Source organism: Gymnogyps californianus, chromosome 11 (assembly GCF_018139145.2).
Source record: "Gymnogyps californianus isolate 813 chromosome 11, ASM1813914v2, whole genome shotgun sequence".
NCBI classification, from domain to species: Eukaryota; Metazoa; Chordata; class Aves; order Accipitriformes; family Cathartidae; genus Gymnogyps; species Gymnogyps californianus.
In genome coordinates, this window is record NC_059481.1 from 14,866,646 (window position 1) to 15,010,824 (window position 144,179).

The 144,179-nt window shown below is 40.5% G+C and overlaps 1 protein-coding gene across 1 annotated transcript; it reads right to left on the reverse strand.

The window, feature by feature from the left end:
* Positions 1 to 336: 336 nt before the first annotated feature.
* ARNT2 (aryl hydrocarbon receptor nuclear translocator 2) lies at positions 337 to 78,660 on the reverse strand. Its single transcript, XM_050903442.1, has 18 exons — positions 78,551 to 78,660; positions 72,212 to 72,259; positions 66,217 to 66,430; positions 63,839 to 64,052; positions 43,241 to 43,343; positions 41,155 to 41,220; positions 40,155 to 40,240; positions 31,090 to 31,166; positions 28,915 to 29,049; positions 27,972 to 28,046; positions 23,743 to 23,894; positions 16,243 to 16,315; positions 15,962 to 16,085; positions 11,695 to 11,794; positions 8,351 to 8,489; positions 6,023 to 6,188; positions 3,228 to 3,364; positions 337 to 737 (listed from the first exon to the last, which is right to left on the reverse strand). The coding sequence occupies exons 1-18, from the start codon at positions 78,658 to 78,660 to the stop codon at positions 639 to 641; spliced, it is 2,118 nt and encodes a 705-aa protein (XP_050759399.1). The 3' UTR covers positions 337 to 638.
* Between the last annotated feature and the right edge of the window lie 65,519 nt (positions 78,661 to 144,179).

The window sequence follows — 144,179 nt, forward strand, 5'->3', positions numbered from 1 at the left end:
ACAGGAAATCACTTCGTACAGCACAAGATATACATAAAATACCAAAATGTACACACATTCAAGTTTAAGTTAGAAAAGGCGGAGCTGAATCTTCTGGTGAGAGAGGCCTACATTATGTTGCTTAATCTCACATTTAAAGTGACCTAAAAACTACAAGAATCAAAGAAAACAGAATATTGTGTCTGCTTCCAGAAACTTAAGCTTAAAGCAAGGCATCGAAATTGAGCGGTAGGCACTGTAACAAGACATTACCTTACCTTTTCTCTGTTAGTCTTTGTTACTTCATTACCTATTTAAAAATTACCATTCAAAGGATATATTAGGTATCATTCACAATTTAAGACTCAGAGATTTTTTTTTTTTAAATCAAGCAAAGTTTTTCATCTCTGAGGTAGATGACAATAAAATAAAAAAAAAAAATAAAATGGAGCTGTCAATGAACACTAACAAGTGCTGGAGCTCCTCTGTCGGCACTGACGCACCCCAAGGAGGAGAGAGCAAGCCCTACACCACTATCTGAAACATGAGAAATGTGTCTTCTGGTTTAGTAGCTTCTACAGAAATGCAACACAGAAAAAGCAGAGCCAAAATTACACTGAAATGGCCTTGGAGAAGAACTTCCATTTCTGCTTCGCAAGCTACTCAGAAAATGGTGGAAACATGCCCAGGTCAGCAAAATCTTCAATGTTGTAATTGCCAGTACCCTGTGTCGGATCCCCCGGCATTGGCAGCATGTCCTGCACGATAAGGAAAAATCAAAGTAAAGTGTCACTTGCTAACACGTTATCCAGACACAAACTGTTTCCTGTTCATCTTTTCAGTGTAAAACCAGAAAAGGCCAAAGGTTGGATAAATAAGGTGAAAACCAGACCTGTGCAGGGGGCCGGGCAAAGGTTTATGTGCTACTTACGTTTTGCTGGAGCGTTTCTGAACGGGAGGTGGGACTTTAGCAGGGCAGAAGTTTTGGATTGCTCCTCTGAATAAGGCACATTTGAGCTGCCCCATACTCCTCCCAGGCTGAAACAGCTCCCCTTGGAATGGGTAGCTACACATGGAGAGAAGCAAACTCTCCGGTTTCACTACATGGGAAGTATTCAACATCTCACAGACTCCTGCACCCTACAGAAAGGAGCTCCTGTTGTATAAACATGGGTTTGGGGAGGGTCTCACCTCCTCGCCAGCACTCTGTAAGTGAACGTATTACTGCTCTTCGTCCTCTGAGGAACACTAAAGACTGGACATCCACCCCAGCTAACAAGATGCCCAAGCAGCCCTTCATGCATGTACAAAGGCAGAGGAAATAGCAAGAAATTCTCAGGAGAAATGGGATTTCATGGTAATCGCTCCCACGTGTCTTGAGCCAAGTGAGGTCCCTGCAGGAGGTTTCAAAAAATACTCAACCTTTCCTCTCAGCCGGAGACCGAAGCCACAGGGAAAAGATATCCCTTGCTGAGAAAACCAGAGTTTATGCTTGCTTTTCCTGTCAGTCCTTACAATAATAAGCTCTTACTGCAAAGCCAAGTTTTGCCAGGGATGGCTCATTATCCTTACAATAAAACAAAACCTAAAGAGCAAATAAGAAAGCTCACAGGATCTGCCCTGTGAAGGAATAACTACTGAGAGCTGCTGTGTACTGAGAAGTCACCCCAAAATAAAGACAGATTAAAATCCATCTGAGGTCTCTGTAGCATCCCTGTCGATGGTGGTGAAAGAGGCTGTGGACACAACTGGCAGTTTCTCAGCTGCCAGGGTCAGCCTTCATTTTCTGACCAAAACTTGCACTTATTTTATGTTTTCCCACATTCCTCCCCAGCCAAGGGGAAGTTGTAGCTGCCCCCACCTGTTTAAATCTCCATCTCTTTGAAGGCATTTCTGCTGCTGGGGCCTCTGCAGCAAGGTCTCCTCAGGTACAGACCCGGCAGGGGAGCTCCCCTCTTGAGTCTGCCTCTCTCCTTATGTCCGGCTAACCCAGGGCTGGCTTCACGCACAAGCAGTCCAAGCAACTTCTTGGAGGCCTTTGAACTAAGCTCATCCAAGTTTCTTATCACATCCAGCTATTATCCTAATTCCCTCCAAATGCACAGTCACCTCCAAGAGCTCTGCAGATGAGCCCAGTTCTCCCTTTCTCCCTTGGCCCTCCTTCCCACTAATTTCATAAGACATTTGCTGGGACACAGCACTTGCCTGAGACACAAGCAAGACGCTGCTTGGAGCCCCATGTCTCTGTGGGCCGTCAAACCATGCTGCCATCGGCTCCACTGGAATTACCCTGAATGTGCTTTTGGGTTAAAGTACGTGCAAAGTGATTAAACTTTGCTAACAGAGGCAGGCAACAGATTAACCTTGCCTGGACCATGGGGTAAGAGCATGCAGACAGGTAGTTATTCCAGATGTAGTGATGTTATTTGTTCCTGTGTGAAGCAATGGTTTGTTCACAAAGGAGTATTTTCAGGCTAACGTCTCTTCTGCAGCGTTCCTGTGAGCAACTAAGCACGAGCCCAGTCTTGCAGGTGAATTTACTTTTATAAAAGATAATGAGGTGCCCCGCTTCTAAACCTTGCTTGGGGCTTGAACTGTCTGTTCTGCGTTTATCTGCATTGTTTTGTTGCAAACGGTCATCTTAATCTAATTTCAAAACAAGTTATACAAGGACAGAGACCTTATTAGTTAACTTATAAAGTCCCACTCCATCTGTAGTGCACGCCCGAATGATACTTAATATTACAAAATTAGGCAGTTGAAGAGGATTGTTTACCAGCTACCTGATATCTGACTGGGTTTAACCTTAAAAAATTATTGGCCACTATCTTCTATGTAGTATCAGACTCCTTTCCTGCTTGAACTATCAAAGAGAATTACATTGATGTCTAATTGGACTTGACCGGGATTTTAGGGGCCAGCACCAGATAAGAAAGACACTCTATTTGGGACTATTTCATGGCTTCCCTGCAAAACACATAAGCCCTAAGTATAGGGTGCAAAGAGAAGGGAAAACAGCACTTTAAATCAGCAGAGATGCTGTTCTTTGGCAGAAAACAAAACCGTCTCAGTTGTGGCTAATGCCAGCTAATAGCAGTGCAAATCCACGGCAGCGCAAACCCACGGCAGCACACAGCAAGGTAATTGCTCCAAGCCCTGCTAGCACCCCAGTCATCGAGGGCCACGGCTCTTCAACTCAGCAGTGAGAAGCTGTCAGAGGGACTTTGGGCTTGCTGAACTCTCCTCACCTGGAACACCTCGGTCTGACTGGGCTGCGGGTGCGAATGCTGGTCGCCGCTTTGCTGGTTGTGATGTTGGCTCTGCCACTGGGACCAGACTTCGGAAGGTCTACCCTGGAACTGGCCGCTGCTCTGGCCACCTTCAGCTGGCCGGGGGGGGGAGAAAGGGCAGAAGTCAGAGAGCAGCTCCTTCAAAACACCTGCCTGCTTTTGAGGCTTCATCCATCAATGCCCATGTTTGCAAATGAATCTTAGAAAAAAGACCCTGAGTGACACCCAGCCCCTGCGAGGTGGAAGCCGAAGGGAGTTTCAGCCCTGATTGCAGGGTGGGGGCCAACCCCCGAGCAAAGCTCACTGCCGCAGCTGCGCAGACACGGCAGGTGAATTGCTCACAGCAAAACGCACAGTGACACCATAAGCCAGGCACTGGAAGACAATTTTCAAGCATCCCCCCACCGCTTTTTAATCACTAATAAAGAATATTTGCTATTTCACTTAAAAACCAAACTGCATCATCTGAATGCTCTTTTTCTTTAAAAGACTAATTCTTGCAGAGCAGTGGTTGCACAGTTACCTACCCGTCTAAGAAAAACGCTTTCAGATTTTGTAAGCGGATGTAAAAACAGTAAGATCAACAGACAACAGCCTTGCTGTATTAAATGCAGACATTGCTGTACTAAATGCAGTGTTGTTTGCTGGACTATCTCGTCCTCCAATATTAGAGCTGCAAAATGATTTATGTAACATGCAGCTTACAGCAATTTATTATCCTGTTCATATGGTGATGGTTTCTTGAAAGTCTGAGGCCATTTAAACTTCACAGAGTAATGCGAATAGCAAGGTTTTATGGTAAATACACTTAAATGATGATTTCAGGGAGATGAATTTCTTCTAAATAGTCTACCAGGAAAAAACATGATGCCACACATATTAATTTGGTCACCTATTACACATACACTTTCCATGAATACAGTCACAGCTCACATGTAAGCTGGACTCACTTTACCCTGTATTTCTGCAGACTGGCTCCAAATGTATAACATTTTTGGATAATTTTAATTCAATTATTTACAATGTCTCCTTCTAAGAATTAGCATTTTAGAAAGCTTGCCACCAGGCCTATGCTTTTCCTCCAAACATTTTCTCCTCTTTTTTCCTTTTTTTTTCCCCCTCTTTTTTTCTATATAACTACTCCTACTATGTTTGCCTATTTTCCCCTCACTGCAGAGAACCAAGCTGGGTACATCTGGTTCTCCCTGATTATCAGCACCCTCTGCCAAGGGTGCCAAATTTCCTGTGCCAAACTTCCACACGCGTGCTATGTCACGTCTCCGATAACCAGACTCGATCGTGTCAAATCAGTCACTACTCATAGTCATGGCTTCAGAAAATACAGAAACACGTGCTTAATCCAATCCTTTTGGCTACCAGCTAAACCATGCAGAACAGATAAAGTGAACATTTTACAGGAAAGTAAACAGGCTGTAGTGACGTATTTCTATCACATCTGAAGTAGATAATTACAGCTCTTCCCTTACTGACATTACCACAACCAATAATTCAGCTGACTCAGAAACCCTGCAGCCATTTTATGGGCCAAAACAAAATTCATCTAAGTTACCCCTCAAAAGAAAGCTGCAAGTTTGGGGTTTGGTTTTTTTTTTTTTATTCTCAGAACAATACACTGAAATTAACTCAGTGAGGCAAATGATGCTTCTTTTCAGCAAAACGGTCACTGCCAGCCAGAGGTTCAAGACATTCATCTCTGGGAAGGCTGTGTTATTAATAGTATCCAAACTGATGTAGGTCAGGAAATGTTTCTCATTAGGTGAAAGGGTTCTTGCCAAGTAGCTTAGGCCTGAAATACAAGGCTGTCTCATAAACAAATGTACAAAGCCTGGTGGAAATGGAAATGGAGGCATGAATAAGATCTGTGGGAAGAGCTCCGTTTCAATGCACTTTTTCAGGGCAACGCAGCGCAGGTCTGCACTCAGTGAGGCTAATCTGCAACAGGTCTGCGCCAATTTTATTCTCAAGGGACACGAGGAAAACAACACACATCAGCACACTGCTACCTATGCTTTTTGGAACTGCACGTTATGATCAGCCAGTAACATTTTTCATGGACTCCATGTGTGTTTATCACTGATGGATTCATAATATTTTTTACTCTTGAATATTATTCTGCTGGTAGAGTGCAGAAAACTTACCAAGGGGTCACCCATTGGGTCATGGTCTGAAAGCCACTAAATTAGCATGTAATAGGAAAAGAAAACCATTTCAAAACATGGCACCTACTCTGATTAGGTTAGCAGCAGTGGGGGTACAAAAAAATCCTGTCTCCAGCCAAACTCCAACAAGCCACCTCTGGGCAAGAGGACACCGCCATGCAGTCAGGGAAGTTGAAAAATGAAAAGAATGTAAATTTGTGCCATTTAAGCGTTCTCCTGAGAAGTAAAAAGAAATTGAACCTGCTGACCACAATTTGGCAGGACGTGTAACTAGTGATGTAAGCAACTTCTGAATCTTTCATGACACCATTTACTGGAAAAAAAAACCCCAAACTTCCCTCACACCATAAAATGCCACAATATTCTGAAGTGTGTTGGATGTGGAGGAGATGCAGCATGGAGGAAAGAGGTCATCTCTGTCCACTGTGCTCAACAGGAGAAAGCAAAACCCTTTCACCACCTGGGCTTCCCAACTGACCCACCAAAAGAACAGGTTGGAGGATTTTTAATGAAATTAACGCTGGAGAGTTTCATTTTTATGTGCATTTCTGTGTTACATCATTTAAAACTTACCAAACCCTGCACTTCGGTTTGCTAAGCTAGAGTAGGCATTCCCACTTGGAGAAGAGGTGGCTGGGCTGGAAAGGGGGCTGTATGACGACGGATCAGCTGGGTAGGTGTGACTTGTTCCAATCCCAAAGGGAGATGACTGAGCCTTGCCAGACTGAGATGGAATTTGCTGAGGAATAAGGGGTAAAAGAAGGAATGAGCTTTATTGTTGAGGAACAGCACAGCAGACTCACTTTTTAACAATGTAAAGTTTATTTAGTAAAGACTAAATAAACTCTGCAGATGTGAACAAGCACGTTATTCCTGTCTCAGCCATATTTCATTTCTGTCAAAGCCAACTTATTGCTGCATAAGGAACACAACAGGCTATAAACCAACATTTACAACTCTCCTGCCGATTAACTCGCAGGTACTCAATATCAGAGCTATTTGGAAAAACATGATTTCCTTCACCTCTACTACAAGGATTAATCTCAAACTGAACAGGTATAAAGAATTCACCTTTATTTGCCAGGTGTTTTGATTTTGCAGCGCCACAGTAAAATCACAGTTATCTGAGTGTCTTGTAGAATATATGCAGTTCTCAGATGACCAGAGTTTCCAGTGCTTGGGGGAAAATGGCCAAAGAAGTTTCAAAGCTAATGAGCTGCTTTCTCTCCCTGCCTAAGAAGTACAGGCAGTGAAGTTATTTTGCCTTGTAAAAGGCTTGGGAGGGAGTGTGAATCACCAGCCCGGGGAGGAGGGAAGAAATAGTCTAACTTTGCTTTAACCGGGCAGCTGAGTTAATGCAAGGGTATTAAAAACCAACTTGCTGTCATTTTCATCTACATAATGGCTTTGTCATAGGATGTCCAAGAATGTTACACAAATGATTAAACACTGCAGACTGCTTTGAGACATGTACAACATGTACACTGAGACTAAGGGAGGTGAAGCGTCTCATCCAAAGTCACGTGCTACAGCAACATATAATGCTACAGATAGAATCTGCTCATAAACCATTTCCTGCATCATGAACAAATCCAGCAGTTCCAAGAAAAACTCACTGCCTAACCAGTTCCACAAATAGAAATTAAAGGTGATTACATCTCTAGATGCTTCTAACGACGTGCACTGTTATTGGCAATCAATGCACTCAAGTGAAGCTATTCTCTTGGACAAAGGGAGGGGAGCTGGGGCAGGAAAACAGATCCCAATAGGCACATAATGTGATGAAGATGCTATTAAGTCTTCAGCTCAGTTCCAAGCTAAGAAATCGTACATTTCCAAAGGTTTCCACAATGACAGCGAGAGCATGATTTGTCAATTCTGCAAGGCTTAACTCTATTTTACTTTATTTATGATGGATGAATGAATTCCAATTTCCCTACACTTACATACAAACTCTGTTGACTTGGACAGAATTGGACAGTAAGAGGGATGAGTAATTTTTTTTCGTCAATTTGAGCATACTCCACATCGTTCAAAAAAAAAAAAAAGTCAGTGTTACAACTGGATTTCATTAAACAGGTGTGACAGAATAACCATGGCACACTGAGGGCTGGGAAGAATCAGTGATTAATGTGGAAATAATTCAGTTACTGAAAAATTATTCAGCGTCCGCCCCAACATGCCATTCTAGTCTACTAAACAATGGAAAGTCAAGAGTGATTAAGAGCAGCATTAATGATAGATCAAACATGATTATTTCATATTCTTTGTCTTTAACAGAGTTTCAAACCAGTTTTTTTCTTGTTACACAGAACAAGAGGTAATTTCTGGGCTAACATTGTCGAGCGCAGGGCATCTCACGGAGGGATGTGCTGTTCCCTCCAGCACAGGACAAAGTGTGAGCTACATTGGGCAGTGCTAATGGAGGGGCAACGGGCTAAGTAGCCTCTGCTCTGAATTCATGCCTGGATTTGTATGTGCCTTTTTCTGATAACTCTGCTAACTGTGGGTAACATTGCTGGGTGCAAGGTCTTGGTCCAAGAAAGATTTAATGCACAGGCTTAATACAAAAGCATAACAGCTGTCCTTTTATTTCATTCAGTGCACACATAAAAATAAGTGCAGGACCGAGACCTTCCACTGGGATTTATGTCAGCGTAGCGACTGCCACTATTATGAACACTATTACAAACTAAATGCAGTTACGCACAGGGCAGCTGTCTCAAATTGTTATCACCTGCCAGGGAACAGAAGTGGGGGAGCCGATTTCTCTCCAACCACAAATGATAGTGACAAAGTACATTTCGTCACGTTATAAATGGAGTTTACTAATTCTTTTGTAAAAAGCACAGAGATTGCAAATCTTTAACGACCGTGAAATAAAACACCTTTAATCAATACCTGTCCTGGAAATGGCGGGCGATTTCCTGTCCAGGCAACCTGACTCTGATTTAGCTGGCGAGATATCTGTGTCAGATTCTGGCCTGTTGATGAAGAAGACTGGATGTCGTTCACACCAGGCACATGTACCACAGATGAACTAAAGGAACAGAAACAGTGCCTCATGTGTAGGATATATTCTCAATGCACAAATAGTATGGAAATGTTGATAATCACATTAAAACTAATTGTTCAATCTGTCTTAATAAAAAATGAGTTAAAACCATCACAAAACTATGAAACATTGGCATTCTAAAATGTCAGTTCAAATAGACACAGAGGGCAAAATTATTTTGAATTAGACTTCTATAATCTCTTTGAAAGGGATTGCAAGAATAAAATCAGTTTAATACACAGCGCATAAACACTTAGCTCCATACTAGTTCAGTATTTAATGCATTAAAAAAACCTGTTTGCAGAGAGTATTCAAGCACGCACTTAATTTTAAATTTGCGCTTAAAGTCAACAGTATTTAAGCATTTGCTTAAATGCCACCCTAAATGATGATGCACAAAAAGATGATACTTATAAGTACTTCTTTATTTGTCTCCTGCCTGGGAAATGAAGAAGTGTGCGTTATATATTAAAAATTTGAGCTTTTAATTCCTATTTTCACCGACCGATGCTAAAAAAGAGCATGCAGTTATATACCCAGGCAAAAGAATAATCAAGACAAAAACTGAAACTAATGTTATAGCTTTGGAATTTAAAAAAAAAAAAGTATTGCCAAAGGAACTTGTTTATATGTTAGCTGTTTCCTAATTACTGAATTTCACTACACAGAAATTTCCCAGAAATTCCTAATTAGAAGGAAATTTCTATGAAGGACTGCTCTACTTTACCATTTTATTCTCATGGAAGTCCTGAACAACTCAATCTATATAACCACATATTGTCAATGTGCTTATATATAAAAATAAATATTTATTATTTTACACGTCATATATAAATATATAAATGAATATAAATGAAGACACAACATAGAAAAATGCTTTTGTGCATCAACTGAAACAGCTTGCTCTTTTCTCCAATCCCTTCCCTATTGTCTATTTTAACAATCATTTTACAGAGAAAGAAGAGAGCAGATTGGGAAAAGAAGTAAACAAGGCTGAGCAGAGACGACGCAGGACTCTGAATCCTCTAAGACTGACAAAATCCCTTCCAGAGTGGTAAGCAAAACGTGGCAGGCATTTGAATATGGGAGTTGTTATTCTGTCTTTCTTAAGCTGCCTAAAAACAAAGTGTGTGTTTAGAAATTCTTTGTAGAGTTTTCTTTTTTTTTTTTTAATTGTATTTTTATTTTTTACTACCACAGAGTCTCCAAAGAGGGAAATGTGGACCAGAAAGTCCATCTAAATCTGGCTGAACTCGGAAGCACACACCAGCTGCTGGGGAGGGCTGGCCCTACTGCCGACACCTTCCCGGCCGGACTGGCAAGTCCCATTGTCTGCGGGGCTTGGGCTGCATCTGGAATATATACTTTGAAACCAGGAGCCTGCAAAATAGTGCTGTCCTGGTTTCATCTGGGATAGAGTTAAATTTCTTCCTAGTAGCTGGCATAGTGTTATGTTTTGGATTTAGTATGAGAATAATGTTGATAACACGCTGATGTTTTTAGTTGTTGCTAAGTAGTGTTTATACTAAGTCAAGGATTTTTCAGCTTGTGTTCAGCCAGCAAGAAGGCTGGAGGGGCACAAGAAGCTGGGAGGGGACACAGCCAGGACAGCTGACCCCAACCGGCCAAAGGAATATTCCATACCATATGACGTCATGCCCAGTATGTAAACTGGGGGAGTTGGCCGGGAGGGATGGATCACTGCTTGGGAACTAACTGGCCATCAGTCGGCGAGCGGTGAGCAATTTCATTGTGCATCACTTGTTTTGTATATTCTAATTCTTTTAGTATTATTATTGTCATTTTATGATTATTATTATCGTTATTATTATTTTCTTCCTTTCTGTCCTATTGAACTGTCTTTATCTCAACCCGTGAGTTTGGTTTTGGGTTGTTTTTTTTTTTTTCCCCGATTCTCTCCCCCACCCCACTGGGTGTGGGGAGTGAGCGAGTGGCTGCGTGGTGCTTAGCTGCTGGCTGGGGTTAAACCATGACAAGTGCCTAAAGGCTGCCCAGGCTCAGTAACTGAACGGGCCAGCCTGGAGAGCATTCAGGGAGGACAGTTCATGGAGGGTGGAAATGATGGCAGATGTGTCATTACTTGATGTAATAGAACAGCAGTAGGAAAAAAGCTATAGTTAAACATCAGGAATTAACAAAGGAAATGAACAAAACACACACCAAACTCCAAGACGGCAAGTCAACCAGCCAGTAATATACAATATCCAATTAAAAGACATTTTAATTTACTGTCATATCCCCCCCCAAGTTATTCTTGGTTTTAATTTGACTAAACACACGCGCGGGGATTTTATTTCTCCCCACTGAGATTATTAGCAATTATAACTTTAAGAACACATTGGTTTAAATAAAATTATCGTTTGCAGATGTTTTCTAATTCCTGGAACTGACAGCCTCTGAATGGTTGTTCCTTTACTTTCACAACCTTGGTTGGTCTAAAACAGGAGAATGAAACTCCAGTACGGCAGTCCCAGAAGGGTGATATGAAAAGCACTAACGTAAATATAATCATTGTTACCACACTCTCAAAAAGTGACTGGAAATGAAGGCAAACTCCTAAACTTCAGGTTAGCCAAATCTGTATTGCCAGCTGGCAGGCAATGACACGCACTTGGAATAACTTAAAAAAGCCTCAGAAAATGCCAGACCTCTACCTTATTTGTATTTGGAAGCTGCCTTAGAAAACTATTCATGCCTGTGTCCCAGTCCTCTGTTCCCTTTAATAAGGAAGGTGTGCACACTGATGCCCTTCAAGGCAGCTGCAGAAGTACTGACAGCTGTAAGTGCAGAACAAATCTTTGCACCTTCCTAGCTTGGCTGAATGTTCCTCAGATCTCTGAGCCTGCCCCATCACCTCTCAGATTTATTTCCCTTCATGGTTTGAAGGGAAGCATGTTGCTGCTTCTTAGCTTTTTTCCAATTACATCATCACAGCAACAAGTATCTACTTACCAGCCACTATTTTTAACAGATATCCAAGTCATCTCAGCTTGTAAGCCTAGCCTAAGTGCTGAGACATCACGTAGGAGTAAAGTGTACACAAAGCAAAGTTCATTCACGTAAAGAAAGCCCTTGCATCTTAGTTCGGTTTTGTCTCCAGTAGATCGAAGGGGAACAGTCCCCGACTATCAGACAGAAGCTGATACGTTCAGGATCTGGACTACAATACCTGAAAGTCTTTCCCGAATGTCCTGGCTGAAATGGGCTTCCCTGTGAGTAAAGTTGCTGGTTTCCTGCTGTGGATGCTGAGGCCATCATTTTTTTATCTGCTACAAAAGAAAAACAAATCACAGAAAGAGAAAAGTTTAGGGGACGAGAAAATGAAGGCAAAATTACTTAATGAGAATTGCAATGTATATACGCAGCAGGGGTTTTTCTTTCCTTCTTAAAGCTTTATGAAGAAGCCCTGTGGAACACATTAAGAATGACACAAAAGGCCTATATGACAATTCAGTGTGAAACTAGAGGCACAGCTGGTTTGTGTCTACTTCATACCCTCTTCCCGGGATGTACCTCATTAATGCTATTGTTTGCATGGAACATAACACTGGTACATGCCCTCCGGCCATGCAGCCCAGACCTTCTCTGCGCCCGCTGGAAGCTGCTCCCGACCACGCAGGCAGGAGGGGGAATGGGAGACAGAGAGCGGCTCTGGCCGAGGCAGGGAGTGATGGGTGCACGAGTCCCAGCTACAGACTGGAAAGGGGAACAAAGGTTTCCTGGAAGAAAGATGGGAGAGCCTGCCCAGGGGAATGGAGGAATGTCACATGAAACAAGCCTGGTCTGAAGAAGGTCTGATGCACGTGCACCTCTGTGGCCTACCTGGGGATGGTCTCAGGCGAGGGTACGTTTCTGGCTCCAGAAGCAGCCCTCCAGGGCTGCTGCTGTTATTGCAGCCTCTTTGCACTGAGGTAGCAGCTGAGGGCCCACACCCCGCTGGGTTAAACGTCCCAAGGAATGGTGTCAGAGAGCCTCGGTCCTAACCAGCTGACAGCCTGCTTCCCTCCAGGACAGCTGGAGAGGAGTACCCGACTCTCCCAGGCAGCCCGGTGGCATGCCTGCAGATCTCGGGGTGACCACCTGCAAACCTGGGTGACCCTACAGCCCCTACCTGCATTTCAGTCTCACAGGTGGCTGGAGGCACTTTGCTTCTGGGTGTCTGCAAGACTTGCACACCTGAGCTGTGGCAAGGCAAAACACTGGCCTCTCATGGATTTTGCTGTCCTATATGTGGCTTGAGGGAGCCATGAAATAGGATGCAAGCATCCCAGTGGGGTGTAAGACAGACTAGCGTAGTGAACGACACACACATGGAGATGCCATTAACTTTTATAGTCTACTCTTAATGTGGCAACTGGAGATCAGTCTCTAATTGAATGAAACGAGATTGGGTGAACAGTGCCATTTGGTCCCTTTATTTAATTTTCTGGCACTAGATTATTCCAAAGCACAGGGAAACCTCACTACTACTACTTTTCTTAAAATACTTTAAAGGTCTGCTCCACCACCATTTATTCGCTTTCCCCATCTTCTCTTACTATGCAAAACACCGTGCAACTCACTGATGGCTTTGCAATCATCTGTTGCTATGCACCTCTGACAGGCCTAGAAATCAAGTCTGCCTCCTCATTTTCCCCTTTGCTCTTTTGAGATTCCCACTCATTTCACAAGATGCTCTCCTGGACAAAAGGCCCACTCAACTCACAAGTAATACAAGTATTTTTTAGTTTCCCCTAGCTTTTAGAGACTTTGTGAGTGTGGCTCACCAAAGGACTCCAACACACACCAGCTCTTCTCTGTTACCTAAGTTTTTCTTACATTATGTTCCTAACAAGAATTTAAGCTCGCCTTCCCAAAGAAAAAAGTCACCTCAAATTACCTCACAGGAACCTTGGAGAAGGAGCATGTATGCCACTGATGCAAGCTGTCATTGCTTTTCCTCTGTAGTGCAGAAATTTGTAGAAATTCCTCACTGGCTGCACATTGCCCAGCACACTGAGTCTGGGCTGCAAACCTACACTCTCTTATGAAAAAAACAAGGAGAAATGGGGACAAGGTCTAGAGAAGGCTGTGTATGTAGTAGGAAGAATTGAGAATGGGTTGGGATATCTCTGAGAAGAAGGACAGATGATTTTGCCTTTTTTTGCAGTAATGTCTTTCTTGCGTGAGATGTCCCGTTTTCTAAGGCCACCCTTTACAGGGATACCAAACTCTCAGGGTTGGAAGAGACTGAGCCAAAATCCTGCGGGTACTTTAGATATTCGAGAACAACTCACCAGCAAAATTGAGAGTGCCCTAAATGAACTGAAATTCCTCAAGTGGAGCAGAGTTGCCATGGCAGCTACCAGGGTCTGTGCCACAGGATGGGGCCAAGACAAAGGGAACGGCTAAACTAATCGCAAACAGCTAAATCGGCTTTAAAATCTGTTTCCTGAGTTACACTGAATGCTCTTTAGCCTCTGAATCTGACCCATATCTCTCCCAGCTGTATTCCCACTCAGGACTTTACGCACTACTTCTCTGCTCTCACTTTTGGTACGGCACTGAAAATCTATTTTGTTTTGGTGTTTTACCTACATCCTTAGCCCTGTTTCTCTCTAAATGCCATCACTGTTCTGGTCAGTGATATGCCCTTCTCCCAGCAGGATCAGCGTTTCTGCCTGCAGGACGAAGATCTCTGTAAGAACCGCATCATCCTGTGCTTCAAGGTACTTGCATGAATTGGTGAAGCCAGGCTTCCTCTCCCCACTTTTGTTTTTTAATTATGTGTGGCCACTGCATGCAATTATGGCAACAATCTCCCTCTGTCAAACTTGTATTTTTACAGAACGTAGCAGAGAATGAGATCGGGTATCAACATAATGCAAATGTCTTGCAGGCAGCACGCAGGTTTGTCAATATTGGTTTTGGACAGCCTATCTCATCTCTAACTGTGAACCATCTCTTTTTATCATTCAGAGAAGACCTTGATCACAGCTCCCATGAGAAATTCAGACAGGGTAAATGTCCCAAAAAAAGCATAGCCTGTAAATTGATAAGAATGAAAAGAGAAATGGCATTTCCAAGAACATAACCTCCCAGCTACCTCACAGCTTGCTAGACCCTTAACCCTAACCCCTCCCCGCAAACAGTTGAGAGCTGCCTGAAAAAGAGCCAATAAGGCAGCCAAAAAGCACGATGTTCTTGCTTGGAAAAACATATTCTGGTGTTTAGGATTGGAGTCTTGCTACCTTCTAATGGACCCCTTTTATGGCCTCAGCTGTTGACTTCACTGCTAGAGTAGACAGACAAGGACGAACAGGAATAACAGAGAAGTCCTAGCAACAGGAGGACAGAATACCAAGTCTATCCTGCAGTTACAATGCCTTCTCCATTTGAAAAGGCCAAGCCAGACATAAGAAACCAATGCAGTGAGGTCATCTCCCAACACCCCTGGAGTGAAACCCTGTGGGTTGTTTCCTTCGTGCACTGCGTGACACTTGCATGTTGATTTATTTAAAACAAATGTAAAAACTTCTCTTTTTCAGTGAGGACAGTTAAGAACAATAAACAATTAACGAGTTCTTCCATGAGCAGTGGAATTAATGAGCCTGGTTTCCTACAGATATATTTCGGATGACCCCTTCAGCTGCCAGTCTTCTCAATGACTTCTGTCTGTTAGGGCAACAGGCAGCACAGGTTGGGGCTAGATCGAGTCAGCTACGTCTGTCCAACTGACACGTTGGCTGCTACCTCTTCGAACAGGGCTGGGAAATCCTTCGGTGAGGGCACTCAGTAAGGACTCTGTCCCCACAGTAATTTTCACGAAATACAGAAGAACGTACTACTTCTGAGACTCCTATCACTCTTATAAGAACTTGCCAACAAGTTCAAAAGTTGTGGAAAAACGAGCAAGGACTCACGGACAGGTAACGTGACTGGAGATGCCTCAACTGACCAGAAAACAAGTATATTATTACACTTCAAGGCAGCCTCTGAAAGCATCAATGCAAAAGCTGGTGATTTGATAAAAAACTGCAGGCCTATCTTAAGACTACATGGTAACTTTCTTAATCCACGTCTATTTAGAGAGATGAACTCACATCTGCTGTTTAAGAAAGAAAATACTTAGAAACAACAAGTTCTGCTCAGTATGTTTAGTATCTATGAACAATGCTTAAGGTGCCCCTGTGAAATGAAGAGATAATAAAAAATAGGTAGCTCTGGTGACACGAAAGCTGTCCTTTCCTCCTTGAATTTACTCCTTATCATCTTTAGGGGAAATATCAACTAAAGGCAAATTCTAGGAAATGTCCTGAAGACTGACGTTGCTTGGAAATTTCTCTTCCACATTGTAGTTTCTCTTCATTCTCTCGAAGCTGTGCTCCATAACATGTAACCAAGCTTAGTATAGTTTTAAAAATTAATGTCTCTGACATTCAGAGACATTCACTTACAAGCAGTTATTCCAGCAAACATCTCAGCAAATCTAGGATCTCTCTCTTGGGAGAAGATAGCATCAGGCTTTTCCACAGACTTTCCACCCTCATGAACGTTAGCTGGTATACTTGGAACAGGCACCTGTTGAGATACACAGAGGAAGGTAATCCCCTCCATCATATTTGACGAAAAGGAATTCAGGGACAGTCACAATGTATCTTTACTTTTGCTGAAATCTGCCATTGCTTTACATTTTAAAGGATCAAAGGCACAAAAATAAAAACTTGAGAAATTTCACCTGAGATAAGTCATAGGATGACAGCCCATCTCTTTGATGTACTTCAAGTTCTGCTTGCTGCTGCTGAAGTTGTCTGCAAAGGAGACAAAATGACTTCATTACAAAAACTAATTAAGATACAAAAAGGAACAGCCATGGTCTCCTATTTTGTACTCTGAGTGAAATGTCTCTCAGGTGATTTACTAAATCCTTTCCTGTGAGATTCATGTGTTTTTATAGCTTTCTCATTGAGAAAGCTTGCACCACAGGAATGTAACATGGCACACAAAAAGTTTTGCTGTAACAGCACAGAAATGTAGGTGGGTAAGTAATGGAGGATGGAATACAACCTCCTTATAAAGGATTTAAGAATTCACTACTAAGACACCAAGAATGTCTTCCTCATGTTAACAATGAATATACCAGACCCCTTCGCTGATTCTACTGAAGTAAACAGGAAACCTCCAGTAACGTTAACGCAGAATATGCCGGTCAATAAGAAAAAGTGATCAAAGCTCTGTCTGAAGCATGTCAGACCAAATGGAACAACCTGTTAAGCTAGAAAGAACTGCGTATAAATCCTTCTTTGTAATAAAACCTATTTAACATGCTTTGGTTCTACTCTCCTCAGGATCCAAGTCCAGATTCTATGCAATTTTTGAAAGCTTTTAAGGCAGTGAATGTCCAGAAATAAATTGCTTGTGCTACTACATAAAATCAAGACATTACATAAAATCAATTTGTGTTGACAAATGCTACAGAAAACACGTCTCCTTTTCACACTAATCAGAACTGAAAAAAAAAAATATCCGTTGTTTAAATGAGATAAAAAGCACTGGAAGTAATAGCCTTAATCCAATTATATGAATTTAGGAAAAATTAAATGTGCAGCAGCAATAGAAAAATACTTCAAAAGAAACTGCCAGAGCTAATAAATGTCAGGGGCCATATGCCAGAATGAAGAACTTTAGTGTTGAAAACTCTGCAGATCCTTGAAATGCACTTGATTTGTGTTTAGTGTCAGGCGCTGTTACTTAACTATGACAATTAGCCAATATCAACAGACAAAACCATTGGAAGTCATGAGAATTAACTGACAGGTGACCTGTAGGGATAGCACGCAAGTGGTGGTAAGTTAGGCACATTCACATTCTACATGTGCAAATATTGCCTATTTATAAAAATGTACAGATCTTTTATATAGTTGTAATATCTCTAGCACAGTGATCTTCTGAATCCATTTCTTCACCTGCTTTTTTTAATTCTGAAAGGACACAAATTCAAAGCTCCTAATTTAAAAAACAAAATCAGAGACAGTTATATTAATTATTGCTATCAGAAATTTTGAAGTTACTGTAACAAAACAACTTCTACACAAAAAGCCACTGTGCAGTACAGTTTATCAGAAATAAAACCCAATCCTTTTGAAATGAAAGGCAAAAGTACTACTGATGCATTAAGACCAGAATTTTACCATTAAAATGTGAACTTACGCTTTCTTGTTTAGACTTATACCATCCCCACGTTGGGTGATTAGGAACCTCACTTGTCTGAGCATAGGTTTGTGTGATTGTTTGCAGACAGACAAACCCAGCTTTGTCCCAATGCTGAGCTGGGACGGCAGAGCGCGAGAGCCACATGATCTTGCCAGCACAGCGCTGGGTTTGAGCTGTGCCCGGGCTGCAGCCTGATCAAGCAACAGCCCTGAACAGCACGGCCACGGCATCACCTTCACTTCACAACTTCACGTTGAAAGCAGCTTGCAGCCAACAGGCCAGCTGACACGCACACACAACAACTTGAGATTTCCCTGTAAAAAGGAAAGGCTCCGCCACGGCCCTTGTCTGAAGAAGCATCACTGCCATGGAGAAGGCAGAGTCCCTTGCTCTGGCATGGGCCAGTACCACGAAGGGCACTGAACAAGTCTCTAGGGTGAAGCTGGGAGCTTGCTGCCATTGCAGCATCTCCAGGAAGACTGCCTGTGTCATGACAAAAAACCTCAGCAGCTGTGAAATTATCTAAATGTTTTGCACCGTCCATTAACAGTTGCTTTCTGTCACTTGGTCACAATTAGGAAGATTACTTTTGGCCTGAGGATGCAGAGGTAGCACACTATCTCTGTAAGGCTCTTTGCTCAGTTCGCAAAGAAGATACGAACACCCCCAAATTATGCTAAAGCTCAGAAATGAGGATAAGATTGGAGTTTGACTGACAAGAAAGTAAGCTTGATACTTGCAAATGATACTTGACAGCGGTCACAGTTTCTGTATGCTTCTGGCCTCTTTCTGAAGGAAAAATCACCTAACAGACAGGAATTACACACCACGTGGGTTTTCCCCCAGAGAGACACTATAATGTGACAGGCGGTAATAGATGAGATTTTGCAAAATAGCAAGATCATGGATTTGAAACTCTGGAAAATTAGGATATATTTTTGGCAACAGGCTTGAATTTTAGATTTTTATCCAAATTTTCTTTTAAATTTTGAACTAGATAGAGTCAAATGTCAAGGGACTGAGAGACAAACTTGCAGACAAAGTCAAATCACAAATTAGGCGCAAACTGATGGGAATGTGAGGGACTACTCAAACAAGCTACTGAAGTAAGTAACGGATTTTTCCACCCCTTGATGCTTTTCCAGAAGACACTTTGCTCAGACAGCAGTTACTAGGCTCCATGGCAAACTGGACAAAAATCTGTGACCTGCAGCAAACAGAAGATTGGAGTAGATGGCCAAAAGCCTTCTGCTAGCCTTACGGTGTAAGAACACATAATACACAGAATGACTTTTGTGCTATGAGTTACATGCAAAAAAAGTCAGTCCTCCAGGTCATTAGAGCGCCATGCATTTTTCCACATTATTTTAGCCAGCAGAAAATTCCTAAAAATTACCTCTGGAATGCAAAGAAATTCTTTGTTCGCAAGCATAAAATGCATACTTTTCCAACAGAACTATAGGAGGTAATTTAATCATGGCAAATCTATGGGGAATTTTTTTTAAATACCACCCTGTGGACAAGAAACACCCATTAAATCCTGTTGTTAACGTGAAAGCTAATTACACTGTTTCATTTGTTTTTATTACCAACGACTTGGTGCGTGTGTCAATAAACAGCACATTAGGTCTCTTCTGTTCCGTATAAAGTATGTTTTCTTGATTCAGCCATATACATACAAATGAGCCAAACAAAACAGCATACTTACTAGTTATTTGTTTGGTAGGCACTTCTAACTTAGTGCTCCTTCGCCTTCTCTATCTTTCATCTCTAATACTCATTAAGCTGCGGTACAATATAAATACCACATTGTGTTAACAGCACTGAACTTTGGGAACAACCTCCCAAATCCATTTCCTACAAAACCCAAATACTTAAGTGTATCTTCACTGAACTCTGTGCAAGCTATGCTGCGCTTAATTAAGACTGAAATGTAAAGCCAGGTTAGCATCTTCTGCTGTTGTTTGCTGCTACTGTATAAATAGTTCAAATGACGCTTTAAATCTGAAAGAAACTGTACAGCAATTCACGGACCAGCCGACCAGGGAGAGCTGAGCGCTGCTGTCGTGGCTGCTTCAGACCTGGCCATCTAACCAGCCCTTTTGACTGAACAGTCAACACATGCAGGTCCCTTCAGTCACTCAATTGCTAGATCATTTTTGTACAGATGATACAAAACAAGAGCTTATTACCAGTTTGGGCAAAACTCAAACTGCCTTCTGACTTTGAAACCAAAACCCAAACCATCCTTGGTTTCAATTTCAGTTTCACAGCTTCAAGGAATAAATGAAAGAGAAATTTCCTGGCTCTACAGGATACCCAACATAGCAAGTAAGGTATTGTCTGGGTCAACAGAGGACTGCCTGTACTGCAGGAACTCCTGGCTCACCCACAAGTTCGGTATGAAACTGGGAAAGCCCTTGGCTTGAACAAGGAATGGTTCAGTGAATCTGAAAGTTTTGATAGTTAATTCAAATTTACTTCAGTAAATGTACTTGGAGGAAAAGGGAAGATTCTGTGAAAGCTCCTTTGACGTTAGAGAGGATTTCAGCCAAATTAATCTCTCTCTATGAACACTGAAGTCACCTGTTCCTCTTCCAGGCATCACAGTAACCAAAAAAGGATTTGAACTTTAAAATTAACAGAAGAGAGAAACAATACTACTGTACCCCTACCAAGCTATTTTTATGGAATACAGGCACATGTGCTTCCTGTGTCTGGTTGGGACAAAAAGGGAGCAATAAAAGCCTTGGGGCTGCCGTTGTAAAATCCTCTTTCAGAAACTCAAAATCTCCCTCTTTTAGCCTACAGTTTCAAAGTCACCCCTGTGAAAGGGTCTGTCTTACACTGGCCTTGAGGGATCAGATAGCCCACAGATGGCACGGGGATCATGAGAAAGTAAGTCTTTAGCACCACTACCATAGACTGGAATTTTATCAGACTAGTTGATCTCTTCAGTATTTTGGCCCATGAGAATCTGAAACAGAAAGCATCTCTCCCACAAGCGCGGGCTGATTCATCCGACAGGCTGCCTCCAGCAGTGACCTGTGCCAGCTCACTCCGAGACAAAAGTCTTGAGACTCAGGACAACTGTAGGATTCATAAATTCACACAGTGCAACATAGGACTTTGGGGCTTACAAAAATGAAACAGCAAAATTTCCATAAAGGTCAGAAAAATATCTTTCTTCTATGTATAAAAAGACTTTTATATAGTTTTATCTATCACCATGACAGATTATTTTATTCAAATGCTGCTCTATGTGTATGTTAAATAAACTTTGATCACAGTAATTATTTCTTTTTGGAAATCAAACAGTCCCACCTACACAGGAAAATGTGGTCAAACGGGGGAACTCTTCTTTTCAGCCGAACCCAGCACAAATGCTACATGTTAAATGCTTCATGTCTCCAGGAAGTTTCTCTTGGATGACTACACCCGAGTGAAACTGAGAGAAGTTTTCTTTTCTTTTTTTGCAAGGAACTAAGCGAACATTTGAACCTAATGTTTCGTTGTCCTTCCGCACCAAAAGCAAGTTTGGAAAGTTGACTGTTTGAAGCTCCAAAGGAGTATCTTTAAAAAAAAAAAAGAAAAAAAGAAAAAAACCAAAACAAACAAATAAAACCAACAAAAAAAAAAAAGAAAAGGGGGGGGAGCAATTAATCCCTCCACAACTGGAACCACCACTGCCCTCTATAGTCTTTTGGGAAAACGCTGTTCGCTGACCAACGCAAAATGAGAGCTATTCTGTTAACAGACAGACACACAGACATACGTACTGTGGCTTTAAACTATCCTAAGTTAAAAACTGATTTAAACCTAGAACTTTTGGCTACATTGTCTTTACAATTTCATGATTCATTTTTAACTGTCTCAAACCTGTATTTTATGGAGCTGGCTAGGTTATCACAGCGACAGACAAATCAAAGTTTGTCTCTGTGCAGCACTGCCTACAACTGTGCAGTGGAAGGCACCCCTGCTTGGTCTCCATGTGAAGCACTTTGCTGGACCCAGAGCATCTGATACTTCCACCGACACGTAAAGATGGCCACATACACCAGGGTCGGTGCCGAACATCTAGCCCCAGCAGGAGCTGAATGAGGAGGCGGAAATCAAGAGTTACCATGACGTACAACTCCGCAAGGCATCTAGGAAATCAGAAGTCAAAACATGACCCCAAATGTAAAAAAAAAAAAAAAAAAAAAAAAAAAAATCCAGAAACAGGCAGGAACAGCAGCACATTACAGTAGTACTCTTTGGAAATCTTTCTGAGAAGTGGGAGAAAACGGGGAAAAACAGAAAACAGTTTGAATAATGCGTTCTTTCTACTATTCAAAAGCAGATGTATAATGCGTTGTATCTTGCCATAAGACTAGAACATTTTCTACATGACAGGAAAGAGAGAACATCCTCTGTCAAAGTAGCAGCAGGCAACTTCCATATTAGGTCAACATTTCTGGGTTGTTATTCAAACCTAGCAAGGGAGATATAACAAGAGCCAGAAGCTGGCACAGTCCTATTCATCACAGTAAGTGCTGCGATGCCAAGCTGAACAGTATAGTAGAGGCTTGGAAAAAAACATTCCCAGAGTCAACACAACATAAGTCTACAGCCCCACTTTTTGATCTGTGGACTCTTGGGAACAAAGCACAATTAAGCCAGCCTGGGACAGATTTCAGAATTTGCTTTTGATTTTGCAGGCCTGTTTTTGCATATACAAATTATTTGGAAAAGAAATATGGGACAGCAGAAATGTGGAAATATCTATTTTGATGCACAGTGCAGACAGGAAGATATTTAGCTGTCTGATTTCAAGACACATTTGCTTGTTTTCAATGAGCTTAACTATTCAGTTGCTTAAGCCTGACTTTTTGCATATGCAGAAAAAAATGAGCAAAACGATTGTGATGCTAGGTTTCAAGTGAGTGAAAGCACAGCCCTTCTAGTCCAGGTATGTGTCACGTCCAAAGGAGCAAGTCAAGGAACACCCAGAGACAACTTACTAGCTTCCTAAGTTCAAATGCCAAAGCCCCAGGGGTTGGTTTTGCAAGTGGAGCTCTCAGCATGCATCTCCACTAGTAGACTGCTCGTTCAGCATTTTCATTATACAGTCTAACAGGTTGAGATCTTAAAACCAATGATTTCCTCTAAGCTAAAAACTTGGCAAAAAATCTTTGGTCAGACCAGAGCAGATTTTGTTTTAGAAATAGATTAAGTTTATATTGGAAAGAAGAAATATTTATAAAAAACCCCCACACTATAAAGCAATGGCTTTATCAAGGCCAGATTAGCTTCTGCAGTTACTGGCTCAGAACTCAGGAGGCTCCAAAAGCATCTCTGCTCAGTTACACAGTGACGAACCTCCACTATACTCCTAGGATGCCCTCCTCCTAAGAGGCTGAATGACAGGTTTTTGAAAATATTAATTCAAAGACAGGACGATTTAATTTCCCTCTTAAGATAAGGCGTTGGATCTGTCCCCATACTTGGGGATATTCCACCAGATCTTAACTGAGTGTCAGGAACCCTTCCCACTCAAGCCTCCTAGGAAATAATCTTGCCAGCTTTCATAGGCCGTAAGAGTAGACACAGCTCAAGGAGAAGGTGCCCAGGACTACGGAATGGTATGATCACAGTGAACACAGCCACACAATTTTCTCTTTGGCTTAGGAATCAGGCTAACCTTCCTCCAATATCAGGACAGCTGGTCTGCTGCTGGAAGCTCTGTGCTAGCTTCAGGCAGCCTGGACTGAGATCAATGGGCTTGTCTAATGACATAACAGATAAGTGACGTTTCTCCCCCAGTGCAGCCAGGCCCTGGAAGCATCGCAGGATAATGACACAGAGAAACAGCTACACTGTGAGATCTCATGATGCAGAAGAACTCTGTCACAGACTGTACTGTTATAGAGAAACAAATGTAGCTAGAAATAGGCTACCAAAAAATCGGAATGTGCTTTACAGCAAAAAGCAATGCTTAAATTCTTTCAAAACCATGTACGCGAGCATTTGGAAAGGCACATACTTCACATTAGTGTTGGTGCAGATGATGTATTCAATCTCATCGGAATAAGGATTCTGAAATGTGAAGCTGCTGGTTCTGATCAGCATCCATTCCCGGTTTTTGGTACGAAAACGATACATCACAGACAGGACTTGACCTTTCAGTTTCACAACCTGCAAAACCATTTGGAAAGGTTAATAAAAGGAGATTGCTACCTGCTGTGCAAATGAATAGTAAACAGCAGTAACTGGTGTGTTTTAAACTTGAATTACAGAAAGCTATGGACTCAGTAGGAAGATTCTTAATTTGAAGAGAATAAGCAAAATCTGATTCATGTTTGCAGCTATTTCCTTCAGAATGAAACCCTCACGCTTTGTTGTATAAAACGCCATTTTCCAGCCTGCATATGAAAACACAGATTCAGGACAACCAACAGGTTGTGCTGTTATCCCAACAGGGAATCTTTAAGAAGGTTTTAATGTGGAATGCTTATTGAGAGATTGACAGAAACCAAACTGAGGATCTTTTAAATGTTTATATGTAAATCATAAACCAAATATTGCAGCTGAAACAAAAGCTCACAAGAAAAAACATTTTGAGGTTGACTATCTGCTTTTCTGCATGGGTATCTAGCTATACAATTCATATATGTGATATGACAAATCACACATCAGCATCAAAATTTACAATAATACTAAAGAAAAATGGCTTTTTTAGAAACCATACATGGTTGTTTTGGTTTTTTTCCCAAACACATTATAAGACCATCTACGATGGCAAAGTGCTAAGAGGAAACGCTTCTGGCTTTCAAAACAAGTAAGAGTGAGCCAGCCTTTGAACGGAGAGAACACCAACAAGCCACTGTCCATTTTAATAGTATTAATGAAACCAGAGAGTAAATTCTTTGCTTGGACAGCCTATTTGTTTATGACTAAGAATTCAGATGTCTGGCAAGACTCAGTTCAAATTCTGTCTTTAGTAGCTGAAGTTTTGTTGGGCATCAAGTGAGAAGTAAGAAGCAGCCAGCTAAAGAAGTATGCTCAAAACAATACTGGCACACTGGCACTGTAACTGCATTTTATGTGTTATCTAACAATCTTGGTTTAAATCAGAAGAAAACTTATATGGTTTCAAGTCATTCAGCTGGCACTTACCTGGGCTATCTGTGTTTATTTTTTATTGCCTTTCCACCAAGCTATCTCAGGGGGGCCTCAGGGAAGGAAAGGGAAGGTCTACTGCAAATAAATGCCACATCTCTTTGTGGATTCTTAATCCTTATCCACTGGAACTTATTTTTTATTAGCTATCTGCAGCCTGTATTCCTTAAAAGTAGAAAACCCAGTATTTACCCTCTGTCTTTATCAACAAGGCATTGGATTAGGAAAAATGCTCCAATCCTGTTTTTTCCAAAGGTCCGCATTTCAAATTGATCAACTGGATACAGGATTAAATGGAAAGAATGCAAACAGAAGACACAGAAAGCTTTAGCAATGCCCAGGAAAGTTCAAAATAATACTGAGGCAAATGCTTTTGTAGTTTGAGTTCAGTGAGTGACATTCTTTTATCAGCAATTTTCTACCACCACACCCAGGGTAAAAAACACAGAGCTTGTGTAAAAGTGTCCAATCTGAATAGCATCCTACTGGATATCAAATAGCTGTATTCTGGATCCTTTGATACTAAACTCTATTTGTTGATCTTGGCCTTGAGACTATCTTATTCTAGCCTGATTTTCCCACCCTGATGAATGAATTTATCTTCCTAAGGAAGTGAAAGCTTTGAGATGGATACTGGCAACTGACCAAAAACTGCAAAACCCTCCATCCCTCCTCTGTTATGCAGCAACCTGGTTCTGATACTGTCAGCAAATTAGAAATGTCAAGTTTTCAGAGGGTTTTAGAAAAAAAAGAGAGTTTATTGGACATCACAGTTACCTTTTTAATGAAAAGATTTCTAAGGCCAAACCAACAATAATAAAACAAACTGCAGTGATCTATTGTCCTGAAGTCTGAATTAAGCAAACACTAATTCTGTAATAATATATAAAGCATAGAGATCGCTGGTGGGAAAATCCTGAACTGTCTTAAAACAGTGCACACAAACAAGATAACACAAAAAATTTCAAAGCTAATATTTAACCTTTACTTTCTTACATTCTTTGGAAATAAAAACCACCTGGTGCATAGCTTAACTGTTTACTTCAGTCTTTTATTGCAGGATTGAAATAACCGTCCCAATCACACTGCTACTGTACTGAACAAAAATATACCGAAAATGGAATTGCCTACTAAAGAAACAGCACAATATTTTCATAGATTGGACACAGGTCGAGTGAACAGGAACTTTCACTTCTAAACCACATTTTTTCCTGCTGTCTTTTTGTATGACCTTAAGCAAATCATGTAGGTCCCTGATCCAGCGAATCATTTATACACATGCCTAATACTGAGTAGGGACAGTGAAGTCCCCAGCAAGTGAGTGCAGGGATACACCAGCAGCCTCCCACCGCCTGATCTCACTCTCAGTGAACACAGTGAGGACCAAGTCATTAACTCGAATGTTAGTTAGTCAGCCCTTCTGAGCCCCAGGCAATCACTTCAGAGACGGATGTTTGACGTGTTACTATCCAGCAGCTCTCTGTCATTGTGTCTTGGATAAATTAGTGGAATCAATCATTTGGGCATTAGTGAAAAAAAGCATATATGTTCTCGCTGCTCTTCTTGCACCACTGATGCGATCAGGCACAAGTTCAGGGAGCTGAACCAGCTGAAAGCTAGTCCCATGCAAAAGCAGTTAGTCCCTGAGCTAGCCTACCCGGCAAGTCCATCTGTGCTAGTATCAGGACAGTAGGAAGGGTGGGGAGGAGGTCAGGGAGGAGAGAACAAGTGGGAGTAGGACCTGCCTCCTGGTGACAGCTACCCATCAGGTAGGTTCAGCATCACACCCCCAACCAAGGTGGGGCAGAGAAGATGACTGGCTGTGGTGACCTATTTCAAGCATCTTAACTCTCACAGGCTCCTGCCTGTGAATCAACATCTTGAATTTAAAAAGCCTTTAGCTGCTGTTTGAACTCAGTCCATTCAAGGGACAGGAAGTGGATGCAGAGTGCTCACAGAGCCTTTCCTGCCAGCTTAGCAGTGCGGTTGGTAGCCTCCACTTGAGGGAGAGGCTGGTGAGAAATGGTTCAAGAGTACTGGTATCTTACACTATCTCAAACACTTCTGCAGAGAGCATAATCTCAGTTTCACAGTCTATTCTATGGACACAGAACAGCATTTAGTTGTTTTCCCCAGAGAGGCTTTTCAAGCTCTGGTTTTGCATGCCATGCCTGAATAAATAGCTGGCTATACAAATTACTTTAGAAGTCACTTCATATCCATGTTTCAGAGCTGAAAATACATCTCAGCATCCAATGCAAGATGGATCAACAAAACTGGGTTGAGCTGTTTTCAGAAAATCTGGAACCACTTAGATCATCTGAACCTCAGTAATCAGTTAAACATAGTACACCGCGCTTTCTAGTGCAGTAGGGAAGGCGCTGAAAAGACCAGCAACAAGCAGAACTGATCACAGATCCATTTGAAACAATAAGCTCTACAACGGAATAAATGCCCTTGACGTAGCTGATATAAATGTGGCCCACTGTAAAAACGAATCCAGATCAGTAACTCTTTCCACATGTTGTATTTCTTTTGTTACTTCTGTCTGCATTTTAATTCCTAATAGGGAGAAGGGCCAAATTCTCTATTGATGTAAAGTGGTGTAACCCCATTAAAGTATGAGACACATCATCTATGCTAGCAGAGAATTTAGGTCATAAACAATCCAGCATTACAGAGGAGTGTAACTACTTTCAAATCAACGGCCCACCTTGGAAGGTAAATACTTTTGGTTACCCAACATAGTAAGTAACTTTTGGTTACTTAACATAGTGGGATCTACACAGGCATCTCCAAAACAGCTCTAACTGTGCAGTGGACACTCATTTAATTTTTTGTAAAAAGAAAACAAAATGTATAACTAGGTGACTTACTTCTGAAAACACAGCAAACAGATGCTGCAGTTTAAACTACCATTTATGCAGCTTAACTGATTAGTAACTGATCAACAAATTGTTTCGTATCTTGCCACTCCTTCTCCTGCGTAACAGAAAAAATACCTTGAAATGAAAAATAAAAGCTACTTCTCTGAACAAAATAATAACAAAAATAATAAATAAATGGCAGAAGAAAAGGAGCAGGACGCAGCACCTGTTGGAAACTCTCCCTCAAATGGCTTTGATCTTCAGGATGGCAGAATTCTAAAATATCTTTCCCCAGAAGATCCTAGAATAAAACATAAAGCTGTGTAAAAAACCCAGACCACAACACAAATCCACGTGCAGATCTGCAAGTAATCCTTGCAGACGCTAGATCTATCACCCTTAATGGGACTAGTCAGTTAATCGGGGATGAATCATACAAACAAGGTTTGTAGGCATCATGTCCCACATTATATCTGCACAGATATATATATTTACAAACAAATTCTAAGTAATTTTTTTTAATACCTGTGAAATGGTGTCTTGAAGAGACTGATATCCAGCTACAGCTCATTTTATGACACTAATTTTTGTAAAAACAGTTGCTATAAAGCTACCTAAAATCAAAATAAATGGGAAAATCTAATAAGCAAGAAATTATTTTTGCCTGTAAATTGTAATTGTTGAGAGTTATCTGAGGGAGAGTTGTGGTAGTCAGGAGTTCATTTACTATTCTACTCAGTTCTGTGACTAGCCTCCTATTCAGAGGAGCAGATGTAGGCCTAAAGGAAAATAGATGCCATGAATGATGTTTGCTTACTGTTCAATAGATTGGCAGAAGTAAAGATCTACAGGACTAAAACTCTCTCCAAGCACTGTTAACTTTCTATCACAGAAGTGTCTTCACTGGAAAGCTGTGCAAGGTTTAAAGCATCTTGCTGTTAGAATTCTAATTGGATCTAAAAGCTATAAAAAGATATCCCCCATTACAAAGGGGAAAACTATAAATTTTACAGAAGCATGGACAGTAAAGAAAAATGAACAGCATTTAGCGCATGACATGAATTATCAGCTACAAATGTTTCATGTTTTGCTGCTTTTGTTTTTAATGTGGAAACAGAATTTTCTTCATTAGCTCTAATCAGTCTCCGCATTTACAGCGACCCACTGACCTGGGGCTGGTAGCCAATGACGCTGATGCACCTTGGGTCGACAAAGGTGATGACTCCATCAGAATTGTGCCTAGACAAGAACTCAGTTGGGACCGACATGCCATTCATGTCCATGCACACTGGAGAGCTAGTTACCTAGGACCAATGAAGTCCACAGCGTTTAGTCCACACAACGGTCACCTTAAGTCAAAGTTGATTACATAGCTAAAGAATAAAATCTGTTGGCAGACTGCTAACTACTGAAGGAAGTCATAAATAAAATAACAGCATGAACAAATGACACAGAACAGCCTCTAGTCTAGTTTGCAGTGCAAATATCTCACCCCATGGCACGTATCTAGGCTTAACAGCACAGAAGGAAAACAAATACACCCCAAGTTCCCAACAAGAAGGGATACAGTAAGGATATAAGTACGGCTGGATTCATCCCACTCTGTGGGAAAACATTAAAGTTTGGCATCTTGGTTCCTACCCTTGTCAACCAAGAATGAGAGACTTCCAGAGGACAATTCAACCCACCCAATTTAGGATGGGAAGGTCAATCTCTATAAGAGGACAACTCATTATCTGTAAACATATCCAATAGGACTAGCTCAGACTAACACTCAACTTTCAGGTGAGGGTCATCTGAGAACACCCAGAGAACCTAAACAAAGTTCTCCAGAGATTGAGGTAGGTGATGATATTGGACCAGCAAGCGGCTGCTCACAATGAAAAACCACACTTCTCCTGTAAATGCTCCTTAAAGCTCATCAGAGAGAATGATGCATTTCCAGCTCTCTGCCTGAAACCTGCGCAATCAGGCCACTTCGTATCCATTCATTCCTACTGGGGCTACAAATGAGACCATTGTTTTTCTTACAACTTTCAGAGCCATCTCTGTTAACAAGGTCCCAATGCAAAAGGAGCAAAATCTCATTTGTTGCTGTCTTGAAGCAGATTAGCCAGTTAACTGTACGCAAGATTTCAATTTGTTATTACAGAGTTGAGCTTGTAATTTGTGCACCTTGACTCCTTTGTGATTAAACCCATCCCCAGAGCCTCCTCTTGCCCTCCCTCACATACCCTGCTGGCTCTTCTAACATAACAGATGTTTTCACACTCCACAAGTTACTCGTGATTTTCTCGGAAATCATCTTTCTTTGGCAGCTGTAACATATGAATCCCCGTAACTTCGTTCTCTCCATCAGTGGAATATATTACCCTTGATTATAAAAGCACGATTAACCTAAAAAACATCATGCAATACTTTTGTAGCTCTGCCATCACAATGGAGACACACTGCAGAAGTGCTAACACTTGCAGTAACGTGCAGGCTGTTCACCTCAAATAAGACGGGTTTGGCACTTGTGTTCTAATGAAAGGGTCATTCTACTTTGTCAGAAGGAGTGATGCCATCCTAGCAGATGGCAACGAGTGCAGGCCAACAGGAGATCACGCAGGAGGCTCAAACACGTTCACCCATGGCAGAAATCCCAGACCGGGAAGATAAAAATTAGCCTCCCTGCTGCGGTGAAGGAGATTCACCACGACTGGTCTAGCTCCCCTCGGCTGACATCACATCTGAATGCACACTACAATACACACTGAGAATAAAGCTATTAGTTGTGAAGTGCCTCTTGACTGCCTTATCTTTACCATTTTCAGAACAACTCCTGCAATCACAGTTTTTCAAGTAGTTGATTAGCCAGAGAGAGAACGAATGAAAGAATAGCACGGAGCATGTCACTGGCTTTGGAAGCCACTTTAACCTACCGTCTGCAGCACCTGTACTCCCATGTTTCTCACAATTTAGAATATCCCAAGCCCTATGCACCCTAGAGAATAGCAGGTCTGTACATGCTCATGCTCCAGGAGCATCTTTGCTGCTGTTGTTGGGTTAAATACACAAATGCACCAAAATCACATTTTCATTTTGCTCTGTTGACATGTTCTGAACAAGTCCTGCCCACAGCAAGGCAGTTGGAACGAGATGATCTTTAAGGTCCCTTCCAACCCAAACGATTCTATGATTCTGTAAATCGCTGGCCGCACACCAACATCAAGGTGCTTCGTATTTTAGAGGCATGTTAAAAGTTAGTCTAGTACCAGAACTTTGTGCAAATCCTTTACAACTAAAGCACAAGACTGATTATGCTTTCAGAAGTAGTTTATATAAAGAAAGACTGGCATTACCTGAAGCCTTCCTATTGCCACGAGGCAATATTTACTACCTTGTCCCACATCAGCATCTTCTTCTGGTATAGTCATTCCTAGAGTAAAAGATAACAAATACTGTTATAATCAGGAAATTTGGAGGAGCAGGGACGCTGCTGGCCTGGTTCTACACTATTCTAGATGCTCTAAATCATACAAAATAACCTTATTGTCTTCTCTAGGATTCAGGCATCATCTCTGGGTTCAGATCAGATGATCTTTCTCAGTCGTGCTTGATCCTACACACCTCACGTGCATATACAGTACCCACAGCAGCAATTTTGGCTGCCGAAGACAAAGCGGATACAAAAATTCCATTACACACCGAGACAGACAGTAACATTTCCATGAATACTGCTCCGCAGCATGTTACTGGAACCGTGTGGTCCCTTAGTATCGTCAGTGAACGCACACTATGTTCATTTTTCTTTGTGAATAATATATGATAAGGAGCCTTAAAAACAAGGCACAGCCTAGATTATTCATTAACTTTGCGCTCATATTTAACAGCTGGTTTTACTTTTTTCTATAATGGACTAAATCTGGGTCATTACGTTGAAAGATTGAAAAAAATGCGGATGCTTTGCTAACAGCCCTTGTTTCAGTTGTGTAACAGGAGTAACTATTATAAACACAGGAATAATTTCAAAACATACATGTGTACTGACTTCCATCTCAGTGTTTCACAAATAGGAACATTCAGATTATCTGTTTACTTGCTAGTTGGCTAAGCCTTTAGTTAACACTATTACCCAACTCCAGTTTTGAGATACCAATTTCCTAAGAAGCACTTGAAAAAACATCTTCCAAGAGTGACACTGCTGACATATTTTAAGTGATTTGTAAACTCTTTCACAGGCTTTTCAAGGAATTCAGTCACAACAGGCAGTGACTCATTTAAGAGGCACTTTAAAGCATTAATGAAATTAATTGCAAAGCAGCTACCAATTATGAAACAACAGCCATTTTATTATCAAAATTTATAATTCCCAATGTAAGTCAATCTTTGGACCATGCAGAGGATGACAACATACAACTTTCTTAAATGATGTGTCTGAAAAATGACTATAAATGCTGCTGAATGAACTGAAGTAGTTTCTGAAGGAAGTTATTTTTTATCAAAATAATTGAATCTTATCTGACAATCAGTTTCTAAATAGCACTCTACAGGTATTTTTCAGTTCCCACTGAGCTATATAATAAAATGAAATATACAAAGTATGAAAGAAAAAAACCCATATTTTTGTATAATATATTCAAACTTTATTTGCAATGGAATTCGCAATTTTGGGGGCATAACTTCATTTGCAGTCCCCGACAGATAACTAGGATTTTATCAGGGGATCTCAAGAGCTTTACAAAGGAGGAGCATTATTGTCCCTTCTAACAAGTGGGAAATTGAGGTGCAGTACGAATTTCAATGTCACACACTACAAGAGCTGGACAAATCGCCCTTGTCTCCTACACAATGATCTTGCTATCCAGAGATACAAATTTGGCCCCAAATAACTCCTTAGCTTCTAAACCTACACGATATCCCTCAGCAAACACCGGGATACTCCTCTGAAATGTTTTCTTAGAAGCTGTATGAGAAGATCAAGGTGGCAATATGTGACCTTAGGAGCACATTTTAAGAAATCAATCATTAAACACATAAGTTAAAAATAACTTTGGGTGGAATCGACACATGTTATTTTGCAATTAAACATTATTTAGTACTTCCGAGAAAGGTCCCTCTGCGCATTACTATGGACTCAAACTTTCATTCAAGATCCTTCACCTGATTTAGAACATCCTTGAAATGAAGACAACCTGCATTTACCCTCCCTGCGGGACTGTTCTGCACTGCCTGTAGTTTATCAGGTCCTTCAAGCAGTTAAATTACAAAGCCTTGTTTCGATATTTCACTCACCGCTATTCCAGTCTCTTTTCTGCTACACACTAGGCAAACCACAAACAAGATCCCAAACACAAATAAATCCCATTCTCTCAGACATCAGCATACCATGGAGAGCATAAACCACTAACATGAAACTACAGTTAAGAGATTCGTATTACAGAACTATTTTGTTTTCCTTCCTTGCTGTGTTTACACACAGTTATTTCTTCAATACAAGACTTAGCAATTAGCTAACGACAGCTCCAATAGGCAAAGGAACTGAATTTGGCTGCCTCTTGAGAAAAAGAGAGAAAATTACCCTGAAAAAGCAGCAGCAAACATATCTACTCAAAATTGTGTCCACTTTACACAGAATTTTGGCAGACACATGGCTGCTATCTGCTCACATACATGTGGGGTGCCCAGAAGGGTGAGCTCCCAAAGCTAAACCTAGACTCCTCCACAAGATCAATTTTAGTTTTAAATAGGTAGAAAATGATTAACCGAGAATTGTGTGCAGTTTGCAGGGGATGATAACCAGAATCCAGCAGTTTCACCTTACAAAGCGGTGACTAGAGGTATGAACTGAGAGCAGGACGAATTAAATGATGCAGCAGTTTAGGATGGAGCATGAGGATGCTGACTCTGCTGCAAAAGAAATTCAGCAGTGTACAAAAAGAACCATGGGAGGAAAGAAAGCACTGGAGCAACAGAAGAGTTGACCTAACACTTTGGCTGGAAGACGGCAGCAGGGACTGCATCCCTCCAGGAGATGGATGAGGAGTCTCTCGCTCCTCAGTCCTGACCTCTGCACCAGGGCAAATGTGCAAGTTCAACCATCAGCCGAAAGAAAAAACATTTTAAAAGCTGGTGCCTGAAGCAATCACAGTTACATTCAGATAGATCGGTACAGGTGGTCTGATTTCAAAGATGGTGAGTGATTCTAGGTCCTACCACCTTCAGAGGATTTTCTTGGTGGATGCCTGGTACTTCTGAGAACTAGGCCACTTAAACACAGGGCCTCAGTGCTGTTTTAAGGAAATAATTCTAGGCATTCTAGCTGGATAACCTTAACCAAAAGGTCCCTTTAAAATGGGGTTTTCCATTTGAGAAGGACAAATTTAAAGTATTTTCCCTTGACTTCAAAAGTTTTTTCAATCGTTTCCTTAGTGGCACAGTGCAAAGGACAGCAAACTCAGCTGGATGGCTTCCACTTCGCATAATCTTTTTTCTTTCAACAATGCCTTCCTTTTTAGGAACTTGGTCTATGCTTGCTACTGCCCAAATAAACTCAGAGCAACATAAACAGTCTCCAAAATTAAACCTAGCTAAGAAACACCATTTCTGATGTCACTCTGTTGGCAAGGGAGGCTGTTGTTCTAATTTTCATCTTTTTTTTTTTTTTTGCAAGATGGATTAATTTGGTCTGTATAACAAACTGGAAAACATATTAGCTGGGTTATCGCACAAGAAACCCTACGAATAAAAAACAATCTGCCTAGAATTAATCAATACGTGACCCAATGAATTGCTAACCCTTCCCTAAAAGTGCCCACAATAAAAATACGCCAAAATGATTGTCTGCTCGCGTGCAGTGTAGGTGCTATGGCTGACAGCATTCCATAGAGGGAAATTTGTTTTCTTTACTCTCTTGCTGATAGTTACAAAGTTTCAACTGTGGGTGAACTTATATATGAGATGCATTGGTAGAGAGATTTACTTTTGCTTTAGCATACTTCCTATTTAACATACTCCAATATGGACAGGTAAATAAAGATATGTGTACTGCATTTAATACTAGTTTGTCCAGCTCTTAACATAATGTAATATTGCTCCTTAACATCACTAAGTACCATCAGTATCTCCAAAAAAAGTTGCAAAAGCCTCCAGGAAAGCAGCCATGAAACTGATCTTTAGGAGGCATTAACAAAATAAACATACATTAGTTATCCACATTCTTTACGTGTAACCCTGAGAAAGGCTTTATTTCTCAACACCAAATATATGCTCCTCTTGAATAACAAATATAGTGCTATGCTTGTTCAAGTTAATATCAACAATTTGCAAAGCTAAGCCTGCAATGGAGCATCGCAAATACAACGCTGCACCGTTAGAGGTTATATTTAATTTCCAAGTGTCCTTTATGCCAGCAAACAGTTTCCCACAGGGCAATGGCATGTGTTGTGTGGACATAAGGAACTTTTTAGTTCTCCCAATGAGCTTCCAGTTGGCTCTAACAACAGAACAGCTTCATTTTCTGCCTTCTTTCTCTATCCTTCTGCCCCGTATTTTCTGCGAGACACAGAACAGTGTTAGTGGATTTGTGGTTTTACTTCACTACACTCAAAAATAAATTATTTATGAATCTTTAGAAGGATGTAATTTAAGTGTCCAGTGGTCACTAGCAATCCCCTCTTAATGCCTGTCTCCATCAGAACCATTTCTGATAGTTACATGCCTGTGCATGGAACTGCACTGTGTGACTTTATCTCCCATGCACAACAATGGAAAAAGGCTTTCACAAAAAAAGGCTGTGGATGTTTACAGCATACCAAGGAAAAATCTTGTGAAAAATCTCAACAAAAACTAAATTATTTTAAAAAAAAAGAAAAAAAAAGCCTTAAAAATGACAGCACTGCAAAGAATATTCAAGCAACTATTTTGTTTTGTATTGGAAGAGGGAGTACTTTGCACAAACGTCCAGATTCTGGCCAAAACTTTAAAATAACCTAACAGCTTTGGCATGCTGTGGTTAAGACGTTACCGTAAGTCTGACTTGGAAGACTAAAATGTTTCTTTTTTAAGATAAAAAACTAAGGAGTAAAAAAAGATTTCAATGTTACTTGAATTTAACATTATTCTGGGACTTTTTATTTGAAGTTTTCGAAATAGGTATCTATCTAAGCCTTTTCTTCACTATGTGTTTTTCTGCAGGTCCTGGCTTTGATTTACAGAAAACTAGCAACATCCTGACAGACTGTATCTTCTCTCTCCACCAAATATTTTCCATCCATTGTTATGGCATGAAACAAAAACTATTAGGAAAATATCATATGGACCACATAAGATTCATTTCTTTCCAGGAATGAGATGCTCAGAGGGGAAAAAAATAGAAGAAAAGCAAATGCTTGCTTAAGTTGAAAACTGAATGATCAGGAGGTCGTCAGCATTTCTCAGTTTTGTGAGTGGTTATGAACTTGAAGCATTGCCTAGGCTAAGGATCACAAGCTGCTTCACCGGGAACAGAGGGACAAAGGCTGGAACCGGTGCTCAGCCAGTTTCAAACAAGGGGTCTTTTTACCTCATTCAAAATAATCCAACACTGCACCGTCATTATTTAATCTAACATACGCTCCACATAAGAAATGAACAATGTAACTGGTTGGAATGTTGATCTGGAATATCTGACTCCTTTTTCCTTTGACTTCTACACAAAGTTTACCCCGATTACTTGAGGCCAACATATAATTTATGGGGATGTAAGCATGTAGGTATCATATGCCGGGTTTTGTACTTGAGCTTAGTTTTACTCTTCTCTGGCAGGCACAATGGAGGAAAATGAACGGACCATTAACAAACTCAGCCTGAACAGACGTGTTCCTCAAAGCAGCTCGGTCTTCTCTCTGTGTCCCACTCACTCAAAGGCAAACACACTACATTAAGTGAAGAGCCAAACAGCTCCTTTTCCAGGGGAACACAGAGAGCGCTCAGCCTGCCGCACTCCTGGGTCTGCTTTGTTAGGAAACATGGGAGAGGCAGGTGCTGCCTGCAGGTCCTGCATGCTCCAAGCTCACTTCTGTGTGGAGGATGAGGCATGATGCTTCCTGTGTTTTCTCCTTCATTCTCAGTGAAAAAGGGCAGTCTGCCAACAAGTGAGCCTTCCTGCTCCATTAAGGGCGGGCAGGGGGGAAGGCAGGCTAGATGTGCAAAGTGATTTCACACTGACCACAGACCTGAGCCATAACAGAATTTGCTTTCTACTTTAGATCTGTGGAAACCCCCCCCTGGTCCTTAAAATATGGCACCATACTGATGCCAGCTGTCATTTGTTTTCACCTGTTTAAAGTATTTGAATTACTTAAGAGATTTAGCACTGACTACTCACAGCAGCAGCGTTGTCAAACCTGATAGTCTATCACACTAATAATGATCACAGAGCAGTTCTTGTCTTGATATTTCTGTATCAATACTGATTGTGTTATACTCAGTGTGGGACTAAAAAAAAAGTAACACATTGGCCACAGACAATGCAATACAACCCAGAAAGAGAAAATACCAGGTGCTCAACAAATCAGATTAAGTACAGATTAAGTGCATTTGCTAAATATTTGTTATTTCGTTTATGAAAGTGTTTTATGTGTTGTATATTAGTTGTATAATGCACGTGCCACATTGCATGCTCTGAAAGAAAAGGATATGGAGTTTATATTAGATGTCCACTTGGCAATTGAAAAATAAATGAAAATGATCCTTTACACAGCTGAATTTTTAAATAGCTGCGATTTAGCACAAACCCATTTATTCCCAAGAATCCAGAGACGATGCAAAGGCCAGGGCCTTGCTACTGTCTGGCTGATTTGAACAAAAGTAATTTTATTACAGGGTAGAAAAACCTTAGCAAACTCAATTACCGCTGCAGTTATTTCATTTGCTTTGCAGATTATGGTTGAATTACCATTGGAAATGAGAACAAATGCAGTGATGTTGCCACTTATTTACCCAAACGTATTGGGGACCAATTCGGCCCATGGATACTCCCATTCAACTCTGGAAGTCAATGGATACATGACAATCACCAACACAAGTTGGGAAGACTGGCAGGGCAAATAAACACTCATGAAAGAGGCCCCGATTCAGTACTATGTGCCCTGAAAAAGGCACTCAGGCATGACTATTATGAGTAACAATTTGGATGGTAACATGAAAGACCATTGAAATTCCACATGAGGCTGTCAAAATCGAAAACATCCCTTAGGATTGTGCTATAGTTTGGAGGCATTAACATTGTGGAGGAGCAGTGGGATATCATAAGGGAGCACCATGTGATTTTGAGGAGTGCAGTAATAGAAATGGGATGAAATTCAACATTACTAAATGCATAAGCATGCACTTGGGGACTAATAACAGTCATAAACTACAGCAACAGAAATGGGATGAAACTTCGTATTACTAATTGAAAGATCACATAATTCAAAGCTATTTTTGCTATGAACTGGAAGATCTTGAGTTGACAACTGAGAAAAAAGCAGCCTGGTATATGTATCAGGCGATTTAGGATGCCAGCAGGATGCACAATACAAAAGAGAAGTATGCTATATCGTATACTGCCAGTCAAGATAGGAAATACCATTTTCATTATACCTCACTACAATCTCATCTGGAACAAGAGTGTATAGCGCAGTGACCCACATTTTGAAAAGCTAAGTGAAAATACAAACAAGTGCAGAGAAAAGACACAAGGATAAAGAAGAGAATGCATTATAAGAATGGAGATTAGAAGTGGGCTGGTTTAACTGTGCAAAGTTAAGGCTGACAGGATATGACCTCCTTCTGGAAACACACCAGAACACTGGAGGGAGAGAGACACAAGGCAGGAAAACTCCTGCTTGATCTTCAGTGAAATATAGTCCAAGAATACACTGGCATAAACTTCCCATAAACTAATGAGGAGTGGAAATTAAAGAGGTTGCTAAGCGTGGGAAAGCTGTGAGGTTTTGGAAGAGCTGGAGATGGGGAAAACACCTCACTAACGTAAACTGGAACTTACAATGTGATACCTGGCAACCGGGCACTCAAAGATGCAGAAGATCCTTTTCATCCCATGCTTCTGCACTGCAGTGCCTGCTCCCCTGCAGAAATGGCGGCTGGAAGTCATACACTGCTGACGTTGTAACCTAGTGCTGACATGAGTTCATGTGTTTGCAGCTCTGCATTAGCAACATACACCCCTGAAGCGCTAGATCTCTTTAAACTTCCCATCACATGCAGCAAGCTTTTCATTCAAGCTAAGTGAGGAGCTGAAGAAAACACATTTGACCTCCACCTTCCTGAAGAGACATCCTGTATATCAAGGCTGAATTCAATTATGTTTGGAATTACCAATACAAAAGTTAATCTCTCTGTGGAAGAAAACAACAAAAAAAAGCCCCTTTCATTTTCATAGAACAATTTACACACACTGTGCTCTCACTCTTTTGAGACAGAAATGAAATGGAAACATTTTGACTCCTACAGCACACTGACGTATATTAAATCCTATTAGCAACAAGAGGGGAGGTTTTCCTCTTCTTCCGAAACTGCAATTCAGCAGGAAATCAACAAGAAGTTCCGCATGCTGGTGTCTGCACACCACGGCACAGACTTGGTGCAAACCACCTCTTAGCATTCATAATCCCTGGACAAATGTGATTTATGCTTGTGGTATACGACCGCAAAAGGGCAGGACAACTCATGGTTTGATTCATGCCAGCAGGCGCTGTCATATTGCAAACAGCCTCTTCAACTACTGCAAATGCCAAGGTCAACCAACCCAGTTCATGATGATGTCTGGATGAGCTCCACTGTCTCCTCTTTGAATTTTTCAAAGGTAAATATTCCCACATGTAATACTGAGTTACAGTAGGTAAATGTTTTTCTCTGTAGTTCAAAGCAATATGCCAAGACTTGTTTCCCAGAAAAACAGCCTCAAAACAGAACTTATTACAAACACTGAACATTCTCCACTAACACCACCACTGTGAAGACCTATGCGTCTAAATTGAAATTACACATTTTCATACATAGGTGCTTGCAACTCAGTACTTAAATATAAAAGCACTAGTTGGTGTTTTCTAGAGGTACAAATGCTTTGTGTTTACCTTCTTAAAATCAGGCCATTTTTATGCCGGTTTATCAGATTGAAAACTTTTGGCCCCAGCTGCCGTAATCCCACATTACTGACAGCTTCTACAGCACTCTGTGCCAATGAAATTGAGGAGGGTTTCACATGGAAAAACAGGGAGGCCCAGAGTGAGCAACAACAGCTGATTTCTTGATATCAAAAGCTTCTCAAGATGAGACTGGATGGGTTACCCTACTGAAATTCAACCTGGTTTTGTACCAGCAAAGGGATCCCAAGCCAGGTTTTCAACTGTCTTGCAGATAGTTCAAAGAGATAGATACACACCTGCTGGTGGCCAAGCCTTGATATAGCCAGTGCAATGGACAACAGCATACTGTGCTTCGCCTTCTTTTACTGGGCCAAGGCCATTCCTAAATGAAAAGGAAACACAGAAATATCATGTTGGCTCACATGCAGAATAGCTTTATGTTTTTAAACTACTAGTAATGATTTACTGATATTTGTAAGTTCGAAACAACCGTCAACCTAGAGTTCTGTACAATGTCAGCTCCATTACAAAGCTATTCAAGCCTTACTTGTTTTCCATAATACATCTTGGAAGTGCTATTTTACACTGTGTGCTTGTTGTGGTTTGACCCCAGCCAGCAAATAAGCACCACACAGCCGCTCCGCGCCCCCCCCCAGTGGGATGGAGAGGACGACTGGGGGGAAAAAAAAAGTAAGACCCAGGCTTTGAGATAGGAGCAGTTTAATAACTAAAATAAAATACTAACTAATAATAATAAAATATTATAATAATAATAGTAATGAAAAGGAATATAACAAAAAAAAAAGAGAGAAATAAAACCCAAGAAAAGACAAGTGATGCACACTCCAATTGCTCACCACCCACTGACCGATGCCCCAGCAGCGATCCGCCCCTCCCGGCCAACTCCCCCCCAGTTTATATACTGAGCATGACATTCCATGGTATGGAATATCCCTTTGGCCAGTTCGGGTCAGCTGTCCTGGCCGTGCTCCCTCCCAACTTCTTGTGCACCTGCTTGCTGGCAGAGCATGGGAAACTGAAAAATCTTTAATTTAAGATAAGCGCTACGTAGCAACAACTAAAACATCAGTGTGTTATCAACATTATTCTCACACTAAGTCCAAAACACAGCACTGTACCAGCTACTAACAAGAAAACTAACTCTATCCCAGCTGAAACCAGGACAGTGCTAACGCAGATGTTTGTCCAGGTAGTACTCCTTGATTGAGCATTAGCCCAGTGGAAAATGAGAGTGCATATGGCAGCTACCTGTCGCGGTAAATTAAGTAATCGTACCTGTATCTTTTTCTCATGGTGGTTATTCTGTTCAGAGGTAAATGATCCAGAGGAGCATTTCCACACCTAAAAGTAAATTAATATTTGAAAGGGCTCAAAAATGAATATAAATACGCAAGATGAAAAAGCATTTTAAGATCTTTGTTAGTATATACAAGTAGACAATAATGGATATTTATTTCTGACAGAAAGTTGCAGATTCATGTTTTCTTAGAACTTTCTGTTTCCACAGGCTGAGTTTTTTGTGTGTGCTACAAATATTTTCTTTATTTTATAAAGAAAAATAGAAAAGACTACAAAAAGATTCCCTCCCGCCCCCCCCAAACCTAAAGACTGTTTGAAATAGATATTCCAAGAGTGGCTAAAGAATAGATACACTTCAAAATACTATAAAACAAGGGTGAAAACTAGAGAATAATCTAAGTTAGGCCCCCAGGTATCCACACAAAACAATCTCAGTGTTCCAGTAGCTTCCCTGGACAGAGCATTTCCACTGCCACACACCAGCTACAATGTTAGTAGATATTAATCTAACGTTTGCAAGAACAGACTATTTACACTATCAAGTAACTCTGTTTAACACGTTTGTGTATATTTTGTAATACTTCTAACTATGCCTAACTGTATAATTTTAACAATCCATTTGAAGCTAAGTAAATAGTTTGAAGGGTAAAACCAGTTCATTTTCAATGGAAAAAAGAATAACAATGAAAGAAGTAATCACAAGGAAAGTTCACATTATTTGAGGCTCATTCTTCCCACAAGGTTTTTTTTTAATTATTATTATTACTCTTTTTTTTCCTTTTTTTTTTTAATACCAGTCACTGCCAAGGAGAAGGAATGAACAACTAAAATAAGATTTAGAATTACAAAAACAATGGGGCTACTGGCATGTACAAAATTACTCTCATGCACTGGAGTTTACAGAATCAGGGTACTAGGAAATAACTGCAATCTGAAATGTTGTTTTAAAAGCTGGGGAACAACTGTAAACAGGACATTAGGCCTGGTTTTCTTCGCACAAAAAAGTCCTCCTCACATGACCACTATGTGCAGCTTGGAGGAAGAGAAAGCAATGTTCCAAGTGTCTCTCTGCCAGGTTGTATTTCTTTCCCCCCAATTAAGGGGGGAAAAGGAGCTATAGCTTTGAAGTCTAATCTTGCAGGTATGAAGTATATAAACCCCTTACAAAGGCACCCAAGAGCTATACATTCAACTTCCTCACAGGACTGGAAGAAAATCCACCACATAACCGAAGTACAGGCATCTGTTGTAATGTGTCAAATATTTTGCTGTGTGTGTTTCATTCCATAATAAATTTTGCATCATCTGTTTTCAACACATATATTGGATATAGGCTGCAGACGCAATTATGTACTTTCCCCTCCTAACCACACAGAGAGAAATTTATTGCAATAGCAATAGGCATTTTATCCCATTAGCACTACAACAACGGAAGTGCCCACAAGCCCCAGTCAGAAGCACTGGGCAGGCAGATCTCTTTAAAGAAGTCCAAGCGATGCAGGAGAAGTTGGAAAATTGCAAAATATAAACCCTCTAACAATTACTCATTTATCTAGCATCAACCAGCTGACATCTGGTTAATTCATACCAGGCTTAGGTTAATTCCTACATAGCTTGCAAGTCTGCAACTGAATTCCTGTTTGTCTTCAAGATTTTTTTAATATTATTGGTTTGCTGAAAAAATACACAGAGTTGGGCTTTCATTACACTTGCGAAAGCTTTGTTCCCAAAGTATTGATTCGAATAATTTGACTAGAAGAGACAATGGCTTACATTCCAGAGGTGAAGTTGTCATGAAGTTCTCTGGGAAAAGAATCCTACACCCCACACTGATAAAAATAACTGCAACACACAAATGAGGTGCTGTTTTGTCATTAATCATAAAGGAACACAGGTTTCAGTTTTACTCCAGTTCCAAAAGCAAGCATTCTGGAAACGCTTAATGGGAGTGTGTCATTACAGCTTTGTTTTTTAAGCAAGGCCAAATTAGTGCGACAAAATGTCTGAAGTCTAATCTGAGATGGGACTGGAACCATCACAGGAATACAAGGTAAATGCATACCTCATCCTGCAAATGAAAGAGCGCCTCGATCCCATGCACATTCTCATTGAGGACTGCTGACCCTCTTTCTTTACTGTTCCAGTCTTCAAGTCCAGGATTCGTCCTAGAAAAGTCAGGGAGAGCAAGTGATGTTCAGTACATACATTTAATTCCATTTACTACAAGCTAAGATGACAATAAGTTCATAAGCTAAATGCCATTAGCCCAGATAGGGGAAAAAGACCAACAAAAAAATCTTGATCCTGGTCTCATATCAGTTATGTGCTGGCTTAACTAATGATTTCAGCAAAGCTGACTCTGACTCACAACAGTGATGACTCTTTTCTCGGTTGGTCCAAGACCAACTTCCAAGGCAGGGTCAAATGTGTGGAGGCAGAGAAAACAATGACAGCAAGCATAGCTTTTTGACTTGATCTGCTCGCTCTACTCTTTACCGGAACTGTGGTGGATAAAGCAACATGCATCATCTCCCTGACAGCTGCTCCTCTTTACCTGTGCTCGTGTCTACCCAGAACACTCTCACCATAACACCACCTCACATATTCAGGGCTGCAGCGACGGTGAGGAATACATAAGATCAAGCTTTTCTCCTTGATGATGAGATACAGGATATGTCACAGCAGCACTTGTGGTGGGGCCCTTTCAGAGTTGATAAAAAACTGACATGTCAGCATATTTTTAAAGTTCATTTTCAGCCGGATCAGTGAGATGATCTGACTCACCACACAGCAACATGAGTCTGTGCAAGGTCCGTGGCTGCACCCTGTTGATCAGCATATGGTGACTACAAACCTCAGAATCTCACCTCACAGACATAGCACTGAAAAGGGATGACAGCAACCAAGTAATCTCAAGAGAGGACAGGATGGAGGGAGCGCTGAACTGATGCTCCTACAGTAAGTTGGGGGAGGTCTTTATTAAAAAACAAAGGTAGCAAGGCAGTAACAGATTAATCTTTCCATTCTCCTGAGACGAAACAGAAGGCAGTGATTACTACAGATAGGTTCAGATCAGCGATGGCAGGGTACAGGGTGTCACACAGAATCCTATCGTTTATCACCAAAGAACTAACAGAATGGACTTGTGCATCTACAGCTCAATTGCTAACAGATCGCTATAAAATCTTGCACATTAGCAACACAGACTAGAAATGCATCACTGGCCCAGATCCACAATGCTTCAGGGCTGGATACGGCCGCAGAAGTGACAGTGGGCAAGAGAAACGCAGTGGAACAGCTGCTAGACAAATAAATGACAGCCACCAGTGCTGATGGCACACGGCCATGAGCAAACCTACATGTTTAAGGCAGGTACAGTATCTTTCAATAACTGAAATCATACAAGCCTAAGCCTTTACCGTGATAGAACTAACCAAGTTTACAGCAGTATAAGATACCATACTCTGACTGTGCTAAGTTGAAGAAATCATGCAGAATACGTTCAAAGTCTCCCTCATCAGATTTCCTCAGAAGTCTCTGTCCAAAAAATTAAGTTCTGAAATAACCCTACTGCCAAACATTAATTTCAGAACTATTTCAACTGAAAATACTTACCTCCATCCATGAATGGGAATAAAATCACCACGAAACAGTTTAAAGATCAGTATTTTAGATAAGGAACTAGGCAGTAGCATTTTATTCTTAAGGTATACTAAAGATAACTACTTCTGGAGGAAAGCCACCCTTGTCAACAGAAGGTCAGACTGTGTCATTTGGTGTATCTCCAAGATATATCTCAGATGCTTAAGAAGTCAGCAAGCCTGGGAGCAATTCCTGAAGATGCTTCAATTCAGAGCACTGGGCTACATATTAATATAGATGTATTATTCAGGTGTCAGCTGGAAAAAATCATACCACCTTATTTCCCAGCTCAGTTACGCTAACCCTATGATGTAGGATGGATCTGAGGTTCAAACACACTTCCCTTCCCTGCAACAGAGTCCATCTCTCTGTCTCATTTTCTATATCCAAAGCCCCAGTCTATTTCTCCATCCCCTCAACTAATCAAACAATTTAGAGAAATAAAATATCATTAGGCAGGAGGCAAACTCACTCACAAATGAAGGCAATACATGATGAAGCAAATAAAGACAGAATATATGTGCAGGACCCAATGGCTGTCCATATGAGCATACAAGCTACAGCAAACCATTAAGAGCATTTTTTTCTCTTTAGACACAATAACTTTGTCATACACATAAACAAAAGAAGAGTTTCTGTGCACTTTTTTTTCCCATTCCAGTACAAATTCTTGAAGTGACACTAATAATCAAAAAGCAGTGACAGTAAACGTAAGTCAAACAGCTAATAGAAATGTCTCCGTTCTTATCACCCAAGAGCATCTATAAAAATAAGTATACTTCACAATTACACGGCCGCTAAGCCTAAAATTGCTGACACATGTTCCTTTGGCATGTCTGGAACTCCTGACAACAAAAGTCATAGTTTTTAAATTTAGCTTTTCGTTTGGCAATGTCTTAGAAATATGCACCAGATAACAAATAGTAGTCTAAATTCTGCCCTGACTTACAAAATCACCACGGGGGGTATGCGGGGGTATGAGTCAGAGAAACGTTTGGTACATAGATATTACGACAAAGCTCTCTCAGCAGCTTGTTTCAATAGTCCGTTGTGCATGTGTTAACCTTGTAGAGCTCTAACAATATAGTGCAGATTTTGATAAAGAACAAGCAGTTTGTGTCTCATATATTATTAGAAGCTTATGATCAAATTATATTAAAAAGAGGAAGAATTATAGTTGAATAGACTAAGGCCAAAGCTTTCAATTTAGCTCAAATAAGCCTGTCAGTGCACTCCCTGGGATAAGCGGGATCTCCTAAGACATGGCATACCAGGGCTCGTATCTCTGTTGGAGCTTTTAAGTTAATAATATCGGTGTCGCCAGGTGTGCAGAGCTTATCTGGGAGAGTAAACTGGGAAACAACCCACTGGGAGATCTGTAGGCAACCAATGCGGCCGTGCAGCACTGGTAAATGCTAGCTTTCGAAAAAGGAACGGCATAATACTCCCAAGTGCTTGCACCCTGTGTCTGCCCGTAGTCTTGCATACACACAACTAAGAGCTTTCTCTGTTTGGAGAGCTCTCCTGTTTAATGATGGCAATCTGGATACAATGTTACCCCTTTTTATTTTTTGTGTGAACTGCTCAAAAAAACCATCTTCATTTCTAGACCTAGACTTACAGCATTTAGCTTTTACCAGATAATTCTAAAGAAGTGCAGAGAGATGGAAAACGGTGAAGTGAGGACAAGCTGGAGCTGTACCACAGCATTTGTCGTGACTTCTTATTGCTATGACAATCTGCAACTGCGACAATACAATGTCACCTGGTCTCAAGACAAAACTCACAGCTGTTTCTCCCCAGGCTCCTCACCACGCCACACCTGACTCTGAGAAGGGGATGGACCCACATCGCTCTGCTTCTGCCACCATGGAATTGCAAAATCATCTTCTACCTCCTTTAATATCATCTACAGTTCCCTGCAGCTGCTCGTGTGATGGACCTTGGCAAGTCCCACCCTGCAGTCAAGCAAACTGGCATAAATCGCAACTCGGTGTCATACAGACAGCTCAGTTCAAGGAGGTGGCACGCTCTGATGATAGCTCTGTCACAGAACCATAAAATATTTGTATCTCCATGTGTTTCTGCATCTTTTACTCTGGTGCTGCTACTGGTGACAAATGCTCGTTTCTCCACAGGAAACACACACAAAGTACATTTGATGTACAAGTTGGTGATTATATTCTTACTAGTAAGAAATATTCTAGGATGCTCTGACAACTTCTGCTAACTGAATAGTGCACATGTGCATTTTTTTAATTTCTTCTTCTAGTTTCTTCAGAAGAACAGTTTTTACAACCCAGTGCCACCACCAGCTGGATCCCTTATGAGCTTCCCCATAAACCGGTAATTGCATGTAGTTCATTTTCATGTTAAACTTTTCCCCGCTCCAGTTCCAGACACAACCCTCAGATACAGCAAGTGCAGGATGCGTGTCTCCATCACAGCACTACCGTGACTGACACTGCTGTCTTATTACCATTCACAGCAGCTGCACAACTCAGAGGAAACCAGAGTTTACTCCGCTGCAAAAGAGAAAGCAAATAAATGAGCACAATGCCTATTAAAACCAGCACATACATCTCTCCGGTTGGTCTGGGTATAATTGATAATTTCTTGAAATCTACCCACTACAGTCCTCATTCAGAAGGTAGTATTGCTTAAACCTGTAATAAACCAGTTGTCCTCTCAGCAGGAATCCACCATGAGACCCAGGAACCTGATGTCAGCCATCATTACAGGAAAGGGCTGTCAGAGGGGACCACAGAGGTGAGGACAATGTGCAAGAGATTCATTATTTGGGTAAAATTAGAGAAGCCATATAAAGCTCTTCCCACTAAAGAGATTAGTTAGTAACCAATTCAAGTACTATGAATACGTGCCAGAAACATTCCCTTCACGTTATGCTGCAGCGTGTTTTCAAAGATGCTCTAAAAATGTTCTCATAATGATCAAGGGGACACATGTTCATATTGGCACTGATATGCCCCTTGTGTGTGCAAACAGTGAACAGATTATGCATGAACCTTCCCCTTTTGGATCTCCAGTTGCTACTCTGAATGTTCAAATACCTTTTCTGTGCTTGCAAGGTTTGAGATGAACCTAAGCCAAGGATTGGCCTGGGCCTACTGAAGTTCATGGGGTTTCAAATCTGGGAGTTTGGCTCAAATCCATCCTTACACAATAGCACCAGCCTGTTCGAAAATTTGCTCCTCCATGTTTAAGCACTGCATGCTAAGGTTTATAGCCTGGTAATCAAACACAGTCTGTTCTTTGTTACTTTTTTCAGTTCTTTTCTCTTTTTTTTTGGTGGATTCAAAACTCCATAAGCTTCAACACCTAATTCTAACACAAATGCCTTCTCTGCTGGATTTCCAGTTCCTAAGAATCCTACAGTCTGTAATTAGAAAAAAGGGTTGTTACATGAGGGCATTCTTTTGCAAAAATTTCAGTGCAAGTTGAAATGGCTGTCTTTAAAAACAATCATACGGTATTCACATCCAGTCTGCAGCATGGAAATACCCCTCTTTTACAACAAAAGACTACTACCTGTTTACAATGATCAGAAGAAATCTGTTTTGGCCTCATGCACACAAAAATACCGTTGGCAAAGTACATGATACAATCTGCCATTTCCCTCTAACTCATCAGTAGACGGACTGCTGTCTTGCACAGAATCTTGGACCTGATAAGGAAAGAGTCTGAATTAAAATATGGAGTCTCACCTTGCCCTCAATACCTTCAGCAACCCAGCAAGCTTCATGCTGTAGTTGATAGTGTCTTGTCTTACAAAGAACAAGTTAGATATTTCATAGTTATTCTCAGCCACCGGATTGTATACATATTTCTTTCCAGGCAAAATAAAATAAAGGATAAACTAAGTTTGGTTTGGACAAGATAACAAAAGATGACTTTGTGCTCATCAAAAATACTCCACAGGCTACTCAGGGAAGACAAACAGGACACAGGAATACTGCACCCAAAAATTCTTATGAAAACTAAAAACATCTTTATCTTACTATGAAAATGGAAAAAGCAAGACAGGGATGCAGGAAAACAAGTGGAAATAATTAAAAATAAAAGCAAGTGATGGTCAAGGTACTGATGCGTCTGGACACAGCTCCAAATGTAAGCTGACCCTCAAACTGACTACTTCTGTGGTAATGCTCTCTATTAGTACTTTAAGTCTTTAGAAACTAGTGGCAGAGATCAGCTTAAAGATGTGTGTTCTCAACTAAAACTACTAGCTGCCAGCCCATCACGCAGAACTGCAACACTGCAAATGAACTATTTATCATTTGTAGGGAGGCAGCACAGAAAAGTCTTTATCGCTCATGAGTGTGGCATCAAAAGCCAACTCTGTTACTGTACCTCGGGATATGAAAGATGTGCATGAAGACAGCAATGGTGGTTGGACACTGACTCCACAACAGTTTGTACAGATATAAGATACAGGTCACTGCTTAGGATAAACAATAAAATTCCAGAAAACAAAGTGAAACTCTTCTTTTTTTTAATTTTTCATTTATCAGTTTACACATATGCACCGACTACAGCTGAACATTCAGCTTTACACCAACTGAGGTATTCAGCTGGCAGAGTTCCTCTTGAAAATAATGGATGCATTATGAATACATAAACAAAATGTCTTCAATAAGAAGATTAAATAGCCTAGATTTGATCAATTTATATTAAATTACTCTTGATGAGCTCATGCCAGAGCAAAGCAATTATTCTGCATTAATTCAACAATTAAAAGAAGATAAAAACCTTTAAAAATTTATACCCTTACAATTGTGAGGGATAAAATTGTATCTCATGTTTAATGCAGCTCAACAAGTGCTTTAAGCTCTATTAAGTTTAATAAATATACATCCGTCCTGTGGATCCCAATATAAAAAAAATTACAGATGATCTAAGAACACATTAAGAATCAAAACTGAAATGCAAACACAGTATTTGAAGGCTCTCCTTCCAGGAACTCACGTTTACATAAACCAGAAGCAGCTTGCAATACACAAATAAAACAATATACACATTAAAAAAAAAAAAAAATCATGGTCACACAGCTCTTCTCTCAGCATTCTGGGTTTTATTATTTACATAAAGGTAATGTTCATAAAAGCACAGACATATCATATCTACCATTTACATACACATATTAGAGTACACAGTCCCTGTCCTGAAAGTCCGTCTCTGCCCTACAAATGACAAGGTATCTACTGTAGAGTTGGTGAGACCGAAAGCAACTGCCATAGCACAGAAATATGCTGCTGGTCATCCAAGTATCCTCTCAAAATAGAGCATCCCTTCAGCATCACAACACCAAAGACAGGAACTATGTGGAGTGAATGCACCAAACAATACAATCCTAATAAAACTGTACCCACAAACACTGCATCTCTCTGACCCTCATTGAGGGGAAAGCAAACACATGAGCAATAAGAATAGCCTGGACACTCAAAACATAGGTGGACTTAAGACCATCCTAACTTCAAATCACAAACTAAGGGCAGAACCATACGACTGGCACCAGTGACACTGTGCACCCAAAACCAGCACTGATTTTACGGCATGCCCCTCTCGCTCACATCAGAGGTTACAGCGCAGCTCTCACAGGCAACGCCCGCTAACCTGTTGTCTATTTTAACATCACTACTTCATATTCATAGAATCATAGAATGGTTTGGGTTGGAAGGGACATTAAAGATCATCTAGGTCCAACTGCCCCGCCATGGGCAGGGACACCTTCACTAGACCAGGTTTCTCAAAGCCCCATCCAACCTGGCCTTGAACACTTCCAGGGATGGGGCATCCACAACCTCTCTGGGCAACCTCTTCCAGTGCCTCAACACCCTCACAGTAAAGAATTTCTTCCTAATATCTAAACTAAATCTACCCTCTTTCAGTTTAAAACCGTTACCCCTCGTCCTATCACTACGCTCCCTGATAAAGAGTCCCTCTCCATCTTTTCTGTAGGCCCCTCTTAAGCACTGGAAGGCCACTATAAGGTCTCTCCGGAGCCTTCTCTTCTCCAGGCTGAACAACCCCAACTCTCTCAGCCTGTCCTCATAGGGGAGGTGCTCCAGCCCCCTGATCATCTTTGTGGCCCTCCTCTGGACTCGCTCAAGCAGGTCCACGTCTTTCTTATGCTGGGGGCCCCAGAGCTGAACACAGCGCTCCAGGTAGGGTCTCACAAGAGTGGAGTAGAGGGGGAGAATCACCTCCCTCGACCTGCTAGCTACACTGAGTAGTTCACCAAGTAGTTAATGTACTTTTAAATCTACGACAAAAAAGACACCAATTCTTGATAACATTTAAAACACATCAAGAGGCCGTGAAGAATGCACCGTTCTAGAAAGTAAGAGCCTGATGAGGTTGTTCTTACAAAACAAATTTGCTAACTCGTGATGCTTAACTTATTCACAGACAACCCCAGCATGCAGGCACTGGCACTCCTAACATGCTTGCCTTCCCCTGCATCAGATGCAGCACTGCCACGTGAGACTGCTACCAGGGCTCACAATGACGCAGAGCAGATGGGCTTGTAACAGGCAGCGGGCTTTCTCTTTCATTCTTCGGATTCATGCAAAGTAAGAATCATAGCTGCATTGTTAGCGGTGTGCATATAGTTTTAATTCACATGTGGAAAGGGTCTGTTCTTCAGACTGTCTCCCCTGTGGGTGCAGGAGCCCCTGGGTTCTGCCTGGAAGGTGTCTGATGGCACAAGTCATCCCTTACTGGTATCACAGCCTTTATGGACCATAATCACAACTTCAATCCCTGGCTTACAGGAAGCTCAGGACATGGCGGGGGGGGAACATGTTCCTGATCATGTGGAGATGGTTGATGCAATCTAAATCTTTCCTGAAACTAAAATCATGATCCTATCAAATCTTTCAAGGAGCAGGTCAGTAGGACTTTGAGGGAGGTAGCACTGCAGGTAGGAACAAGGTCTCCCCATGCACACTTCCCAACCTTGTTTCCCACCTGGTCTGACTGTACACAGAAGATGGGACCTCCCCACAGGAGACTGCACCCTACCAGCCAGGCTGTACAGCAAGCCAACATTTATACCTCTGTCCTCTGCCGTATAGGATTTTGTGCCCTGGTCCAACTTCTCCAGAAGAACGAAGCCATGGGGACATTGGTATACCAATATCCCTTGAGAATACAGTACAACTGTAGAACCAGTCAGCCTCACGCAGCCTGGAACAAAATCAGGGACCACACAGGACTTCCCAGCTGTCATTATACTGCACACATATCAACCAAGAAGCTTGCAGGATGGCAGGGATAAAATGCAGTCGCTCTTGCTCCGAAGCTGGCAGTGCCTTCCACCCAAATGTTATGAGCCTGCTTTAGCTCTCACAGGCTGAGGCTTCGCTGCTCTTGCATGCTTGTCTTATCGTGCAGCAGCAAGCAGCACCATATCCCTACCCCGCTGCACATACCACTACATTACAAAGCATCGCTAATACACTGATAAACTAATATATCAGTATACAAAATAAATAACTGGCTCCAAGCATGTAGGCAGCAGACATTAAAGTAACTTTCATAGGAGATCCACATCTTTACTCCTGTTTTAAAGATGAGGACACTGAAGCCCAAAGGAACGATTTCTCTTGCCTGCAGTCAGCCAGCAGTGGAGGTGCAGCTAGGAACAGGGTCCAAGTTCATATAAGCAATATGAGTTCTCAACACACTGCAGCTGTAGATAAAAGTTCTCAATAATATAATCCACAGTGATTCTCAGAAAGTCCATAAAAATCTCATGACAACTATATGCTTATCAGGGCATAATCAGCTTAAATGAGAAATAAACATGATTATGCTTCCAAAAGAAGACTACAGGCTGGGCAGCTGATTTATCTTTCTTTATACCCAGTGATAACCTCTTGATGTATCAGTACAGACGCTGAAACAAATTAGCCCAAATAAGGAAAAGAAATCTCACTTGAATCGAATACTCCACTTCCACAATGCTACTTAGAACCAGGACATGCTCTCTATTGCTCATTTTTCCCTCTGCACTCATGAAAAAATTCCTGAACTACCTATCCCGTAACGATGGCTAATGTTCCACTTATAAATATAAGCCATCAAAGCTCACTCTCCTCACTAGCCTAGCTTCTCAGGGGGACTATTTGAACTTCTCTAAATATGTTAAGGTTTACATCATCTAATTGCAAAAGGCGTTGTATAAGCATTAAGAGTCAAGTTATGACATTCTTACAATAGAATGAACAGTCGATCCAATCAACAGCAAAGTTAAAAAAATAAAAAAAAGAAGTAATGCAATTGAAATGTAGCTATTTTTAAACATCTGTCTGTCCCCTACTTACCAACTGGAGACACTGACCCACAAAGGGGGAATTGAAAAGCTTTCTCACCCCCTCTTGTTTTTCATTAAGAAACCCCTCACGTTACACAGCTGTTTGCTTAATACAACTTGTTCTTATAAAAGCTCATGAGGCCAAAAGGTCTCTGCTGCGCCTGCCTTCATGTTTGACTAACCAGTCTGCATCATGTAATTCTCCACAGTGTTGGGCAAATATGCATCATTTTAATTAAATTAAAAAGGAAACTATGTGGGCTTTTGAGCCTTGCTATTGAGTTAATTTTAAGGGACTATCTGAAGGGATAGTGTTACAGATCACATGCAGGTCTCTCCGCTGATGGACCTGGAAAAACTGGACATAAAAACCCAAGCAAATAATTCAAAGCACATGTTGAAAATTAAGTTCTAACACAAAAAAACCAAAAACATTTTAAGCACTAAATGTATTCTGAACTCTCAACAATGGTTATCTTATATATGGGAAACATTCAGCACACTAAATAAAATAGCTTATGGAAGCCCATACAGATGTGTAAGCTTTCCCTAGACATAAATACAACAACACTTATCTCCATTTCCAGTTCCCTATCTGTAAAGCGGGACAATGACCCTCTCTTTTTTCATCCTTGCGTTGTCCATTTAAACTTTAGCAGCAGAAGCTTTATCTTGCTATAGGGTTGTATAAGTCCTGGCACAGCCACATTCTGATCCCCACAGGTACTTTCAGGCTCAGTCACTAAACAAATAAATATCACCAAGTTCATGGTTCAATGAGCTGGGCAGTTGGGCTAGCACTTCTGTTACAATTATCAGATTTATTTGAAGGAAAGCCTGAGCTGGAGAAAATTATCATACTAAGGCCTGCCAGTGATCCAAGATACAAAGAGCTCCTCAACAGACAGCAGACTTTCTATAACTAGAAAAAGGATGGAAAACCCCAGAAACAGTTACTCCAAAGCACCATCCGCAGAGACTCCCATGACAGGACAGCTATCCAAAATAACTCTGCAATATGTAATTTATTCTTTTACCATTCACAGCTGCATAACAGATCAATACATAAAGGTTGTAAGTAGCTTTTACATTAACCTATTTGTTTCACTTGAACGCTCAGCAGGAAGCTTTACTGAAAACACTTCTGCCACAAAAGCTTCAGCTCCTGGCATTCTGTATTACTTGTACTTCATTATCAAATTCAAATAACTGGGATATATGCTTTAATAGTAAATACTACTATTGTCTGGTTCTGAAATCTGGCTGTGGTCTGTCCCACATGAGCCAGTGACACACCACGGAATAGTCCATTAAAGGAAATAAATAATGAATGCAAGATGATGTTGTGAGATATTTTGCTGGGGACAGAATTAAATTTAAACACATGAAGAGGGAAAGAGAGGGAGGAGAACAAAAGGCCTAAGGATGCTGTCTGGTTGTTTTTATAGGCTCCTTTAGTTCAATTAAAATAAGGTGTGGGGGTCAAAACATTATTATAGGTTTTAATTCTTTTTGAAGACTCAAGACACTGACAAATTACATGCAAGTCTCCATACTATGAAAATAGAAAGAAGAATGTTTGATGACATAAGTTCAGATCTAAGGCACTACAATAAAACAGATCAAGCCACAGAAAGCTGACAGTGGGCCATGTTACCACTCTGGTTATGTGCTGCCATACAGGAGGCTTTTCCCTCCATGCAGCTCTGTGCAGACTATCTGTGAGGAGCAAGTGGGTGCTGTGGTCTCAACAAGCTGGTGGAAGGCCAGGGAAGGAGCAAAGATCGTGGAAGTCCTGCCTCAGCTGTCCCGGTATTATGAAATAGGAGAGCTTCAGCTAAGGAAAGAGTGATGACAGCAGCATGGGGTAAATCAACTATTCCTCTTCTAAAGCAAGTGGACACTAGGGTGGAATACTATCACTCCGAGGCACGACTCCTCCCTCTCCCTCTGACTCCCTAATCTGTTGCTACAACTCGTCACATAATAATAAAATATTTTAGTGCATTGTATTAACTTCATCGAGACAACACAACATTCAAATTAGGCTAAAGGAAAAGCTAGTTCTCCACAGGGCAGATGTTAAGGTTAATACTGCACCCTCCCAGCATCTGTGGAGTTCCCATCGAAGCAGTGAAGCACCTGAGATTTACAGAGGGTTGCAAGCAGGGCCAGTGCCAAAAGGCTCCAAGAGGCACGCTCGGACCGCTTTATTGGCAATGTGTTAACCAAAGAAGTTGGTCAGGTATTTGTGAAACACTAGTAGTTTTTAAAGGCGGAAAGAAATCACTAACTCCATATATTTCATCATATTTAACAAAACAGAGCAGGTTGAATAAATATTGAACATTAAAAAAACCCACCACCCTTGAAACCCAGCAACTGAAAATGATCCAGTCAAACATCTGTGATAACAGACCTAAGTACGCGGCAGTTTCCAAGTGACAAACTCAAGGTGAAGACTGAAGAGAAATAACAACCACAAAACCCACTTGCACATGCATGCCCGAACACCTGAAAATTCAGCCTAAAAGCATTCCCTAATGCTAATCAGATGTAATAAGTCTGTCTCAGAGTACTAGGCTAAAGTTGCTTCCTTATTTTGGTAAAAACATGTACTGACCTCTTTAAACCACCATTATAATTACCAAAGTAATTTAAAAATATGCAACTTATTATCACTAGCTTTCCTTCCAGTACTATCCACCTAAACAGAGTGTCTCAGCAGCAGGGAGACCACTGGGTCACTGTGTTTGTGTAGGAGTTGCTTTATGAACTGTTTTACACATAGCTGCCTTTTCCCAACATTTGGGATTTTTTTTTTCCCCCCAGAAACAGCCCTAGAGACCAAAGCAAAACAAAATTCTCTTGGAATAAGTTAGAGAGATTAAATGTACCATACATTTAAAATATGATCATCTGAAAATACCTATTTTTTGAGAGCAGACTGGGTTTCTCTTATTTCTGTGGTATTGTCTAGTATGTCAAAGCGCAGGAATGGCCCTCTAAGGCCTTGAAGTCCTCTTTCTCACATAAACAACACAAAAAGCCAAATTCCACCCTCTGCGTTACCCCTGTAAGATCATGAGACCACAGTCACTGGTCACACAGCCACAACTGAATGAAGGATTTGTTTCATTTACTTCAACTGAAAAACAGGGCGATCCACTTGCAAAGGAAACATTAAGTCCCCTATGTGCAATTTAATGCACAGAATATTTAAAACTTTCCTTGTCTTCCTTCTGGAGAGCCCAGCACACTCACAGACTTGGACAGCTCTCACTCACCCACTAAGTTTTTCTATTTTGTCACATGGAGTTGGCAAACCGTGCTTGATCAAACTAAATGACGACAGAAGAGAAGCTGAAGACACGGAGGCTTTGGGCATCCCTTCTAAACACACGCTAGTGGGATAGCCAAGATGTAGATGCCATACAGACACAGCTTCCTTCTTCCCTGCTCCTAAGCATCTACTGCACTAATTCATTTACTTGCAAACAGAATGGGGATGGAGGAAGCAGAACATTCATTTCCTCCATCCTACACGTAAAAAACCCGCCAGCTGAACAGACTAAAGCTGAAAACCCACAAATTCCTATGCTTGGCACTGCCCAAGTACAAAGGCCATCTCTGGCTGGCACTGTGACCTTCCTGCTATGAGAACAAACAGTCCACAAAAATGTGGGCAGATTTTTTTCTTTGGAACAATGGCACGGCAACAGGCTGGTGTGTATGGAAAGTCTTACATCTGAAACATCCTCTTCACTCTCCACAATGCCAGTGGGACCACATAACTTTGCTGAAAAACAGGTATCACATGGTGATTTGGTAGTTGTCAGCAACGAGCCAAATCTCTTCCAAGACTTCACACTTAAAATAGGAAAAGATGCCTTGCCAAAATTGGCTTTTTCTACAGTAAAACCAGACAGAAACCTGAAATACTCTGTTCACATGAATCACTCATACATATTCTATACATGGCAGTATGTTTCAAGAGTTGTCCCCTCTTTTTCAGGACCACCTCAGTGCTGAAGCTTCTATTTTCAAAAATCTCTGTTCCCTTCCATTGCAGGTGCAATAACCCTGGCACAGCTGACTCCAGCCTCCACCCTTTTAAGGAATAAAGTGGGGAGGTGTGGGTATGAGTGTGGGGGGGTGGAAAATCCCATAAAATATTAAGAGTCAAGTTTCAGACAGTCGAGCAGAGCCATAAAAGATTTCAGGACATCTCATATCATGTATATGGAAACTTTCTCTCCGCCCCATCCTGCCTGCTTTGTTGTGTGGTGTTTACTGGATGCCTGCTCGTCTTCATCCTACAGGTTGTTACGTTTCTTGGACATTCAGTGAAAACAGCTGATGATGAACCACTGTTTTATCCTGAGATAAAAAGCACAAGTAGCTATTAACTCTCTCTATAAACAAAAAATTACACAACTCATTCCCTGCCTGCCTAGAGGCTAACAGTCTTACTAGGTCAGTCATCCTGCACTAAGATGTTAAAATCTAAAATACTGAGATCTGGTTTTAATTCTCTGTACTCTGACTTCCTAAGCTGCTGGGCTGGGCACATTTCAGAGACAGATGGTTCTTTAGGGTTCATGTACTTAAAAGAGTTCACAGACGGAAGTAAAAAAAATAAAGAAATCAAGTGCTGTCAGTTGCAACAGCCCTTTACATGCAGAGTACCTTTCCGATGCATAAACCTCTGATAAATGTGCTCTTCAGAACCAAAGGCTAGAGAACAAAGTCCCAAAGGAGCTTTACTGCAGCTCCTTATTTTGTCAACTGTCTCAGCAAGGACACACTTCTCTGAACAAAAAGGATTTTTTTTTTTGCCCCCCCCCCCCTCCCCGGACAGTTAAGAGCTCTGGGTAGAAAAGCATCCATCTTTGGCAAGTATCTTAATTACTACGAAAGACACAGGGAAGACAGAGCATCTGACAATGTATTTCTGATATAAAATTTTTGGCACCAATACCTAAAATAGACCTTTTTACCCTTTTTTTTTTTTTTTTTAAATAAATAGGCTGATCCAATTTTCAACTGGATGAGGAGAAGCTCCCTGGTTTGCTAATATAGCGCAGAAGTCATCCCATTAATTAAATGTTTTGATAATATATTACTTTTTCATTAGATGTGAATTTTACTGTTACTGATGATGACATTTAAGGCATATCAGAATTGTATTTACCAGGACTGAGTTCCTGGTCATGCCTCAACTTAGTCTTTGAATGTCTTCAGAGAATTTTGCACATGAAGCCAAATAGGAGTCTCATCCAGCTCTTCTCTGTATCAGTTGGAGTCTCTCCTAAATCATTAATTCAAGTCAGAGTTCAAAACAGTGATCAGGAATAAGAACACATTTGCATTCTCTGGCTGGCTGTGTGTATGAGAAGAATTCCCTTTCTTCTAAGAAAGATCATGCAGAAATCAGAGTTGGAAAATAGACATGGAAGTATAAGACAGCTCACAGTGCAAAAACTCCTGCACTGATTTTCAGGAAGAGTATCTGTTGTAGAGAGAAGTTACTCCTAATCTTCTCTTTCACATAGTTATTTACCGTTTGTTGAGCATTTCCCACCTGTTCACTGCTGTGGAAAGCTTTCCTTTGCTTCTCCACTGGTCTCTGGCACTGCCCTCTTTTGAGTTTAACACTATTTTTCTCATTTTTACAGACAATTGACTTTATCTACAGCATCCGGATTTTGTGGCTGTGTCTACAAACTCTGCTTGGTAACAGAAAGCTTTGCAGTTGGACAGAAAACGGCATATGCTGAAACCATCATTGCAAGACAACATATTATTTGAAGGTTCCGTGAGACAGTTTCCCCAATCCAAATCTCTGCCTGTGTAACATGGAGTGATGTTTCCATAATATTCATGAATCACAGTCAATTGACACACAATGGTCTTTTCTTCTACAAAGGTACCTATCAGCTCAACTTTTGCTGTGGTCAGTCACCATTTCCATCATAAAGTTCTACTTTTTTTGTACTTATAAAATACGGCAATAAAATATCATGCCAAGATTAAACTTGGCATACAAGTTCTGTCCAGGAGTAACCTCAATTAATCTTTTTCAGCTAGCAAGTAAATTGACTTAGTCATTTTTAAATCACTTGAAAATGAAAGCTGTGGAGGTTCTGGTTCTCATCATTTTCTTGCAGTCACAGGTCCGCAGTTTCAGCACCCCTTAACTACTCAGCTAAAACAGTTTGCAAGGACTCCTCCTGATCCTGAATGTCCCGAGGAGGCTTTGTGCCATGGATGGGATTACATATGCTGCTCCCTGTCTCTCCTTAGCTATAGAAAGTGAGGCTGAAGGAAGATGTTATAGCTGGATTACGATGTGCTGTGCTGCTTGGAGCTCAGAATTGAACATAATAAACTTGGGTGTTTCCCATTTGCACTGGAGATGCTGGCTGCAGGAACAGGGACCTCACAGCCTTGACAAGCATATCTCAGACACATCATGGAATCACTTGGAGTATTTCCAGGCAACCATACACAGGTATCTATATTCCTCATTCTACTCTTTCATGAACTGCTTATGGAGAATTAGACTGGTAGAAATCAGCCTGGCAAAGTGTTCTGCAACACTATATTTTAACAGACGGACAGTCTACTACAATACTTGCTGAGTCATTTTTTGGAGAGTAAATGTAGCAGAGGTATTCTTCAAAAGCTGTTTTTCTTTGCACTTAAATCTAAGTTCTGTCTGTTCTCTGCGCCATCAGAGATTTGTTGTCTGCAGCTGTTTAGAGGCTCTCGCTTGCATTAGGATTCCTCCGTGCTGTGTGTTAGTCAGCCCTTCACAACTTCCAACTCTGAACCTGCATCTGAACTCAACATCCATCAAGTTTCATCAGTGCATCCTAAGGGCAAAGAGGTCTTTGCTAATGGATCCTACTGTGGGATCTGATCTTCATCCATATTTGAAGTGATTTGTTTTCCTATCTGCAGATTTCCAAGAAGAAAGACGGAAAATAAATTATTACTCTGCATATCTGCCCCATTCTGATTAATCATGCCCATGACGCATGTAAAGACTTCTTGGGAGCACTATTTGTTGCTATCATCAAGTCTCGGCTGCTGTCTTTTCTAGAGCATTTCAAACCATACATATACTTCACAGTTCAGCTTTCCTATTGCTACAATGTGTTAGCAATTAATGTACAATAAACAACCAGACAATTGTTCCATTTCCAGGGAATAAAATCTCCAAGGATATAAAATGGAATAGAAACTATCCATCCTTCCCCATATCCTGAGAGTTAAAAATAGAGCAAGCAGTTAAATCCCCAAACACACTACGTGGTTTAGGCCATAGTTAAACAGCCACTTCAATTTGGCATATGCTTTTACTGCTCCTCAAGTCCTGTCCTCTCCTTACCCTTAACTATTCACTCCCTGCTTCTCTTTGGTATTAGCACAAAGAGTTCAAGCAACCCTATAATAAAGCGGGCCAAAGAGCTGTCTCTACCAAAAACAAGGGGTTTTGGCTTAACTTCGCTTTCGGCTGGGTCAGCCCCCTTGACGTGACTCATTGTAGTACCACATAAATGCCAAAGGAGGAGAGGGTGAGATGAGGTGAGGATTGCAGAAGCTGGTGTGACTGCCAAAGAAACGCTCATGCAACCACAGCCCCAGTCCCAGTCTTATTCCTGGGGGCAGAAGTGTGAGAGGGAGCCTGCTTTCTCCACCGGCTTGTTCTCTGTCACTCCCCTTTGGCAGTGGCAGCCTCCCAAGTTCTCGGGGTCTGGAGCAGCTCGTCTGGGTAGCAGGATTGCCAGGAGGTGCTGGGAAAACCCCAGCAATGTAGCACTAATGATCAGCGCTTGTAACAGGACAAACAAATATAACCAAAGGACATTGCTCTGATCTGATGCAAGTCAAGTGAAGTTTCTCCTTTGTCAAGATGCTGTCGTTGCTTCCCCAGTTCAAGGGCTGAAGGAGAAGGTTATAGGGTTGAGAAAATGGACCCTGAGAAGATGAGGAAGAGAGCAACATTAAAAATCATAACATATCATTACACTTTCACCTGCAAATCTCTTCTTTTCACTAAGCAGATCCTGTGCTCAACAGCCAGAGGTCACTAAAAGATGAGGATTTTCCTGCTGCCTGCAGTGAACTTCACTTTGAGCAGGAAAAATGTCAAATGCAGCTGGCTGGCTTGCGGTTTGCATCTCTTTCAAGCTCTGCATTGCCCTTTGTTCTGCATAAAACATAACTTTGGAAAGCCAAGAGAGACTTGGGGGCTACCCAAATGGTTTGATTTGACTCAAAGGAAGTGCATTTGCCTACTTGACTTCTTTTAAAACGTCACTAAGGCACTCATTATTTCTGTTCACTGCAATATTTTGTTTTATTCCTACCTGTTACAAAGCTGCTACTCTCAATATGGCTTGTGTTACATGAAGGAAAGTGTAACTGGTTGAACAGACTCTAGAAACACCTTGCTCCCAGAAAGGTATCTCAAAGGAACGAGAGTGATGCTGCTGAAGTCCTGCTGCATGCTGTTTATAAGCAAATTGATGCTGGACTGACAGTCCTTATAGAAGACTGCTTCTCTTATTTAATGGTACCTTACAGGGTCAATGAAATGCAAATTTAATATAACAAATCTAGAGCTTTCTGTCTATCTATATGCTCCACAGACTGACAAAACTACTAGTATACTAACTAAATGTACTTCACCAGTCACATCTTTAGAACAAAACTACTGAAAAAGCAGGACTATATTATGATGTCACTTGCTTTACACTAATTTTATTAAAAAGCTAGAAAAATGCAGCAGACACCTTAAAAATCTGTTCTATGATGATCTTATGAGAGATGATGTACATACAACTCCATGTCTATGCTTGATTCAGAAGCAGACTGATGATTGTGTTTACGGCTTGCGAGACGTTCAGCTGGCCAAAAAATTGCACTGTACATGTAACCACAATAACTTTGTAAAGGAAAACTCACACAATGTGCCCCATATAGTTAGGGCCAATTACGCACTGTTTCTACTTGCACTTGCTTGGAACAGTTGTAACTATACACACTCTCCAGTCCCTAAAAAGCACCTTTCTACATCCAGCCTGCCTCTGCAGCTTCAGGAGTGTAGCTAAGCAGGCTACCATGGCTCTGAACAGGCTGATGCTTTCCGCGCACTGGGAAAATGTGCAGCTGTCCATGTACAGAAGATTTACGGGCCTTCTGTGTCAATCTGACAACTCCAAAAGACTCAGGCAGGGAAAAGATTTAGCCCTATAAATACTATTATTTGAACTTCTCTTTCCACTGGCTACAGATTAATTCAGTGTAAAAGAAAAGCACATAGTTAAAACTGGAAAAAATACAGAGTTGGGTTTTCAGAAGTGCTCTGAATTTGTCTAGACCTGCTCTAGTTTGAGCAGGTTAAGCCCCATAACGGAGCACTTTTGGAAGTCAAAACGTGAATGTTCACTGAGGCTCTGGAGTAATTGCTTCTTGGAGCAAGATGGTACGTACGTTAAAATGTATTACATGCTACATAATAAAAACAGAGGTTGTGCTCTTTTGCAAGTCTCGTGGTATGAAACTCAGCTGTTTTGCTCTGCACAGGTTCCCCTGTTCACCTGGTTTCGATCCATCTGGATTTTCACCACAGAACTTTGCTTTGAGTTTCCAATTTGAAGACACGAAAGCTCTGCCAAAACCACATCACATTCAAACCACAGGAAATCATGAATTTGGCACTGTTTTGACATGGAAGCTGTAAACAGTGTGCAGATTCACTCAAAACTGGATCGCTGTCCTTTGAGTTATGAAACACAAAAAAACTTCCAGCAAACCAGGTCAGAATTCTGAATTACTAAAGCAAGGAGAAATTATGTGACTTTTCCATGGATCGGGATTTTGTTATAAATACCTTCCCCTAGCTTTTTTCCTTTAGCTATAAACATACTATGTGGAAGAATAAAGAGAGAAGTTGGGTTTCCTCCTTTCCAAGTTTGAGTTAAAACAGGATTTAGCTCATTCTCATAGCTCTAGCATACAGGTATCCTATTAAAGACAAGGGTAGTTCCCTATTGGCAGTCTTAGGCATGAATAACTGTAAAAGCCAGAGTTATACTGAAGATATGAATATGGTTTAGTTCTACATGCAAAATGATAGGTAGTCAACTTACAGCTAACTTACACCCCTGCTACAGGAGCAAGCCTCCCATTTAAAATCCACTAGATTTTCAGCTGCCAAACACTGGATTTTTTCCCCAGGATTCCCGTTAGCAAACCGCAAGGAACTTTTATGAAAATGGAAAAGTCTAAAGTATGCTTTTTGCCTTCAAAATAAACACTGCCCTAAAGAAACACATATTTGTAAAGAAGTCACAAGTTCATTGAGGATGAAAGGAAAACAATCTAGATTTCCAGACCAAGCCTGAAAACAATCCAGATTCCAAACTTACCCAAGCCAGAAGTTTGAATGCAGAGCTACGTGAAGGTGGTTTGACTGAAGACAAACAAATACAAAGCAAAATGTAGTCATGCAAAACAAGATTTATATTACTACCCTGCCTGCAAGAAAATGCAGTTTAATCTTGCTGAATTTCATTTTTACCAGATTTTTAAACCAGGCATTTTGAATGCCAGGAAAACTCTGCAGGGATCCATAACACACAGAACCATACATCAGACATATCTGACCTGTCATAGAGTTTTCGGATGTACATAGTTGCTCTCGCAGCTTTTCCACATCGTCTGGATGAACCTGTTCGTACAAAGTGCTGCCAAACCATTCAGACTGTGGCTGGTTCAGCACGGGAGTCACAGAGTCTGATACGTAGATCACTCTTCCCGTCTCAGCTGCAACTACAAACAGGAACCCATCTGCAGCCTCCAGGATAAGATGTTTCAGTTCCTTCCGAAGAAAGGATTTGATTAGAATGCCAGCAAGAAAAGGGAATTAAATAACACATCTGTCACTGCCAAAGAATATTGTTTTCTTGTGATCTTAGTAGCTGATCACAACCTAGGCGGAAATTTTCGCTGTAGTATTGATGTAACAACACAACCAAACTTGCAGCAAGCCATAAATTGCTGATCTTAATAACAAACTTTGTTTTCCCTTATTGCCTTTCATCTGGTGATCTCAATGCACTTTAGGAAAATTGTTACTAAAACTCACTGCATATTGTGTGATAGGCATCTAACATTAAAAAAATAAAAAGTTATTTCAGAGCACAAACAGAGGAAATGAACAGCTATAACTCATATGGCAAACTCATCCCTTAATTAAACGTCCTGAATAATTTAATTGGAAAGAAACCAACAAGTCTTTCTGGTTTGTTTTTTTTTCTTTTTCCCCTCAGGATGAGCTCTGTTTGTAAATTAAACAGCCACTGGATAAAAGGCAGAAAGTGTAATGGGAACAAGAACAGGAATCCCCAGCCTCCCCTCCCATTAGGGGGCCCCAGCCACTACACAAGAAGGTTGTATCGCTTCTTGCTTTCCTTTTCCAGCCTGTGAATATGAAGCCTCAGCGATCCAAAGGGTCTGGAACACCCCTGTCTTTGGCCTTTTCTTTACATGGTCCCCTGCTCATCATCCTGGGTACTTCTGTCCTGAGACACCCACACATCCGCCTGAGATGCAGCACCCAGAGCCCTGACCCCACCTGGGGACTGGAAGGGGGACCGTAGGCCTTTAAAGCAAGGTATTTCTGTCCCTCGCTTTCAGACACTGGGTCTAGACACCCAATACCTTGAATTGCACATGCAAACAGGTGTTTGTATGCATCACACAGAAACGCTACCCTTGCTTAACAGAGCTTGAAAACCTCTCACGGGAAAGGATGACAACTACCACTCCAACTCCTGGGAAACAAGCTCAAACAGCCTTTGCTTGGTGGCTCCAGTGACCACCAGAGCTTGTTAACGTACTGCATCTGGAACTCAGAGAGCTTTGGACAATCTCAGTCCCATTCCAGGTTAGATAGCTCAGCACAGCTAGTGTGCAAGTGGCAGATATTAGGTGATAAGGTAAGGATCACAATCTTGTAAATTCTACTAAAGAAACAGATAACTCATCTCAAGAAACACTTAACAGATCGTCAACTTCTGCTGCTTTGTTGTAGAGAAAGCGTATCAATTCTGAACCACTTACTAAATAAAAAACCTCATTGCATAGCTTGCTGCACTATACAGAAGATAATAAGATCTGGTTTGCATACATTATTAACAAAGATGAACTCTGTCATTCTGCAAGGTTCAAAAAAACCCAAGAAGTTGCAATGAGAAGTGACCCTACCAACTACCAGCTGAATGGCACAGTCCCTCCAGAAACACACTTCAGGAAAGCCAGAAGTAGAGACGTGAACACTGAGAGGTCAGCAGCAGCTGCTGTTTCTCTAATAGAAAGAAGTATTGCCTCTAGCCATAACTTACATGTGTAAGTGCTTAAATCATTCCGACCACAAAAATGCACATTACACCCATAGCACTCTGAAAACAATGAAGGTGGCAGGAATTTTCAGTGTGCTCAGTTAAACAGTTTTCCTTTGACCACTGGGTGCATCTTCCTTCTTCCATCAAAAATGTAACCAAGGAAGTACCTCAGCCAGTACAGATGGGATTCATCTCTGCCTAGTTCAGCTGCCGGGAACTTAGGCATTAAGATTAAACAATGTTTTTAACCTTCCTCTAAATCCAGGAGGAAGAGGCAGGTCTTTCCCCATTCATTTTTATCTATTTTAGAGAATCTTTGTTAGGATGGGAAGAACCCAGTTCTGGACGTGAAAACTCCTTTCCAGTGACAAGAGGCAGCAAGTGACTTGCTTTTCAGACAGACAGACCTCAATGACAAAAACACCCATTTCGCTGCTTCAGAGAGAAAGATTTGTCATATAGTTAAGATCCAGTCCAAACAGTCACAAAAAATTGTCTGTATTCACATCTTGGATATGTAGCTTGTACCAGTTACTACACAACAGCCAAGGATCAAGCTGAGACTCTACTTCTCTTAGCATTTCCTCACATCTTTTAAGATCACAAACCAGAGAAGAGAGACATTTGCAAAAAATCTACCTGTTCTGTAAGAAACGAAGGCTTGTAAGCTCCATCAGTAGATTTGTTTCCAGTGCCTCTCATTGATTTCATGTGTGAAACGGCCATCCGAAGAATTGTCAACTTGTCAGGCTTACGAGCCAACGCGCTACAAGTGGGCACCATATCAGACAGTTCAGTGATGTACTGTGTCATCTTATTTCTCCTGCGTCTCTCAATTTCACTATGATTCTCCCTGAACATTTAAAGAAACACCAAACCAACAGAAAAGCAGACATGATCAGTGTAAGAATTTCAATTGGAGGTAACAAATCATAATACTTCACACTTGTTTTGCTGTTTTCACCCCAGGAAAGCAAAGTGCTTTACAAAGCTAAGCACTATTATCCCTCGGTTTATAGACAGAAAATCCAGGCCACAGAAGGATAAATATGATTTGCCCACAGCTGTGAAAAGAACCCATATTTCTAGCTATTGGCTTGTGGCCTTAATCTCTTAACCAGTTTAATCTCCTTTGGTTTAAGGACAAAAAATGAAGTAGAAAGATGTGAGGAACTGAAAACTGCCAACTCCAGCCAAACTCCCAAATTTGCTGTGATGCATCTCACAGCTTCCAGTCCTTGCTCAAGGTGTTGGATCTGCTTATAAAAGGTCTCTTTTAGAGGAAATCTCTCACTAACAGCTGGATCAAGTCAGCAGTAAGTGTCAGCGCTGACTTACAAAAAACCCCACTCAGTGACAACACAGCTCTCCAGTCCTGTAATGCTGTGTGGAACGTCCCACATCACTGTAGGGAGACACTGCACACCTACAGGATCAGACTGCAGGACTGAGGCCATATATGGTATAACCATATATACAAAAAAACCCCCAGTAAATAAATAAAATGAGTACGAAAGACAGCAAGTAAACATCTCGCTTGTCAGGCATAGATCAGAATTTATGTTCGAGAACAATCTAGCACAGCAGGGAAATAACAATGACAAGTACTTGACGCTGCCCCACTTTGGGCTGAGCTCTAATGTTCTCATCCTTTATAGCAAACATATGACTGAGTTGGTGAGTCAGATTTGAGAATTCTCAGAACGGACAGTCACCAAAATCTTTCAGAACTGAAGATCTGGGAGTTCAGTTTTCCCATACTGTAAATCACCATTGCTTGATCACTATTAAGGAATTACACCAATATATACATCTGAAATGGTCCAAATGGACCTAGAATGCTTCAGTGCCTAGCACTTATTTTTCCCATACTGTACCTGTCAGGTGGCAGCTAAATACAAGTACACGACAGGTACGTGATGCTTCAGATGTCAAAGCAGCATCTTCCACTGATTTCAATGAGCTGTGCATGGCATTTTCTTGTGGGATCGCTGGCTGATCCAACAAGATGTGAAAGGTGATCACTCGGAAAGTCCACCAGCATTGACTGGTATGATAACACAACATTAAAAGAAACTGCAACATTCTTTGGAGCTGACTGTTACAGACTGATCATGAAAGTAGAAGCTAGGCTTGGCACACTTTTTGGCTACTTTTAACAATGGAGCCTTTTCTTAAACTGCAGGAAAGAATCCGAGTTGTAGTTGTATGTTGCTTCTTGAAACGGAGGAATGCACAGGCTTGCCCTCCTTTACAACGTGTATCCTGCCCCTGCACATATAGGTGTTATATGCATGAGGCATTGTCTCCAAAAATACCACTTGTTAAGGCTGCATGCAGAGTTATTATTTCTGCTCATGCCTATGCTTACTATCTGATATTCAGGAAATCCAGCTATGGGTCCCTGCAATGATAGCTCATGGTCATTCAGTAAATTACAGCCAGTTCCTTGGTTAAGGTCACTATCTACTTAACTATCTATTACACCGTAATAGTGAACCTTTCCATTTCAAATGGCTGATAAACAGCCTTTGTGTGGGTCTGCACAGATGTAGGAGAGAACAGTGCCTGTGAGAGTGGATCGTATACACATACACAAGCAGAACAGCTTGTGTGACAATGCACATGTACATAACAGCACATGTGTGTACATGCATTTTTACATGATGAAAGCTTGCTCTAAGTTCAGCATTTTCACAGAAATTGTGATCAACAAGAGAGAGAGAGACAAAGAACACATATATTCAACATATATTTTACATTTACAAATACATATTACATTGTCTGCCACTAAAGTATTTTAATACTCCTGAACATTGAAAACAACCATTATAAAGAGTAAACAAAGAGATTGCAAAAATTCCTGAGAAGAAACAGAAGAATACTTAACAGTCCACTTCATTTATGATCATAAAAGCTATAAAGTAATAGTATGTTAATCAACTGGTCACGAAAACATTCAAGCAAACAAAACCCTGAAACCTTCCTGAAACTAGTTCAAATTTAAACCCTTAGAAGAAAAAGAGGGGCTGTGCTCCTCTTCCAGAAGTGTCTGCCCTAGGAACCCTGGCATTCATAAACATGTCTACGGAATGATGTCCTAATTTTGTCATTTCTAACTTTGTTTTTACATGGAAATTTTGGAGGGACGTTACATTTTGCGAGACTGCGGGAGCTGATCCAAACCCACTTAGGTCCAAGGTTAGTATTTCTGATTTCAAGCATTTTTGGAGCAGCCAACCCTCCTGACTTTTGATCAGTCAGAACGGCATCATATAAAATAAAAATGGGGGCAAACCATATTCGATTTTCCTTTTTCCTACCTGGCCATCCTTTCTGTGTCAGCAGTACTTTGATCATCGTCCCACCTAGAAACAAAATAACCAGCTCTCTAAGCTAAGGCACACGTACTGAGATTTTTTGGACACGAACATCCCCCTCTTTTCTCTCAGCAGAAGAGCTCTACAGAACACGCCTACCTTGCAAACTTTTCCTTATCACCAGAGATTTGATCACCATCATACCTAAAAACAAAAGATAGTAAGTAAATCCACAAGGGTTATGCATTGCATGATAGTCAACACACAGCAAAAAGCAAAGAGGTTCACAGCTGCCAACTATTACAAATAACAGCAAGAAAAATGAGGGCATGAGAATGATAAAGCAAAGAAAACGCAGAGTCTGATGAAACTTCCAAGCCATGCCAATTCAAAAGCTTCATTTGTATATTTAAAAAAGTTGGAGACACATTTCAGTGGATTTATGCAAAGACTTTGACATACACTCATTGCTTGGGAAACTTAACAACCAGCACCATTACAGAAAACACCATTGAGCTTTTATCGACAGCAGCCCACAAAATATTCATTGCTGTGTTGGAAGTGAAAGAGCTGTATCTTTTCCAGATTGCAACCACAACTCACTCCATTCAGTAGAGGGCACTGATGGTCTACAGATAACATGGGAGGGCAGAGACACGCACTTAAGTGTAATGCATTATATAAGGACGCCTTCAGAAAAAAACTCTAGTAGGTACAGACACCGCACCGTCTGTTGGGAAGACTGGCAGAAGTCAGTCAGGCAGATGAAAGTGCTGGGTAAATAGAAATGAAATTAAAACTGGCTTAAATCCCTAGAAGTAAACAGGTACCTCATTCCTACCCAAATCAACAGAAGTTAGATGCCCAAACAGGTATGTGCGGTGTATCGGCAGCAACTTTATGGAGGAAATCCAGATCAATGGGACTTTTGCCCTGTGGGATTAAAGCTTCACTGTTTCTGAAGCATTGTCCCAGAGACAGGCAGCAATACGACATTTCACTAAAAAATGACATGCTGCTCCTCCTTTCCCTTTCCTAAAAACATACTAATCATTTGAAATTAGATTTTGCTAGCATAGTTACAAAAAGATGCATTTGTTTGAAAAAGATCTTACTTTTGGAGAAACCAAATTGCTTGTTCCAAAACAGAAAATGTAGGTTTTCAAAAATGCAAAAATAAGGCTAATGGCCTTTCTAGAAGTGAAGAGTATTACTGTCCAAGAATAGTCAAGTGAGATTTTGTATTAGAATTATCCCTTTCCAAAATGATGTAATTTATAACGACAGCCTATGAAGGTCCTATGTATTAGCTAACAAAGTAATACAGCATAATTAAGCATCTTTTCTCTTCTAAAAAACTAATAATGAACTTTTCCTTTTTTCCTTCTCAAATGAATTAAAACTAATTTTAAGTACCCCAACTGTGCAAGTTCCTCTATGAGGTTTCCTATTTTCCTGCCTCATTAAGACTCATTCAAACGCTGAAGACAAAGCTTAAGCGAGACTTGAGCTGTATTTCTTTCTATGTTGTGTTTAACACCAGCACCCTCAAAACATTCAAGTGAAAACGCCACTTTATTCCACTTGACTCTGCCCAGAGAACAGACTGAGCCCAAAAAATTTTAAACAAAAAGACAGATTCAATGAGGAATGGCCACATGCCGTTATGTAAGAAGTACATGCATACTCCATGTGATGATGAGATGCCATGCAGAGATACCTGAGCTGGCTTGGAAGTCCCTGAGAAGCAAGGTGTGTTAACTCACGTGGAGTACCGTACTAACACCACTACCTCCTGTGCTCCCACTAGCTTGGGGCTTGTCTACTCATCCTTGTCTGGTTGGCGGGGCTGAAGATGTTATTGTCTCCAACTACTGTTTTCTCCCTTCCAGTCTCCCAGCTGACCTCTCTGCGTGCATGCTTCTTCAGGCACTTCAGTCAAAGCCAGCTGGGTTAGCTTAAACATTTAAACAGCATTTCTTTGCTAACCAAATAATTTTGACTGAGACAAGCCAGGAATCAGTCACGTGAGCAATTTGGAGAAGGAAAGTCCTAAAAGGAGGGCACAACTAGAAGAAGATGTCTGAACATGGCCCTGGGAGTCTCTGCACTGTTTTTCTGTACTCTCTAAAAGCAGAACAATCTGGGTTTTTTACAGCATTTAAGATTTAAATATCAGATTTTGATCTGACATCTAAAATCAATTGAGTCTAAACACAGCACAGCATACCTCTCCAATAAAAATAATGGAAGTATTGGCTCTCCCCACCACCAAACTTTGAAAGGCTGAAGCCAAGATGGAGAGAGACCAACGCACATGCACCAGTGTGCCTAGAAACCCTGACGCTTATGCAGGCACAAATCAGGTCACATTCTTCACAAATCTTGTTCCCTTAACATGTATCTTCTAGCAAACATTAGGACTAGCCCTCAGATCACCAGTTTTAACACCAGAGACTGGAATATCCTTCCTGTAAATGACATCAGCTAAACAGGGGTGCTGCTGGTCTTGTCCAGTAGGTTATGATATGGTGTTACGACACATCTCCAGCATACTTATCTTTTAGACTGCCTAGGAAGATCTTGTTAAAATCCTACGGTGACAGCTGTGTTTCAACATGGCTGCTGCTATAGAGCTGCAGTTACAATGTGGATAATCAGGAGTTATCTGTACGCCTCAAAGTATCTACCCCTCACTGCAGCTGCTTGGTTTCTAATGAAAAAATGCAAACAGTGTGACCAGAAAAAAAGGAAAAGTGAAAAAATGGCAATGATGCTTTAATGTTTGTTTTTATTTCTAGCCTAGAATATTCCACATTAATTAACATTTATGTTGGCAATTTTTACTCTTCAGTTACACCTAATGGCACACAATGAGCTTTAATCTTAAAAAAACAATCCACACCTCTAGGATCTGTCATATTGTCTTAACAAGCAGTTAACATCTGAAATAAATTCCAAATAAAATTCATTTTCAGTGGCAGAAAGACAACTCAGTAATGTCTAACCAAAGTTAATCTATAGCAGTTGAAATAATAAGCTAAAAATCACAAATTTTCTCATTTGACATAGCTGCAGAGTGAAATTATGACACACATGCTGTCAGCTTTGTAAGCCAATAACTACATTAGGCAGATTTCTGCCAGGATGCCTAATTTGCAGAGGAAGCTGATAAAAACAGTAACTAGAATTTAGGTCAAGTTGTTGGCAAGTTCTTCAGCCATATTCATACCGTCTTTAAAACATCAGTAGTGAGACAGCTGTCTTTCTCCACTGAAAGTCAGTGATTTGGCCAACTCGTTGTAAATGCTCACCTTGAAAATTTGCTGGGTCCCTCCCCATCTTCATCATCGAAGTCCATTCTGTAAAAGCAAGATTTCCAAATCAGTAATCATGACGTTGGCAATGGTGACATGAACATTCAAGGCAGCCGTTCTCAGCTTTGTTTGATTTATATTTTGACTGGAGGTGTTAACGACTGTAGATTCCAGTCTTGCTCATGTTCTCCAGACCCCCTAAAAGTAGCTCATCAGCTACCAGGAACACAAAGAAGACAAGTTTTAAAAAAAAAAAAAAAAAAAAAATAAAAATCACTATTCTTCTCCACAGAAATCTGCACTGTTAAAATTAACAAATAAAAGGAAATATTAAACAAATGCAGTTCTTGTGAGATGGTCAGAAGTAATATCTCTTAGGCCTGATGGAAGTTTACAGAAATCAGTGGGGACTCTATGTTAGAGGACTGAAATTAAGGCTAAAGAAAACAAAGTTCTAAAGCTGTATACATAATAAACGCCAGGCCACTATTTTTGCCCCAGTCTAAAGAAAGCATGTTAGAGGTAGAGCAGAATAAGCTCCCAGCCTTCCTGCTAAGAGGATTATCTACGTCACCACTATTGATTGTAACTGTGGTACATTCTTTATATTTGCCCTATATTACCAATCATTTCACACAAATTACCAGCCAGTCTGCAGATGGCAACTACTTTGTGGTATTCCTGTGGTCATTACTAAAATGACCTATGGGTCTACCGTGCACCTAACTTACCTGGTTTATGTCCCAGACCTTCTTCTTAAGTCAGCGGAAGAGACGAGCTCTTCCTCCGGCCAAATCCCAGCCCTCCAGTTAGGCTCCTGCAGGGAGCCAGTAAAAGCAGGAACCTCCTGCTTCACTTCTTACACAGAGAGACTAGGAAGATTAACTTCCTAAATGAGCCACCTAAATTAGTTTCCTATGTTAGGCAGTGTGATTGTCTCCTTCCCACTGATACTAAATCACTACAAAGTTATGCAATAGTATAATTTCCAAAACATTTTATACATTTTTATACCTTTAAAAAGAGGTGGACAAATATATATCCCAATTATAAGGGGGTGACTGCCATTAAGGTAGACTAAGAACCAAGCTGATAGAAAATTATCATATACAATTATTGTATTAGTGTATTTATTTTAATAAGAAAATACATTAGTATGATATACAGACCTTGATCAGTCACTTAAATGTAATTTGTGTAGATAGGAAATCATAGTTTTGTTTTGCAAACAATTTTGTCGGGTTTCTTTAACACTTTACGCTTTCTAACATTTCAGTGTAATAAAACTTTATACAATTACAGATTCCATGTCTCTAACACTCCATATTAACAACAGATATAAGTCATATTAAAGGCAAAAACCCTGCAAAGTGACAATAATATTTATCTCAGTATTAAAAGAAACCCCTACCAATTAAAAATTAAGATTTGTATGTTCAAAGTGTGGGAACAATGATGTAAAAACGCTCTCTAAAACTACATCAGCACAGAGAAGCACGAGTACCAGTCAGGCAATGCTGCCTTGCTTCCTAACTCTGGTAACCAGGACAGAGTGGTCCATAAAAGATGTGTCTGAGTCACAGCGATCTACGTACTATCAGGACAAGGGCAGCAAATAAGCACAGCAATTGGAAACGGTATTAGAAAAGTCACAATAATATTTTCCAGATGGTAACAGTGATTATTCATCTCTGGAGGAAACAGAGAGAAAACCATTTTCCCCAAAGAGTCTTAAGAAAAGATGTGTATTTAATTTGGTTAAGTTCGATGCAATCATCATTTTCACTAGGAATTACATTTTTGCTCACCTAATTATCACCAAATCCGGTGTCAAAGCCAGGGACCTCTCAGCTGCCTCGCGCAGAACAACACCGACCTCCAGCGGCCAGCGCCCTGGCTCCTGCCAGCGGGCCTGCAGCCAAGGCAGCACCCAGCCGAGGCACTCCTCCCTGTCCCCCCAAATGTGGCCTTCAGCGCTGGCACCAGCAGCCCCAACTTCCCCGGACCTGCTGCATACACAATACTCCCAGCAAGTTAACCTTTACGCATTATCATCGAGCCGAAGGTCTCCTCTTACCTACCTGCTTCTTCCTCACATATAATAACGTGCCTGTAGGTGACATATTCCAGAACAAACTTCCGAGTTATTTCAATTGCAATGTTTCTACCTACACCGAAAATGTGAAAGTCGACGTTACAGGAGAGCTGTTTGTTTACAAGCGGAGGGCGCACTCAGGCCAGCACTGGGCGGGCTCCACCTGAAACCACTCACAAAAGCATCACGTCAGGCGTATCCTGCACTGGTTTCACTGGCAACCGAAACACAACTGAGAGAAACCTCTAGTTTCAAGCTCGGGGGAAAAGGGCTGCAGAAAATATAAACGCCTATGGGAAAAGTCTTTTCTCCAGGGATTTAATAAGACACTGCTTTAATTTGGGATGGATTAATTTTGTAACTCCTTTCCTTCCCCTCCAATACACCGAGATCCCATGCTTTGGTAGATTTTCTTAGCTTCCAGCCAAATGCTCCAGCTGAGTGCTAAGAGATGGATTTTCCCCCCAAAATCAAATATTAGCTCATTTAGTCTAGTTTATTATTACTGGAATATAATGCAGTGAATTACAGAGAAGCTGATGACAGTTTAAGGCTTGATCCTGCTGCCCGCGCTGTATACCTACTTCCAAAGGTGGGACTAACACACCTATTTATCCAGAAGGCTGGATATCAGCTTCTCATCTTATAAAATCTTCATGGATTAATATCCATAGGTAATAACTACCACATTTATAGTGGGCTCATCACAGCAGAATCTGAGTGCCTAGGGTGCAATACCAGACTGTAGCAGACTAAATCTTTAAATAATGCCTTTGCTTTGTTAGACCACCTAAAAACCTTGACTTTATTCCAAATGCAAGATTACAAAAAAAATATAAGAAATTGAACATAAAGTTCATGAAAAATGTCAATACTTGTAAAAACGCAACAGCAAATGTATCACTGTCCTATCTTTGTTAATAAACACATTTCCTAATTTCACATTTCACTGCGCAAAATGAAAAAACTCTTTCAAAACCTGAAACAAAATCTCAGATATAAAGTCATTGATTCCAACGTCCTGCCTGAACCACCGTGTCTGCTTTACAGCAAGGCGGAGTGAAAGATAGGGAATCAGTTGTAACCTTTAGCAGAACACAGCAGAACATATAAAAATAATATTCCAACAAACTCCTCATACTCTGACAGATAAGATCTTCTGTTTAGATAGAATATATTGCACATTAGCAAAACAGTAGAAGCAGCCTCCAAGAAGACAAATAACATCATTTCAGAAGTTTCAGAAAGAGTATCTTTCATCTTCATTTAAAATTCCCATTAAAAAGAGACTTTAAAAAAGAGCTGCACTATGCTCTTTTGTTTTGAAGAGACAGCATAAATCTTGTTTTCCTCCTTCACACTGTTCATGTCAATCGTGAAAAGGCCTGATATATGAGGTACTTACAAAAATACATTTTCCTCAAAAGATGTGGGTACCATAAATACTGTGACAAAAATATTTTTAAAAAATTATTTATTTTTAATTAGAAACATTTTCATACAAAAAAACCTCCTCCAACAAGGTGGTCCTGCACAGGTTAAAAAATTGAGATGGGAGAGGATTTGAACACTGCAACAAAATTATTATGTAAAATTCCCAAGACATGTCAAAAGATGGCTTGCCATGATTATACAGCGTGGGAAGGGGGCAGGCAGGAATGATCAGGAGCAGATGCAGCTGAGAGGCAGATGGGGATCTGTACTACAGCCTTTTGTTCAGTACAATATCGGGGGGTACAACTGGGGAGGGAGGCTGGTGGGCTGAGGTCTCTTCCTCCCCAGATCTCCCCAGATCTTACAGTTCTGGGTCAGAGAAAAGACAAGACTATACGCTGAACTGAAACAAACCCAATGCAACTGTAAACCAACCAAGCAAAAAAACCCCACCAACCCTCCCTCCCCAAGTACAGATAACCTAGGAAGGTGAAAAAGCCCCGTATCCTCTAATACAGCAAAGCCTAAAGAAAAACCACGTTAAATAAAGAACTGACTTTACATTAATCTAAGGTAGTCATTGACCACTGCAGTGCATTATCACATGCTGTCACTTTTTTCGATAAAGTACTTGGTGTAATTTATAGAAAGGAAAAATATTTTTCCGAGCTGTCAATGAAGCTGAATGCCTACACGGCAGAAACACCTTCTGGATAGCCAATGAGTTTAAACTAATCTACATTCAAGTCCATACAGCAATTATTCTGCCAGCTTGCCTCAGCAATTATGAGAAAAGAAACAATTTTCAGAGATAACCAAAGCTGGAAAAGATGACTGTGTTCACTAGCTACATTCCTTTATGTCTGACACAAAGCATTCATTTCTAAAATGCCCAAGGATTTAGGTGTACAAAGATGTATCACCAGGACAGTAATGAAAGGACCAAGTGTTAGTTGCAACTTTGTTCAAAGAGAAGCTAGGAGGAATTAGACACAGCAGGCATTCCTTCCCTCAAGGTCTGAATACATACACACTGAACAAAAAAAAAAAAAAAAAAAGCACCCTCAGGTCAGGCTTGGAGAAGGGCTGTTAGTTCAGAGCTATGGTGCACAGATAAAATACCACTGTGGGTATTACAGCAAATCTATACTAATGTACTCACTGAATTTGCACGTTAAAAACATTTTAAATAATTTGATTTTATGTTTCTCCCACCCTCCCCCCACTCCACTTTCTTGCAAATAGATGAGGATATTTAAAATGCAACGGTTAAAACATAGCTTTCAATTAATATCAAGTCAGTATTTAATACAATCAGAAGATTTCACAGTCACCAGCATCAACCCTTGGTAACAGTAATTTGCAAACTGGTATTCGCAGTTGACATGGTTTACGACCAAAAAAGAGATCAACTACCCTGCAATTCAAAAGTACAAAAGCTTATATACGTTATGTAGCAATGAAAAGATGTTAATGCTTTGTTTTCTCTTTTGAGTGCAAGTTTGAAAAGGCTTTTTCATTGAACAGTTTCAAAATAAAAATGTGATGCCTGTCAAAGACAGATTTCAAGAGTTTCTCAGACCAATTTCATACAGTTAGCTCAGCATATTAAGCACACTCAGTGGGGGTAAACCTCCAAATTGTCCTGTCCAAAGGAACCTCCCTCAGAACAACCATCCTGAGTGTTCATGTCACACCAACTTAGCTCCGCGTCCAAGGCGAGGTCCACCTTCTCCCTTCTTAATTCATTCCAGGACTGAGACTCCAGCACTGCTACTTAAGCAGACACCTAAAACTGGCAACGTACGTTGGCAAACAATCCCTAGAGTAGCTCTCACAAGGAATAACGTCTTCTCCTTAGGTGTCCGTCAGTGAAGATTTTACTCACTATCTATCCTGTTAAGCCCTACCACTGTCATATTTAGGGCTAAATAAAAGACTAATCAATCTCTTTTGCAGGCGCTCTCGGATCAGATACCTCTGAGAGAGCATCACCTAAAGACCATTATTTGTGATCAACCTTTGATAAAAACAGGGGTTTTTTGTTAATATACGAGAGTAGTTTTCTGCCCTTCTGCAGCTCTTGCCACACCTTTCTTCTAACACAGAGGATTGGTATGAGTTGCCACAGAGCAATCTCATGTGGAAAAACTATCCCTACACCACACCAACCTCTGAAGTTGGATAAAAAATATTTTCTTCTTTAGCAGAGCCCTCAAGCTAGTGCAAGGGCTGAACGTGATTCAGGCCCTTTCTCCCAGAAGCAGACTATGCTGCATTTCCAGCAAGACCTAGAATATCGTAGACCACAATCTCTGAAGAGTGACTGCTTGTGCTATTTCTATACCTGGGACTATAAAGAAAACATTTTTAACAGAAGGCCTCTATTTGAGATATTCCAAATCCAAACGTCAGATGAAGTTGGGTAAGTCTGCATGTGCAAGTAAAAACACATCTCGCTACCTTTATTCACATGATAAATCCTTTTGAGATTAAACAGATGTAGGCAATATGCGTTCATTACATGTACAACAGCCACGGGATCCAAACTCCGTTTCTGGATGCTTTGCCAAACCTGAAAGTCTTTTGAAGCACGCAAAACAACAAACAGTACACTTATCAGCAAGTTTGATCTTGCAAGAAGAGCAGATACATTGAAGAGAAGAACAAAACATCAGTGACTAATGCCATAATGTAGTTTACATACATAAACATTACGTAATAAACATACACATATAGGTACATTTTCAGTTTTTCAATACCAGTCATTTCCAGTTTCAGACCTGAAAAAAAAAGAAATGGCTTACCCAGAGCGGCGCTTTCCTCCTCTGGAAGGCATGGATCCTGCCATTCTCACTTGTCCACTTGCCATTGGTGCCACCGGCAAGGCCACGGAGCCAGGAATATCTGATGCCATTTCTGTAATGCAGGGATAGGGAAAGAGGGCGGGGGAAAAAAAATCCTTTAATCCATTACCTTCAAGGAAAAACCTGTGATGACAACATTAGAGAAAGGCCCTTTCAAACATAAGCAGAGAAAGCTTTCCTTTTTATTTCTAAGGAAAAGTAAAGCTCTCCTATCAAAGACCAGTAGATTCACAGCTCCCTTAAAAGAAGCCCAGTTCTGTCAATAGTCATTACGAGTGCCTCGGGAGACAGAGAGAATCGCAGGTAGGTACCTCTGTATTTCAATTTACCTAATGGTTCTAATTTTACTTCTCAGAGGGGCTGTCAGATGAAGGCCAACAACTTTTTACAATAGTTAAACTGCCCTGTAGAGAAATGCAGAGCTGAATTCCCAAGACAAATGAAGCTGTGGATCATGGTACCAGTGTACCAAGAAAAATACAAATTCAAAAACCTGTCCATTTGCCAGTGAGGTCAAGAGTTTAGAGCAGAGATGAATTATCAGGTGACACTGGTTTTTATTATTTATATTCTGGTGGCATTCAGAGGACCAGAATGAACTTAGCAGAGCTCCAAGGCTTCCTGTATTTCTGCGTGGTGCCTTGCAGAGCAGAACCGAGCCCGAAATCCAGGCTGATATTCATCCCTCTGCCAGTGCTCTGGGTATAGCCACAGGTTAATGAGATCTTCAAACCTCAAAACTTTGATCTGAGGAACAGCAAGAACACACCTTATGCAATGGTGTTCAGACTGCTAATGGCAAATACTTTTACAGCCTATTAATAACAGTTCATTACGCTTCAAAAAAGAAAAGTGGAATATAATGTATTTATACTCTTTTCTCTTTTCCCATGGATTAAACATGTTTTGCCTCTGTGCAACTCTTGTAAACTATGTAAGCAATTAAAACTTTTTTAATGCAGATATACTTTACTCACTCTGGAGCTAAAATCTACAGTCACAACATTTAATTATCTTGAAAGACAATGCATCCTATTTCCAACTTTTCTTTTTTTTTTTAAACTTGGTGGAGTATCTGGAGCTACAGATAAATATACTTACTAATGGAAAGCAAATCTGTTTAAAAGTCCTGCTATTTTTTGCCAACAGATAAGTAGAATAGAACTTCAATTATGGAAACAGGAATCCATGTTCTTTCATTATGTCTGGAGAGCACTTCATCTCTGCCACACTTTATATAAATCCATTATGCAACATTATGCATTTCAAATAATAACATTTTATCTGTTCACTGATTTCAATGTCTTCTACTACATTTACTTTTATTAACTCCTTTTCAACTAAAAAGCAACAGAGCAAGTACTCATCCAATATTTTTCAAAGTGTGCAAGGACAAACAATGAGACCTCTGCCTACAACACCACACCATGCAAAGTCCCACTGTGTCTAAAGCTGCTGCTATGTGAAAACACTACATTAATGTAGACTAGCATATTTCCATACAAATAAAAGCACGAGCATCCAAACAACTGGTAAATCACTATTTCCAGAATAAGTACCCTTAGCGGTCTAATGCCAATAATTCACTTGGAACATTCAAACTCACATTTCATGGATAGAACCGAAGGTCATTTTGAAATGCTCTGCTCACTCATTTAGTAAAGCAGATGGTAAAAACCATAATAAATCTACCTGCAAAGTGTCCCTATCACTCAGAAACACATTTCAGTATAGAACATCAAGGAGATCAGATTTTTTTAAAGTAGTAATTGTAAAACAATTCAATGTAAATGTAAAACATATCAACTCTGAGCAGTATTTTAAGAGAGTAAAAACAATACCATATTTGTAATTGTGATGAGAAATTCTTGTAACCTCACTTTCCTCAATCTAAAACAAAGATGATTAAAAACCAGGCCAAGGGTTAGATTCATCTACTCTTAAAAGTCTAAAAGCCAAAGCTAATTATTTAAGGTAACTTTAAAGATCACTAAAAGGGAAACAAAGCACAATCCTTACACTACTATGCATCCCATGCTTAGAGATGCATCCAAAATAGGTTGAGTAAACCTTTCTATAGGTCCCTTGCTCTCGCCACTGACAACTCAAAGAGACCTAGACAGTCAGTTTTGATCAGATGTCCAATTTAGGTGGTTGTGGCTAGGCAGAATGAGTTGTTTTTCTGCTCTTATGTTCAGCCTTTAATGTATGAAGACATGAGAGGCAAGGGTAGTTAGTGAGTTTCAAGTAGCAAGGAAAAACAGAACAAAACCAAAGGCTAGAGGAATGGCCAAACCACAGGCTTGGTTATACCAGTGTCCAAAAACACCTGAAAGAAAACATTCTGCAACAAATAGATCATCTGTCTATCAGGGTATAAGCTGAAGAGTTACTGTGTATATATCTTGAATGTCTAGAACAGCACATCAAAAACAGTGCAATGAAGAAATTAACTTCTTACACAGTATAGCCTTCAAATATGTCTTCACAGTCCTGGGAGAACAAAACCTAGCTCATCGAGCTGACCACTCTAAAAGGATGTCTTCAAAAATTTCCATTTCCAAGATATAAGCACAAGAAGAAAGAAAAAAATAATCAAGGGATCCACACACATTAATCCATGTGAAAGCTCAACTAAGAGGGAAGAAAGCTTCAGGCGCTTCAAATCAGAACACTTTCCGTTATGCAACAGTCTGAAGGTGTGACAGACCTGCACATACATCAATGTGTAAGACACCCAACTTACCTTTCCACTTCAAAGTTTCCCATGTCAAAGAGACACCAGCCATTGTGTGACCTATTGCAGCTTTCATAAGACCCTCGAGGGTAGACATACACTGCTAACAAAAGCAGTCAGCTTTCCAAGACTTCTTTCCTGACACAACAGAATTAGAGTTCTGCAGATGGAGAAACCAAGAGGGCTGGGTCTCTTTCAAGCTACATCGCAAATACAGCAAAGAAAGCAACTCCAAGGGCAACAACACCATGGAGCATGAAGCACCCAGAACCTGACCTGCCTCAGCGAGAGCAGCCAGAAAAGCCCTGAAGCACCCCACACACAGTCTCAGTGTACAGTGACACCAGAGCACTACAGGAGGACTTCAGGGACAGAGCTGACAAAGTGACCTCGTTGCTCAGCTGCAGCCAACTGGGTGTTGGAAGCCGTATCAAAGTTGGACGGTTGCGCAGAAATGTAAGCACTAGATTGTGGCTGTAAAAACTCCACTCACAAATGGAGCCACTGCCTGCTGCAGGCTGCAAGAACTTCTGGGGAGATGATGGAATGGGTCTGAGCTGCTTCCCAAATTACTTCCACCTCTACTCATCTGCAAGCATCTAAAAGGACCAGATCTTTGATGATTTTTTTACATTTATAAAAAAGGGCTGGTCAGAAAAGTAGAAACACGTTATCTCAAAAAATGAGAGCCAATCTGGGAAGGCAGAGCCAGAAGAAAAATCTGATGGAACAGTCAGCTGCTTCTCTGACTAAGCACCTAGAAGTTACCTGTCCGTTCATGCTCGGGGAAGAAAACAAGAGAGACAGAGGAAAAAAAAGACACCCACAGACTGGAATCTCAGACAGAAATATTGTGGTAGAGAGGTACTCCAGGGAGCCTATCATCACAAAAAAAAAAAAAAAAAAAAAAAAAAAAAAAAAGGAGTGTGCATCAGACACAGACCTAAAGAAAAAAAACTATAAAAAAATCAGAAGGGTAACCTGCAACTGTGTGAAGTTACATCAACATAAATAGGGCAGCCCCCTGAAAGTAAATGAAGCTATTCTGTTGTAGCATAAACTAGTATGAAAGCCCAGTACTGCAGAAGCAGCTGTCAAGTTGGTTATATATATTTAAAAAAAAAAAAAAAAAAGGGACATACTGGGTCAACAATCATAAAGATCACGTTTCCAGGCTCATCTACACCCACGTCCAGACACACGTTAACACTGATGTTCACAGAAGTGTTTCAGCAGCAATGAACATTAGGAAACAAGCTGTTCTCTTTCTGAGATTGGACCTTCTGAGAGTGGACTTTTCTTCTGCCAACAGAAATAAAACAAGTGTTGCTTACTTTACCCAAAATTAAAACATGAGCATAAGGCTATAATGTTCAGAAAGTAAAACAAGGTCAGGCTGAATGTTCATGAAAATCATCTATAACCATCAAGGCAGTGTTCTGAACAAAAATTACTCAAAAGAAGTTCCTTAGTGTCAAATAGAAATCACTTTTCTGCTGCAAAAATACACACAGTATTTAATTTCAAAGTTAGAAAGTTACCTAGAGATCTGCCAAAGAACACAGAAATGCTACTAAAATAAAACCCATCACAACACTCACAATCTTTAGTGGATATTCTTCCAGTTAGATGACACCTAACAGCTCTTGTCTTATCGCTGTCATGCCTGGCGCAGGCCTGATCCTGTCATTAATACTCCTGTTCATCTTGGGGATCCCTGAGGAGCCACGCTAATCCAGGGACAATGTCAGCGCTCAACGTAAAAGCAGCAGAATTAGTCCCTCCATTTCTGTCCAGAATTAATTTCACTGCTGAACACTCCAAGCTTGGGTATTACACATTCCTCCAGTACCCTACATAGGTCACCCCCAAAATATTCAGGGATCTTTTTGAAACAAAAGACAATCTGCAAATTACATTAAAAATATAGGGATAAAATACAGGGATTTACTCCCAACAAATTTCATGTTAATCTCAAACTTTGCTATGGAGATCTGTACAAAAACCAGCTACTGTGCACTTCACAAAGCAAAACACAAAAAGCAAGCTAAATGCTGCACAAGGATACCTTGAAAGTGCACGTGAACCGCAATCATAGTAAGAATTACTGGCCAGTGCAACACGCCAGGATGAACCTGGACTTCTCTTTTTAGGCAGAGAATTATTAAACCACGGCTCTTAAGCCGAAACTTTAAACCTCGAGCCCCACCCCAGATCCACCACCTGAAATGCAGCTCTAACTCGTCTCTGACGCAGATTTGTGACTTGCTGAGACACCCCCCCGAGAAGCGCAGCTCTCTGGTCAGCTATCTTCATAGCCTGCATCACACAGCTCCGGAGATGGCGTTTCCCGCTCTGCTCCTCTCCAGAAACCACAGCCGTACATCTTGCTGTGAAGCTTTGAAATACAATCAGACACTGTGCATGACAAGACTTTGTAAGTCCATCTTACAAAAAGGTCCTATTAACCACACTATTTTCAGCCACTCGGGCATCCCAGGCTATACTCCCCTCACCTACAGACGCCAGACACGGACAGGGCCAGGTTTAAATCTGAAGCCTACCGGAGAAATGCTTTCGCCAACTTCAACGGACTTTGAATCCCCAACATTAACTTTAACGACCAGTTCCAGGTTTGCTATTACATGTCAGGTACCACTGAGCATGCTCTCCACAGGGCTCTTTTATCCTTCAGTATCTACTGTAATAAATGAGATTTAAGTCAGATGCTAGCATCTGATTAAACGAACGAGATTCTACTTTTATCAATACAAATGCGACAGATTTCCAACCGCTAATCTATAGAATGACTGAGACGTCAATCACCTCCAAGTAAATGTGGATCTAAGGCTAAATACAGAATTACGAATGTGCCCTCTCCCATGAACGGCATCGTACACAGAGATTTTAAATGTTCTAAGAAAGCAGATTTCAAAAACTTCTGTGGAAACTGTATTTTTCCATATCCTGAAGTCATACGGGAGTTAGATGCGTCTCAGCAAAAGGGTTTTGACTGCAGTCAATTGCAAAGGGGATTTTCTGCCTAGCACAGAGACATTTAAGAATAAACTAAATCGTATCTCTTACTTTAGAATACACTAATGAAAATATGAAGCCATCAAGTAGCCAAAAATATTTCACAGAAACACCTATGCTAAAAATCTAGCTGTATATTCAGTCATTGCTTTTACATGTTAACTACAGAGATTATAAAACAGAGCTCACTCTCAGAGAATATAAAAAATAAAACATTTTCATTGTTCTCGATAACTCTGTTAATACTGCTTTACTTGCATTCCATTGCCAGATACTCTAAATAGACTCCACATCAGAAAGATCTACTGTACAGAGAGGATATGCAGAAAAGCAAAAACATTCCTTTCCATGCTCTTAACAGAATTACGATAACAAATAAATCACAAAATATAATAAATCCCACCTTTAAGGAAGACTCTTACAAAGATGCTATTTCTTTCCTGTGAACAAAATCTTCTTGGAGAGAAATTTTATCCGCATATAAGTGTCAGAAACCTCTGGGAAGAAATGTAGCAGCATTGGTATTCTGCTCAGAAAATGTCATCACAGATCTGTTTACCTTAACTGTGGACCATGATTCAGCCGGTGACAACCGTCTTGCATACTGATCAATTTATTTGCAGCAAAATTACTAACATTTTCTACTTTAACCATTTAGGTTCTGGAAACAGCTAGTAAGGTAGGGAGGGCTTTTATGAATAACATATAAATCCTACTTGATTAAAAACTTTCCCCTCCACCACAATGCCCTGTACTTTGGGGTGTGGGGGGGTCCCCCCATAATCGTGAAGAAAAATTAGGGCATACGGTGAGTAGTTACTAGAGAAACTCTCCCTTTTTTAAAATTAAAATCAGAGCTTTATCATCCATCTGCATCACAGGTGAATGTTAAGTATACATGAAGCAGGGGGAGATGATGCGATTAAGCTGATTACTTGGGGGGGCTGGCTGTTCAGCAGAGACAGTGACCAACCATTTAAGAGAGTGCCCTAACTGGTGGTCTAGAGGCCAAATCCAGTTATCTTGCTCACTGCCTTTTCTGCTGTGACTCTGGAAGAAATGCCAAAGTTAGTGCAATGTAACAAATATAAGAGATATCTACCATATGGCTCATCAGTAGACTGGGAGAGCAGGTTTTGAAGCCAAAGAGGTGAAATCCCCTATGGTGCCTCCACACTTCACTGCTGTGTCCACACAACCCATTTGTGGAGTCCTGGAATCTCAGTACAAACTATACTTTTTCGCGTGCCCTATAGTTCAACAACACCACGGGGATGTGCAAAGGAAGGTGGGATGCAGACACAGAACTAGAAGTAGACCTTGACAAAGAGCGTTTTTGTCTGCTTCAGGGGAATTCTTGCTTTAAGTGCTCAGCCTGAGGGACAATGCAAGACAGATCCTTGCAGGATGAGCAGCCAACGCTGAAAATCAGGGTCCTCTGAACCATCCAAAACTAGGCATGCAGAAAGCATGGCACCCAAAAACCCACTTGTGGAAACATCAATCTTATGATTTGTAACACCAAAAATTATTTCATACGGTATTCCTAAGTGATTTTGAATGCTACTTTGACAATACTTCTTATTTTTATTTCCAATTTTCATGCTAATCACCTTGTTCATTCCAGTCATGTCTGGTAATTCCATTCATCCAGATCTACCCTGTAGTTGAGGCACAACAATTTCCACAGACATCAGGGCATAAGAAAAGGATGCGGACCGCGTTCATGCTCACTGCCTATGCCTTCTCTGCCTGAATGACCAACAACCCATATACAACTGAATAAACTCAGAATGGCCTTTAGTATGATCCAGAAGAAGACCTGGAGTCAGACCTCTGCACCTACTGCAGAAATTGTTATAGACTAAAAATTCAACCTGAAGCACAGACAGAAGATGCACTTTACTACCTAAGGTTAGGTTGGGAAGAAAGGAAAGGGTAGCTGCTTCTTCATTCCTCCTATCTTCCTGACAAATGGCATGGCACCAATTCACCTTCTCACATATGCCCATGCATTTTTCTCTGGCTATTTTTCCACTTCTCATTCATAATTCCTTGTTATCTCTTCTCGACCTATTCAGCCTCTGGCTTAGATGAACTATTTCTTGTACTCCCTCTAATAAGCCAACACATCTGACTGCTGACAAGTCCTGCCAAACTATGACCATTCTCCTCAAGAAAAAGAGGTTGCTGGAATTCAAAATAAGCAGGAAAGATTAAAAAAGAAGACTTAATGGTTCTTGTTCTGAAAGTGTGTCTCTAGTCTTGGAAAATAAGAAACCCCTTCAGAATTAAAACAAGGCTTGTATCTGCACTGTAGAATGACCTTTAAGACTGTCACCTGAACCTAAGGACCTGGCCTGCCTCTAAAATTTGATAAATCTTTCTCACTGCAGAAGTGGGGGCTTTAACTAAAGCAGAAGAGCACCTAGGTCTCCACCACGATTACGATGGACAGACACATTAGAAGAAAAGCACCTCTCGCATCCGAAGTCTGGAAGTGCACCAAGAAGTGGGCTAGAAGCAAATCCAAGGACCTGGACTAGCCTTGCATTGAAAACACAACCTGAGCCTCCAACACTTGGCAAGTCTCTCAGGTATAAATAGTCACAAGTGGGAAAGTGCACATGCAAATCGGGCAGGGAAGTAGGGCAGCTACTGTAAAAGGCCAGTTTGCAGAGAGGATGAAAATCTGACTTTGAAAGGTTGTTTCAGGATTGATGGAACCTTTATTAAAATAAGAGAGGCAGATCCTTAGCTTACATGAAGGGTCACAGTGAAACTGCAGTCAACAGCAGCAGGATCATTTATGCTGTCTGAACATGACCCTACCTAGTCTTAGGCCATTATATACACGATCATGCACTGATACAACATAATTCTTCACTTAACTGTTTTCTGCCTTAATTTGCCCTGGTTTTATTGATATTATTTCGGCTGATATTAGTGACACGTGGCAAAAGTACTAAATAAATTACAAAAAAATTAGGCTCCCCAAACTATGCATCATTTCCATTTGAAATGAATGGTGATCCTCCCTCCTCCTCTGACATTTTGTATTTGCAAAAAATAACTGCATAATTGTAAGTTGTGTGCAAGAAACAGAAGGTAACATTCAAAGTTATATTCCATAATTATTACTTAGCGTCAGAACTAGCAAATACCGTATATGGCTGTTCTGTTATGCAGAAGTGGCCAAAGCTAACCCATTAATGAACTCACAAAAACTGTAGAAGCACACACCCAGCCAGGGCAAACAAACATGATGAAAAAATAATAAAGTGTAATGACTTCCTTCAAGTTTCTCAGAAACAGATCACGCTCAGTCCATTAACTCTTCATTTAACAAGTATGTTTCATTTAGCTTGTTTTGGTTGGCATTCAATTAGAAATTCATGTACAGGACATTTTTTTTCCCTTTTTAAAACAGAACACTTGCTTTATTTCATCCAGTAAAACACCAGGAGGTAAAGTGGAAACTGCAAGACAAGGTAAAGCTACACTAAAGTCAGGCACAATAACACTGAATTAGGCAAAACACCTGCATGTGGCCCTGCCTCACAAGATTATCACTAATTGTTTGTTAAAAGGGCTTGGTAAGATTTGTTGCTCAGTAGAAAAGCAGAAAGCCAACTGGGTAACTCTCAATTTATTCCAGTGCAAGTTAAAAAAACAATCCACAACACCGTACTATCAGCTTTACTGGGATTCCAGTTATGGCCAAGTTCTGTCGCATCTGCCTCTGCATCGCTAAGACTTGCTGAGATTGGACTTCTGTCTACACAGAAAGAAAAACCCTCTCATCCAACCATCCCTCACTTCCTGCCTTGCTCAACGTCACGTCCCTTGCTGGCCGTCCTCATGACTACATGTATAAAACAGAACAGCTAAAACTAGATTCCTTCTCCCATTGCGTTGCTTGTCCCCTCTTGGGAGCGACCCCAAGCCTGTCCACTCCTCAACGGCAATGTGAAACTGTTTCACCTACCATCAAATTGTCCCACAACTTGCCCCTTTTAACCTTTTTTATCTTCCCGCACCCTTACTACTTTTGCCAAGCCTTCCTGACCAGTCACGACTATCTCTGGATGCCCCAAACTCCCTGCAAGGGGAAGCTGTGGAAGTTTATAGGGCCTGCCCAAAATTGTGGAAAAGAAATCCGCTGAGTGCTACAAAATACAAATGTCATGCCCGGCTCAAGAAGCCTCTGCATCACACATGGCTGAAGGGTGGGAAGGTACCCAGGGGAAGCACCATACATGCTTGCTCTGATTTTACACTCCTTCAAGCACCTGCTTTTGGCCAGTGCTGGAAAAGGCATGCTAGGCTTGAAAAATCTTTCTTTTGGGACAGGACAGCCAGTTTTTACATCATGAGCAGGGGACACAACATTTCTCAAGTGTGCTGCGTCTACAAAGGTAAGAAATTAGCCAACTACCACTACTAATGTATTTCATTAACAATAAAATCAAGCATTTTCCATAATACGCCCTTGCTCTAGATCGCCAATTACTAGTTTTATATCATCGCTATTTGTCCTTCCCTAAACTCCACATCTTGTTTCATTTCCCTGTTCTACGAGATAATTGTCAAAAGACGTTTACAAGCTAATGTCCTTTTATAAATTCCTGTGCAACTGTTTTATGATAAATAAATAATAACAATGAGTGCAGATAAACTATTGAGCAGTTACTGTCATCATTTGAGACTTCATTTTTATTCATTCATCTTCAAATTATTTATTTTAAAATAATATTTCTATTGTCTTCTACCAAGAAGTCTGGCTTTTTACTATCTATCTAGCAATTTTTTTCCAGCAATAGAAGCTGGTTTAGATTTCAAGCAAATATCAATGCTTGATCACAAATCTATTTTGTTCAAGTTCAACTGTCAATTTGCAGAAATTGTTTTGAAACTGCTATTAAAATACTTACAATGGTATACACAAGAAAAACCCCACCGAGAACAATACTGTGGTTCTCCAGAGTTTACATCGTAACAAGATGACAGTGCTCTAAACTCCCACATAAAACATACTGAATAGCTGTAAATATGCAATGAAATAAAGGTAATGGGTAATAAATCTGCCTACAACGTTGACCAAAATTGATCTTAACCAAATGCAGATCAGGGGTAGCCTAGCTTTCCTAGGAATCCAAAGACTCCTCTCGACTATTTTACTCTTCCTCTCTACCCAGAAATGCACAGAATTCACATGAAAGTCATTTTATGTAACTTGAGAGCCAACATCACTCAATTCTTGTCCATATTTTCTGTTAACTACAACAGAAGTCAGCTATCAGATTTCATGAGAGTGCAAGGCAGTATTTATGACTGTAACTTTGGGTTCAAGATGGAAGAACTTTGACAAGATATTTCTTAAATACTGAGCAGAGGTGTTTTTGTGAATGAATTAATTCCTGGTTGCCTCTTGTAATTGTTTCACATAAATATTCTTATAATCAGTTTTCATTGAGATGGACAAACACAGTAAGCGTTGTCTAAGTTCACAGGTGCAAATATTTATAAAATTTATCCTAAATTTAAAAATTTGAAAATCCAAGGGGTCAGACCAAGACAGAAGTGGTATCTTGCACCTGACCTGCCTACTACAACAGAGCATGGGTCAGTCACCAGGAGAAATCATCTCTGGTAGTCATCTTGTTGAGCCAAGTCATGGAGGGGCTGGTAAGGAAGACCAAGAAAGACCTGTACATATTATTTCTGAGGAAGTGGTGACTGTCAAACTACAGACTAAACCAACCACTACTGCTGTGGTGGTGGCCCACGAGCTGCCCTGCAAGCCACTGACCAAGCTGGGGTCAAAGACCTGAGGCCTTTGTGATGCACCCACACATACGGAGACATTCACTCCCCACCAGCTACAGAAAGCTCAGGAACAACATCGTCCAACTACAAAGATGTAAAATTTAGACCACTCTGATTTAAATTATTCATTAAAAATTACTTACTCATGTCCTTCAAATGCCTTTATTATTTATTACAAAGATTTTTTTTTAAGTGTGCCTCAGAAGGGTATGTTAATTCTAAATTTCATTCAGAATAGCAACTTGCATTACCAAATACTTAATTATCAGTATATTTACAGCGTCCTTGGGCACTGTTGGGTAATCAGAATGCTATTGTTTTCATTAAACAGTATTTTATTGATAGCACTAATGACTTCAGTTCTGCTTGATCAACAAGCAAATGATGCTTATTTGATGTTACGATAATTAATTGGCCTTTCAGGTGTTTCCACATGCCAATTTATTACCAAGAATAAGAATATATATGTGAAACACTCTAAAAAGAACATCACTATGCATCACAAAACATGTTCTAAAAATAGGGTGTGGTTTAGTACTTCTCCCTTTCCTCACAATTTCTAATGTAACATTCTCTGCCTAAAAATTGTGAGGGGAAAAACCCACATTTAACTCCATTTCTAAAACCCTGCCTGAGCCTTGCATATTAAATATTCAGTTCATTTTATCCCTTACTGAACTTCCAGTAAGTCAAAGGAGATTTTCTGATTAACATTTCATTTATTTTTTTTCTCTAGAGGTGGGAGAAAACAGCTAACCTCACTTTCCCATAGCAGCAACAAGGATCAAAAACCTCATATGACTCAAACGAGATGTACAAGTGAATAGGCTGCTTGTGTAATCTATTACTCCAAACCACTATTCTTCCAAACTCCAGGCCCAGTTTATGAAACGCTATAGTCCAGCCTTCAGACCATGGAAAAGGGCTGTGGATAAGAAAATTCCAGATTCAAATTGAACTGGACCTTGAAAAGCCACTAGAAAAGAGTACACCAGTCTTCCCACAACATTTAGCTGGCACCTACCTGAGATCTGGACATGTTCAGTTTAACCTCCCACAGAGGACAACCTTCAGAACATCTTCTGAAGCCTTAACTGCTCTGACAAACCAACCCATATTAGCAGCTACCCTTGTCTTTGAAGACGAGTTTCCCAAAACCTGAATTTTTCTGCAAGCAAAAAAAAAGTTACAAATAAAGGTCTTCATGATTCTTCTACCTTTCACTGTCCCAGGATCATTAATTACGCTTTTCAGAACATTCTGCCTTTTAGTTAATTTCACATATTGTATCTTTCATGTCTGCAAATAACAAAAAAAATAATAAAAGCCCACAGGCTTTTGGAAGTTCAAAGGTAGCTGCATTTGCATTTTTTGCATTACTTTCTAGAATTTTCATTCCCACAAATGCTCCAAATAGAACACTCCAACATTATGGCATAAGGGAAACCTTCATAGGCATATAGTAAATACAAAATACTGCTATGCTCTGCTGCAGAAGATTCTTTAGTGTTACTTCAGGTTTACTACACACCCAAGAATTTGTCATGAATTTTGGGACACTTTTTTCTGCTTACCTTCTTCACAGAGCTATTTCCTGAACAGCTTTTATAATACTGAATCTCATACTTTGCTTTTTAAAATTACCAATTTTAAAATAAGAGAGAAAATGGTGTTTCCAGGTAAGCTCTGCTAGGCTTTCAAGAAGTGATCAGCTGTAATGGCCATGCTCTCATTGCTTTTTCAGAATTACAAAACACAAGAATTCACTGGATGCTCTACCAGCGAGCTACTAAACAAATGAAAACATATAACAACAAAACATTATTTTTCCATGACCCCATATTCATATTAAACATGATTTGACATCCATTACAAGCCACTTGTTCCCAAAGGTATACAGACAGTTCTGTGGATACATCAAATACAGAAGTGAAGAACGATACTGAAAAAACCCTCATTATAAACAAACTGGATGTTTGTCAAAAAACAAGCTGAGTATTTGTCTGTAAATATTGACCAAACTAAGTTTTTTGCTTTGATATTTGCTAACTGAAGAGCAGCACAGACAAGTACAAAGGACATATAAAATTAGTCTGAATGCCAAACTTGGCGATCAGGTTCCAGCTACTACAGGGACTCTACGCAACAAAGCAAACAACTAGTGGCAGCCAAATGCACTTACCAAGAAATCACTACAAATACTTTATCATTACATTTCAACATTAGAAAGAATCATGATTTGATTTCTGAAAATGTATTTACTTCCAGTGACAGCTCACTGACTTGATTTAAAGAGCAGTTTGAGTTAACATACTAACCAAATACCCCCATATAATGCATTTTCCTACTTTTTAAATTTAACTCTCAAACACACAACGAACACTTGAAAACTATCTCATAATTTTCACTGTATGTAGCTGTATTTTTCATACAGTTTGATCATTTTTTTGGTGTATGAAGCAATGAGTATTTTGCTTTCAATCTTAATTCAAACTGTAACTGGCTGAGAACAAACTAATATGTTTTCAAAGGCAAATTAAGTGACAAAAGCAACCATAAGTCAAGATAGCAAGAAATAAGTTGTAAAGCCTATATTAAGACTTTAAAGCTAGGTGGATCGTTGGTAGTTCAGCACTGAAACAGCTATCCATCTATGCTCATGTGTATATTTTGCCAAGACACTTAAAAAGCACATTATCCCAACATCATACCTACTGTATAAAGAAAATACAAATTAATGGTTATTCATGTGCCTGGAATAACTAATATCTGCTGTTTCCAAGGAGAAAGAAGCTGTATATTCTGCTTTTTTATCTCCTCTTCTTCTCAAAGGGAGAAAAAAAATCTTTGCTAATCCAACATAAATGTGGTTGCAATAAAAGTCTGTTATTAAAACAATCTCAATTTTAGTACATCACAATTAAAAAAAAAATATTCTCTGCTTGCTCCAGGATATGCACTCCACACTCCCCTACAAATATGTCATTTTAGAACAGACACATATGAAAAAAGCATCCCAGAATACACAGTCTTATAAACAAGACATGCAAACTGGAGATAAGAGAAATGGAAACAAAAATCAGATGACTTAACTGTGGCATGGGGATATTACTTGTCAGAGGTTAAGTAGGAAGTCTGTAGTAAATTTGAACCCTGTTCAGTGCCTGTACCACAAGTCTGTCTTCTTTCCCTGGTCAGTTCTCAGACATGAGATAGCCAGCCAGCAATAAAAGTGAAAAATGCAGGCAGCTTGTAACAGCCAAAAATTTTCCTGCACAGTGAGAACTTATTGGTCTCTGAAATTCTTACTCATAATTACCACAGTCATTTTAAATTTAGCAATGATGAAAGAACATTTTGTCCTTAGAACCATCTTGAAAAACCAATACCAACAACGGGGTTTAGGTGGAGACACAATGAACTCTGGAGCTGAACTCAGATACAACATTATTAACCCCCACACGTAACACTCTAAGAGATGGAGCCATGACTCTCTGTATCCTGAAACATTTACCACATTTATGCCCTTCCTAGAGCAAAGTGAGGACTGGCATGCTGCCTATGTCTTGTTCAGTTCTGCCAAGGGCAGAAAGGCTTTTGCACATCATCAGTAGATGAGGCAGAACCAATTCCTTAATGTCATATCAACCTTTTCATCAAAGTAGTCAGATACTACTTTAGAGAAGAAATAAAAAAGCATGTGCCAGCTATGAGACTAATGAATAGTTTTCCTCAAGCAAAACATAATTCAGCATGAACTTCATGTTAATGTTCTTTCCACCCACTCACACATCCCCAACTGATACTACTCAACCAAAATGCCAACAAGTAAAACCACCCATCTTTTAATTCAGCTATTGTACCCCAGCACTAAGATTTTGTTTTACAGTGCCATCCTACAGCTGCCTAACCTCAAACATTACTTACATATTTACATGGCCTCCTTTTTTAAAACATGCGTGGAACCTGGACTGAGAAACACAAGTAACAAAAGGGAAAACTCTGGAGAGCAAAAGATATTCAGACTGGCAGCTTTCACTAAAATGTTAAAAACCATCACAAGCCACAGTCCCATTTACAGGTCAGAACCAAAGGGCTTAAGAAGCAGGAGGAGGACACCACTAAAAAAAATAAGATTAAGTCTTGAGTCAGGAAACGTATGATGTTAGCTTGTTTGAAGAGTGAAAGAGTATCAAGATATATTTAACCAGAAGACTACTACATCTCAGAAAGGCATGGGCTCATTTGTTGTATCAGGAAGACATCACAGAGTACAGCAAGTCCAGAAACACTCAGTTTAATTTAGAAGAAATAAAACCAACAGCTGTAATCATTCAAGAATCAAGTCTCAAGCTTGCATAAACTACAAGGAGTCCCAAAGACTCATATAAACCTATGTACTTCACAATGCCCATCAACAACAAAGAAGGAAGAAAATTCTCTATTGCTGTCTTATTCTGTCAGTATCCATAATGGAAATTTTATACTTTATTTTACATGTATGTGATGGGCTATTTTTGGATAGGGGTTCCATGTAGCACAAGTCTGATCGAGCACATTTTGTTCTTCGTGACAATCAGTCCAGCCTCACCTACGTAACAAAGAGAAACAGTTTCACTTGGAACAACCTTAACTCATAGATGCAGAGAGCTGCTGGCAGAGAATATACAGAGACATTACACATTTTTCAAGGACTCGTGTAGGAACTGCAAAATTTGGATGCTGCAGGCCTCAACACATGGCATTTGGGGAAGATTCTTACTTTCATTTAAGACATTCTTAATTCCAGCAGTCCACTGTTCTCTTTGCTGGAGATCACTACCATGATGAGAGAGCCAGGAGAATAGAACATGCCCTCAACACCTCAACTGCTAATGGTTATCACTCGGAGATGTAGCTCAATCAGCCTTTAATCTCCACCAGGGCTGTGGTGCAGCCGAGGTGGAGCACAGACCCTTGTGCCCTTTCAGCACCACGGATGGTGACCCCCAAGCACCCGGCAGGCAGGAGGTCCTGGCCACCCCAGGAGACATGGCTCCTCCTGCAGTGCAGACAGACACCTCTTCCATCTAAACTATGCTTCATAGTCAATGAAGGTCTGAATATCCCCAAAGTTATTTTCACAGAAACTTTGGTCTGATGTCTACAAGAAAGGAGCTGACGAATAATTACTAGGACTTTAGTCCACCTTTTAAATGTGCCCATGCATTCAGAAAGTATTCTTATTTTCCAGTCCTCATAAGAAAGTTTGAAAATGCTCCTTTATTCTTCTTAGTGATGGTTCATTTAATTTAATTTAAACAATGAAAATGCATTCTTCAAACCTCCACTGGTAAGCAAAAATACAATGCAGCTAAGATGCAACTGCTGTTCCCGCAAACTTGATTGCACAGCAAATTAAACTTTTTTCTTTTTTTTACATAAACCAGAAAAAATATCTGTTTTACATGAAAACATCAACAAAACAAATTAGCAGAGGAACATTTATCCCAGAAACACCAAAACCTTTACATAGCTCCAATAATTTGCCATTGTATTCCTAAGGCCGCTGAAAATCTCATAAAAATAAAGGGAAGTTTTCATTATACAGCCTTGTTTTCTACTGGCCAAATCACTACTCACTACAGAAAGTGCAGAGCATTTTCAGGGTGACAAGAACTATATGCAGAAGGCCAGGCGATCTCTTAAAGATGCTTTTAAAAAAAGATAATTAAATCTGAGGAAACCATTGGTGTCCCCATATACTATGACATGAACATGACTCACAGGAGTAGTCATCAGACTGACCTCTGTTTTCCCAAACTCTCTCACAGGGCCAGCCTCCACAGACTGCTGTTAAATAAGCTGCCCCTCAGTGGCTGGGAACATAAGAATTTAGCATTTCAAACCAAGCTTTTCTAGCTAACAGTACTTTAAGTCTTTAAAGTTGGACTCAAAATTGAGCTACCAATTTTGCCTGTTGGACACAAAACAGTGGAAATCCAGCTCATCCATGGCCGTGTTGGCTCTGCAGTACCAACAGCAATAAAATCTTTTGTCAATAAACAGATCAAACATGACTCAGAGGGCAGTGACACACAGTAGCTAGTGGCATTTTATAGCTAATTTTATGACTATAAGCCACTTCCCACAGCTACTGTTACAATCAGCACCTAATTTCAGGGGTTGACTTCTGCCACATGTTGAGGGTCACTGTGCATTGGGCAGATTAACCGCTTTCCATGTGACAGAAGCTTAGCAAATTAAAATACTAGCCTCATACTGACATGCTGGTCAGCCACATAACTTTACCAGCCTGCCCCTCTTCAGGATGTTACTGAATAACTTACAGAGGCATACCAGATGCAGTCTGTTTTTACCTACTGCAGCAGTATCTGGAGATTGGGGATGCACTCTGCAAAGCACCATCCAAATAACAGAAGACAATCTGCATTCTCAGAAGAATTAAACTGTAAGTTAATTAAGATCTGAGATTATTGATGTGATCTATTGTGGTGGGTTGACCCTGGCTGGATGCCAGGTGCCCACCAAAGCTGCTCTATCACTCCCCTCCTCAGCTGGACAGGGGAGAGAAAATAAAACGAAAGCCTTGTGGTCTGAGATAAGGACAAGATCACTCAGCAGTTACCGTCACGGGCAAAACAGACTCGACTTGGGGAAAAATTAATTTAATTTATTACCAATCAAATCAGAGTAGGATAATGAGAAATCAAACCAAATCTTAAAAACACCTTCCCCACACCCCTCCCTTCTTCCCAGGCTTAATTTTACTCCCGATTTTCTCTACCTCCTCCCCCTCAGCGGCGCAGGGGGACGGGGAATGGGGGTTGCGGTCAGTTCATCACACGTTTCTGCCGCTCCTTCCTCCTCAGGGGGAGGACTCCTCACACTCTTCTCCTGCTCCAGCATGGGGTCCCTCCCACAGGAGACAGTCCTCCATGGACTTCTCCAATGTGAGTCCTTCCCATGGGCTGCAGTTCTTCACAAACTGCTCCAGCATGCGTCCCTTCCATTGGGTGCAGTCCTTCAGGAACAGTTCTGCTCCAGCGTGGGTCCCCCACGGGGTCACAAGCCCTGCCAGCAAACCTGCTCCAGCATGGGCTCCTCTCTCCACAGGTCCACAGGTCCTGCCAGGAGCCTGCTCCAGCGCGGGCCTTCCCACGGGGTCACAGCCTCCTTCGGGCCTCCACCTGCTCTGGCGTGGGGTCCTCCACGGGCTGCAGGTGGATATCTGCTCCACCGTGGACCTCCACGGGCTGCAGGGGGACAGCCTGCCTCACCATGGTCTTCCCCACGGGCTGCAGGGGAATCTCTGCTCCGGCGCCTGGAGCACCTCCTCCCCCTCCTTCTTCCCTGACCTTGGTGTCTGCAGAGTTGTTCCTCTCACATATTCTCACTCCTCTCTCCAGCTGCAATTGCTGCTGCGCAGTAACTTTTCCCCCTTCTTAAATATGTTATCACGGAGGTGCTACCACCATCGCTGATGGGCTCGGCCTTGGCCAGCAGCGGGTCCCTCTTGGAGCCGGCTGGCATTTGCTCCTTCGGACACAGGGGAAGCTTCTAGCAGCTTCTCACAGAAGCCACCCCCGTAGCCTCCCCGCTACCAAAACCTTGCCATGCAAACCCAATACATCTATTCATAAGAAGTTACTTTAATTCTCCTTGCATTCTAAATAATCTGTTTTATCCCAAGTTTTAAAAGCATTTCCAGTTCAGTTTGATTTTCCATCCAGATATTACAGGCAATAGTTTTAAAAATACATGCATTGCAAGGGCATTTAACAGCACCCAGATGTCCACCTACGTTTACTAACAGAGAGAGCCAGCAGTAACAAGTCCCTAAAATTATCTACTTGCATGAAATTGTGTTCTGGATTATTACTGGGAAAGTACTGGAGACCATTTTTCAAAATCAGGCCTGTATATTCCACAGAAACAGGTTTTGCTTTTACCTCTGAGGAATACAAATATGCAGTGTTTTTGTTCTTTGCAGCTCAGTGATTTACTGGCATGCCTCTTCCCATAAAATATTTGCATATATCTGAGAGTCAAACTGTTCTGATACATTCTGTGTTTGCCAGGAAGTGAACGCTTCAGTTCAGTGTAACTGAACATTTAAACAAGGACAGGCACCAGGACAAATGGCAGTGTAATTAACATACCAATGAAGAGCCAGTTGTTAATTACTATCCATTTCAGGCATTTTGTATGAGCAACTTACCTGAAAAGCCTTCCCATCTGCATGCTGGCAAAGCCAGTAATTAAACAATTCAACACCCCTTTTGCTTGATTAGAGAAAAAAATAGAATTATTTTATATTATTCTGTTTGTCACTAGCAGTTGACATTTAGATGAGAAAATCTGCAGCAGCCCAAATCTAAACATTTGAAGTGAATGTTAGGAGCTGTCCTTGAACAAAACAGCAACATATATACATCTAGGGCAGATGTAAGCTAATAGAGGCTCCTAATTTGAACCAACTGATTATACCTTACGGTACCTGCTGGGTTACATGGAAGGCAGCACAGTTGCTACTTATAACAGAAAAAGTACCACTTTTCTCTAAGGGGGACTTCAGATGCTACCTACAGAATGGAATCTGAATTTATAAGCTGTTGAAAGACTTGGGAGTAGCACCAGTACAATGCCAGGACTCATTTACATTTAAACAACAGTAACTGAGAAGTCAATACATAGCTCAGCATAGCACCACAGTTAAAATACGGTAGTTACAGGAGTTGTAAGAAAGGTAGAGGCACATAAGTAGAAAGCAGGATTGAAACCGTAGGACAGAAATACTAAAGATAGGCAAAATGGAAATAAAAGCTGACAAAAAAAGAGAGGGAGCAGAAAGTTTAGAAACATTCATCAATATGTAGAGTATCCAAAACAAAGGATTTCTCTTTCTCCCTGTGCAGATGGCTTTGCCCAAGCAAGACTAGCGTGCTTTGGGTACAAAAAAAGGAAATTACATCTATCTTGAAAACAGCTTCTAATTCATTACCCATTGCATGACTACAGCCATTAATCCATGTAAACAATAAAACCAAGATCCACTTGAAATTTCGACTATCCAAATTAAAGTTTGAATCAGCTCTTGTTAAAAAATTGGCATTCTATGTTTGGTACTGAAGTTTCAAACCATGTAATTTATGCACTGTAAAGGCCAGATTTTGCTGAAATCCTGTAACATTTTGTGACAAAGTAGTTCCTTCTGGAGTAGCCAAAAAGTGGGTATTTGGTCCATGTGGGTTTATTCAATCATTTTATTTTCATTTGGATTTTTATTTTAAACAATGGAAGACAATGAATGATTAATTTTTTGACGTTTTTTCTTTGCTACCAATGTGCATCTATCTTATTTGGATTATAATCAGAAGCTAACTAAAACGTACAAATGCAGTCTTATAAAATTTTTCTTTTCCTCATTTGACAGAATGATTGATACAGATGGGGTGACAGGAAATGCTTTACATCTGAACGAAGGACATACTGTTAGCAAGAAGTAAACTGTACCAATTGTTTATACAGCAAGCATCCACCCAAGATTTCTGAAATTTCAAATTTTTTGCCTGTATCGTCCAGCAAATCTAATTTTTTGCACAAATTATCTTACAGAATGGGTGAAGGAGCACCTCTGTCTTTGCAGATTTCTTTCCCACATAACCTTTACTGAGCACACTCTTACAGTCAAGAAAAGAACGCAGCTTGGGTTGGTATCTGCACACTTCTGCACCCAAGGCAGTGTCTCTGCACTCCACAGTGCTGGCTAGACAGAACAGCTCATCCAGAGCTGATTCATCTATCTCTAAATACTGCTGGCCACCCAAAGACACTTTGCTATAGATAGGGTGGAAAATCTGCCAGAGATCTACAACAAGACCTGAGATCTAAATTCCCATGTCTTAAACTCAAGACCCCTCTTTCCCTTTTCCATTGCAAATTTTAATAACGCTGTACTTTCTGCAGGTAGCACTGAATTAACACATTTTCCATTCTTACTTGTCAGTTATGAAGCAGTAAGCCCCAAAAAATTACCCTAAATGACACACATATCTGATCTTCACAAGCCATTTAAGCATAATCTCCGAATACATCTTCATAATGACAGCCCCATTTCTGTCCTCTTAATAACAATAATCACTACATCAACAGTGTTATTTTGCCTTGACTGCTTTGAAAAGGCTATTTTTTTTTCCTTTGCTACCTAATCTCTATAGCATTTTTTCTTACTGGAAAGAAATATCAGCAATACCATCTGGTATTACAGAAATCAGCAATATCTGGGTTTTTTTGCATTTTTATTAAGAAGCATGGGGAAACGTTATTCTATATGAAAAAATGTTTGGAACTAACCACAACCTACATATGCAAATTTTAAATAAATATTCTGTGATAGAAGAGATACCCTGAAATGAAATCTTTTGTATGCCCTATATATTAGAAATATCAAAAAATGACATTTCTTCAATGCAAGTTGCTGTTCGGTACACAGTCCTGAAGGACAAAACATTATCACAGAGCAATTCAAGAGGCACTATCATCTCATACCACAGTTTGACTGAAATAAGGGCCAATTCCACAGCAAGAAAGATATGAAAATACGAGAAGCAAAAGATCTGCAATTTAAACCTCCCATCAGCTAATGAGTGTTCCATTTTTGAGACCTTTGTTTTAACATTATCCTAGAAAGAAGACTACTTTTTTGCATTCCAGAAACATCAGAGCCTATTATAACCTCCATCACTAGAACACTCCATTTACTCCTCAGGATGCTGTTAAATTGATTTTGGAGTTTATTGAATAGTCCATATTGTAATGAAGGGCAAAGCTGTTACTACTGTAGCAACAAAACAATTTTTGGGCTCTGAGTTGAACAGACAATTTTGATATCTAAAACAGTGAAGTAATTTTTTTTTTACTCATCAATTTCAAAGCTGTGTGAAAGCTGACGAAAAGAATGGCCAGATTGTCAACTTCAGAAAGCCAATTCCTTTTGGGAATATGGAATAGGCAGCATCAAGAAAATTCGTCCACAGCACTTAATATCTTAGTAACTTGAGAGCAAACGTAAGACTGGCTAACAGATGATTTGGTTCTCACAATGTCCAGCTGAAACAGGAGAATGATTTATCTCCACTTAACTCCCAAGTCAAACAAACACATAGAAACAAAACCAGCTCCTAGAACCCAATGCACTTGCCTAAAACAAGAGCCCAGATGCAGGGCTGAGTTACAAGTTTTCGCTGATATGACGTGAAATTTGCTGTTAATTCATTACAAACTTAAAGTAAAGAGAGCTTATTTAATCATCTTTCTTCAAGGTTCAATCCCAGTTTTTTGATATCTTGGATTAGCCATAGGCTAAAAGTACCCCCCGTCAGCTACTGTGGTTGTAATAGTAATGTCTTAAGCCATAGCAACTCCTTTCTCTCGTGGCCCACCACCTCTCTCTCTCTCAACACATCTCTAGTAGATGCCCTTCTGGGGACATGTTGTTCCCATACCTTTAGACTTTGGGCTCTCTGCTTAAAAAGAAATCATTAAACGAGCTTTAGTGATTATGTGAACAAACCAGTTACTACTTTTTTTTCAATTAAATGTAAGAATACAATCCTAAACATTCACAAAATCTCAAAACATAGCCAAAAATGCATCCTAAGGGATCTGCCTTCTAGTGTAACTCTAGATAAACTCTGAAATCTCATGATTTCTTCTGACTTGACTTACGAGTTTGTGGCATTTGGCAATACATCTGTGGGTACTGCCCAGGGTGGCCCTTCCATCTAGGGATACCTCACCAGGACGAGCTGAAAGGATACAACCAGTTCATTTCACATCACCTGATCATGGCAGAAAGTTGCCGCTCTGGGACCACCCATCAGACGGAGCCAGATTGGAACTCATCACCCAAGACCAAGTAATGTCTCAGGAAATGAAAACGTTGAATTCATTAAGAGTTTTATGTTTTCATCCCAACTTGGCTAATACAAGAATCACCACATTACGTACTGCAGTCAAGCTAAGCAAAATTTGACCCCAAAGTAGCAACAGTTATGGACAAGTTTGCATTCCAAAAATATATACATTTAAAACAGACATGGCACTAAGTTACTTTGCTGCAAGCAGTAATTTATGAAATGCTTGTTACACCTCCACAATTTTTTTGTTCTTAAATCCCATTTAATATGCCAATCTTATTTCAGGAGGAAATAAATTAACTCTGATGCTTTGTGCCAATGCAGATGAGCTTCCCACACACCTGTATTGTGTTTCACACTTCAGTTAGTCATCCAGATTACGACAAACGAACAAAGTACTTCTAACCAGATCCCATTCCCAAGGCTAAGCATGCAGGAAGAGGAAGAAAGAAGACTATCTCACAGAGTCCCCCAGTTTTGTCAGTGCGATGTCTAGTTGCAGCTATGGACAAACACCTTCACTGTGAAGAACTATCAGTTTAGCTCTAACACAGCCCAGGAAGCCAACAGAGGTGGCCTTACCCCCTCCACAATTCGGTCCCTGACACTGCAATTCCCGTGACCCCTAGCCAGGACAGGCTGCAAACTGCTCCCGCTCCCATGAACTTTCATAACTGAAACTCTCCATTAAAAAAAGATCAGTGGGAAAACGGATAAATCTGCATCTAACGTGAGAGAGAAGATGCTGCTGCAGAGCAGTGCATGGTTCTGTATCAGGAGATCCCATACTGAAAGACTTTCACATCCAGAATTACAGAACACCCAGCTTTTCTGTCTCTGCTAATCCCCATTCCACTATCTAGAATACGACTAAAATCACATATATTTGTATTGTAGTAGCTGCAAGTTAATGCCCTGCCTAAATTACCAACTGTTATTAGAACCCCAGACAATTGCTTAATAAAAATTTAATCATATTGTAATTTCTAATCATCATTAAAGATGCTTAACAAGTTAATCTCTCTACTGTGGTCCCCTAACATTGCAGATCAGAAAGTCAACTGGCGTAAGGTGGCACAGCTTCACCAATACTAATATGGCTACTTTAATATTACTCCAGCTGAGGATCTGGCCCCAAGAGAAAACAGCAGTATTAAAATCCTCTCGCTACAGCTTTTAATTGTTTCTCTGCACTGCTTTGCAGTTAATCCAAAACAATAACAAAAGCAACAGATTATGACTTAAAAAAAAACCACAGCATAAATCAAGGTATTTCATGCAGTTCTATCTTCTGCTGTCCGTGGTAGAGCAAACACAGCACTACACTACAGATCGAAGGTCTCCTCTCCTCATCTCTTCACAGCTCAAAAACTCCTCATTTTGACTTCGTCCATGCATAGCTACATTTGTCTAACAGCAACGCTCACGCACAGAAAACGTGGGAGGATCATTAACAGCCAGTGAGTTTGTCTTTCAGCTCAGATCTGTTCCAACTGCCTAGACGAGGAGTGTAATGATGCTCTGTAACCTCAGCCTTGCACAAGTAGATATTGGTTCACTTCAGGAAACCAACGCAATTCCTCATCCTTCCGGTGGACCGGCAATCTGTGCTTAAGAGAGTTGGAGGACCACACTGAAAGTCAACTTTAACTGTGTCAGATCGCCGCACAGAGATACATACAGCCAACACACTTGGGTCTCATTTCGCTCGTATTTTTTTATGTTTCTTCAATAATCCCATAACGCTCTCAAAATTCACAAAGTGGTCACAGGAGAACAACTGTGAAGCCCTACTCTGCGGTGTTTGCATACCATACCTCCCGCAACCACATCTTTTTGTGGCTTCAGCTGCAGGCCGGTGAAAACAGAAAGCAGAAATGGTTGGTGCAAAAGGGCCACCAGGCTCTACTATAATTCAGTGGTTTCAGCATAGACCTCTAAGTGGTCAGGGCTGTCCCTTCAGTGCATAGCTTGGAAGAGCAGATAGGAGAACAGCAAACCAAACCTAAGACAAAAAAGGCTCTTCATACCTTACTTTGTCCACAAAACAGCTCACCGATTCTAGCTATGTGTGCACGCAACGAAACTCTCTGTTATCATGCGCGACATGGTATCTTGGAAGCTAAATAATATTTATTTAATAACCTTCCACTAAATAGTGATTTTCAGTTAATATGTAGAATTCTGGTATTAAAACTTAATCTGATTGGCAAAGATCTGTTCCTGCTTACTTTATTGACACTTACTGATCCAAATTAATTGTTTATATCATAATATTTACTTTCAGTATGACAACTACACAACCAACTACAGCAGGATTTAATCTAAAGAACAACCTTTAAACATTAGTTAGCATTTACTCAAGCAAGCCCTTAATTGTCAGAATTGAACCCGACTCTACAAAAAACGACAAAATGTGATCACATATTAAAACAAGTAAAACTGGAATCCACCTTTGATAAAAATATTCTTCACTAGTATTGAGCCCAGTGCAGGATCCATTGTCCCGCTTATTTTTAGTGTCAGGTACTTGTTGATTCAACACGAAGTTGATCCAAGTACATCTCCAAAACACGTACTATGGCATTTCGTCCAAACCCATTTTACTCCATCACGCACTCAACAAAACAGATGTTGCATCTCACAGACACATAACACAACACCAGGGAATGTCTTCCCTCACGAAAAATTCAAAGAGAAAATTTTAGTAAGTTTCTTCTCTTAATAAGTGTAGAACGTTTTTATTGCATCGTTTGGCAAAACAAACACGTGGCAAAGACCCTGCACACACTGAGGTGCCCTGGGTCAGTTTCGACACCCTGTTTTGGTTCCAAGCAACGCTTCGCAAGCCGGTTTTGCTTCCCGACAACAAACCTCGCCAATGTACAGGCAGGAAAAGCAAATATTCCTACCAATTCCCAGGGCAGACACAGGTCTGCACGGCGCAGCCGAAACCCGCTGCCCCACTGCCAACCCTCCCCGCCCGGCTTCGGCTGGGGAACACGTCCTCTCTCTTTTTTCCTGCCATATGACCGCGTATGCTTATGCAAAACTGTTCACTTCTGCAGCGCCTACACCCAACGGCAACAACCCGGAGTGAGAGGAGGCAGCCGGACTCCTGCAGCCTGAGAAACCCGCCAAGGGCTCCCGGCTCTCTGGCTCGACGCGGTCCCTGGGCGGGCGGCTTCTCGCCCGGGGCGGCCCGGCTCTCCCCGCCGCCGGCGTCGCGCCCCTTCCAGCCCGCAGCCAGCGGCCCCCGCCGACCCGCGGGACGAGCCCGGGGGCGCAGGGGAGAGCGGCGGGGGCTGCCCGCCCTCATGGCTGCGGGGACCGCGCCGTCCGCAGGGGCGGGTGTGTGCCTATGGCGGGGGGGGGGGACGGGACGTGTTGTGCGGCGGGGCCACATGGAGCGAGACGGACTCCCTGCAGCGCAGGGGGCGACGGCAGCAGCAGCTACTCACCGGGAGGGTTTACCGCCGCCGGCGTTGCCATCTTGTCTCTGAGAAGAATTAAGACAAATGCAAGAGGGGAGGAGGGATGCTCTGAGCAGCCCGGGGGAGGCGGGGGAGGGAGAGGCAGCCGGCGCCAGGGCGGGCGGGCCGGGAGGCGCGGGGGCGGCGGGCTGCTCCCGCCCCGGGGCCCGGCGGCGGCGCTCCCCGCTCCGTGCGGGGCGGCCCAAGATGTCCGATGGCCCCCGCGCCGCGTCTGCTCATGCGCTGCGCGCAGTGAGCATGTGCCGGGCGGCCGCACATGTGCGCTGGGCCCGCGTCCGCCGGAGCCCCGGCGGGACCCCCCCCGCAAGTACCGGGGTGAACGTCTCCTTCGCCCCGGTCCCAAACCAGCCGCCCCCCTCGGGGCTCGAACCGGCGGCCCCAGTGCGCGCGGCTCCTCACAGGGCGGGAACTCCCCTGAGGGAGAGGTCTCTGGTGGAGGCCTGCATGCGGGCGAGAGGGGCGCGGGGTGGCGGTTGGGGTGCAGCCTGCCGCCCCCGAAACTGAGGGGTGGCGGTTGGGGTGCAGCTTGCCGCCCCCGAAACTGAAGGGGGGTGGTTTGGGTGCTGCCTGCCACCCCCAAAATTGAGGAGGGGTGGCGGTTGGGGTGCTCCCCGCCGCCCCCGAAACTGAGGACCCTGCTGAGAGGGTGCAGGAGGGGAACCATTAGACAACGTTACCGCTATCTGTGTCATCCCTAGACGATGACGGATGTCCTCTGGGAGATGGATGTGGGGCCGAGCCCCATGACTCCATACACCTGCAACGCTTACTCCACTCAGGGTTCAGGAGCGCTGTTCCTGTGGTTCCCTGGGATCAACACACAAGCTGATGTGGGGCTGGCGTTCAGGTCGGTAAAGCGTGAAGTGAGCCCTAGAGCTTTTGGGGGGAACAGTGGAGCCATGGTGTCATCTTCACGTTAGAAATACACTAAACATACGTCTGACTGAAAGATGGAGGACTTGGTGCTTCAAATGGATAGCGCTATACAGAAACATCTTAGTCCTTTGTTAATAATACCAATTTCCTGGAATTACAAAGGAAAATGTAATAACTCTTGGAGTTCTTTAAAAAAGTATCCAGGAATTCAGAGACGGGTCATTCTGCGCTCCTCTGGGTGGAGTATAAGAATTATATCGTATCCCTCTAAAAGCTGTGGTTTACCTCACACTATGGTCACATTCAAGCTAAGTAGTGCAACTGAACAACAGAGCCTTTGTAACTCACTCAGCTCACATTTTAAGGCTTTCCATTACAAACACAAGGACTAAAAATACACTTTCAATGAAATCTGAGATTTTTCTCATAATTTCCTAACTCACGTCTTTAAGGGGAAAAAAAAAACCCCAACAGTATCACAGAATTAACAAACTACAAGATCTGTGAAAAGCCACCAGTGTAATAACTGCAGCAGTCACGTGTAGTATGTATGTAACACTGAAAAAAAAAAAAATAAAATTGATGGCTTTTTCACACCCGTGGAATGCTGCAGAGGCCTGTTAATCTTTAAATGCCTCCCCATGGCTGTGCTCAGTTGCCCTGAACAGCCCTGCAGAAGTTAATGGAAGCACTCAAAATGAAAAGTTGCAAATCAATCCCTTGCTTTGCTGAATAAGTAACCTGAAACAGTTTAGCCATTAAGATGTAAATTGGCAGAAAGATGGAGAAAGCATGGGGGCTGTGTTTACTCATTTCCTGTAGATGAGTTTAATCAGAGTAGCGTTAAAATGCTCCTGCTTATCTAGAAAGTTTACTTTATCTTTGATTTATTGTGCTTTTGCCTATCAGATGTTGAGCTGTTTTTCTAAGCATCTCACTGCTTTAGTGCCTCCTGATGCTGTGGAGTTTTGGGTGCTCAGCAGGCAATCTTAATTCTTATCTTAAGGCATTTACCCTGCTAATACTAGAAGACTCTGTTAATATCAGCAATTTTGTAAATACAGCTTGTTTCCATTCAGATAAAACGTTGTTGTGATTTGAGAGAACCTTGGTCACAGTATTTCTAGATTCTTACCTTTAATGAGGAAAGCAATATTCGGAGTAGCTTACCCTGTTGCAGGAAACAGGTCATAGCTCAATTCCTTTAGGCTTCTATAAAGTCTCATGTTCAAATTGCACAGGTTATACTGCTCATGAAAGCTTTTCCATGAGCCTCCATTATGTCAAGTTACATACATGCACAAAGGTTAAAGGGCCAAACCCCTAATACTGTAATGTTAGTAAAATACCTTATAAAACTATAATTTATAGCATTAGGCACTTCTGAAGTGTCCTCTGAAGGCATTTACATGTATTCATGGGTTAAACTTTATCTCTCTCTTACCAGAAAAGCATTAATATTTCTTATTTCATTTCTATTTTAGAGATAAGGAAGCCACCCCGGAAGAAACAAACCCTGAGAGATCTGACAGTGCGCTATCATAGCTTTCAACAGACGTATGGAATAAGCCATACAACGACTGAACATAAACCAATGAAACCATTCAACTGTGTGTGCTGTCCCCTTGCGTAATATCCCATGAGACATTAGATTAGCCCAGAAAGAGCACATTAGAGCCAGTATATTTGATACTGTGCTCCGCCTAAATAAGACCTTAGGGCTTAGAATGGAACACGTTCCGTCAAATCTACTGTGATTCAGACATAATTATGCAAAATAAAGCTTCTTTTCTTTTTTGTTTGGTGTGAGCTTTGTTGACTCGCTCTGTTGAGTTTCACACGCAATTCTTTGTTCACTTAAATAGATTGAGAAATGAGATTGATTTTCTCTCCTCCCCGTCTTCTCTATCTTAATAGGCAGTATTAGCAGAGTCTGTCAGAATCCCTGAAACAATCCATAAATGAATGGAACTATTCTCTGTTTATCTGTAATAAACTACTTCCTTGCTATCTCATTCTGAGCCTTTTCATATCTGTGGTGAGATCTGTAACACTGGTAACTGAAGAGAGAGACCGTCACTGCTCTTAAAATTATGTTCTACTAATGGTGGAAATGCATGCTCTGTGTTTTACTTTCACTGTAATACAAAGAACACATGCACGGTAAAGCATGAAATCAACCTAGTTACTGATTTCGTGTTTCTCCAAGTTCATGCCAAGCTGTGTACCTTGAAAGCCTAATTCCTATGGAATGGGGTTCCTCACAACAAAAGCAGGGATGGCGCTGGACTCTACCCTTGCACTTGCTGAGAGATTAAACAGCGCTATATCAATACCAAGTGCAAAATATAGTGCACGTGCAAGATAGCAATATGCAAAATTTTTACTGTTCGTGTGGCACAACAGGAGGTGCTTCACTTACCATATTAATATAATTACAAACAAGCGTTGACATGATGTGTAGCAACAGGAAAGTAAACGAATTAAGAAAAGTGATTTTTATCTCAATCTTGTTATTGTGTACCAGAGGATGTCTGTTAGGTGTCTTTACAATGATTGTTTCCAATTTAGAGGGCTATTATCACTGACAGTAGTGCTCGGCGTACACGTATATTCTGCGTCTTGGCACTAGAACTAGATCAGTTGAGCACTGCAGCATACTGTAACTGCTTTTCGTTAATGCCTTTCCTTTGAAATTTCAGCACTGGCCTGCGAATTGGAAAACTTGGATTTGTACCTTTCTATGGGTTTTCATCCCATGCCATGAATTAATAATTTCTAAAAGACTTTTATTTCTTTTAAATAGAGGAAAGGGGTTTTTTAATTATGTCCTTTGAAAAACTGAAGTCTTTCCAAGATGGTTTACTCCATGTGAATGAGTAAAGTCCAGAAGAAAAATCACAAAAGAAAAAGGTAATAAATCAAGCAAATGAGAATATATATTCAGTGTCAAAAATGGATAAAAAAGGTTTTGGCTTTTCTTACCAATTTATGACGATTCCACTTTAACAGAATTGAAAAACAAGGTCTGAAACCTTGAACCTACAGTTCCTTGATGGAATTTTCTTTTCTGGGGACATGAAGAAGCTAAGTGAAGGTTCAGGTATTTTAATCCAGTATAATCAAAACCAGGGACATTTTAATAAAGTCTCCTATTTTAATAAGCCCTCCCAGCTACGTTCTTTGATCTGTGTTTCCATTGTAATTGAGTTAATGTATTGCACCCAATTCATCCGAAAGTCTTGGATAGTTTGAAATGAGTATGATATATGTATATTAAGCAACCCCATCCACCCAAGTACTCGGAACTGGAACATTACGTGCCCTTTTTAATTTGTTTCGTCACGTATGGATGACCACACTTGTCTAAATAAGCTATAGAGAAAATGATGAAATTTAAAGCATGAACTATCATAGGAAGGTCTTAAAAGCATTTGTTAAGGAAATTACAACCTTGTTCTTTAAACTATCCCATATAATTTAAGAGAAAATTGTATTCTTCCTATAAAATGCAATAAAATACCTTGATAAGAATGTGGAAGTTATATTAATCTCTATTCAGTCCTGGAGGTATAGAAGTGTAATGTCTATAATGTTCTCTACAGTTATTGCTGTTAAATTCTGCAGTGGTATTGTGGTTTAACCCCAGCCAGCAACTAAGCACCACACAGCCGCTCGCTCACTCCCCCCATGTTGGGATGGGGGAGAGAATCAGAAGGGTAAAAGTGAGAAAACTCGTGGGCTGAGATAAAGCCAGTTTAATAGGTAAAGCAAAAGCCGCACGTGCAAGCAAAGCAAAGCAAGGAGTTCATTCACCACTTCCCATCGGCAGGCAGGTGGTCAGCCACCCCCAGGAAAGCAGGGCTCCATCACGCGTAACAGTGACTTGGGAAGACAAACGCCATCACTCTGAACGTCCCCCCCTTCCTTCTTCTTCCCCCAGCTTTGTATGCTGAGCATGATGTCCTATGGTATGGAACATCCCTTTGGTCAGTTGGGGTCAGCTGTCCCGGCTGTGTCCCCTCCCAGCTTCTTGTGCACCCCCAGCCTCCTCGCTGGTGGGGCAGGGTGAGAAGCAGAAAAGGCCTTGACGCTGTGTAAGCACTGCTCAGCAGTAACTAAAACATCCCTGAATTATCAACGCTGTTTTCAGCACAAATCCAAAACATAGTCCCATAGAAGCTACTATGGAAAAAATTAACTCTATCCCAGTCAAAACCAGCACAAGTGGTTTTCCTTCAGGGAAAATGACATTGAGTATTAGAGAAACCCTCCTAAAGGTGAAATGTCTGTGGCAGAAGTTCTCTTACCTAAGAAATGTAACCAAGATCAGACAAGTATTCTTATGCTAGTAAAAGTATGGACTAGGAACCAAACACACGGGCATCTTTCATCTCTTACCTTCAGCTCTAACATTTCAAGCTTCTTCTAAGTTTGTATAAATTTAACCACGTATTAACAACCGAAATTTAAACAATGAAACTCGATTATCAAGCCTAAGAGAGGAATAGCTGGTGCAAACACGTTAACACATAACTTGTTTTCTTTACAATGTTTACTATGCAATTTTATTTTATTTCCTGATATTAACGTCACTCACTGGCAGAGGCACTGCCAACAATAGACATCATTAAGCTGATAGAGGCTCTTGGTGGTTACCTCAGGCAGAACTGACCGCATAGCATATGGGAATATAGTTTTCATAGTGCATACCTAGTTATAACCCTGAAACTATTCTGGGAAGCAACCGGGTAAAAACCAAAAAGCTATAAACAATACTGGTCTACTTACCAAAACCCCAAGACATGAACAAAAAGATAGATCCCAGAAATAGCACTGGGGCCTGAATCAGCAAACTGACACAGAGATCAGAACTACGTGAGTCCAGCCCTTTTTCCCAAAATGCCATGGTTCTCACTTTGAAATAAAATCAAAGCTCATTCATTTGAAGGGATGTGTTTCTGGTATATTTTAATCAGGATGTTATGATTTAAAGCACGGAGTGAGACCTGTTGGGTTGGAGACATAGAAATGGAGTTGTAAGTCAGTAGATAGTCCTGAACATCTTAATTCCTTTCCGCCTTCAGAAATAAGGGCCTGAGCTAAATTCTGCAGAAACAAACATGCACATCACTATTAGCTCCAGCAAGGTGCGGCTTTCTTTAACAATTTTGCCACTGTGTGGCATCCCCCCCAGCTCACTAGTCCTATAATACTAGCTGGAGAAAAAAATTAGTCAGTTTAATAAAAATGAACAGTAAAACCAGAGCTGGTCTTTTGCATGGCAGAAGGGCCTTTTTGCACTCACTGCTCGGGGTGGGACCAAACTGCCAGTTTCCCAGATTCCTGCTGCCCCAATCTGCTCTATTACAAAGTCTATGAATGCAATAAAACGTAAACATTCAAGTAATGTACCATCCACACATCTTGACAAAAGTATTTCACTTCTTGGTTCATGATTTCTAGTTTTACAGTATTTCTAGAATTGATCTGTCTGTAATCCACAAAGGATTGATACGTTCTGACACACAATAAAACTAACGGTAGGACCATGACATGTTTACATTTATGGCAATGCAGTTTGAAAAGTATACTTTAAGAATATGGTATGTTAGAAAAATACTGCTGCCAACTTGGTGGAGGCCTTTGCCTTGTTTGAAATGAGAATTTATGAAGACTATTTTGGTAAGTTTTACAAACAATATTCTATCCTCTTTACAGAGTTTTCTTTATCTCATCAGAGAGATTTACTGAGGATCATAAGCTGCAAAAAGACTAAAATGGCAGAAAATCTCTCACAGTTAATTGCAACAAGACTGTCTGAGTCCCATGAGACATAGAAGGCAATCTGTGTCCTAAGGAAAATAAGAAATTATGAGGAATCTGAAGCATGCTGTGCTATTTCAGTTGAGCACAGGACAGCTGGAAAAAACAAATCTGTGAAGGAAGTGGCTGTCTGATATTTGCCCTCTATTCTAATGTGCTTCTTCTCTGCTTTCTTTAGCCCCTCTTTCTCCAGCTAGGCAAGATAACAATTTCCAAGAACCATAAAAGAGAACAGAAACACATGCATTTAATTGTCTTATAAATTGAATTATGATTTATGACAGGTTTTACATTTCACAAGTAAGATATTATGCAAATTCTCAGCAGACCCTTTCAGTTAAAAGCTCGCACGAAATATTTTTGGTAGCTTCCTACTTGATTTTATTTCTGAAATAGACAAACTGAACACGTGTACCTGTGTCTCAAAGACCAGACAGTACATGCTTAATTGTGTTCAAAAATCTAATCCCTGAATTATGGAATGCAGCATAATTCATTTCTACATTAGCAAAAGTGTGCTTTAAAAGTGATGGAGCATCCCTTACCATATGCTTTATGGTTCTTGCATTTGCATTAACAAAGAAGGAACAACCATCTTGAGTATTTTAATAGCTGGATATATAGCCACAGATAATTTTTCTTTCTTACCCATCCTTCCAGATCACCTCAAATATAATCTAATTATTTTACTCTATCTGCTAACATATAAAAATAAAAGTGTATTAGTACATTTATGTTAAAAACCGTTGCCAATATATAACAACTAAACAGACTGAAGATCCACCTGACCAAGCATTTTGTTTCTGACAATGTCCACTAGCTCTGCAATGCTTGAGAAAAGAGGGTAAAGACAAGGCAAATACTGAGTTATACTTCCCTCTGCTGTACTCTTGCAGCTTCCAGCAAACTGCGACTAAGGGAATTCATGCAGTAGGAGGTTTCATCTGCATAATTAAAACCCCTCATAGCATTAGCCCAGTGTTCTGAATTAATTGTAACATGTCACATCAATTAATTTCTATCCAGCTAGGCTGGATCATGTATTGATCCCCTCAAACAGGAGGGTGAGTGTCAGGATTTTAAACAGTGGAGTGATGGAGTTGACACACAGATTCCTGTTTCGTAGCTGCATCTTTTGGGGTAGGAGATAATGGTACAGTGCAAATAGCACTGCAAGGCACAGTGAGATGAATGCTTATAAGATAAAGACTGTGGAATAGCAATGCCTGAGGTGTGTGCTTTGAACTGGACAAAACAGTAGAGAAATCTATCACGAAATATCCTGGGTATCCAGAGATTGAAATGCATTTTGCTGGGTTCATCTCATCTGAATTTACTATGCCTGAATGTTTCACAACCACAAAGTTTTCTTGAGGATAAGGCTCCTGGACAATATTAGGCAGATGCATTTTGGGGCTTTGGAAGCTGGAAAATAAGCATCTTCCTTTTCCCGCTCATCTTTGTCTAAGAAAAAAAGAAGAAAAAGTAGTTAGTTGTTTCACAGTTCAGTCACCATATTGCAAAATGCCATGTGATGAGGGCTAGGATGATACTTTGGGCTTTCCCTGTTTGGCTAGCAGACCAATTCACACTTCTGGAAGAGCCACTTACTACCACTCCAGAGCAACGTTCTTCCCTGAGTGTGCGCAGAATTCACTCCAGGGCAGCATGCTCATGACAAACTTGGAAAGGAAACACCTTTCAAGCTTTGTCAGTGGGATATAAGCAGGACAGTGTTTTTTCGTACTGCCTTTTTCATGATGTATTTTATCCTGTCCATTGGTGTGAGGCAGAAGGACAGATAAGGACAGGGAGACCAGAAGAAGAATGGTGGATTGGTGAATGAGGGTTTGATTCTTCAGAGCCTGAGCTGTCATTTCATAACTTGACGTTTACAGGTTTTGTCAGGGATTTCCCATTCTAAGTACGTTGTGCTTCACCTCAAAGTTATGATCTATCAATTAGAGTATTGAACGGTGACGGAAGGCAAAACCAGAGAACAGGATTTTCAAGAAATGCGCTTGGTGCATTGGAGCTATAGAGGACCGCAGAGATTATGCTGCTTCCCAAACCCCAGCAGGGAGGATATTAAGGCTATGCAGCTGTATCTGTCTGGACAGGGCTACACGTTTTCCCCCATGCTACATTTACATTGCCAGCATCTGTGGCAGTGACTGTGCATGATGGAGACAGACCAGAGCACTGAGCAAGTGCAGGAGGGAGCTATGTGAAATGTGGTTAGGCAGAGCCTAAGTAATAATACAGGATCGCAGGAAAGTACTGCCCCCAACGCTTCCTGGAATGGTGCTGGACACAGCTGATCCTTGTCTAAATTTGCCTTTAATCATACTCAGCATCAGTCTAATGTTTCCTCTGCTGCTCCTGTTGCCTGAAACAGATGATTTCCATAGAGAACAGTAAGACTTCCTAATCATGATCAGGCTGCCCGAAAGCTGCCGAATGTTACAGAGGCACGTGGCTAGATTCACCTCTGGAATGGTCAAGGCCTGGCAATGAGAAATGCGTACACAATTTTGACGTTGTCCAATGTCAAAGTGAGGATAGGATAAGTTCTGCATCCCCCTGTTTACCCTCAGCTACCTCACTGAATTTAGGATCTTCAAAAGGCCTGAGGAAACCAGGCCTTTGAGAATCTCATCCTGAAATGAAAGATGGTTGTTAAAAATAGGATGGAGTACTCTGCATTTTCCCAGTGAAGAACATTCTCTTCTTCTCATTCCCAATGAACACGTTCTTCGGTATGTGTTTGGGGTATTTGTTGTACCTCCCACTGCCGTACCCCAGGAGCACAGGTGACCGAATAGTAGGAATGTGTCCTGAAGACTAGCATCTCCAAAATACATCTTTTCTTGCAATATTTTTCATGGAAAAAATATTGACACAATATTTTCATACTATCATGACTAATATCAAATGCTGTTCTCAGACTATTCGAATTGTTTAAAAAAAAAAGTGAACTTCTATTAATACCATATGGAATCAGATTAGCCCTGCTGCTAAAATATTCACGAAGAAGGCAAATCCTTCCATCTTCTCCTGCTCAAAGCAATAGGAAAATAGACAGAAGCTGTGTGATTACCAGTTTGCGGGTGATAGAATTCAAGGTCATGTTGAATTACTAATCATCCAGCCATCACTTGGCAACACACAGCCACACATGCAAAGCCCACTCCACTGGGTTGTGTTACAACAGAATGGTGGTAATAGGGAAGAAAAATAATTTCTTAAAACATTAATGATTTTTCTGGAATTCACACTATATTTACCCCATAATTTTAAGTACACATTAACTCTAAATTTTCTGTTTTTCTGTATTGTGTCTTCAGAATCAGAACTCTGCCAGAGTCAAACAAAGGTTTAATCACCACAATTAAATGGTGTGATTCAGTGTTTTCAAATTCTGAAGTGTGATGCTGCGGGGCATGTCTCAGGATTAAAATAGAGGAGAAGAACTCAGCGGTAACTGCTCATTTATTCCTGTCTTCACTGCCAGGCAGAAGAAATAATACTTAGTAAATTCATGGCTTTCCCTCACCACTGGATCACATGGGGTTGGAGCTTCACTCCCAGATCAGCTGACATCCATTGCGTAGCTCATCAGTGTCGTCGTCTTTGTGCAGAGGAGCATGGGAACAGGTTCTCTAGCCACCTGGGCTTTAATTATTAATTAAATAATGTTATTTAATAATTGGGGCTGTTAAAGCCTAAGATAAATGAACTCTAAGTTTCTATTCTACCAGGAATTTGGAAGTCAGACATGCACCTCTTGCTAGTGAGGCGTGACCATTTATAGGAACGATTTTAAGGGACTTCTGTAGCGTACAGTCCTGCATAGAACCGCCCTGGTTTTATCACTTTTCAGGCATACGTGCCTGCAAAAGGGAGTAAGAATTTGAGTTCCAGTTAACAGCTAATATCAAGTACTTGGCCTGATGCCACACATATCCTACGGTTCTACAGCTCTAGGGTTTTCCAAAATTAATTTCCCTTTAAAAAATGTATCTCTAGTCCTTCTTGATTACGGGGCGGGAAGTGTTAGCTTTTGTATTCATTAAATTGCCTGAATGAGCCCCAAGATAGAGGTCACTGACATTTCTTGAATGGAACAGTTTTTTCCAGAATCTGCAGTTTCATCAAAGTGTTCCTTTGGAACATGCTTTTTTTGCCAAAAAAGATTTTGAAAAAAAGCTGGAAGCATTATTTACTTACTAATTTTATTTCAGGCACATCAAAATTGTTAATTTCAACCAGAGAAAAACATTTAGTTTTATCTACCATCCTTATGTATCTCGCTTAGCCTTTTGTAATATATTTTAATAATACTTTAGTATAAAAGTCAAAATAGGGTAAATTGCAAAAGTCAGCATCAAATACTTCTCTCCTATTGAATGAAGCAAGTCATCACAGCTTTCTGGACTTGAATGCATTTTTGCCACATCAGTCCCCCCTAAAAGTTAGGAGTTTTAAACTGATAATGAAGAAAGTCCTTGAGATGCTAGAATTCCCTAAGAAATTGCAATTTTATTTTATGATCAGCTTTTTTTTAAGAATATTTTGGCTATATTTCCAAATACCTGTGCTTAGCATTGATAATGTTATTGGATTGTTGACAATATTGACATTTTTAATTAGTGGCATTAGGTTTCAGAGTAAACAATTAAATTGCTGTTATTTTCAACAAGTCTGCCTGGCTGCTCTGCTTATCCTATGGTCCCAAGTACCTCCAAACTCTGTCTAATTACAAAAAAACCAGACATACCTAAGACAACAGCCAATGGTCTGCAGAAATTCTCAATATAAAAACCTGGAAGATAATAAAATACTGAGGTTGTGGCTATAGCATTAAAAAAATAAAGTAAAATTAAAGTAAATGCAAGTGCAGTATACATACTACATCATTCATCTGCATTCAACAAGAGTCTCAGTTTTAAATATATATTAAGCTGCTACACCATTTCCTTTTTAGCGGACCAGATTGCAAAAGAACATCTAAATTCTTCTGCAAAATTTATGTTTCATTCCGCTGCAGAACACGAAGAGCTTTAATGCACAACACACAAATTGTCATGTTCTTGTCTGGGGAACAGTCTTGAAATCATTAGTCAGTTTGCCAGCATAAGGAACATAACACAGAATCTGTGAGATGCATATGGTAACAACTTTAAGTCTTATGACCAATCTGGTTTTTATAACAGTTTGTGAATACCTTTAAAGTAAATTAGATCTATTAATCTGTCTCTGATTTTGGATGGGGTTTTTATCTCATGTCAATTGTTTCTTTGCAGATTTTAATGTTTTCTGTGTTAAACGTATGTGCTGTGATTAGAATACCAGAGTAGATAGGGATCATTAAAATAACATTTATCATCTTAAACTGTTATTGTTGGTTTTGGAACATATCTGGTCCTTTTAATGTGTTCTCCTTAAAGAGAAATAAATTACTTCATTTTCCTGGGAAAGTCCAATCTGTTCTTGAGAGAGCCTTGCTTTAAAGCTGCCTATACTGTCTACTTGGTTCTCGTAATGCTTTTTATTCTTGTATTTTGTTTTGCCAGTGTCCATCTCCAGAAAGCCAGTTTTGCCTATGTAACAAGACTGACATGTGGCATACTGCAGGGGAATTTGCACCTTGTCAGAAAGACCTAGTCCCACAAGAAAAATGGTTTGTCTAAAAGTGTGCAGCGCAGCTTTCATTTGCTCTAATTAAAGCATAAATGTCATTGTTCTAAGGTTCTTTAAATTAGGTTTATTAAGCTATATGCCACGTTTTGGAATGCAATTAATGTGTGCCTAAGCTTTCCATTTCCTTTAATGTCACAGTGGATGTATTTGATATAATGTTATTTAATATTTTAACAGAAGCTACAGAAACTGAGATTAGGCAAGTTTGTTATAAATTAAAAACTAAATAGAACTCAGTGGATCAACTTTTTTTCTGGCAAGAGTAATTTCTTCTGCATGTTATATTCCTTCTGTATGTAACTTACATTTCAAAATCCTACTCTCTAACATCAAGGATTTATACACAGTTCACCCAGTTTATGGGCAAGCTCATTTTTGTCTGTAATTCCACAAAAAATAGCATTCACACAAGGGTCATGGGAGGTTATTTAAATTACACAAATGTCATACAGATGTAAATGAATGCCCAGATTCTGCTTTCATTGTGCAGGTTGGACTGGGTATTAATCTATCAGCTAAGCCCCTGGAATCAAGGATATTACTCTGAAGACAAGGTTTAACTGCGTAAGTAGAAGAATCAGGTCCTAGAAAATCTCTTGAATCTGTCATTTTAAGGGGCTAACTAAGATGACTTTATAGACCAGTTTTATAACAGGTTAATGCAAGTGCTTGGAGGATCACATGCCATGAAATGTTTTCATTAAAAATAAAATGTAAGGACCAAGTGCCAAGTTGTAGCATTACAGGTTGGGGTATGGCTCTCTCAAAGTTCACACTCACTTACAGACAGCAGTGGGATGGAAACAGAGTTAATAACCAGAAGTGCTAGACTCCAAGTCCCTCACTCATGTGAACAAGTAGGTCTGCAGGATCAGTTCCTTTGGACCTCCAGGAGTCCTGAGAAAACCGAATTATCCCACAAATAATATGACATCAATTTCTTACTGTCAGCATGGTGCTCGATTACTTGCAAAGCTTTAAATCAAAAGAGGAAGCGATGAACAGGCAAGGTGTGGGACCAATGCGCCATGTAAAAACCCCTGCCATTCAAGCTTGCTTTTATTAAAAAAAGGTTTACAATGATGAGAATTTCACATTGCATTTCTTAAAGTATCTTCTCTACTTCATGTTAGTATTACATGAAATTCTGCAGTTCTTGCGTAATGAGCAAGTGCTCATTAGTGTGAGTGGTTTAAAGAAGTACGCAGATGCAAGACCTCATTGTAAGGAATGAGTATTAACGAACAGTAAAATGAGAATGAGGTACTGAATATAATTTAAATCACCAAGAGAGCAACTCTTGTACAAGTCTTGTGCTGTATGAGCCACAGAAAAAAGCACCAAAACTGAACAAAACATTTAAAAAAGCATAACGTTACTTAACTATTAAGATCTCTTGCTTATTTGTTTCAACAATTTTGCATCTCTGTTCCCACACCATTAACACACACAGTATATTTGGCTGGTGACTGTCGGCATTGAGGCATTTGATCTATCAAGACTTACGTTTTGCATTCTTCATTTCCATTAAGGACATTGCTTGCAGCTAGGAAGACATTTGGGCTTGAAAGTCTGACTCACACAAGTAACCCTTAGTTTCACAGAGAGTCCAGATCACAGAGGCAGAAGCAGCAGAGAGGGATGGAGTGAGTTACCCATCTTACCTGTACATTAATGAAGGAATAGCATATATTAATGTAGGTGCAGTGCTTAGGACAATGTAATTAATTTTTTTCTGAGTCTGCTCCACTGGTGAGTAAAAGATTGATGTAAGGTCAGAAATAAGATATAGATTAGTTTATTAGCAATAATAATTTTTCAGTAGATTCAGTCCATTAATCCAGTTTCCCTGAGGAGAAGGCATTACTTACTACCATCTAGATAAATAAGAAGTTTAACTTTGGATCTTGTCGTGGTTTAACCCCAGTCAGCGACTCAGCACCACGCAGCCGCTTCCCCCTTCCCCCTCCCAGTGGGGTGGGGAGGAGGAAAGGAAAGAAAAAAAAGTAAAACTCGTGGGTTGAGATAAGAACAGTTTAATAACTAAAGTAAAATGTAATACTAACAATAGTAATAATGAAATATAATAATAATAGTAATGAAAAGGAATATAACAAAAGGGGGGGGGGGGGAGAAAAAAACCAGTGATGCACAATGCAATTGCTCACTACCCACTGACCGATGCCCAGTTAGTTCCCGAGCCGCGATCCGCGCCTCCCGGCCAACTCCCCCCTGTTTATATACTGGGCATGACGTTCTATGGTATGGAATACCCCTTTGGCTAGTTGGGGTCAGCTGTCCTGGCCGTGCTCCCTCCCAGCTTCTTGCACACCTGCTTGCTGGCAGAGCATGGGAAACTGAAAAGTCCTTGGCTTAAGATAAGCGCTACTTAGCAACAACTAAAACATCAGTGTGTTATCAACATCATTCTCACACTAAATCCAAAACACAGCACTGTACCAGCTACTAAGAAGAGAGTTAACTCTGTCCCAGCCGAAACCAGGACAGATCTACAGAAGAGCTCAAAGCCAATTCGTACAAGGGAAACCATCATTTGGATGGAAATAAAAAAATCTGAGATGTTGAGGCAAGTACATCCCCAGTGCAAAGGATGAATACAAGGTAAATAAAAGATCTAAGATGCAAAGGTAAATACAGTCCCAGTGCAAAGATTTCTGACTAATCACTAATTCATATTTGTAATGAAAAAGAGTTTAGGATCCACAAAACTAAATTCTCGCATTGGTTATGTCATCTCTGATATGCTTCTTAGAGACAAATAGCAGCGTGTTAGTAAGAGCTTGCTAAACCAATGATCCCTAAATATGAGGAATGCAGAGACAGTGGTATTGTTGTATCACTGTCTTATCTGGCAAAAATAAGAAATAATATCTACCCAGACATGACTTTGGCTTTGACTCAGAACAGCACAAAGTCAAAAAATATTTCTTTCAGTCCAGTGGAATTACATCTGACCAGCATTTCCAGAAATGCCTTTTAAAAATCCCCTAATAAACTCAGTGGGTTATGAAGTAATGTTGGATAGCAGACACAGAACGGCAAGAGGTAATAATATATGTTGTTGGTTTTATTTACTTACTTATGACATACGATTACTGTTGGAATATGTGCTGGAAGAAGAAAATGCATGGACAGATACAGAGACACTGTGTTTCTGTCCTATGGATCACATTAGAACAATTTGGGAAAAAAACAGGGAGCTAGATTATCAAAATGGTGTAAGTGGATGAAAGTAATCTCTTTCTGCGGAGTACCTTCTTTGAGAATGGGTGTCAGAAGACAGAGCAAATACATTTTTACCTTGATATTCAGTGAGGGTTAGTAGTGTTAGATAGCTGTGTAAAAAGATATTTTACAATTTTATTGGAGCTAGGACATCCTTCCCTCTATCCAGCAGTAAAATTATAGATCAGAATGAAGAAATTTTGTTTCATACATATCAAGGTGCTATGTTCAGTGAGGTACTATGAAAGAAACATAAAAGTAGACCCTCCTGACCCTACTCACGTACTATCTCCTGGTAACAGACAATATATTGTTCCTGTTGTCAAATAGAAAATGAAATTTAAAAGCGGATTGAGAGTCTTAAGTACCTCCAGCAAGCTGTTATGAAGTTCTTGATAACCCATCCTACCTATTTAAGCATATTACCATTAATTTATCTATTCAGATATTTATTTAGCCCTCATCTCTATCTCCCATGTTCTATGTCACTTTTCAACAAGGCACAGATTTTAAAAAATGTATATTTAACTCCTATGCATATCTTCCTGTCCTTTATCCAGCTATAAATGACATCAGTGTCAATGGGAAGACTCCAAATGACATCAGTCAGAGATGCTGAGTGCTTTTGATCATTAAAAATGTTTCATTATTTATTTGTAATCATTTTTTCCCAAGCAAAAAGGTTTTGTTGATGGTGAGTTCAAACAATTTGTTACATTTGAAAACCAAACATAATGCTTGGTCCTGTTATGCTGAATAAGAGTAGAAAAAAAGCAAGAGAATTCATGGGAAAGGGTCAAAAGCTGTAGATGGAGCCAAAGCAAAAATGCATCAGAAATCCTGAAAATCACTACTGATGGAACACAATGAACTTCCCTGAAACCAGACGTGCTGCTCCCGGTTCTCACACCCCTGAACTGACATCCACTGGTGCTGCTGAAGACATCGTTCCCATGTTTGTAGCCCCTACACAAACGCGTCTGAATGCAGCACATTTATTTTTTTTTTCTTGCCAGGCCCAGAAGTCTTCATGGGGAAAGGTCAATCATGGTTATGGCTGGTTCAGGGCATCTGAGAATTAAAATACCATGCTGACAACTGACTCTCCAGTCCTACCCTCTCACTGAACATACCTGGCGGGGTGTCAGAGTAGGCTCTCTGTAAGTACTGTGCAGAGCCAGAACCATTAATGTCATCTTTTTTTTCAATCACCCTTCGAGACTCACTTTTTCCAAGTCCACATGTTTCTTCCAGCGAGGATGCTGTTGAGTAACGAATCGGAGCTGTAAATCTGTGACGATTTAAGACCTGGCCTTCCCATGGGTCTCACGAGGCTGTCAATGCCTCCTCTGTGATGGCAGTTTCTTGGGAGCGGTCCTGAGCCTTCCTTTTCCCTGCCTTGGGCTGAGAACATGGTTGGCCCTTAGCCAAGATGCAGAGTTGCTTAGGTGGATGTTAATTTTGAAGAGGCAGATGAACAAGGATAATACGTCGCTCTGAAAACTCTGTGGGACAGTACTTCTGATAGACTTTATAATCCTCTGCTGTATGAGCTAGCATAGTTTTATCTTCAATGGAAGCATTAAGCTAGTTCTCTACAGAGATGGAAAAAAAATGAGCTGTTGCATTGCTTAATACTCCGTGCTAACGTTAATCCGTAGGTGGACCTGGACATCTGAGCCCACGTTGACACAAACTGGGGTGTGCCTATAACACAACTGGCACACATTCATTTTATTGAGGAGAGAGGGAATGAACTCAGCTACACCATAATGGTCTGTTAGCAACTGCTCAGTAAACTGAATTATTGTTAAGGTCCACTGGGAGAATTTTAAGCACCCATAAAAATGCAATATTTATTCCAATATCCACCAAAGATTCAATCCAAAATGGTGATCATTCGCCACAGCTTAGAAGCATATTTAGGGCTTTGTGTTCCAACTGCACATACTCCAACATGGAAGTCAGTATTGAATGTTCTCTGTTCTGCTGTGGGCTCTGGCTTTTATACTGCAGAGGGATTTCCTCTCAGAGAACTTAATATTTTCCGGAAGATTGAACAAGAAATTCCAAATTCAAAAGCAATAATTCAATACTTAAGTGAATCCCACTTGGATGAGCTCTTATTATTATTTTGTAGCAAATATTTTTGTAGCACGTAGTGGCAAACTCATTGAGAAATGAAGATAATGACAATCCTTGCTCCATGAAGCCTGCAGCTCGACTGACAAGCCATAGCAGATAGACAAGACAAATCTGTGGGATGGGGTGGGAGGCAGGCACGATGGGATTCCAAAAAATCCCAAACAAATCCCAGTCAGGGAATCAGCTTCCAAAATATTTATTAAGGCTTTCAAGGCTTCAAAGATAAAAGAGTCATTCCACACATAAACTCTCATCCCACACAGACAATGCTCATACTTACAGGCTGTTGTCTCAACGAGCTTTTGTTTTCAGTAGAAAACCGTATTGCTTTTGAATATAGTTGCTGGGAGCGGAGTTAGCAGATGTGATGTTGACTGCAGAGAAGCGCTGCATGTGGAAGATTACAATTAATTTACCAAAGGGCTGAGTATGGCTTGTCTTAGCCTATATGGCTTAGGATCAACGTTAAAGAAAAGAAAGAAGGAAAAAGAGGAAAAAGGGAAGGGAAAAGAGGGAAAAGGGAAGCAAAAAGGAAATATGTCACAATCATGTTCAAACACAATGTGTTTTCCAGAGGAGGTCAACCTAAAGGGACTTACTTTCCAGACAATTTCAATGCAATGTATTCTTTTACTTAGTTTAAGCAAGCTTTGAAGACTTTTCTTTTTCCACCAGTCAATAATGGACAGAAACATCAGCAATTACTGCAGCTCAGCCAACATGCAGTAGCTTGATGAACATTACTTGATGAATTACTTGTATTAGCACTTTACAGATCCTTATAAGTAAAGCTGACAAGAAACTTCTCCACTGCCTAGAAAGGACAGTCTGGCTAATTCAGGGAAACATTAGCACAAAAAAAGCTGGATTCCAAACTACGAGGGAATTTCAGCTCCAAAATCCAGTTTTAGAGTTTGCCCTCTTCCTTGTCCACTGAAAACCAAACCCCATCAAAAGCCTGGGTATCAGTGCAAATCCTTATGGTGATCAGATATTTCTAGTTACCATATGCCCAAGTGCGCTAGGATTTACTTCCACCTGCTGCTGACATAAGCACTGTGCAGGAGTGGGTTTCAGCCCGCATTTTCCCAGTCTGTTCAGTTATCTCCATCTCTGGGCTCGGCTGCATTCCCTTCCTTTTTCAGAGTCTTCCTCTCATTCCCCGGCAGCTGCTCACAACCCACTCCTTCCTTTCTTGTTCCAACAAAGTCCTTTTAAGATTCATATTCTTTTTGATCTCTGGGATCTCAGACTTGGCAAGCCAGCTGTGTAACTGCCCGGGGCCTGGAAAATAGCATTTTCCCAACTGATTATTGAGTTATTGTTATTTTAACTCCCTTGAAGTTGTTTACCCCAGGTATCATGTCTCGATCACTGTTTTGTTGCCCATTGGTTTCCATCTTCCCCCAGACTAAACAGCTTTCTTGGACTTAACTCTATAAGTAATCTTCACATGCACAGGCTGAAGCATATAAACTCTTCATGAAAGCAGTATACTTAATTCCCCTGGTTCTCCAAACCACAGTAGTTAAGATCAGCTATCTAGAACGTTATACTAACAATTCCCAGATTTATAGGTTAGATCATTGGTGGAAAAGACTTCTGTGCCGCAGGGTCTCTGACTCTTGAATTTGCTTTCTGTTGTAGGTCTTCTCAGCTCTCTGCTATTCACGTGAGTAGAGGGCGTAGGCAAGTCATCACCTGAGGTATTGTACAAGTAGGTATCTTCCTTCAAAAAAATCCTAGCAACCAGAGCTTTCACGCTTTGTAAATTCACTTGCTAAATTTTTCCCTTTGTTTAACATTTTCTAGTTTTCCAACACTTCTGTCTCCTTATCTTTCTTTTCTCCCCCCCCAACTTACAATATTTTCATACCTCTTCTTTTTATAAACCATTTTGTACCAAGAATATTTTTCCAATATAGCCTAAGGTTTCTTACTTTTTTGGATTTCTTTTTAAAGAAAGTGGGAGGAACCGAATACAAGAGAACACTTCTAGCATAAAATGGAAAATATTTTTCAAGACTTCTTAAAATATACTATTTGTGGGTAGAGCAATGCACTAAAAACAGCAAACACCGCATCCTACTTTGCCTAATTCCCCACTTCTGCTACTTACAGTTAAAATGAGATACACTTAAAACCTAAGGAGACAAGCATAAACACCTGGAAGAGGAAAACTAACTTGCAAATCCATTTCCAGTTTTCTGGGAAAATGTGGTTTAAATCAGTATGTATGTCAGATTTAGCAGCTGACATGTACAAACAGCTAAGTTATATGGTGAACACCTCTGACATGATGCTACAAAAAGCTGCAGTGAACAAAGGAGGAGATAGGATTGCAACAGCTGCTGTCCTTAAGTCTATCCTGTTCAGGTCCACATAACACTATTAAAATCTTTTGTGTCTTTTGCAACCTTGCATGTGCCTGTGTCGCCAGTCACTGCTAACAAGGTGGCACACTACAACAGAAGCAGTGAGAGAAAGCCTTCCTGAAGTAGCCTGGATCCATCTGGAGTTAACTTCTCCTACTAACACCTGGTGCTCTCTGCACACTTAGTGCAAGGCTGAACAGTTTTCTCCTAATTCAGCATTGAGGTGGAATTGCAACAGCAGGCATTTTGTGGTGCTTTGTAAGAAACTGCTGGAGCCACTGCAAAATCCACCCAGACAAAACATCCAACTGCTATATAAAATGTAGTAGCTCATTGCAGAATTAGGAAATGTTCCTTTGCAATGCAGGAAAACTATTCAACATGCTGGTATTTATAAATAGCCACACATCACAGTCACGAGCTTCTGAAGAACACATTCTTTCCAAGAAGAACGTCAACGTTAATCCACTAGTGAGTGAGTGGGTGAGCGCGAGAGACGGTGCGAACGTGTGAGCACAGCGGTGCAGCGCGGCTGGCAGGAGCTGCGGTAGAAGGAGCGAAGCGTGGCTCTCCACCCAGCCAGCTGCCAGGGCTCGCTCCCCTCCTGCCCCCTGTGAGGTCCAGCAGCAGGACCCTCGAACCCCTGGCACCGGCACAGTTGAGAGCCTTGTGCATTTGATGAACTACGCTATCTTGATACAAAAGAGATAGATGAGAACTGTAGCACATCAGGAACAGCTTCAGGACCGTATTTGTGCACTGAGGCTGTGGCAGGGAAAAGTCCTTTTCCAGCCTTTGAAGCCTTTCTGTTGAGCCACTTTTGGGGTGGGATCTGGAAGCAGATTTTGGGATGCCCTTGAGGAAAAGTCTGTCCCATGTCTTCAGATTCTCCTAGACAATGGGACTCATTGAGAAGAATTCATTCTCTTTTCCCTGGCACTTGATGAAAAAAAATCCATCAATGTGGTCTGAGTAGCAGAAAGAAGTAAAAGTTGTTGTTATCGATGTGTAAGGCTTCTCAGAAAAGGAAAGAACAAGCTCTGATTCCCTTCTTAGCTGAATAGTGAATGAGAAAGTCTGCAAAGGGATTCCCATGAAGATTTCCATCAGTCACACTGGGATGGTTTCTCTGGTGGAAACAGGCTCACACTCAACCAAGATAGGACTCAGATTTTTTCTGCATTCTCATTACACTAAAATATCTAGCAACACTAAATAAATAGCAAACCTTGCTTGTTTTTTCAAACGTGAAAAGAGGTTGCAGGTCACTAAAAAAATTTAAAACTCAAACCCCTATAAAACGTTATGTTACAATAACAAGGCTGAGGTCTAGATGGAATTTTTTTCTGGTCTGTCAGTTTGTGGCAGAGATTTAAAAACTATTTTAGTAAAGGACAGATAGTCCTAATATGAGCAAAATCTAAAAGAAATTAGTTCAGCACTGGACCATTCACAGACACTTGGTCATAAAACGACAAACAACTCGTCATTCTTAATGCTATTCTTCTCTAGGGAACTGAGCTTTTTGTTTGCTGTAATGAACTGTTATAATTGAGCTCAACTTTACTGGAGTAGAGCTTTTTTCTTAAACAGCTGAGAAATGGAGATTTATTCTGATTAAAAAAGATGCTTGCAGCACAATAAATGTGCATGTGATATAACCAGGTCCTTCTGTGTGTGTAAAAAAAATTACATTCTGTTACTTTTATTTTATATTTTCTTTTTCAAGGAAAGGCATTTAATTTTCATTGCTAATATATGCTGGGCGTAGAAAATCAGATGGCAGATACTATAACGAAGTGTTCTTTGTTTACAGAACAAATTGTGTTCATGATTTTTTAATAATGTTTGACAGTTTCATCATAAAGAAATGAAGGTCTCAACTGGAATTGTTGTTTGTGATATGTCTGGGGCCTGAGGTTGATTTATTTTGTCAGCAAGCTGAGCTGATTTTATTGGAACTAGTAACTGAAACTTTTCTTGCATCTTTTGCTATGACAGAGCAATGAATGAAATCCTAATGCACCAGCTGTATCTCTCAGAAAACTCACCATTATCTGAATGCAGGCTTTCCCTCCATTGCCTGTTAATTTTTAAGGCAATAACGTTTTATAAGAAGCTACGTGTAGTAGGTAAATCAAGATATAGGGGTATCCTTGCTCTTCCCTCTACATCTACAGCTCTGATGAGAGCTGATAATTTGTGCCAAATCAAGCACCAACTTATAGAACAGACTAATATATAATAGGTACAAGAGCAAAATAAAAATCCTATTCATGCAGCTTCATCTCAGGACCATAGTGAGGTTTGTGGTGTGGCTAGATAATAAGGCCTCAGGTGCAATTTAAATACCATCTTACCAAGCACATCAGCTAGAAAACCTCAGAGATAATAGTTCTTGTCTAAACTGGGCTTGGCATGCTGTTTTACAGCACCTCTTGGAAATCACAGAGGATAAGCCTGGAAAATTATTTTGTCTAATGAAAAAAATTGGGAGCATGTAAGTGCTGCCTTTCATATGGGGAAAAAATGCTCTACAGAAGGAAAAGGACTGTGACAGCAAAACAGAGACTGTCCCACCCAAAGCCCATCACCTGTTGGCTCACTAACTAAAGGCCAGTTCCTAGCTTAATTGCACTTCCAGAGGAGCATCAGCTCCACTGAAGTGGATTGCAAAACAACCAGGGAGTTTGGGGTTTATGATTTCTCCATTTGGATCCCAGGTATGCTTTTTACATCAGCAAAGGAAATCTGGGGACTTGAGGGCTGGTTATCATTTATACAGTGGTTTGCTTCTAAAGCACAAATCAAAACCTGAGGAGGGAACTGAGTGCAGGTGGGACTTTCTTCTCCCTTGTGCTAAAGACCAGGTGGGTAAAAGCCATGACATTTTCCCGCTGAACAGAATTCTCTTTTGAAGGTAAGTTTGAATGGAGACAGAAGAAGAACATTTTCCAACAGACATCAATTTATATGACTGATTTCTTATTTTCACCACTGCTTAAGCAATACGAGGTTGTCTTTGTACAAAAGAGAATCATAACTTCTCTCAGACATTTCCAGCCTTTTCTTAATCTACATCCTAGCAAATAATTTTTTCTCCCTTGCTTCATGCTAAGCTAAAGAGAACAACAGTCTGACTTTTAGGGTTTTTTTGGAAATGCCTTCAAACCGTTTTTCAACCCAACATGCCTATGTATAATTCCCTTTGGCAATGGGACATACTGGAAGGTTTATGTTCTTTTAAGATATTTTTCCTGCAGTTCTCTGAACTACAGCAAGATGCCTGGTTCTTGCACAGAAGCCCCAAAGCATCCATGGCAGGAAGGCATGATTTGCTCTCTAGAAATAAAAAACCCTTTCATTTGGCATGATGAACCATTTTTTGTTCCAAGTCCATATTTTCATTTTGGTTCTCCCAGTCATAAATGTCTTGTGATACTGAGTAACAACAACATAATCTGAAAATTATGCACAGATGAATGAGATCGTTCATAGCTGTTATTCCTCGTCTATGACTTACACATTCCACATATGATGCGTTTTTTACCTGCATACTGTTCCAAGGGATACATGCCATGCACAGTGGTAAATATTTGAAGGGACCCTGGTGTAATGTATGACCCTATTACCCACAGGTCTTATGATCCATCCTGTAATAACCTATTTTTGGTTTGAGATTGTTCCCATCTCTTAAGAAGGCCTAACTTACTTGATTTAGTTTTGTTTCCTAGACATCTTAATTCACAAGTTTTTAGTTGTTACTTAATACAAATCATTAAAAGCAGATTCACACACAACTATTAACCACTTGATGTATCCAGACATTAGCTAATAAGCTAAAATTCATGTGTTGAAACAAATTCTAATAGTCTGGGTTGGCCCTCAGAGGCCATCTGAAATGAACAGAAGAGTCTTTCCCATCGCTGTTATTTCAAGTAAGTCCCAGGTCACCAACCTCCCAGAGCAGGAACCGCAGTCATTTTGACTCGGTCCACTGAGAGGCTGAGCACATCACTTTCTGCAAAGCAACAAGATCTGTCTGCTTTCACGAGGGCTCATTAGCTCTCTGCTCAGCGCTCCCAGCCCCGTCATACAAAAACTGTAAAGACAAGAAGCAATCCAGTTCTCTCCTGGAGACACACCGGGCTACGAACATCACTCACGGGTATTACTTTTTAACATTTGATAGCAGATTCTTTAAAGCATTGCTTGCACGAGGCCACAATTACCCATGTCAGACAGCCTCGGAGGGAATTATGGACCCTCAGACCTGAATTCCTCTCTCATCCCAGCTCCTCTAGATGAAGTCAGAAGAACATTATTGGGACAGCATGGGCACTGCACTTGCCTTTCTCTTTGTAGAAGCTGGCTGCATAAAAGATCCATTTTACTAAATCCTTCATTTGCAGCCAGATTGCTTTCTCTGCTGTTGCATTTCTTTTGACTCAGCTTTTGAGTGTTTGACTTCAGCTCTGAAGAAAATAAGAATAAAGATGCACAGATAAGGAGCTCATCAGATCATACATTTTCCCAAAGACACAGGAGAAAGAGAAGAAAATGTTTCTCAGAAGAGCTCATTCAATTTTTCTTCTCTTGGAGGCTTTTGGGAACCGGCTACATAAAAATAATTTGTTTTATTCCTCTGAATTTTCAATACCAAAGGAAGCTGGATAGGTAGAATTAACTCTGTTCAAATGGGAAAGGAACTTCATTATCTCTCACTGCTGTGCAATAAATAACTGTCACAGAAAGAGCAATAAGGGACTGGTCGCTTGTCCTAGCTTCATCCCATGACCTGTATCAGTTGTGAATTCCCAGCCTCTGTCCTGGCACAGTATGTGATAGCTGGGGCTGTGGTTTGTTCACAGCCTCCAGGTCTCACTTTCCTTTTTTCTTCAGCATATCCAAGGGCAGCTAAACTGCTCTCTTCTGGAATGTCACAGCACTCTCCTCAGTTGCTGTTCAGGACTCTCAGTAGCTCCTGTCTGGGAGTCCTGTCTCTTGCCACAACCAAGTTCTCATCCCCATGTTGGCAAAATCAAAACTGCACCATTTAAACTATCCTTCAGCCTACGATTATCTCTGGTTAAGTCAAAAACACCTCCAAAATGAACACAGAAGCCTTCAGAGTTTAATATCGGTCAGTTCCCCAAAAAATCCAGTGGCAAGATCCAAACGCAAAATGTGTTTGGAGAAAAGACATTCTCTGATCTCACGGGCAATCAGGGCTGTCTGCATACCTTTCAGTTCACATCATCTGCTTGCCTCAGTAACACTCTGCTCTTCTTTCCCTCATGCTGAAATATAAAACCATAGCTTCCCACGGCTCCATAGTACATCCTCTCAGAGCACATGTCTTTGCCAAACTGAAGGATTTTTAGGGCTGGGCCTGCCTTTTCATCACTTGTGAAGGGCCTAACACTTTTTTGGGCACAGGGACTACAATTTTTGTAAAATGATCTTGAATATTCTGTTAGACCAAGTTCAAGTTCCATGATCCCGCTTTCAGTTTTACTGGGGACATACCTGGATTTTCCCATGTGACAGGAGGATTTCCTCTCATTCTTGACCTGAGAGGGAACAATCATGTAGGAAGGGTAAGGAGAGTAAAGTTGAACTCATGGCTTTAACTGGAAAACATTATGGATGAAAAGTTGTGGATTAAATAACACATTTGTAGCAAGTCAGTAAGAGTAACAGCACTGAGAATAACAAAAGAAGAAAAGCTGAAACAGAGTATAGAAGAATATGCAATCTGCTAATTTAAGAGAAAAACATAAGCTAATTAAGATATTGATCCCCACAGTTAATTGCCCCATGAAATTAGAAACTGTCTCTAATTCAAATGAGATGCTTTGCTGACTAAATACTCAGTTCCTTTTGCTCCTCATCTCCACAAGCTGTAGTATCTCAAATGGAATAGGATGAAATCAGTCTAAGAAAGATTTGGGAATGTCCTCCTAGAGGGGACAGGCATGACTCCTGTGTGTTCACTTTTACAGGGTCTGCCTATGTGGGCATATTCAGGAAAATTCACCTGAAATAAGTAAAAAATGTGTATTTGAAGCAGATTCCTAAAAATTGCGTTCCTGTTTACTTTGTAGTTATATGCTTATGTTGAAAATTAAGGTGTTTGTCATTCAACTTAGGTTAAATTATTCTGGAATAACAGCATACAAATTATCAGCATTATAGTTATGAATGGGTGTCCATTTCACACATCGAACACAGTTTACCTGTGATAAGTTTCATTCAGTGTGTACACAAATCTGATCTCACACATCAAAGTATTGTTGTCCTAACTCTTAATGTGCAAATATCTAATTTTTATAATCACTTTTCTTCTAGGACACAATATCAGGCAGATTTTCCTCTAATTACTATCATAAGGTGATGTGTAGTAAGGAAGTAATTTTTCCAGTGCTTGATTTCTATGGGTTGCGGGAGGAACTGACCACAAAGTCAGCTGAAAGATGATGAAGCAAGAGAATATTTCGAATTTGAATTACATAATTTATTTAAATAACTAAGGGAAAAGGGTGATCTTTTGCCTAACTCTTTGGAAAGAGGCACAGAACATCCTTGGCTTTTTGTAACCTGAAGTTGCGCTCCCTGAATTCTCTGAAGATTCCAAGTGACTTGAGCAGGCTTTCCTCAGTCTCTTCCTCCCATTTTTCTATTCCCCACCTGAAATAGGAGTGACGAGGTGATCTTCCTGCAAACATTGGCCTCCAGCTCAGCCGCCCACTGTGCCGGCCATGCTCTTCAGCTTGCTGTACAATATCTACCACAAGTTATCCCAGGCTATTGCAGCCACAGTAAACCTGTCCTCTATTGTAACACTGAATAGTTCGATAAAGGCATATCCAGGCTGCTCCCAAATTCTTTGAAGCTTATGGAGTCTGTTCTTGACACAACTATATTGCTACTATATAAATCTTTATATATTTATGACAAACAAATAAATAAATTTACAATAAACATAAATTCGTACGTGAACTAGTTTACTTTTCTCATGGATGAGCACTCTGCACTATATGGCTGTCTTCAATATTACATGTCCAAAGGCAATTATAAGCCCTTTATGCTTCCCTAGCAGGAAGGTTAAAATTCAATTCTCTTTTATTGCAGTTTGCAAATATAATATACTCTCCAGCTGGCTTGGAAAAGCTCTTCAGTTAAATTATCTTGTGCAACACAGCTTCTTAGTCGCTGGTACCTCCCTACACAACAACAAACTGACAACCCCACACTTCCAGGGTATTTGTTGGTCTGTTCCTTAAATGTGATAGTTATTTTACAACATATTTATTTTTCATTGAAATGACCGCATAGACAGTTTTGTTTTGGTTTTTTTTTTTTTTGAGTGGGGGCGCAACTGTACTTTTAAATTTAAAATGTCTCCTAAAGGCTTTGAGTCAATGCTGTTGTCCTTTGTGGCTCTCCCCAGTAAATCAGTTGCTCGGTTCTTTTTGTTTTCAGGGTTTAAAATACCGTTACTAGCAGAAAGTGAAGTGATGTGTTAGCATAGCAGAGTTTGCTGTGTTATTGAGCTGAGGCAAGGAGCCCAGAAAACTAAAGGAAAATGATCCATTGAAATCTATAACCCTTCCCTCTGCCCTCACCATAGCTCCAGAACATGAGATTATTATGCTTGTTAGAATAACTACTTATCTGCTCATGGCCAGGGCTGGTGTCTACTGGAATGTTAAAAAGGTCCACACCTAATTACTGTGCTGACTCAATTATTTTAGTCCAACTTAAACTTCAAAGAAATCCATTATAGCTTATCCCCCAACCAAGGAAAGTAAATGGACTTGTTGGAAGGATCAATATGCTCCAAAAGGGTGAGAGAGGAATAAAGAGGAGAATTTGAGTGCCTTTCTGTAGGGTCCTATAAAAGCCGAGATCCTTCAGCGTGAGTTAATTGTTTCTGCTACCAACACTGCAGCTCCCAAATCCAGCCAGATTTTCCTGCTGTTCTTGCAACAAGGCTATCACCTGGCAATCCTGGTTGTTACACATCTGCATCATTTTGTCTGATTTTTACTGGATACTCCTTAGGACAGGGACTGTGTCTTTTCTGCATTTTAAGAGTTAAGGCATGAGCGCCTACTACATAATTACTATGTACATCAAACTTAAAATTCAAGGCACCTTTGTTGGTTCTTACTTTCTATGACTCAACAAATTTGTTACCTTGTGGTGCTAAACACAGCTGTAAGTACGAGAGAAAAAAGGTCAGGTTTTCTACTACAGGAGTGTCTTTTCATTTCATAGAAACCCACTGACGCTGACACCGATATATTGTGCGCTGGTTTCCCCTCTCCTCCAAGATGTTATTTTTGTGAAAGTGCAAACCAGCACCTTTCCAGCAACACCTGTCAGCCAAGACGACTGAGTATCTTTGGCATTTTCACAGGCAGAAATTACAGCACTGAAAACAATAGGTACAGTATCAATGATGCTGAGGGGTATCATAGAAAGCTGCATTGATACAGAAATTCCAGAAGAAGCTGAAGTCCAGCTAATAAAACACTTTCCAAAGGAAAAATGCGACACGCTCTTTCTAGATGCCTGTCCTTGACTGCCCTTTTTGTAAAGGATCCAATTAATATTCCCGCAAAATTTATCATCAGCCACGCTGTTTTGGTGGCTGGGATTTCCCCATGCTATCTAAAAGGATAATCAGCCTCTGGGGATGCTCAAAGCCATTACTTAAGGGGGTTAAAGCCTCCTCTCACCAACGCGAAGCTGCTGCTGTTCTCATGAGGTCTTAATGCTCCCGTTAGTGGCAGAGAAATTCTCCCCTGCCCAAGAGCCTTAGGGGATGAGTGAATCAACCCCTTACACAACGCCTAGTCTTAAGAAATCTTAATTAATGATTGCTGTGTTATCTTTTGGGGCACCTATGTGGAGAAAGCATCACAGTTTTACCTGCAGGACTGCAATGTATTTGTTTTCACAAATTTACCACGCATAGTTAGGCACAGTTAGCACTAGTAGGTCACAGGAGGCCTAGGTAACAGGTAAGCACAGCACCAGAATGGGTCTTTTCTCCTGAGAGTCCCTTTGAAGGTCAGGGTTGGAGTGGGCAGCAGTCCGGCTTCACAAATCTGCTCATCTGTGCACCTCACTCGAGCTGGTTACAGGAAAAGCAAGTGCAATTCCCCCATGGCTTCCCAAAGGCACAGAGTCAAACATGTCACCATAGTGAAAAAATTAGGATCCATAATGAGAAATTATTTACTGGGGCTCTTGCTCTTTCTGCCTCTTTATTATTACTTCTCGTTATTTCTACCCCATCAGCATGCCATAGGACCAGTCTCCCCACTATACAGTGACACACGCTCTACAGACAACAGACAAGGGTGACAGACCCTCCTTCAAGGCTAGAGCAGTGCTTGGAGCGTGTTAAATCTGGGATGTTAATCCATGAAGTTTTAGGCTGCTACTTTTTGACTGTACTCTTTTATGTAAGCAGGGCTGGTACAGTCCGTTTCAGAGCTAGGAAACCCCTCCCCTTCACTGTACTTCTGAAAAATAGAAGATTAAGTTCAATTGAAAGAGTTTGTTCCTCAACATTTAAAAATGCATTGGCTTGAATTTGTAATGTAAACTCAAGATCTCTCTGAAACATAAAAAATAGCGTTCGGCTGCAAGTTACAGAATACAACAACTTGCACTATAAAGAACTATAAGGCAAGATGAAGGCATCCCCAGCCCCTTTGCCTTTAAAATGCCATGGAAGCACGGAGGCTTTCGGCAGAACACCTTATCTGCTCTCGAAAGCTGTGACTCTTCATCCTTTCGTTATGAAGACCCAGGGGATTGCTTACTTAGCATACACCAGAGGCAATGGATAGGGTGAGCAGTCACTGCAGCCAGAAAACCCCAGTACAGAGCACAGGCAATTACCCTCCACATGCAGAGACTTTGGAGCTGAATTGTGCTGAATAGAGAACCCGTCCGGCTGAGAGAGCCATGTGTGCCCGGGAAGAGCAGCCACTTTCGCTCCGCTGAAAAGCAATGCAGTAAGTGACTTGGGTATTGCAGCAGGCACCGGTTCCCTGGGTTAATCAGGAGCTGAAGCCTTGCAGCTTTTGCTGGGAGAGAGACAACCTCCAGCCCGGGAGCAGTGTCAGAGCTGCATGATTTTTTTTCTGTTGTTGTTTCTAAATCAAGTGAAGGAATCGAGCCGATATGCAGTGACACTAACTGTATCATTTTGCATTGTGTGGATGTGTGTGTATTGCAGGGGAGTGCTTGCTGTGTGGTCCTGTGCTGAACTAGTACTGTTAGGTTTGTAGCTTTTTTCTATAGTCACGTTTGGCGGTGTTTAAACAGAGATGGTGCTTAGTAACTTAATGTCAGTATACGTTTGCGTGCTCTTTCTTAATAGTACAGCATGCTTCCTATGCTTAGGCGCAAACTATTTTCTGTACTATTACTCTAATGCTGGATTTACAGGAACGGTGCCTTTGGATAATGATAAATTGTAGATTGCAACTATGTGAATGAGTGCCTTGGTGATGAATAATACTTTTATTTGACTTCAGCAGATATGGCTAATTTCTAGTTTGAGGTAAATTCTTCAAATGTGGTCTGAAATTGCAGATGCTTTTTTGTAGATAAATGCTTATAAGCAGTACTTTATTGTAGCATAGCTGTGATTCATGTTGTGATTCCAATGTTCTGTTTCTGCACTCTGCAGTATTTGTACTGGGTAGGAGAGGGAAAGCATGATTTAAAGTTTGGTTTATAAGAAGAGGGATTTTTACATAGTTTGAAAGTGTTTGCAAAATTAGAGTTTGGGCAATAACTGCAGGCCTTTGGAAGAAACTCTGTGCAGCACTTAAAGCAAATTTGACTATGCAGTTTTCGATCTGTTAATTTAGGGACTAATATTAAGCTGCATTCCTCTGGTTTCTTGACACAGCTTTCTCAGTGACTTATGAGGCTCTGGCTTTAGAATAACTGCCTGCCTTGAGAATAACTGCCATTTTGGGCTTCAGGCATGTTTAACTCTTTAAGTCAATGCATGCTAAATTTTTTAGAGAGCAGTACATGCAAGTGCCAAGAGTTAAGATTCTTTTCTTGCTGTTCAGTCAAATGTCAATATTAAATAGCCATCGATCTCTTGTAAAGGAGCACTAATGAAAGCAGTCTTTAATTTTCCAACTCAATTTCTGTTTAAAAGTTGGGGTTTATTTAGTTATTGTAAACTATTGGGAAACATATAGGAAGTCTTTACATAATGAAGAAAAAATAGCCTCTTTGATTTGTCATTTCAGTTTTGAGCAAAATTTGTAGTGTCACTTTATTAGAAGGGATAATTCTCAGAAATTAGACAAATGAAGTTCAGTTTCTGCTGAAAGAGTTTTTGCAGAAATGCTGCTAAAGATGTGTGTAGCGTTTAGTCCAAGGCACAGCTAACGACACTGAGAAATACCCTGGAAGTTATCGCACCTTTCCACTCGTATGCAACATGCGTGTCTTAGAGACTTTTCTCCTTGAGATTGATACTCAGGTGCTGATAAGAGCTATGTCCTCTGACACTGCAGTCAAGAGAATTTTCTCCTTTTTGCCTAAGAGAACTTTGGTGACATATGGTGCTATTGAGTTGCAATTGTTAAGATAATGAGCAATTAATAAGGGAAAATTATTCTTCATTAGCTGTACAACTTTGAAGATGGACAAATCTACGATGAGGGTGAATCATATCTGAATCTAATCTGCTCCCCTCTTCCCTTTCTCTCCTATCCTGACTTCTCCCTTTCTGTTTATGAGCCCTTGGTAGGTGTTATAGTTGCTCTCATTTAAGGACCTGAACCTAAGATCAGTGCAATTTTTCCAGTAACGGGTTCACAATCAGCGTGCATGTCATCTGTCCCTGTTGTCTTCATCTAGATATCCAGCAAAGCCAATAATGAATTTGGAACATACAAGGATTTATTATAAGCTATCTCTGAATGAGTGTTATAAACCTAATATTGATTTATCTATCATGAGGAAATAACAGAGATTTTACCTGTAACTAGAACGTACTCAGAACATGTAGTTTTGATGACATTATCATCAGACATTTTCAGATAAACTAATTCTGGTAATTTAACAAGCTACTGTTTTCAAATTATTTTCTCTGAGGAACAAAATGGGGAGGGGGAAAGAAATGCAAAGAAGAGTTGATGTTGGAAAGATACTGGATTGATAATGAGAATCACAAGACAAAAAGATTATAGCTGGTTTTATGCCTTCATGCAATTCTGAGTCTCTAATCAAAATGTGTTTCCTGCGCTGGAACCTTAGAATTATTTGCCAGATATTATTGTTCATGTCAAATTTAAAATGGAGAACATTAGGTATAAAATCTAATTGCTCAATAGTCTAGAATAAGTATATTAGTAAACAAATGTTTTCACTTCTTCATCCTATCTTTTAAGTAATCCTGGCAGGAACCTTGCCTCATAAGTCAAGTTCACTTTATTGCATTGCAATCTTAGATACATGCAAAGGGAAGTTTATTAATTTTATCCTACATTGCCAGTAATGAGTTGCAAGTCAATTCAATTAACAGTAGTTGCTCAACATTTGTAGTCACCTAAACTACTTTAATCCATATCACTATATCTACCACTTTCTCACTTGTAGAAGCACTGACGTTTCCTTACAATATGAAATACAACTGCACCATCTGGTCATTTAAGTACCAGAGACAAAACTTCCAGTACAAAACTGTATAAAAGAATATACAGTGGGTGGATAAACAAGTTCCATAATTTCAAAGCACAGTGAAAATGTGTGTCATAGTTGCACCAGGAACCAATGGTGCAGACAATGTTACATTAAAAGACAGGACATTCAGCACATTCTCAAAGAGATAAGCTTACCTGTATTCGTACAAGAGTAGAGAATTTTTGTACCATGCTTAGTAGACCTGTCATGTTTATAAAGAAAAATATCTTACAGCTAGTGACGTCCAAAATGTGCCACATACGTAGTCAATACTTTCTTTCTGACTACAAAAGAAAGGACATTTTCTTCCTTTCCTGTTATTCAAGGGTAGACTTTCTGATGGTGTCAACTACTTAGATATGCTGCATAATAATTATTTTATTCATATGTATGAAAGCAGATCTCTTAGAATCTTCATTATACTTATCTGCTGTGAGCATCAAGATTGAATTTTATCGGGATTTTCAGATATATGCTTAGACAATCCATTTTCAACAACAAAATGAATATGCTCGTGTTTGCTACTATCACTTCTTACCCAGGGCAATTGCTTAATACCCTGTAATAGCTACAATTCAGAATACTTTCTTTACCACAGTGACTCTTTGCTTTCCACACCCACACAAGCTCCAGAACCTACTGTGCGTGAATTAGCAGTGCAGTAGTATTCAAGGAGGATTAAAGGACTAAGATCGAGTACTTCCTAACTACTGCTGCCTGTGCTGTTGTTTTAAACAGGAGCAAAAATAATGTACTTGCCTTTTCCAAGTGCTGTTCAAAAGGTATAGGTTTGCACCCAAAAACCATCCAGAATTAGGAAGATCATGCTCTATATTCTGCAAAGGTGCTCCTCCAAAGTGTGCCATAAGGCAGGTTGACCTTCAGAAGATGCAGAAGAACTGGTCCACGATTCCTCCACTTTCTATATCTGTTTCCTAAAGCTTTAGGCAAGAATTCTGGCATCTGACTTTTTGGAGGATAATTCAATACACTGAACTTTAAAATAAGGCTGTGAAAGTATGTATCCTAATAAACTTGATGATCAGTGACAGGCTGCAAATCAGATATCTGATTTTCACTGAAACATTTGGAGGAAACTCCAAATGCTGTGTGCTCAGTTCTGAATCTTCATGAGTTAGTTCATGGAATCTTTAATGATCTTTTCATCCCTTTTGAACATAAATACAAAGGAAACAGCATGTGAACTGAACAAGGGTTTGCTTGAACAATGGCTGCAGAGACACCTACCTTTTCTCAGCATTATTTTAGCATTTAAGTTTCAAATCTATTTCATCTAGCCCTGGCGAGACTAAGCCTCTAGGGGTCCTCTCCACAGATACTCTGAATTCATAGTAGTCAGCCAGAGACATTCCTAGACAGGAAGAACATCACATCCCCAGTGTCAGTCAGTACTTTGTTCAGAGGGAAAGATGAGGAAATGAGACAGAAGGCTGCTGAAAACACAGATGCTCACATTTCTTCTGCTAGAAACAGAAAAAAGGATTTATTTCTCTTTATCATAAATCACAGGTTTTCTCTTATTGCTTTGCTTTAGACTTTCAATCAGTGCTGATGGCTGTAAAGAACCACATGCTCAAGCAAATCTAAATTATCTGGTGGAAAAGCCTCCCCTTTCTCTCCCTGCCCCGTCTGATTGATTTCATGATTACTGGAGAATTTGCTGCATCACACATTTAGTTTGTATTATAAACTGGTCCAAAGTAGCTGATGTCACCCATCCAATTTTTGTTTCCATATTCAAATTCAAGCTCCCACTCCCTCTGTCAGCATCACCAATATATCTATGACTTCTTACCAAATAACCGTATCACGCCATATGTTGCAGAATTGTTCTGGATTTTCACCAGCTAGTTTAAAATTCAGCCCTCAGTCTGAGCATAATTCAGCTAGGAGAAGATATAGTAGATCATTTTTTCTACCTCACTTGGAGGCATTAACCGTTTGTCACATTGAGTCTTGGCATATTGATTCTTTTACCTCCACTGTAAAAATGGAGGATCTGGTCAGTGGGACTACCCAAGCCGTTTTGCGATCCTTGTGCTTTCTTTATGGGGGAAATCAGGGGAAAGGACATGTCATATCAATACATCAGAATGGCTGAGCAGCGCTTGCTCACTTTCAACAGTGATTTTTAAAAAGCCTGGTGGGAGCCATGAGCCAGAAGCCCCAAAGACAATGAAAAACAGTGGGACTGAAGAGAAGAGGAAGCCTTAGCCCTCAACGCAGAAGCAGCCAATTTTTGTCAGCAAGATATTGTCAGGAAAGTGTCTCCCATTATTAGAAGTCCAAATAATGACAAATCATAACTACGCAAAGTCATGAAACTTGGATAAACCAAACCAAAAAGATTGAACTGTGAAAAAATAAACATTGCATTCTTTTTCTCTTCCATTTTTGGGGATTCTTTAGGATTCATGCTTCAAAACTTCCATCTACAAGCATATGAGAGCATTTTACAAAAAAGAATTTGAGATCCTTGCACAGTAACCTCACCAAAGCTTCAAAAGCATCACTGCATATGAAAATCATAAAAGTTTAAAGTTAGATAACCCCTAGATTTAGAAGCACAATTTTATAAAACATTGCTTTCTTTTTTTGTTACAATTTTACATGCCTGTCTGTGTCTTACAGCCAGTGGAAATGTTTCCTAGGAAGAGAAACAGAAGGATTTTCTACTGTCTGCATCTGCAAGCCACCAGAAAATACTGTTTTCTGGATTGTATTCTGCTGCTGAGTTCACTATATCATCATTGCAGTTTTGCAAGTTGCAAGCAAAAGGCAGCCAGAAAGGAAATACTCAAGTAAAGATAATCTCATCCTTGTTCAGTTGCAGAAGTATTCAGAAAAATCTCTCCTTTCTCTTTTCATGTGCTGTATTTGGTCAGCACACTGAAGATGACGAGCATTATATTCTCTCCCATTCAGACTCTGTCACACCATTGCAGCATTTACAGTTCTCATCTTCATGTTCACTATGGGCATTTTCTGGAAAGAAGCAGATTCTCCTGTTCAGAAAACACCTGCTGTCACTTCATATCGTTTTCCTTCTGCCAGATCTTAGTAATGAGCAATTTTAAGAGTTGCCTGGAGAATGGGAACAGGTTGGTAATAGCAAGTAAGAAAAAAAAATCTAACCCATAATTGCATCTGTAAAGGAGTTCTTCCCCAGCCGCCTTCTGCTTTGGGTCTTGATCCCAAATCCGTGGAAGGCAATGAGGACACTCCCACTGACTTTGGTTCAGAACCTAAGAGACTTCTGTGAAAAGTATATTGATAATATTTTTGGTAATCTACAGCTACTCGCATTTGCAAAATTTACTCTGCTTGTGGTGCAGAAAAAAAAGGAGCACGAGAGATCCTGACTTTGCCAACACTCACCTTTGTGAGCAACCCTCTCCTGTGTAAATAGCCAGCCTTTCATCAGTGGCTTTATTTGCCTAAGTCCTTGCACATACATCAAAGATTTATAACGGGACTGTAATAGACAATGAAGTTATGTGCCATCCGGTTGTTTTCTAATAGTGGTTTAATTTAAATTATGTGTGGAACAAAGGAAATAATATTTTAAAAGAGGAATGAAAGCATAATACAAGCACAAATAAAATTTGATTACAGATGGAATTTAAGTAGACGGAATAACTTTTCTTATGAAGAAATATTGTGCCTAGGGAGAATGTTTTGTATAGTACTCCGTAGCCTGGGATTTGATTTAAATTGCCCTTTAGACATCCTTAGATCTCAAAATGTAGCCCACTAGAGAAAACCAGCAAGGGGATGTGTCTTTTTTTTTTAACGCATTTACCTCATATAATCCTCATAAAACCAAGATTTTGGTAAGAAATAATAAGTGCATACAAATGAAGCAGTATCTCTGAAGGAAACAAAACCAAAAAACCCCAATAAATCAAGATTTGGAAAGGAAATGAAAGCAGCATCTATTCCACAGGAAAGTTTCCTTAAACAGTATTTAGTACTAAATCATTTATTGTCTTTAATCTAAGAGAAAAAGCAATGTGTCGCCTGAATGGGTCCCAGCTTTCTCTCTTGACGAAAGCAGCTGACCATTTCAGCAGGCAGCTAAGGGAAGGGGTATGTTTATACACCGCTTCGTTTCAAGCCGACTGGACAAGACTTGTACAGCAAGCAGTCACAGGAATGGCTGATACTAGTATTTGTTTCCAAAACTCTCCTGTGGCACCATGACTGATTTAGAAGGATACTATCTAGCTGCTAGGAAGCACAATCCATGCAGAAACCATCACTGTCCATAAGAGCAAGAGGTTGAATAACAGTAAAATACAGAGAGGGCATTTTATATATAATTGTGTACGTGTAACACACACACACATGCAAACCTTAGGGTTCATCTTTGGGGTTTCCATCAGCTGCCCATTAAAAGGGCTGCTAAGAAGGACTTGAGAGCCGCTGGAGCCCACAAACACCACAAAACTTTTGTAGCATTTATCTACAGTATGAAAGGAATATACTAAGTTTCTTATGAAACAAAGAATACTCAAAGCTTTTCTATTCCTCTTTTTTTTTTTTTCTTTTTTTTAAATACTCATCTACAGACGTGGCATCTCTGAGCTTCCTTCCTTGAGCTTGTAAACCTGAAGAAATAGTACCTTACGAGCGCTGCTCCCTACCCCTGCCCGCGGGTGAGGGAAGCACAGATTAAATACAACAGAGATTGAGCTAAAATGTGCAATCTGAGTCAACAGAACAGCTTTCTTTTGGCTCCCCTGCAGCTAGGATCTTGCTCTAAAAGTGATGTTATGTTTTCAGGTGATATTTAATCAAACAGTCACTTGTTCATAAGAAAACACCTGAACTGACTGCTAAGCTTTTTTTTTTTTTCTTTTGGCTAGTACTAAAGTATAAATGTTCTGAGCATGGAACAAACTCTTCTGCGATATTTCCCTGGGTTTCAAATGTCTGGACTTGCTATACAGGTAGTAGCTGAAACCTGTCAGCCTACACATCACTTCAAAATACAAAGGATCAGTCTCGCCGTTTATATACAATAGAGTTACCGTTGCTATCGTAGCAATCCAGTCCCGTAGATTCAAAATTAAAGTGTGCATGTAAACACGCTGCCCTCAAAATCAGCTATATATGCTCCAGTGACTTCACTGGAAAGTTTGGTAACAGAGGACCTCATTGAATTTTTCTTAGTTAAAATTCACAGAAGTTACAGTTTAAAACTAAATTTGAAAGACTGGCTGTATAAGGGAACCATGGGTGCAAACACCCTAGGCTGAGCTTTTTTATGAAGTCTGTGATTTAGTGGTTTAAACTTACTTGGTTTTCTGAGATGGACTAAGAGCTCATAGGCAGTCTATTATTCTGTCTCAGCTGACAAGAGGTAACTTCTAAAGATACATTACCTCGGTTGCTTGCTGTCTTGAAAACATAACCCTACCATATTGGAAGTAATATTCTAATAAAAAGTTGGCTACCCTATCTACAGTTATAGCCATGTTATGTGTTATGTGATAGTAATAACTGAAAGACATCAACATGAACTTTGCTAGAAATAGCTCTAACACAGCTTTGAAAGCCACTTTTTCAGGTGAATGAAGTAAAGAGAAACTCTTCATCTCCAGGAAACATGAGCCTTTC

Bases quoted from the DNA above. Each gene is read 5' to 3' on its own strand.
- ARNT2 (XM_050903442.1), bottom strand. From the start codon at position 78,660: ATGGCATCAGATATTCCTGGCTCCGTGGCCTTGCCGGTGGCACCAATG. The intron at 23,895-27,971 runs GTGCTGCGTCCT...ATGGTTTTGCAG, and splicing joins TGAGGGAGAGTTTCCAACAG to GTTGTGAAACTGAAAGGTCA. The intron at 6,189-8,350 runs GTATTGATTAAA...CTTATTCCTCAG, and splicing joins GCCCGCCATTTCCAGGACAG to CAAATTCCATCTCAGTCTGG.